The sequence below is a fragment of the Colletes gigas genome, unplaced genomic scaffold, assembly GCF_013123115.1.
Source record: "Colletes gigas isolate AHSC1104 unplaced genomic scaffold, ASM1312311v1 Colletes_gigas_Sc00007, whole genome shotgun sequence".
NCBI lineage: Eukaryota > Metazoa > Arthropoda > Insecta > Hymenoptera > Colletidae > Colletes > Colletes gigas.
This window is the reverse complement of record NW_025106636.1, coordinates 7,160,222-7,304,400: the sequence shown is the minus strand read 5'-3', so window position 1 is coordinate 7,304,400 and position 144,179 is coordinate 7,160,222. Positions and strand designations below refer to the sequence as shown.

The 144,179-nt window shown below is 44.2% G+C and overlaps 1 protein-coding gene across 1 annotated transcript; it reads right to left on the bottom strand.

Moving 5' to 3' along the window:
* Nucleotides 1–35,700: 35,700 nt before the first annotated feature.
* LOC122396083 lies at nt 35,701–99,039 on the bottom strand. The gene is made up of 4 exons (XM_043394204.1): nt 97,843–99,039; nt 39,849–40,112; nt 38,021–38,250; nt 35,701–37,536 (listed from the first exon to the last, which is right to left on the bottom strand). The coding sequence occupies exons 1-4, from the start codon at nt 98,024–98,026 to the stop codon at nt 37,195–37,197; spliced, it is 1,020 nt and encodes a 339-aa protein (XP_043250139.1). The 5' UTR covers nt 98,027–99,039; the 3' UTR covers nt 35,701–37,194.
* Nucleotides 99,040–144,179: the final 45,140 nt, after the last annotated feature.

Here is a 144,179-nt window from a genome sequence, read left to right as displayed (position 1 = left end):
TCCTTTTGTTCGTTTTGTGCTCGAGTTACAGAGAAGCAATATCGAATTTGTCACGGTAAAGAATAAAACTCGATCGTTCCAATTAAAAGTTTACCAATGTTACGGTAAAAATGATCGAGAGCAAATCATTTACCTTTCGACGAAATCCCCTGGGATGCATTCCGCCTTCTTGTCGATGGGATACAAAATAAATCATTCGATTGTAATTTGTACGCAAATTCCCGCGGGATACCGTTCTTGAATTAGATTCGCGCATCGTTCGATAGGCATCATCTAAATGCATTTGAAGCCGCGCCAGATTATATCGAGCCACGTAAATCTAGAATCGATAGTCGCGAATTAAAGAACGCAATCTGGAGCAGAGATGAAGATAAACGTGGGCCGAACCGATGAAGATTTAATCGAATACAAAAGCGAAACACTTCTACGTATCGCGTTACTTGTTTGCTCCGTGAAAAAATATATTGAAAATATTTTGTTGCAATAATAGCATCTTGGGGTTTGACGATTTGAGCGAATACGTAGAGAAAGCTGTTAATTCTGAGCCCTTATCTCTTGATGTAGCGTAGCCAGGGGGTGAATGAATATTCACAAGTAGAATAGAGTCAGTTCAACCGAAGGTGTAGCTTATTGAACCTACGCACTTCAAGAGCCTGTGGGGGCGAACAAAACTTGAGGTCCCTTGCGAGCGAGGGACTCGTCTTTGGGAAAGTTGGACAGAGAATAGACTCTATTCAGAAAGGAAGACCCAAGAGAAGACGTTCTTACAGTCGGATGCATTTGGAGTCAAGATGAGTCATTTGAGAGTATTTTTCATTCGTGATTTAAAAAATGGGAAGACTGATATTAAAACCCTTGGTGAGACTAAAGATTAAGAGACGGAAGAAGTACTTACTCGCAAGAGGAATATTTTAACGCGCTAAGAAAATACTTTCGGTACGACAGATCTTAAATTATTTGACATGTTACTATTGACCTCGGTTTTCCCTACACCTACTATTGGAGATTATACAGCAATTATTGAGACCGAATCGCTAAATGGTAAACTTCGTATCATCAGGAAAATAGCTGGCAAGTAATCGAAACAGATCCATCAACTCTCACCAGTTCGCATATTCATCGTGCCCCGGTCATTGTATCAGTGTGCCGTGGAAATGCGTGTACGTCGTTCGGCCAGCGTCGAATCTCAAAAATCGCGGCCGTCTATATCCGGAGTTCCATTATCAACTCGTCCCAACGCCCAACCCCAGTAGCCTCGATGACAGAGACGATTCTCGAAATAATGGATCACCGAGGATTCCCGCGTATCACGAGGAAAAGCGGTCCGGGGCGGTGCTCTTTCCGCTCCTGTTCCCGATCGAAAAGCGAACGGGTTACTTGGAAATTGATAGATCACCCGTTAGCGAGCGTATCCGTCGGCTGCAAATAGTCTAAGCGTCGTGTGGGGGAGGGAGGGGGGGGGAGCGTACTGGAATGGGGATTCTGGCAGAGGTAGGTAGGCGTTAGGCACGCAGAGGAAGAGGGTATAAGGTGGTTCCTTCAGCCAGGAAGAAGCGCAGTGGAGCGTGGACGCGATAAGGGCCATCCCCGGTCGTCCCCTTTCTGCACAGCCAGAGTGCAGCTCTGCAACCTTCGAGGGTCGGAGATTTCGGGGGCAGTCGGCGATCCTGGCTGCCCCGCGGAACGGTCTTCCACAATTTATTCCGATATTTAGGCCGAGGACCTCGGTGAACCAGTCCCCTGCGGGCGACGTCGGCCTCTCCACCAACTTCCCTCCTTTTCTACGTTTTCTCGCCGCCCTTCAGTCACCCTATTGGACTTTCAGCGACACGTTTATACCATTGCTTACCCCTTTCAGACCTCTCTCGACCGACCCGCCAGCCGGGCTAGCTCCGGAATCACTCGACGAACGTACACGGGAATAGGATCTCGCGATAAAACTCGCTCGTACCGATGGGGGACTGGGGAAGTTGTGCGGTGGCCACTGGCCGGATTTAAGTTCGCGTTGCCTCGGCGGGAAAGACTGTGGGAAAACCGCACCGGAACTGTATCGTTGGGAAGTTCGCGATAGGGGACGACGCTATCGATTAAAACTTGCCTTTGCGACGTCGGACTCCCCCAAAACTTCTTTCCAGGAATTTCCAATCTTTCGGGGGAACTCTTTAACTTTAAGTCACTGTGAACATTTTCTCTGTCTCGCGTCCTCGCTGTTGCGGGTTAAGCGCCTGGGGCAGTGTCTCTGGATGAGTCGAAATAACATAGTCATAGTCATTGCTTGGAATTATGGTTGGATTATTGGAGTATCAGTAATTGTGAGCTCTTCAGCACTTGATGTGGAGTGGCCAGGGCATGGGGGATACAGAGATGACTAGGCATGCTGATTGGCTATAGTATTGTCATTATTGGCCGAGTCGATCGTAACTACAATTCCATCGGGGTAGAATGAGATAGAATCATAGTAAAACAACGTAGTCATAAGCTCGGAATATTAACCATGCAGAATGTGGAGATCCTACTCCTATGTAGTGTGACTGCTGATAAGCTAAAAGTGTCAACAAGTCAACTCTGTATGCTTTCGAACTTTAGATCAGGTTTAATATACGGGGTATTCATTCGACCACCACACGCATGAAATTTCGGGGAAACATTTCGGGCTACACAGTATATTTTCGGTAAAGAACTTTTTCCTGCAACTAAAAACAATTTTTTTAGAATGATTTGAAATTTCTTAATTTAATATTTTAATAACTCGATCAAGAAATTGATATTCTTGATTTTCGTCTTATTTCGGCCTGTAGAATCCCCCATTAAAATTTTTCCTAGGGGTGCCCGAACACCCTGTGTGTAAGGGACATCCAGCAGTCGGTGCACGGAACCAAACAATGGAGCGTAAGTTGCGAAGAGATGCTCGTCCGGACAAACCCTGGGCGAAGCATCGTGCGCGAACTTCCGCGCGCTTGGACGCAGTTAATCTTGTAGTTTCTACCAATTTTTCTGCCGTCCAGGGGACCGTTTGGTCGAGCAAGCCCGTAAACCGAGTCGAGCGTTACTCATTTTCGTCTAATTTGCGAGCAGGACGTCGCGAGACTTCCTCGAACGCTGGCAACTCGCGTCCATCGTGCCCCGAAGTAAATTTTTGGCGGTTTTTTGTCAGATTCTTCGTGGGCCGCTGTGAAAGAGCAGTTCGACGAATGCATTCCGGTCGTTAACTCCGACCGAATCGGGAGTCTGTTACATTCTGTCCGCAGTTACGGGTAAACTTGAATGCGACGGTTCGGTTGGAACGAGGAGTCGCTTGGAACGGGCTCCGCTTTCAGTAGCAGAACTGACGTAATTTGTCCCCTACCAAGCACCGCGAAGCGCCTGAATCGTTTTATACGGTTTCTTAAAGGATTTGGCTCCCGCACCTACTAAACTTTTCGAACGCTATGGAGATGACACGTAGAAATGAAGTCGGCAGATTTGCCCTCTTAGAGAGCGAATTATTCGACCGAATTTTTCTATCTTATATAATTCTTGGGGGGATCGAACTTACGCCGGGATCGCAAAAAGCTCGAGGTCTTGTAATCCGGTCGAACGTTATCAAAGGAAAAATTTCTAAATTACAGTATTCGTAACGTTAAAACTAATCGTCGTTGCTCGTAATTCCGACTGCACCTATAACTACGTGGTTGTAATTCTCATGCAATTTGCTCGCAAATGATAGTCCATCTCCTTGAATCCAATTTAAAGCGAGATTGTGTTCCCTGTGTTTTGCTTCGTTGTTGTTCTCGTCTCGCTCCCTGTCTGTCATCGCCAACCGAGTTCTGTGTTATCCCCTAGGTCCCTGTGTCCTCCTGATTTGCGCACCCTCCATCCCTTACACCCGATTCCCTACTTATGCTACTTGTCAGTTCTCCCTTCTCCTGCTTTCTATGCAATTACCATAGTAATCAGCTTTGTTTTTAATCTAATTTCTAACTGCGATAATTCACGCGACAGATTAATCAATTACAATGGAAATTGGTCAAGCCCGATTCTGCGTAACTCATGGTATACTTAATACGTATCCCCTTTGATAGCCTGATTTCCCCGTTACAACGCCGCGTCGCGAGTTTTAGAAAAGCCGACAGCCGCGTAATTTCGTGCAGCCGCAAACGCTGGAGAATCATCTTAGTGTTATGGAGTGGGAGGATAGCGTGCAGCAGTAGGTGAGACTGCTTAATTAACATAGTATGAGCGCGGCTCCGGGCAACCGACGTCTGGAATACACGTGAGCAAATACAGGAATAGTCGGGGCGCTCCTCTAGTCTGCTAAAGCGTTTCGCGATATCCAGCCAAAACGCGACGACTTCGAGCGGTGCGTGACAATTACGCCCGTGAATCGATCCCTCTCCCCCGAGGTCGCCGCGAGGAAATTAATTTCGGAAAGTCGCTTATTTAAATTCAACGATGCTCTTTCAGGGCGCGGGGATCCGTTTAGTCACGCCCGATTTGTCGCTGGATCGCGATCCCCGTGCCAATTCCGCGTTCCGGGGTATCGAGATCCCCCGAGGCAACCGGAAATAACTATTGACCGCGCGAGCGATCTTAATACCGAAATTAGATCTCAATCGAGTGTGAAAAAAGGCCCTGGAGGGAAACCCTCGCCTCGACAGGGAAACTAGCATGGCTTAACGACTTTGCGGCAGGAATGGTAGAGAATCATGATCCTGCGTCTAAAGGCGCGTTTACATTAAACGAATGCAATGGGTCACCGTTGCTTCGTCTCTTGGGAACTCTGTTCTTTTGGATCGCCAGCACAATACAGAGCAGCCTTGATTGTAGTCGAGGAACTCCACACACACTATTTATTGTCACCTCTGCAAGTACTGCTTTACTTGCATTAATCTGCATCAGAGATGCGTCGAAATTACTTCATCACGGTTCGTGTTTCTTCAACTCGACACACTGTTGACACTGGTGGCAAGCAAGTGTGTAATTAGAAACCCATTTGAGCAGATCGCTCGAGTTTGACCAGTTTCGAGAACAAAGCCTCGTTCGAGCTTCTCCAAACGTAATCTGGCGGTCTCAATTCGATCGTAAGAAGAGAGACGCTGCTGTATCCGTTCGTTTTCGACTTATCTTGTCGAGGAATCAATATCACGGACTTATCATATGTCTAACTATTGTCGCTAGCAGATGTGCCTTTCGTCTCCAACTTCATTTGTTGGCTCTCCAATATTCAACACAACTGAGTTTCTCATATGTTTATCAATGTAATCAATCTAATCCGAGAGCACTCTATTTGCACAGTTTCACTACCTATTTGGTACCCGTTTGTTCTACTCCAACTTTGTTGCTGAACCAGCATCCCCGCCACTTGTCTAAAGTTGCGCACATATACACAGTCCAATACAACTCGCACGAGAAACCGATACACGACGCAAGAACGTATCGAAAAATTTAAGTCTCGCCTAACCGTTTGTTTGTCGAAGCATGATCAGGGACACGGGATTCCCCCATCGTTCGATAAATGTAAACGCGCCTTAATATCGAGGAATTGCCTTCGACGTTCAAAGAAGGATGGAACAAAGTCGAAAGGGACCCCGACACCCTCGGTTACTGGATGAAGGAGCCGGAAAAAGTCGTGACGGGGAATAGGTGGCTCGAGTGCCTACATGTGTACGTGTGCGCGCGCGAGAGAAAATCTCGGTTAAATGGCTGCGAGATTTCGTGGCCCGATATAAATAAATAAGTCTGCGATATCCCCTTTTTCCGCCCCTTTCTCGTGGCTGCATTCATATCCCCCGCCACTCAGACCGGGTCGGGGGGCGAGCGAGAAGCCAGGCTGGAAAAAAGATAGAGGGAAGAGGTTCGAAGCGGCGTCTCAAGCCAGCTGGAATCGAGTTTCCAGAACACCGACGGCCTCCTCCCCAATCCTCCCTTTCACTGCTCGTCACGAGTCGAGCAGCATCGCGCCACCGTGTTGCCTGGTACACTGCATTAACAACAATCAACCTTCCTCGAGTACAATGAGCCGACTTCCGTTCTTTCTCTTGCCGGTAATTAGAAAAAAAAAAGGAACCGTCCGGTACGGTTGCATCGAGCGCTGTCAGCCCTGAAGTTCAACCAGCTTCTAATGGCATTCGGGTTTAACAACGATTCCGAAGAAGAAAGCGGTTCCAGAACTGCTGACAGACTGTATATTACCGTCAGTAAGTTCTTATTCGCGAGTCTTCGACGAAGAATTTCTATTGTAAAATTGTCTACTTGCGTGTTAAATCTTCGACCGAATACTCGCGCATATGAAGAGAAAAGCGACGCTTAGTTTCTTGCGTACAAGTGAAATCGAAAAAGATCGGAGGGTAACACCCAAACGTTCTTCGCCGGTAGTAGACTGGCAAATACATGGGAAATAAAACACAACACTTTTCGCGTCGCGCATCTTGCACGTCTGACAAATTCCGTTCATATTTCAACGTTTCATCATTTTATTTCCAACGTGGTTGCCAACGTTACACAAAAGTTTAGCGATTCCCGACGGTATTCCCATCCGTCTTCCTCCGACTCGATTCTTACGCGCCCCCTCGGGATATATTTTATAATGAAATACATCGATTACTGTACCCTGTATAAAATTCCATCAAGCGAGTTTCACGCGATACGCGATTTAATGGATCGGCAAACTTCGCGTCTGATCTCGTAAGTTGCGAAAATTACGCCGATTGAATCGGATTGATATCGCGCCTCGAAATAGATTCTCGATGCCCCGCGCCGTACACAGAAATTGGATTAAGTAATATGACGTAAATGGCTAGTTTGTTTTCGATTGATAGCATCGCGCGCAATTCTGACCGTCCGATAATCTAATCGAACGTTCCTCGAAGTTGACAGAATTTAATCGAGTCAACGGATTAGTCAATACTTCAAACATCACTGAAACGTAATAATTAAATACAAACTGTTGCACAAAATAGTACGGTCTTGTTTAACCCCTTACCATACAATGACGAGTCTAACTCTTATGTATTAAAATCAAATCTATTTTTTTTCGTGGCCGTTCCTTCTTCGAACAAATATAAATAGTATAATAGTCAAGGGGTTGAATAAAACAAAGGTTTTGGATCATTGTTCGAGGTCTTTTTGCATCTGTTAGCTGTCCCAACTGCGTGACGCACCCTGTATAATGGATCGAGCGAAGTTTCTGGGTACTCGAGAAGTAGGAGAGGATCACGTGAATCTTTTGACATTTGGAACGCGCCGCGAATACGCGATCGAGTTAACAGACAGTCTCGGTGGGACGATTGCTGTGATTAGAGGAAGTTTCTCGTCGAATGGAGTAGACACCTCGAAGGTACGTCCGTCGAAGATGCGGAACGGGAAGGAAATTGATTAGGGTCGCATCACGCTTAAGCAAACGCGCTCGAGGCTCATTCTAGTAGTTGTGGTACCGGTGGTTATGGTGATGTTGGCGCAGGGGCACCAACAAATGCTATTCCGACGTGGTAGTAGCTTCACCGAGGTCAATTGCCAGCCCGACCCGTCCCGAGACGTTATGTTTGTCGAGGGTTAGGGCTGGCCGGCTGCAAAATCGAGGGTTATTCTTGGAAGTTTTGAACGTTTCGTTCAATCATCTGTGAAACTCACGACGAAGTTAGGTTCCTTGGATGAAGCGGTGCTTAGCTAACAGTTGGATTTGCTAAACAGAAATTAATTAGCTTGGACGAACCGATGTTTGGTTAACATCAGAATTCACTGGGAGGAAGTTAGATACCTCGGCTGAACTGGTACTCGACTATAATCAAAACTTACTAAGCGATGGTTAAACGAATCGATGGATGGGTTACGTTAGAATTCGCTGAGAGGAAAAATGATGGATTAATTAGTATCTAAAAGGAATTTAGCTGTTTGGGAATCGTCAGGAATTCAGTTGTAGTAGCGTTTTAATGTCTGTAAGTTCTATTAGCAGCGTCTTGGTTCAACGAAGACGTTTTAACCTCGTGAATGGGTAGAGTCGAAGAGACTCTTGGGGTTGCCGGGGAAAAAGAGAGGCGTGGCTACATATTTAATTAGCGGCGCTCAACGACGCTGACGAACCACGGCAGTTCCTCTGCTTCGTGTGTTTTTGTTGCCACGTCGGGGACAATGCTTCGAATTGGACGTTTTTCCGCGGTCCGGCTGTTTTTGCAGTAATTAAATGTTGCGAACAGGTTGTGGGTAAAAAAGTTCACGCGGCAGTTGGCCGTTGTTCGCGTGCCTTTAAAATTCGAGCAACTAATTATGTTAGATCGGGAATAATTACGTTTCCTGAATGGGAAAGATCTTGCAATTAGGGAGGGAGTTTAAATGGGTCGACAGCGGAGGAATGAATAATCGTGAAACTGTCCTTTGTCCCGGTAAAAGTATACTTCGCAGCACGCCGAGATAACGCGTTAATTGATGAAGCTTTTGAACGGCGGTATTGCCAGTGATTTGTATTATAGAATCAATTTCAGAACGAACAAGACGGGGAGGGCTATGATGGATTGTTTTACGACGTACGTTACCCGTTAAGGGGGGATTGTCACGGTGAAAGCACAAAGCGTTTTCTAAAGGACTCCGTAGGAACAAGGAAATGAAATGAAAGGCGGTGGTTCGACTTTAAGTACGTACTTTTAGAGAAAAGAGTAAGAGAATCCGGCGAAAGCGGACGAAATAAGGTACTTCGAGCTCGAAAACAGAGGCACCGGTGTTATTACAAGTAGATGAATAAAAAATAAGACACCCAGTCAAAATTGTTTTGCCAAGCAGCGGGAAAGGGAATGAATTAAATAGACCGTTCCCGTAAAATATTTCAACGCGTGCGGAGCAACCGGTTTCTCGGTGCTGCCGTATCTCGTAAATTGCACGTTATAGGAAGAAAAGGTTCTCGCACGCGAGCACAAAAAAGTCTTGGGAGATATTAAGTTGTCACGGTCCGAAAAAGATACGGAACAATACGCCTGGATTTTTACGGGGCCAACGAGAGGGACGGCTTCAAAAAAGATTTGACGAGTACGGAGGGGATTTCCTCGGAATAGCGCAATCAAACGCTCGCATACAAATCGAATTCCCCCGAAAATGCGACAAATAATCGCGGAAACGATGACCTTTTATCCGCAATTCCTGAGCACCGTAAAAATGTGCCATTTTTTTTTTTATCTTCATCGAATAATATTATGGGCATTCGTAAGAATAGTTTTTCGGCGAATAAATAATTGCTCGATAAATAGATGTCCACGCCAAAAGAAAGATGATTTCGTTTTTCCAGCAGCCCCTTTGAAAGAGTTCCCTATCGTAAAAAGTTCTCTTCGCAAGAAGTTTCTTCCTTCCCTCTTTCTGTGTTGCATGCGAGCACCGGAGAAAGTTACAATGATTCCGTGGATATGGAAAGTTTCTAGAGGAATATCCCAAGGTCCAATATCAAAAGAAAATTCCGGAAGATAAATCTACCGAACGTTTCGGCGCTTAACAACGTAATAACTTTTTTTTTTCGGAGATCCGCGGCAAATAAAGCATCGGGCGCGGTAAATATGAATATGTAATATAAACTTTGCAAGCCAAATAAAGGTACGTGAAAATTTGCGAGCTCCCTCGTACCATGAAATTCTCGATAATCGATGTATCGACAAATTCAATTAACCGTTCGCGTTCCACGAAGAATTCTAAATACTTCGTTATCGTCGTTAGAATTTCAATGGGACGTCCCTTGTTTTCCAACCCCCGACGCCCTTTTAGGGTTACGAAATTTAATTAAGTCTCACTCGTAACCTGATCTTAATGAGAACACGAATGCAATAGCTCTCAATTACATTCTAGATAAAACTGGCGAGCAACACTATTTTCGCGGGAATTTATTCCGGCAAACGACGGGGTTAAATTTTCGGAAAACGCGGATTTTCGATGCGCCCGTGCCCTCGAACAACTGCAGAAAGGGTAATCAGCGTCGCCGGTACGATATTTCACTTGGCGTGAAAATTTTCTACCTGCTCTCGCCATATAAATTATTGTTACCGCGCTGTTTACATGGTTAATTTTTCAACAGACCGATGCCCGCGTTGAAATTCATGCGAGCCCGCGTAGTTACCCGGTCGCGTTATAAATATTAAACGAGTACCGTCACCGCGGACACGACACGTCGACGCGTTAAACGGAAACAGCAAACGGAGTCAAGAAGCGTAAATCTTACAACTGTAAATCCACCAAAAAATTACGAAAGAATCTACGTCTTCGGTGGTTACGATTTATTACAACTGCGTAAAGACACCGTCTGAGATTGGATCTGGCTCTCGAAACCGGGGCAAACATTTGGTCTTGAAAGCGGGAACTACTGTTGTAGTGTAAGCAAATAAATCCTTTCATTGTGTCAACTCGAGACCGCCGACACAATGAAAAGACGGGTAGGGAAATTCAATCGCAGCTTATCTACCCTCGACGAGAGGCTTGCTTGCGTTTGTGTACATTGAAAACAAAATTGAGGGTAGTAGAAGTGACTGAGAAACAGTGATAATGCGTCAGATACAATTAATATAGTATAAGAGAATACCAATTTGTTGATCGAGGCTTCGTTAACAAGTTATTAACATTTAAAGTTCCGTCTGTAGAACTGCAATCTGCAAAGGTTGGTCCTAGTGGTTCTCACTCAGAAAACTGTAAGACTGTCGATACGTCAGTAAGCAGAGTTTCTCGTGCTGAATGAGAACCACTATTCCATACAGCTGCGTACGTGCACTTGTTGGTCCTAGTGGTTCCCATTCAGAAAACTGTAAGACTGTCGCTACGTCAGTAAGCAGAGTTTCTCATACCGAATGAGAACCACACAAATTGGTATTCTTGATTTTCGTCTTATTTTGGCCCCTAGAATCTCCCATTAAAATTTTCCCCAGGGATGGCCGAACACCGTGTATATTCGAGTGCCCCAGTATAAGAGCAACAAATCCGGACTCTTTGACGTCGCGAATTCCAGAAAATGTCCAGCACGAAAAATCTTACGAGCCGTCGTCCGGATTTCCCCGTTCGTAGAAAATTTTCCTGCGACTGTCGATTGTCCGTCCGAGTTTCGAATTTGCCCCGGGAAAAGAATTTCGCGCGGACTGGAGCCGCGAGCAAAAGTTCTCAAGTAATCGCGGCTATTACGGGGAGTGTAGTTTCAAAAGTTTCCCGGTAAATAACGAGCGGATTAGAATTACTGTTGGTAGGAAACAGTGAAAGCGCTCCGTACAGAATTCTGCGAAGTCCCTAACTTTGTCGACGAAAGCTTCCGTTTCGATATAACGCGAGAGGATTTTGTTAAATTAGAAATTGAACTGTACTCGTTTCTCATAGAGGGGCTAGATAATTTTCTTTATCGACCGTCTTTACCCTCGTACGTCTGTCGACCGCTGCACGTACACTGTTTCGAATAACGAGGGATCCTCCAAACTCAATTCTCGATACTGGCAATCACGCAATCCCGATCGTCCCGAGAATTTTCGCAACTTCCAGGGAATATTCTCCTAATTTCCGAAAATTACGCGGTCGAGATACGTGAGCCGTTCCCACGTAGGTGATTCGATACCTTATCGATGGGCCCTTCGAAAAGTGTTTCCCCGGCAAATAAAGGCGCCCGGTCTCGTTACTTCAGACATTCTTCGAGGAAAGGATAGCCAGAAGAGGTCATGGCCCATGGTCGTACGAAGTGAGACGTTTCATGAAACGCCCTAACCCTCGCATCGTATCTGTCTCGTCGACCGTGGAACGCCGGAGAAAAGGAGAAGCGAATGTATGAGGGCCCATGGATTCGCAGGATGGCCGAAAACGCCCAGCCAATAAGCTTACGCCCGCCTCCCCGTAAAACGTAATTTTATTCTTATTTTATCATTGTCTACGCTTTCCCTCGATTCGTTCTTACGCAGACGATATTTTCGACAATTTTAAGAGATCCACGGCTTTACCTTCGGCTACCGTTCCATAAAAAGGATTTTCGACGAAAAAACTGATTCTCCTCGTTCCTTTCGTTACCGGAACGCGGGATAGCGGGGGACAGATACGAATGACGTTCATCTGTTTGCATCGAGCTCGTTAATTCGAACGCGATTCTCTTCCCGGTTCGATACGAGGCACAATAATTCTGGCAATTTTTGGGGGATGAGATATATTGACTACACGTTAACGTATAGTAGTCATTTGTGTTCAACCATTTGTTCTTTGCGTTCTACATGCAGAGTGACCCATCAGGAACAGTACACCGTAATATTTTGACTATTTCGAATAATAACTGAAGGGGATATGACACTGTGTTTTTTTTTATTCAAAATCATTTAGTGTCTTCCTCGGTGGGAGAAAAAATTCTCTGCGGAGTCTCGTTTAAAGATAACTGGGGACGAGTTATGGTCATTAAACGAGGGATTACTGCAACGCGACGTTAAATTTTTCTTCCGATCGAAACGTGTAGCTCGCCGAGGGAGCCGTCGAAAAATGTCCTCGATTCCCATAGGGTATTGTACGCATTGTCGAAGATTGTCGGTCGGCAAGTTCATTTTCAGAGAATAACTTTTTACGAGCGATCTGATAAGTTTTCTTACTACGCGGATGGCCGCGGGAGAGATCCTGCGGACACGATAAGTTCTTACTGGCGACGCTCGATGAAAGCGACGGAGGACAGAGGTCGTCCTTTGTCATAAGGGTGAAATTTGACGTCGTCGTTGCCGTAGAGAGGGCAAAGACACCGTGCACCAAGCTTGGAAAAATCGTCGTTGAATTTTCATAAACATGGGGACACTTTCCGCAAGAAATTTTTCTTTATCATTCGTTAACTTCATTTTCTAAATAAAAGCAAACGAAGCAAAATATACATACAAGTAGTATATGAAACGAGAGTGAAGTAAAAATTTGAGAGCGTAACTTATAAATAACAGAATCTTTCGTCCAAAAATTGTCGCCATCTTTGCTGGCATTATATCAGTTAAAGTCAGAGTCCCGAGGAGTGTTACGAGTCGTTGATTCCGAGCAGCTTGGTGCCACGCCCACGGAAACAGTTCCTCGTCTAAATTCTGATCCCCTAACTATTCAAACGGTCGCGTGTCCGCTTATAAATTGAAATGAGACACCCTGTACCTCGGCGAAAGTAAGCCCAGTTGACTTCATTCCACTTAACGAAATCCCGTCTAACAATTTCGGAACAAAAACGTCGGCTGATCGCTTTTTTCCCTCCGAACGGCGTCGCCGTGGATTCAGTCGACGTATCTCGGGAATAATTCCAGGGGAATAATGGAGTGGACCCGTCCAAAAGTCCCATAAATTCCACTAAACGCGTTTCTACCTTGGTGCTAGCCTCGAGATGTTGCTGGTGTAGGTACCATAGGTTACAGCTGAATATACAGGGTGTTCATACGGTTATTAGCGTTTTTCTGGTAAATCTATAGAGAACAATTCTAAACAAAAAAATTTGTCTATTTTTTATAACCGCAAACTTTGTCTATATCGCATGGAAGAGTGCTATGACAAATTTGCAATATTTCTCATCGCTGTATTTACTATTGATTGCTATATCAAACCAAAGAACACACAAATATCATAGTGTCGTATAGTCCAGTGTATTAATAAATGCAAAATTTTTCTTTTGAAAATATTAAATTGCCCTGTTTCTGATGGAACACTCTGTACATTGTAAGGGTCATGGTTGTAGTTGTGCTGGCTTGGCATTGGTAATGGCGATAGTAATAGTGGTTGTATCCACAGAATTCTGTAGTGAGCGACGGAGTTAAACAGCCGGAGGCTACCAATCCCCTGGCTGCTAACTGCCTTCAACATAGAGGCCAACCGACGTAGCTCTTTTCGGTAGAACCATTCAAGGCTAATTCACTGTGCGTGTACACTAACCCAGGTTAATGATTTCGTCTATGTACTTGCTAATTGACTTGGATGTACTCGCCTATTGTAAGTCGATGGCGATCCTTTAATTTTACTGTGCCGCTAAGCGTTCGAATCTTCGAGCGTGCAAACGTGAGTGTTATTCGCTCGGTCGATCTCGATTTTCTGAAACCGAATTTAAACACGTCACAGAACGCAACCGATAGCTACCCATCTTTCTAAGAAGTGTCTTCAACCATTATGTATTATCATTGTTATTTGCTTAAAAGAAAACTGGTAGGAAGAAAAATGTTTCCCTCGGTATTTCTTATTAAAAACATCCATTAAAAAGTTTTCTGTCGTCAGCAGTAAAAACACAAAATGGAATAAACTGGAAAGTAAAATGCTTGAAAGTTTCTAACAGCTGAAGTTATTCTTATTCAGTATTCATCGCTTTTCATTCTGCCGTTATTAAAAGTAACGATAAATAGCAAATTTTATTAAGTTTCTCGCTCGAGACGAAACAGTAATACTTTTTCAAACCGTTCAGAACAAAAGAGACCCGATCCATTATAAAATTGTAGAAAATCCATGCGAGAACGTTAACGTTTTTTCGGTGCACAGAGTGCTTCTGTTATAATGCGATATGCAAATGGCGTCTAAAGAGCATGACGATCCAGTAAAAATGTCTACCGTGTCAAAAACGACCGAACTCTTCGATGAACCTGATACTTTAGTAAAAAAAAGTGTTTGCCTCCGCGACGGAGAACTTTCTAATTGACCCAATTCACGATCCCCGGTTCTAATTAATAAGAGGAAAAATTAATTACCGATAAATGGACTCTGGATACGTCGGGGAACACAGAGTTACGGGTTTTCATTATTTATTAGTTAGATTTAGCCGTACTCCCGACGGTGCATGAATGTATATGCATCCTCTACCGACATAGGAATTTCAGATCCGAGGAATATCTCGTTGAAAATAATTGGAGTAAATGCAAACATCTCGCGTCTTCAGTTTGATATACGGTGTTTGCATGGTACATGTGTCTACGCGTCCGTGTACGAGAATCGTGCGCGCACGACCGACTTCACATCCCTTTCTGCTGCCCAAATTGTTGATCCAACGTGGAAGTTCAACAGGGTCGCGGGTTGGAGGGTGGGTAAGGGTTAGAATCAGAAGCAGAGAACGAATGCACCGCGTGCCTCTCAAAACCGAAACACAAACGGCGATCATACGACTGTCGTGCGTTGTGTTCGAGTTACTTTGCATACTCAAGGTTCCTCGAAGGCCACGGTGCAATGTGTCATTTGGCGTGCCATAATATTTACCCATAATAACAGTTTGTGCATTATTAAGTCACGTAACATGTTTACTTACTCAAACTCGGAGCTTGGTTAACGAGGGTTAAATTATCCCTCGATTTATTGATTCGTCCTAATTTGAATCAAGCGTTATCCAGATTTTAAAATCTCCAAGGTACGATGAAGAAGAAAGGGATCGATTTTTCAGAAGTGGCAGAATAGAATAACCCCTGCAATCCGTTTCCCCGAGTATCTTCGTCCCAGGTCTAAACAAAGTCGACGTTTTCATGCGGCAACATTTCCCCCAGTCCCGCGGCCCGGCTCTAGCAATTTGTTGAATCGCGAGGGATCTGGCTCGAGTCTGTTGAAAACACGGTCTCACGATTCGCCGCGCCACGGATACAATATCCCCCGTTCCTTGGGCGTCGCGGGGGCTGAGGGTCGGATCTCGTGGAGGATGAAAAAAAAGACGACGTCGTAATACATCGCGGGCGCGCTGCTTCGTAAACAATCGAACTTTCCTCCAGACGTTAATTGCACGAAGCTCTGCGGAGGGGTCGAAAGTCTACGGGTAAGGGTCGCTTATTGCATTGCAAAACTAAAGAGGACGCGAAAAGGTGGAAGGGTTCAACGTCCGATGATCCTTTCGACTGACATTGGCTCCCTTTCTTCCCGGGGCGGCGCGAGAAGGACGAAAAGAAGTCGTCGAGAGCTCGAAGAAGACGAGCAGAAAAGAGAGAGGGTAAGGAGAGGCCAAGGGAGTCAACGGACAAGAGAATTTCGAGTCTGCAAGAGGGTTAGGGGCCAGATACGAGGGAGAGAGACGGTTGAAAACAATTAGCCTGGCATCCTATCTTACCTTGGCATGCATCAGGAGGCGCATCCGAGGGTAAGACGCCCTGGTGCTCTCGAGGTGGGAAAAGGAGACTGCTGGAGATGAACCTCCATGAATATATCGATATCCCATTAGAGGGGTTTCATCCCCTCCCAGACTTCCTCATCGCCCACCTCTGCTTCCTGCTAGACTGTTTAAAGAGTGGCTGGAAGCAAGCGCTGGGGACGGGTGGCAAGGGTTTCAAGGAAAGAGGAAGAGCCAAAGGGGTCGGTCCACAGGGTGGCTCTGATGGTTCCAGGTTATTCGAGCCATGATAGAGGCTTCCCAGAGTTCCGCAGTGCATCGACGGCATCGGAGGACTGATGGCCTCGACCTAATCCCGACATTAATGCCAAGGCAGGCAACCACTATCCATTTTGCACCTACGGACTACCACCCAGACCCTTCTCTATTTCGCTCCATCTTTCTCGCAGTCGCCTTCGCGTACCAGCCATTTTTTACCCAACCCCCCTAAACGAAACGCGTCCTCGACCGCATACGGCGAGCTAAATCAGCACATCCATTATACAGTGCAGTGATTCGTAACCCTTTCATTTCCATTCGTCATACGAGCGCGTATTTAGAATTTATTAAATCGATATCTCGACTGCCCGGACCAAATCCGCCGAATTCGAAATTCATCAGTTCTATTTATTCTTCCTGTAATTCTACTCGAGGCTATAAAGAGCGTTGATCCGCGGAACACGTGTATAAAGTTGCATGCTAATTGGTCAATCATCTCGTCACGTGTCACAGAAGCCATTTTCTAAAACATACTTCCGAGAAACACGCGTTTAAAGTTAATTCCAGACAATTTCCACCAGCATGCAGCTTACTCCAAACGTCTGTAATTTCGTTACGTTTTTCAGCACGCGTACTCGGGGCAGTGTCGGAACGAAGGAAGTCGAATGCAAACGTTGTAATAATTTTGTCTTCGTGAAATTTATCCTGAATGGAAAGGTGCGAATCTATTTGGGGCGGCTGCATCTGGTCGTTTCAAGGGAAGCATGTCGAGTGCCCTGTATTTCCGATCGCGCTCGACCGCTGCCAATGAAATATCCAACCGCGACGAGCTTTCGATTACCCTCTGGGCTTGGTTCCTCGGACCGTCCTTTGTTTCTCGTCCGGCGGCGACGCGAAACTTTTTTCATTTCAGCCTCGCCGCCGGACCACTTCATAACGTCTGCGAATGTCCATGCCCTCCGTCGACGACGGGGTATGTGTAGTTCGCGCGCTGAATCTCGAGTACGAATGTAAATCCCGAGTAGGAATAATTTTCATCCGGTAATTATTCGCGGCGATAGTCGACCGACGTGGTTTCTCGAACGAACGACTTCTCGGTGTATTAATCTCCTCGGGTCTGCTGTACATTTTAATGTACACGAACCGTGATATTATTTTGTTAAGGTTTAAAGAAAGGGAGGATCGTAAGACGCCCTTCTACCTCGAAAAACACTGATACGACGACCGATCGAGAAGTCAATTTTTATCGGTATTCTATCTGCAACAGTGTTCGCCAGTTTTCATTAAAACCCCTAACCCAATAACAACGTCGAATCAGTTCAAGTTCCGCAGTTTTGTGTATACAGTTTTTTCCAATTGCAGTTTCCATTCTCGCGTTACGTTCGCTTCATTGCCTAAAAAATAAATAACAAATTCGAAACTCGTTTAACGCAGCGCGGTAAATATTCCCTCTCTCGATAGCGGCCGCGTTTAAATCATTACAAAACGATATTCGTGCCCGTAGAATTTTCGCAAAACGAAGCGGGAGCCATGGGTAGAGGGTCTCGTTTTGGTAAAATTTCGACCAACAAGGAGGAATCCGTGGAATTTCGCGGATCTACCTGTATATACAGGTGTACGTGAGCAAGGGTCGAGGCTCTGCTCGGTATTCCTCGATAGTTCTACGCCCCCTACCACCCTATTACACGTGGCCAGCCGAGTAAAGAGGCTCACTTTATTTTTGACCACGTACCGAGATAGCTGGAATTTCATTTCTCGCCTCCCTCGGGGGATAGTTACGTTTAGATCAGGATATCAGTCCTTCTCCGCTACCCTAAGAAATATTACGCGAAACGATTCGTACCGTGCTGTCCTTTTCCTTTTATTACCATCGTCGTTTTTACAACTGGACACTGGGAGCGAGTTAGACGAATGGAAACGATGAATTTGCTTTTACTGCGACCGGCCACTTCCGTAGGTCTACCAGGAAATTTGATGTAAGAAGATTGGATTTCACGAAAATGAATACCCCCAGAGGACTGAAATGCCCTGCTTCTGTCCGAAGATTTCATCCTCTCGAGTTGTGTAAAGGGAGTGGTAAGGAAGAAGCATGATACTGTGTTGCATAAAGGGATATCGCGAACAAAATGGAAACGTAGTATATTTGCTGTTACTACAATTGGCCAGGAGACCAACGACGAAAGACTTAAAAAGATGGATTAAAATAAAAAAGAAGTATATCGAATTGTACACATATCGCATTGGAGGTGGATTAACCGAGACCTAATTCAGTTGTCAACATTGCGCAGTCCAGACACGTGTTTGTTCGCAAATTGGCTGGGCAGTTTATCTCCGTGTGCAATGTGATGAAGTTCCCAACTCGTTCGCGGGTGTACTTTATTCGTAAATCTCTGTGTAATATTCCTCGACCACCGAGGCTGTACGCGCGTAGTTTCCCTCGTCGAGCAGTTAAATCCTTTTCTGGAAATAAACATCGCGCTCGCTCGATTTTCAGGAGAAACATCGAAGCGAGACGCGTGCACACGTACGCGCGTACAGAGCCAAAGGGGCTACCAAAATTGGCCGAATTGCGGCAGTAGGGTCGTCTGGGACAAAGCATTAAGGCAGATCGTGGTCGAATCCTGGCGGAAGTACCACCTGCAGATGCAGATATCCCCCACGGAGGTCGACCACCGTCGACGAGAGTCTCGAACAGCGAGAACATTAATCGGTGGGCTAAGTATGAAAGTCAGCCGCCCGGTGTTTGACCAGAAGCGCCGGGAACGCTTTCCGTACCGATTTGATCGAAATTGCTTCCGTGGCACGTGCACGCGTATTGACCAGAACAACTTAATGGGTCGGACGCGTTTGAACAAGTAATCCTCCATAGTAACCGAGCACACTCGAAACTTTCGACAGAGTAAATAATACATTTTACACCGCGGTTCGATCCTGGAAAATATTCGAGATCAAGAAACGCGAAGCAACAGGCCAAAGTATACCGAAGAAGTTATCAGTTGTTTCCACTTTTAATTGTTATTAAAACAACGCGTTAACGTAGCGTTCTCGAGCAGACAAACTTCCTAAACAATCACTGCGTTTGTACGTTCGCGTAATAGCTTCTCGTTGCGGAGCATATCGATTGAATAATAATGATAGACTTTGTAACGAATTAACTATGTTGACGTACGTTTAAATTTGACGTTCAATGTTCCCTGCCCCCGGAAACTGGGCCAGCTGAAACGACGAAATAATGAAAATTCGTAGCATTGTTTCGCTATCACGTTAATAGAAAACGCGTCGCTATAAAGTACAATAAATACGTAAATTGCTGGGGGGGAGTATTATGCGCCCGTGTAATGCAGTTATAACGGAACGTAACGTCCCCGAAATGTTCTCGACAGAATTACGAGATAATTCCATGCATCACGGCCATCTGCGTGAATAAGAGTACCGATGTTCAGCCGCGATAACGTAGCTACAACTAAATTTATTCCCAGAAGCGACAACGTAGCGATAAAACATCACGATCGTTCGTGAGAACGATAAGAAACTTTAACCATCATTGCGCGCAACGTCTGTGGAATTATACCAAGTATAAAGAGATGATCTCTCTCGAAAAATCCCCGAATGGCTGGCGGTGTCAAAACTTGAACAAAAGTTACTCCAGCGCGCATAAGTTGTTAAAACAAAAATCTACGCAGTCTACGATAATACAGTTTGCACAATATAAATTGGCTGGTCAAGGTCACCGACTGAATTCCCCTACCACGTCATTTGTCTGCTCTCGTATCGTTTCTTTGCTCAATCAAGTTATGAAAAGTGTCGTTAAGCAACCTGTGGCGTCGCCTCCCATGCTCGCCACCAGAGGGGTCGCGCTCTCACAAGCGCTCGACCGACCCCTCAGTTGCTATATGTACATTCCTCGAACGACTTCCTAATATCCTAGTTGTCTAAGGCAGGGCCTGTTAGAAAGCCTTACTGATGAGTAACTCCTTTCCTTTTCTGTCTTACGATTCTCACGAGTTCCACACTGCAGCGACTCAGCGCCACAAACCAGTTGAGTTTGAAACGTTGAAATATATCTAGCATTGAAGGCAGTACACGCGTCGATCTAGAGTCGCGGTTCGAGGAAAATAAATTGGCCGTTCAAGGTCACCGAGGAAGTTTTCCCTCCGCGCCATTTGTCTGTCCCCCACCACACTCTGTCTCGCCTCGCCACGCCACCCAACAGGCGTAGAGCTATCTCGCCAGAAAGAGGGCAAACAATCACGGCGTGAAAGTAGAAGTCGTGTCTGGCATAATTCAGTGGGGTAAGAGTCCTTGAGCGGCCACTCAATTCCGTTCTGACTATAATACAAACCGCAGGCCGTTCGTAGACGTCGTTGGAGCTAGTCACTGTTTCAGATAGAAAAATTGAACGTCGAGAAGCATCCCCGGAGCTCGGGTCTTGTCCGAGTAATTAAGTTTCGATCGTTGCTTCGCGATCGCTTTGATGCAGTTCGATAGTAGCAAGTTTTCAATGCAATCTTCGAAGTTCTCCGATCGATGTTCGCCCCCGAACTCTTAAACTTCCATCGACGAGGAATCGATGCGCTCTAATTACCTGTATTTGTAACGTGCCTTTCTACGCAAACAATTCTATTCCAACTTGACTTTTACCCGCGTGGAGAAAAAAAAATCCGTCTTTTCGACACAAAAGAACGGTCGCGATCGATCCTCGTTGTACAACGCCCAACACCCCTCTTTGCCTGTCGAGAAATGAAACTGTAAAAGTGGTGCATTAATAATGGCCAATTATCGAACCCGTATAACTTCGTTCTACCCTTGGAAAATCGCGTAATACGTCTCTAGCGATATTAATCGAGCATTTCGTATCCGCGGGATCTTGATTATCTCGTGCACGATTTCCATACGTTTCACGTTTAGTATTACCTTCTAGCAATAAACATTCTTTCACTGTACCGCGCAGAAAAGTTAATCAGCTCTTTACCCTCGTTTCGACCCTCGCGCAGGGACTCCTTTGTTCGTACTTTTACGAGTCTTCCGGTTTGTTTATACGTTTAGTAGTTAACTGATGCTATAAAACTACATCTTCCGATTTAAAGCACGGCGGTCCTGTTTTGGCAATTTTAGCATCTACGTGGGAAGAGGAGGGCAACCCTCGTGGGTTGGAGAACATTTATAAGCGCGCGATAAGGGCGGTCAAGATTTGTTGCAAGACCTTTCTACGAGAAGGAGGGTACTCGAAATGAAAGACGGAACGTGTTTCTTAACCCCCCAAAAAAGACCACAGGTGGATGACGTTTAACACCTTGCCATACAATGACGGAATCTGACACGTCACAAGTTTCACAATTATGAGGCTACTTATTCGTCATCAAGTCTTATAAATTAAAATCAACACATTAAACCAAATTAAATAGTATACGTTTGAAAAAGTATGTCAAGGGGGTTAATTGGTGTTGATTCTACATAATAAATTTGTAAAGCAGGTCTAGTCAAACTATCCTTGAAGAATGTCCTGATACTCGAACACTGTAGTTGTTTCGACGCTAAATTTCTTCGTACAAGTGACTCGGGATCACTTGTACCATGTTCCGTTCTCATTAAGACGAATACCGAAATTTCTGTACAGCGTTTCGCTCTCGGACAATAGATAGAGGCACTTTGGTAAATGAAACTGCCGAAACTTGTCGATATTCCGTCGGCGTAGAGCGGACAACTCGATTACCGAACGTTATCCCGGTCGAAATAAAATTAACATAGCTGCCCGTTCGTGAATGCTGGTGACGTGTACGGTGTGTGTGCAACGAAAGATTTCCCCGATCTTATTTGTTCGTCGGTTCACGCGCTGTTGGACGTTATCGAACAATTTCGCAAAACGACGACGCTGACGGCCCGGGGACGTGATAAAACTCGTGCGCCGACAAACGAATCAAACGGAATTGCTACTTTAGCTGCAGTTACGCCGATCGCGATAGAAAACGAAGAGTTTTCTGCTGCGAGGCTTCGATATTGCTTTTATGTCGCAACCGTGTTTGAAGGTCAAACGCTCCTTTCAAACAACGAAACCATTCATTTGTTATTCTCGACTACGCGCGAACCATTTTTTTATCGCGAAAGAAACGACGTTGAGCACTTTAAAATCCAGTATACGCGATACGGTCTAACGGTAGACGAAATTTTCGACAGACAGTCGCAAGCAATATCCATGAACTTAATCCTTTAACGTCGATGGAAGACAATTCTAGCGTCTTGTTACCTCGCCCGCAATTGCAATTGACGTAACATAAATCCACTAGGACGCTTGTAATGGTTTCTTTTTTAACGTGTGAGAAATCCTCTTAGGACAACCCGGATTCCCCGAGGGTGGAAGGCGTCGAGGTAGTGCGGGACTCTTACCGATTAAAAACCATACGGTGACCTACCTCGAGCGCGCTGGGTGTACTCGGGGAATCCCAAAAACGCGACAGCAAGCGTTGTTTCTCTTTTTTGCCTATACAAGCATGTTAATCTACCCTCCGGTTGCTCCACGCCGAAATTAAATACTTGGCACGCGGGTACAGAAGTAGCAGACGATGAGAACGAATGGATTTGTTAAAAGATTTACCGATAAAGTTGGGTAAGCAAAGCGCGACTCGAGATCGGACGTCACAATCACGGCAAAAGTGCCTTTGTTCCTTCGTTCTGTTTACTTTTATCGTCTACTTTTCCGTAATGAACAGCATAGCTTCTAAGAGGCGTATTCTCTTGAAGCTTGGAAAGCGTGAGTAGTATAAAGCACACTTTCCAAGATAAGGTACCGTCAAGTAAATCCACCACTTCGACGGCTAGAGTAAATAGAACGGCTGATGGCTAGCGTATCGGGAGCAACCCGTGTCAGAAACGGATATGTGAAATCTGCGGGTCAGCAGGTGTGTTGGTGTGGGTCTCGCGTGTATGTGTCTAGGAGTCAATTTCCAAATACCAAAGGATTGGTCTCGTCTCCAGTCGATCCCTCTAACATTACTAAGAAATTGAACGTAAAATTGGCGGGAAAGCTAGACAGCGATGAAAAATAGCATCACTCTTTGTGTGTAGAGCAGACATCCTGTTGTTCCAAAAGTGTAACAATTTCTATGTTTGTAGATTTATAAAGGTCCCACGATAAATAGCATAGATAGAATATAAAATAATAATATTCTATGTTTGTCCTGTTACTCAACAACTCAGACAGGTCAGCGAATTTCGGATACTTCAGTTATTTATTGCATCAGAACAAGATTAAATTGTCCTATTACTTTCCCAATACGCTGCATCGCTGGACAGTCACCGGAAAATGGACGAGAAATAGTGAAGGAGATATCGGGTTACTAATTATCGCTATTAACACCCGTCGATTGGCATTCGATTCTGATAAATTAATATTGATGGTCGTAATGCGTTTGGAATTTCAGCTCGCGAAGGAAATTGGCCGCCATATCAGTGTCAATCATGCCATTAGACAGGACAGCGTTCTCGCGCCACTACAAACCGCGAACTAGTTCAACAGTGTGTAGAAACTTTAGCCGCACCTCTAATTTAATAATTACGCCCGGGCGCCGAACGAGCACCCCCTATTTTCAGAAGTAGAAAATAGGAAATAAGGGAATTATTATTTCATTCGCACCGGTTCTTGTCGCGGTTTATGATAATCGTTCCGTTGAAACGATTATCGCCACGGCTAATGTCCGTGTGCCGGTTTCGATTCGCGGGCACAGAAATTGTAAAACAGAAGCGACGAATATAAGAGTATATTTACGATCGTGAGCCCGCCGAACGATCCTTTTAACCGTTTTACACGCCTCCCCTGTAGCTAGCAACGATAGGAAGAAACGTCGTCGAGATAAATCGTCTCCAGGAAAAGAAAGTACCGTCGATTATCCTTTAACCGCGAGATTCCCGGAGGAAAGGTTCCAGAGGGCTCGTCACGTTTCCGCCCAATACTGATTCTAATCTCGGCAAACTCAATGAGCACGAGAGGTAGAAGCAGCAGGACCACGGCACGTGAACGGGACATTTCGATTGGTAGACCGAAATTGACTGGTTGAACGCATATCGGTGGCTCGTTTCGAGTTTCCATATAATGGACCCGTGTCTAGCGATGGGCGTTCGAATCCACGGAATTGGAAAATTCTCCAAACGTTCGATTTGCGATACAAGGCTCGGAGAGGTTTTTTTTTAAAATATTCAAGACGCTTTTGCATCGTCCAAAGCAACACGCATCGAAGATGAAGAGGGAATATTCTGGATTCTCACGACGATAGAGATCGAAGCGCTGGCTTCGAATAACGTTCGAAGAGATTCGAAAGTCGTGCGTTTCGTGGGGCTCGATGTTTCTCGAGCCCATCGCTACCCGCTGGATCCCCGATTGTCCGTGTTCGAACCTGGACTCTATACGCCGGCTGCGGACAATACAATCTCCTCGAACGTGAACGTGGAAGCGGGATACGCGGTTAAGTATATTACAGAAATTGCGCGAGATGACTGGTCCATTTGTAAATGAGATTGAAGCACGGGTTGCGAAAGTGGCTGGCCGCCGGAATCAGCGGCCGGAGACGAGAAACCCGAAAATAGGATGGTCGTGGCGTTTCAGCGCGGGATTCGACGAGGGAACACGCCGTAACGAAAGGGAACGGGAGGAGGATATGACGTAACGTGTAAAAATTGGATTTCAAGCTCGAGAATGGCTGGCTGCGCGTCGAGGAAAATGTTGTCGGCCCTCTCATCGGCAGTGATGAAGTGTGTATTAAGTCAGACCGGCTCGTCTCTCGTGGTAAGCACCGGCTGTGGAACTCCTTGAAAGTTTCGAATTCTACCTGCGTGTCCGTTCTCCTTCCCGCCTAGGCGATATTGCGTATTACGGTAGCATTACTTGGAAAATATTCATTAGCGGGGAACCTTTCAAAAGGGCTTACTATCAAGTACCCGCGGTTCGCGTAACTGCGATACTTGCAAACTTATTAAATCATTGCACTCGTCGAACTCCGCGGAGCGTTGATGTTCCTAGCTTCCTATCAATCTAACGCTTTATTACGTCGATTAATCGTAAATACCCCTTGCGCGTGAGGATCGAATTTCGAATTAATTGAACAAATAAAACATTCTTACACTTTTCTTTGTACCTTCGCGAGAGTGGTATCGGTAGATCGACGGGGCTTTCTCGTTTGAAACGAGCCCAAACACGACGTAGTTTGAAACAGTAAGAAAAAGAGTAGTTTGTGACACTATTTATGGGCACAGAAGTGCTCTCGAGCGGCCAAAACATTTGGCGTGAACTCGATGCCACTCGCCAGTGGAGGGGAACGACCTTGATCAGCCAAAGTATTTGGCGTAGACGTTCACTAATTATCGCCGGAGAAGCGACACCGAGCGATCAATATATTTGACGCAAACCTGGTATCGCTCAGCATTGGAGCAGCGATCCTGACAGGCCGTATTATTGGACACATGCTTTACGCCCGGCGTACTGTATAAATTCTGGAATTCGGGTCATTTTAAAGTCAGTTCAGACGCACGCTATACAGCGAAATTCATTACACGTCCGGCAGAAGGTATCCGGCGCTGCGGTGAATGAAAAACGGCGTGCCGTTGAAATTTTTAATTAACGCAAAATAAATAAACGTCGTTAGCCGGACTTCTGGTATGCGGTTCGTTCCATCCTAAATAGCTGCGGGACGTGTTACGGTAGAAAAGACCTGCCAGATGTTTACAGTCCCACGAACGGGACGTTTGTTCGCGTTTCGCAATATTCTAGTTTTCTTTTTACCTTTTTTTTTTTTCGCGTAATTCGCGTACAATGACGAACCGATAGCGGGCGAACAGGTACTTTTGAAAGCTCCGTTGATTGCCATTGATGAACGGGTAATTTGAATGCTATTCATTGTGATATAATACGTTATCGTCGTGATCGATGTTAAATCCCACAACGAGCGGGACTGCGAGTCCGTAAAATTTTGCATTTCAATCTATTCTATACCTTTGGTATCAATTCTGTAAAGCATCGGGGCAATATATTTGACATGCTCGTTGACGGAGAACATGCAAATAAAAGCAAGTCTGCATAAATACCACATGAGATGAAATGTAACAGGGAACCATATAAAGAGACGAGAAATGTTGTTAAATACAGAATTAATGACGATTACATAACGAAATAATATTAATACCTTTCGATGTGTGATTTAACTAATTTGAAATTAACGAGCACACAGTGCTTTTTGTCGACGAGGTACATCATTATTTCTGCTGAAAAGTTTCGCTGGTCCGATATCGAGTAACCCAAATCCATTATACTTACGCGAAACGTTGCTTCTTTGTATTTGCAACGCGCATTAGTTGCGTTAACAAATTCATTACAAATAATACGTCTTTCGAGACTGATGGCTCTCGCGATTTTCGTCATTTACAGGCTGTCTAAAAACAATCCCAGATTTCGTGCTCGCGTAAAGTTTGACAAAACGTGTGCGAAATTAACGGATAATTGGAAATTTGTGGATGTTCTACTCGATGCAAGAAAACACCATTAAACATTCAGCGGTGTGGTTTGCAGAGAAAAATGGTCGCAGTGTGTAAGCTGGGCTCGTTTATTCATGGGTTTATCTACAATTTAAAACGCGGGGTAGTTGTAAATAGCGTTATCTTTGCTATTCCTTCCATCACGATCCGCTATCAATCAGCGCGCAGAGGAGCGAGAAGTCCGGTGTATCGGGGCTTTGTTGGAAGTAATTTGTAGCAAGCAAAATCTCCACCGGCGGGCGAGGAGATCGATGATAACGTAACGGTAAGCTTGGCACGAACAACACGTGCCGGGCCATTTCTCTTTTTTCACAGGGGGGGCTTTATGAAATTTGTATATCCCACGTAAGAAAGTGCCCGGCGTTGTAAGCTGCCCCGTAAAAACGAACTGCTCGTCCGGATATTAAAATAGAGAGCCCCGCGAATCGTGCCCGAACCGCGCGACTCGGTTTATGAAATTTTAATGCCCCGCGACCGCCAAAAATCTCGCGAAAAGATTCCGCTTGGATTACGGGAAACAATACCATTCGACTTGTTTTCTCCTCAGGATTCGCCGTCGAGCTCGTTCTACCATTTTTATTTCCGCCCCCCGGGGGATACGCTCACCCCTGAGAATTACGTGACTGTAGTTATGACAGATGATTATGAGGGGGAATTCTTGCCGCGTGCGTCGAATGAGTTTCGTTCTTCGACTTTCGCCGCGAAACAATATCTTCGTTGCAACATTGACTGCAGCTTGGACTAAATCAAGTACCCGTTGAAGGACACATCCTCCATTGTCAAAGCACGCCACGAAGAATAGACTCTTGTAGCTTCCCCCCACTCCGACGAAGTGGTGATACGGTGGGGATAATGGAACAGCCAATATTCTTTGTTCGGACCTTGCAGAGGCTAGGAACGGAGTCTGCAGTAATATTACAGTAAACACGACTATCATTCGTGAAAGAACGTACTTTATAACGTTAAAGTAGAAACGTACACGCGAGTATAACTCACGGTGGTACGTACTCCATGATGTTAAAGTATAATGTGCCCGGTTCTCGCTGTTTTTTCCCTGTTGAGATTTCATTATTAAGTTAATACGAGCCGAGTTGCCTCGGAGTAGAATTACAAGTGGTGCAGAAGGGTTAATATTTCACCAGATAAAAGTCTCCCCCGATGATTCGACTCACGTACAGGGGAACGTTATATTGCGAAAGACGCCATAAGGGGAAGTCGGAAGAATTAAGATCAGAACTGTCAAGAAAGTTGGACGTCTTTTTTTTCTTTTTTTTTTCTTCTCCCCTCACCTTTCAAACCCTTTTCACAAAATGCCGATCCATTCGCTCATCTTTCCGCTCTGAAAATTACTTGGTATCTCTTGCCAGTACATCCACGTTTAATCCGTTCAGAAACTTCTTTTCTCCTAACTCGGTTTTATTCTCGTTAAATTCAGTGGCATATCCGGCCATTATACATTTGCACAGTCTTCGCCCGGGAAATATATTCATCTGTCCGTGATTTCAATTAAAAACTATCCGAGTTACTTCGTTAATGCATATTATCGTGAATGACGCGTTTGAATTTATGGCTACAGCGTACATCGGTGCGTTTCCGCGATGCACGCCGGGCATTTATAAATAAATACTTGATGAGGGTACGCGTTAAAACCCCAGGATGTAGTGGACCTTGGTAATGAACGGGACAGGGCGTAATAGTCCCTCCAATATTTAAAAAGGCAATTAGAATATTATGAGAGTGATTATATACAGTCGTTTAATTACTACCCATTTCCTGGCCATCCTTATTGTCTCGTTGCATATAACGATTCTTTAATCGTCGGTTATTACGTTCCTGGCTGGCTATGGAGCGTGGGTTAGGCTCTGTTCGCTCGATATCTAACGCAAATATAAATTTAATTGTTACGAGGTTTCAGGGATTTAGTTTAAAAAATATCGAGATAAACGTATGGAGTGAAAGATTAATGAATACTTCCGCAAATAATGATGAAATCGATAAATACGCGTATATATGAAATAATGAGAAGCCAAAATGGAATACATAATAAATGACGGGGTTCGTATTAAATATGGATTTTCATTAAACAAATGCGAATTCGTTATTGAGTGCATTAGCGTCATTAAATTACATGTTGATTTGATGTATGATTAATACCTAGGATACGTCTTTTCCCTCGTTCACGTTGATAATTCCGGGGAAAATAAAGCACTGCCGGTGCGCTGTTGCGGAGCCTCGAGCAAATTTACTCGTTTAGAGGAGAATCGGTCTTATCTGCGATTAAATGCAGACGACGCCCGATACAAGATCGTAATTACTCTCGATTTATGTGGAGGACGCGCCCGTAAGATTACGGCGTAAATCGAACCGCAGTAAAAAGTAATTTAATCCGGACGAAGCATGCCTTGCGTCGTACGCGAAATTGGTATCCGTCGCTACCACGCCTGCAATTATTCCTTCGTTATATTGTCAAATTTCGAGCCACGCGTACACGCAATTAATTATCTGACCCTGAAATGCACACTGTACGATTCAGTTTAGAGGATTTCTAGTTTTATGCCTCATACAGCAGTGCCCACTTATAAGAACTCGTTTGTGCCCCGGATTCAAGACCAGAGATCGTATCTCCGTTAGTTTATATCCATTCAATAAGAGTAGCCCATGAACAGAGGTATTCGAAATCCAACATTGTAAATTCCATTTTTTCGAAGAAAATCCTGTATTCCATAATCCGGGATTAAATTAAAATAGATTCTTTGCTGGAAATGTTACCTCTCTACTTTTCTATTTCGTACATCTTTCGAGCTACTTGGTCCTGGTTCCTCTCCGCTCGGAATATTTTCAATGTTTCGTTTGCTCCTGCGCTCCCGTCGCGATTTTTCCACGCAACGTGATAAATTACTCGTCGGCCGCGTTATCTTCCACTTATTTAGTTTAGCCCAAAGCAGCGTATACTCAAGTTAATGGGAATCAAGGTGTCGCCGTTATCTTGCACGCTTCCATTCAACCTCCGAGATGTTCCCCACCTGTATTACACAAAGTCTTTTATGCAATTCCGCGGGAAGAAGCCCGGAGCAAATAAATCAAGCGGCCCTCAGGGTAAAACGTTTCCGTCGGAAGTTAAAATTAGTCGTCAGGCAAATTGCGCCGTTCTCGAAAAGTAATTATATTCGCCCAACCCCGCTTCGAACGGGTTTCCTGTCGTTTACGTTACACCTTTGTGGCCCAACGTGACACATAATCTGATGTATTCCGTCGCAGAACACCTTGAATCCCGAAGCGAGGAACGTCCCGCGATGCTATTAACGAGTTTTGCTAGTCTTCAGAAATAAATCGCGAAGCAAAGACATTTTTAGCATCGAAAGGAGCAAGAGCAAATACCTATATTAAGATTATATACTAATAATAGGACTACGAAGTATGGCACTTCTAGAAATGTACGTCGGTAGTGAAGCCAAAATAAAATGGCCGCTTAAGGTTATTCTTCACTTTGAATCACGACAGATCTACTCTCACGTTGTGGGAGATAAGAGCGAGAAGAGGCTTTATATTTGACGTAGACTTACGTCGTCTGCACGTACAAAAGTGCCCCTGAGCAGCCAAAACATTTGGCGCAGACTAGAGTTGGCCATAAAGGGGGAAGTGACCCTAAGCAGTCAAAACATTTGGCGCAGATTCGAGTTGGCTACAAAGGGGGAAGTGTCCCTAAGCAGTCAAAACATTTGGCGTAGAGTGGAGTTAGCCACAAAGGGAGAAGCAACCCTGAGCAGCCAAAACATTTGGCGTAGACTGGAGTTAGCCACAAAGGGGGAAGCAACCCTGAGCAGCCAAAACATTTGGCGCAGACTCTAGTTGACCATACACGGGGAAGTGACCCTAAGCAGCCAAAACATTTGGCGTATACTCGAATTGGCCACAAAGGGGGAAGTAACCCTGAGCAGCCAAAACATTTGGCCTACACTTTAATCCCACTTCTGTTCAGTACGTTCTACAACTCCGATCGCTGTCGAGTAGTACAAATCATCCATAGTACTAAAAGTTTAATATCCGAATACAATTTAAAGAGACCGTCCGATTTATAAACTCATTTCGCATCGTCGCCATCTTGAAAAATAGTTTTAAAATATTCTGTTTCCGTGAGATTTCGAATTAAGTGGAGTCTGCCGGCGGACCATAATCTTTCAAGCCTGCTTTCATCTTAAAAAGGGGTTTTCCCCGTTCGCGGAGTTTAATGCCGAAAGTTTCAGTTGAAATTTTACATTCGCGTCACATTCCGCTCGAGAGACGCGACCATTGCGTCGGCTGCGAGCGTTCTATCCGCGGTGAACGTCGTGTTCGCGGAAAATTACGAGCGGAAGGTAAATATAAGCGGGGGGCGGGCGTTAATTCCAAACGATTGCGCCTTGTGTTTCGTGACCGACGGAAATCTGATTTCGCTCGATTTTCAAGTAAGTGCGTATTACGTGTGCATCATGCACGGTCGCGTTGCTCGCTCGACCCTGTATGAAGTCTTCTTTCTTTTCTGCCACGGTACAAAAGAGCCTCTCGATGCGCTTGTCCGAGGATGAACCTGGAAAATTACGCTAGGTTAAATCAATGCTCTGCTCCGGTAATTGTCCGTTCGTTCGCTACTTCCGGGAACACGTAATACCTCCTCAGTTTTTAAACAGATACTTCTGCGATGCCTCGCTATCCTGTTTCAACGCGAAAATCGATTTTGATTAACGCGAAATGCACCTGAAAATCACCAGATATTAGGAAGCTAATACACAAGCAAGCTATAGATAATTTTAATTAATATACCACGATGCACAGATTGCCTCTCGCGAGACACGTTAATTATTTTCTATGCAGTTTCGTCTATTTTGCGTTATTAACGTCTGGTGTTGGAGCATTAAGCTTGAACGAAACGGATGGACGGAAATAGAGAAAAAATAGTTCACGTCAGTAAGAGGAAACGACGAGATTTTCTTTTTTCCTCTGGTCAAACAAGTAATCGTTTGCATTCTGCGGCTTTATATACGTTTTTGCTCGTCCCGTTTCTAATCTGTTCGGGCCTGGAATTTATTTCCCGAGGATTTATACGTTTCCGACTAAGTAAACTCATTTGCATTTCAAATATCACCTTTGATTTTTCTCCTCCGACTCCAAGTGACCTTTTTTTCTCTGTTCCCTTTTTTTAATAAATTTATCGGCGAGAGGTCACGTGCGCCTAGCTACGTTTCCTTTTCACCTACTCGCCTTGATTCGACCGAAGCAGTCTGTGTGACACTTAGCATTACAATCCGCCGGCTGAAATCAGCGTAATACAAGAAAAACGAAGGGGAATCTCGTCGGATAACACGAAAAAACGATTAAAACTCTGTCTCGCATCGAAACAAATTTCTTTATCGTCGCTAGAGTATAAACGAAGTTCTTCGTTACGGACAAATTTTCTTCGAACTTTTTATCCATTTTAAGTGAATATTCATTTAATCCAGAATCCGTTTAATAAGTTGGATCTTTATATTCCGACTAAAGAAAGTTTCTGCCACTAAATTGGTTCCATCCTTCACGAATGTTTTCGGAAAGATACCATTGGCCGTCGCGAAAGTGGAAAATTAAAATAATTCCAAGGCAAACTTCCTAGTTTTACACGGAACAAAATTTATTACAGGGAGTTCGTTTTCCTGATATTTCTCACTCCCGGAGTTTCCCCAAGTGTGATTCGGAGTCGATGATAACCGGGGTCCTTGCTATTCGACAAAAACTTTTCGATCCAGGAACAGGATAACGAAGGGGACGCTATATTCGCCCTGGCATTTATTAATTTTTCGCCTTGCAATAATATTAATTCTTGTGTCTCTTTAACAATATCAATGGATTACCAAGGAGCTGTGCACACATTTCGATAAACCCAAAGTAAAAGCAACGGTATGCTTTCGCAAAACCGTGAATAATCACAGTAATTAAATACATCGAAAGTGTGTCAACGACCGAGTTGGCGTTAGAATGAAGTGTTCTTGCATCGTTGGTTACCGAGTATCCATCCCAACTGCGGAGTAGCGTATATCAACTACCCTTTTGCAGCAGTTGATCCGCGGTATCAGCGAGATATATACGATACGCCAACACAGGGAGGGGTGGGGAGGAACTGTAAAAGTTCGAGGGAATATTCGTTCGTCAGGAAAATGTTTGATTAAATGGTAGGAGGGGGTGCATTACCCTGCCATTAAAGTTTCCCCTTATTCCCGGAAGAGGCTGCAGAACGCCACTTGGCGTATCGTAACAAGAGAAAACGCGTAGCACTTCCCTTGGTAGGCGGTTAATGCACTCAGACGACGAGTAGCGTAACATCGACATGTCGGCGGGGACTTGGGTTCTATCGATTTCGTATCAGTTTCTGGTATCCCGTCGTAAGGGAACGCGCACGTACGCGCCACAAAAACACGTTTCACATCCACGGAACAAGCGCAAACAGCCCCCCCTCTCCGTTGTACCGACGGAAACGGACTCACACGTGCTCGCACAATCGGCACGGAAACGCGAGCGCACTTACAAACGAGCGACCGGGCACACGGGCACACACGGTTCAACACACGCGTTGTCCCGCGGCGTGGAATACCTGCACGGGCTTCTGTACGCGCGTAACGACGATAAAACAATGCCCGGGATAATAGGAGGGTTACCTTTGCCTCCGAGCGTCTTAAAGCCACCGTGCCACCCCTGCGTCGCGCTGTCTCTAAATCTGCGTTCATCTCGTTTTTCTATAGCCACTGTTCGCCCGGAGAATGGATATGGGTCATTCCACGTGAAATGAGCGAATTCATTGAACTCATCGACGTCTGAATGCTGCAGAAAAGCCGATTGCTGAAGCGCATTCGAACGCAGCCCTCGCGTCCGCCCCCCCCCCTCCCCCTTCGTGCGTTATATTTCCTGCACCTTGTTACCGGCGAGTATTCAAGAATCTTTTTTTTTCTGCTATTCAACATTTGTGACCAACCGCTTCGAGGAGCAAAATCACCGTTGCAAATTGCGCCCGGAGTTTTTAATTCCGTGCACCGACGACATCGAGGAACCCCGCCATTTTAAAGTGGCGCAGTTCCCTATCGGGTCGTTGTTAATTATTATTTATTTTCTGCTCGCATTGTGCGCGATCTGTTTTAATCGTCGGCGAGGGTGCAATTCAAGAAATTGCCGCGCACGAGACTCCCGGAACGTCCACCGCGAAGTAGGGAATCTGAAAAGAATCAGTGATACGGGCGAAAAAGAGAGGAAGAGAACAAGAACATATTTAAAAACCTGTTGGATATGCGTGCACTTAACTAATTGGAAGCCTCCGGGAGTTGTGCGCGCGGCCATGCGGCTGCGGTGTAGACAATCCCTCTAATAGAATTAATTTTAGAAGGTACTTGTCATCGTCTAATACGATGCTACGCTTCGAAATTCGTTATATTAAGTGCATTGTTCCAAAAGGAATTAAGAGACTTTCTTGATAAAAGAAGAAAAGCTTTGCTATTGAAAACAACGAGCAAACAGGTGCTAAAAATTTTCCCTGTTCAGTTGTGCTCCCACCATTTGACTCTAACAGCGCTCAGTGTTATTTGTCACTTCTCATAAGGAGACCTCAATGTGCAACTGTGCAAAGTGATAGTGTTCTCAGAAAAGTGATTACGCCACTGAAGGTCGACATTTGACTCTAACGATGCTCAAATGTTAAGTGTTATTTGTCACTTTTCATAAAGCGACCTCTATATGTAACTCTGCATAGTAACAGTGTACAGTAACAGTGTTCTCGAAAAAGTGCTATCCCAGTTCTCGTTGATTACGCCAATGGAGGTCGACACTGGGAATTAATTTTATCGAACGATGAGGCGAGGATGATATATTTTCTGGGTACGCTACGCAAAAGAATGTAGGTTGGGAAGGCTAATAGGAAGGCAAGAATTTCGTGGGTAGGCGGGGGTTGGCGGAGGATCGTTTCTCATTAACAGGTTTCCCGTGGTACCGCGGCGAGTCGAGATCGGGGATCGACTCCGCCCGAAACCGACGAAAAATGTCATTATCGAGGTCGGTGTCTCGTGAAACGGATTCGAATCGGCGCCTCGTTACATCTTCTCCGGGACGGACACTCGACCCCGTTTGAAAGGATCTCGAGGGCGTCCTTTCAGACCAGCGATCCTTAATTAATCTGGAAATCGAATCGGGAAGGAAGAAGAGCCGAGTTTCCGCCGATAGGTCGAAACGAATTCGCTCACGGGGTTCGGAGGCGGCTTATACCAGCCTCCGTTTCCTCGAAAATACTTCCAGTCGGGATTTAGACTTCCCGCTTTACTGTTCACCTTCAGCTAAAATCGCTTTCGTTTCGCCTTGTCTAATCGCTTTCTCGTTTGCCTCGGGGCCACCGAAAGCCAGCGCGAGTTTCCTTCGGTACGGAGTGTACAAGGATGTCTCGGGCAATTAGGATGGTTCTTGTCTCGTCGAAGATAAAACCAAACGGCGGAAGAAAGAAGTCCCGAACAGTGCCGCGACAGTGATTTTCCTCGAGGATCCTCTCTGGAGATCTTTCGATCAATTTGATTTGATTTTGTCCGATTTATTTGTGGGGGGGGGGGGGTGAAATCCCCAGTATCCACCCATTTACGATGTTTAATCGTCGCGTTCAACGAATTTAAATTCCGTCGAGTTGTTTCTAGTTATGCCTCGAAAATCGATACTCCGCAAAACCAATTGGCGAAGTATTGGAAAAACCGCGAATTATCGAGTTCTATGGAAATGATTTTATAGAGGAGCTTTCACTTTGATCGATAAAATTGGTCGGCTGGTCTCGCGACCAAAGTGCAATCGTGGTTGGTTCTATCAATTGTTAAATTGCTAATAGTCCTGGTACTAATTAAGGGCTAAGGAATATCTTACCTGTGTTGAAAGATTTGGGAACGATATAACTACGAGAAATAATCACGAAGTATGCCTCATATTCCTCTTTATTGTTTGAAACGTATCGTAACGATCAGATATGGATCATGTAAAATTACAGTAAAACGTAAATACGACGAATTTATCGTGTATACATATATGTGTATTTATATATATTTATATAAATTCTTGTACGCCACCAAAAAAGATTGCCGAGAGAAAAATACAATCATTTTAACGCCATAAATGTGAATCAATGATTCTGTGCTTCTCGTCTTGACTCAGATTTATGTTCCTTGTTTCAATCGGGTCTCTTCGCTCGGTGCGTTCTTGTGAACACGTGTACTGCACGAAGCTACAAAGATTTGCCCCCGCGTGATGTTCAAGATTCGAAAGAAATTGCAATGTCCTTAAACGATACCAATCGTTTGATAGAAATCTGTCTTCCTTTTATAACAAGATTATTACTCTTTTATCCGAACTACACGAAATCTTGACCAATAATAAAATACCATTTTCCAAAAAGTCTGACCATCGAATCCGTGGATTTCATCCAGAGGCAATCTGTCCAGCTTCCCAGTATACTCGTAAAACGTCGACCACAAACGGTCGTGATCGTGATTTCCTCCGTTCCAACGATTCCTCTGTACTTTCACCGTGTTTGTCGTTTCCCCTTAATTACACGCGACAGTTCGTAAATCTAATTCACAATCATACACTATTTACAACACGCCATATCTCGAGCGGCTCGCTTCAATTAAATTATATTGCTATAGTGTTTGTTCTTTGTTCTCTCGATGACGCTCGCGCGCGGTGTGATATCTTTGGTGTGGTGTTCGTGTCTATTTGTGTTTGTTCTGTTTGTGTATGTGTGTTTGTATATGTACGCAAACATTAATCCCCTCGAAATCCTCGCGCAATCGATGCCCCTCTCTACGGGCGCTAAATACTTTGAAGAACGACCCACGGGTTGCGCAAGCACTTTGAAATAAAAATTCGACACACAAACGGTGGCAGCGTGGATTCGCGGCGACTGCGACGGGCAAAATTCTTATACGGATAAAAAGTTCAAACAACGAATAAAAAGATAAATGCCTGTTTATTCGTTATTGGTCGAATAGAAAGTAGAGTAAACGTTACAAATGAAATTTTGCCCGTCTCTGGGCGGCGAAAGCCAGACAAACTAGTCAAAATTTAACAATTTTGCAACGCCTGGGTCGTTAATTGTCGCTGGAACGATCGCTAAGTGTGCCAGAACCGATTTTAATGAAACTCTGCAGGCTCGTAGACCAATCGAAAATAAGATATTTTTTGACGCGTTAAGATGAAGTTGGATAGAAGGTGGCGAAGAAGTAGTGTAGCTCGTTTTAGCTCTGGCCTACGAAAACAATACGTAATCTTCATCTTGGCTGATCCACGATCCTGCAAAGTTTCATAGTCCATAAAAATCGGCGACGAACATTTCGCGGTTCGTTTCTTGCAAGGAGCAAGGATTCCTCGGGCAAACAATCACAATGGAATGAGTTTAATCGGCAATCGAAAGTATTCGGCGATTAAACATGCAGAAGTTCTAAATTGCCGCGGTACACCGACCGAACGATCGGAAGTATGCAGCAAACGGTGGTTGAAAACAGGGGAATGTTGAAGCTGGAACCGGATCTGGGTGGTTCCTGTGCGAGTCGCTGATTGCTGGCAGCCAGGGTCGCGGTTTCTGTCGTCTCCAACGCTCTGCTACCCTTGATTCCCGGCAACGTAGACTGACAGGTCAGACTTAAAGTGCCTCCGGGGAAATGGTTTCGTTCCAAGCGCAACGACAGGCTGAGACGGCAGGATGACACGATGCTGTCTTCCGCGAACCCATCGGCTGGTACATCTTTGGTTAACGCTGTATTCACCTATCGATTCATAGATACAAATGATGAAGAAGAACGCTATTAACAGACTCGTATCTTCAACCGACGAATATCGATATCGACAGCAAGGACTCGAATACAATGTCCATGTGAGAACACTTCCATAACGAACGGACTAAATGACAAACAGTTTACATTTACGTGATGAGAACTGGGAATACGGGTCTTCGACCAGAGTGTATCGGATTTGATAACAGTAGCTCTGCACCGACCATGTTGCAACAATAGCACTTCCCACAAATCTCTACGTTTGTCGCGTGCTAATACAAGATCTGTTCAAAGCCATCAAATTAACAAGCTTGATATCTCAGACACGTGAATCTCGCCCAGTTAGGTGCATAGCTCAACTGGATGGTTTCCTATCTGACTAAGCAACAGCTAATCTGATCTCATCCTTGTGCCTCGAGTCTGTGGGTCGTCTTATTAAACTCGTTGAGCTATATTGTCTGAGAGATTCTCTGCTTACCTCTTTCCCGTTAAGGATGAAAGTAAGGATTGCTGCGGGATAGCTGGGCGCCGAGGTGCACTCCGCGTGAAGGATCTCGCCGGCCTCGTAAGATGGTCGAAGCCCTTGGAGACTGGGTTGTTCGTTCGGCAGTATGGCGACGCTCATGTTCGCTGCTTCGTAGCTTGTCAGGAAGCTCGGCGCCTCCGAGGACACCTCGCAGCCGTACGATCCCACGAGGTTCACCTTACCTGTCGCAGCCACCACACGTAATATCTTTCTACATTTTGACGTGTCCGCCCAACTGTCCGCCGCGATTGATATTTAAAGTAGCGCGGCGAACTCGCTGGGGCCATAGAAGGGGTGGAGGGGAGGAGGGGGCGTGATAAATTTGATCAGGAACTTGCGAGTAACGACAGCGTCGCGTCGTATACCTCTCGCTCGCGCAGACAGAGAGGTCTCTACGAGGCAGCTAAGTGATGGATGACCGGGGAATTGGGAAGTTTTTCGAAGATTTTTTAATGGGTCATCAGCGTAATGGAATTGGATAAACTGGGTCGTAGGTAACGGCCAAGTTTCGAGGGCATTTTTGAATTTCAAATTTCCCCCGTCATCCGCGGGAGTTGGGTAGAGAGACAATGCATCCGTTGAAAATTATTTGCTTGATTAACGATTCCGCAGCGATGTTGAGTGGAAAGTTAAATAGTAAAGTTCGTGACTAATTGCCATGAATATTCTCCAATTTCTTTTCCGTGGACGATACGATACCTAATTCCATTGACGCAACGTAAGCAGCGAGTTCCTTACGTTTCTTTTCCACGACCCTTTGCTCTCGAGACCGTTGTTCCGTTAACAGCGACGAGAGTTTGAGGGGAAAGAATAAGGGGCCACACTTGCTTCTGGAAACTTATCGCGAAGCTACTTGTTCGACCGTAATGAATTAATGAACTTGCGAGAACTACTTTGAGCTCAGCCTCGAAGGGAGCACGAATGCAATTGGAACGCTCTGCCTCGCAGATTAGAAACCTAACGTCGGGGCGGGCGCGCTGGAAGAAAAAATACACCCTTGGCGCGGCGAAAAATGGGCACGAGCGAAAACTTGATAGTGGCGAGTCCTCGTTTGCGACGCGAAAAGTTCATTCGTTATTTAAGCACAATTTAGCAAGTCCATTAACTTTTATGACCGGCCGGCTAGGGCTTTTAACTGCGGAATAATAATGTCGATTTCAATTTAAAAGGGGGCTACGTTTGCGTTCCTCGTTAACTTTTCCTCCTTAGCATTGCTTGTCTTGATAAATAGGAACAGAACGTTGGAAGGACTATAGCGAGATCGTATGAACCATAAGGAGCGATAGTGCACTTGAACGTTGAGAGTCGAGACGCCAAGATCGAAATACTGTATAATGTTTGGACACGAGCACATTAAAGACCCGGATAGAAGGCTTTGTACGGCCCTCTGTGGCGAAAAAATACATTTGACGACTTGTACCCTCAGGGGTATCGCTTTCCATACCACTTATGTCCGCTTCGAGTACCCCGCTATATTCCTTTCAACCGGTATACGGTATCAAACGTTGGATGGGGCTACCAAAAGGGTTACGCAAGAAACCACTATTTAAATTTACCACAATTTCTTAATCGCGCAATGCATACAGGATTATTTGAAATTCCAAAACGGATCATCCAACCCTTCAAAACGGGACATCGATAACTGGACGCGTACCCTTCGAATTCGATCAAACTCGAGCACTCGTACGTACCCTGTTAACAGTCACTCGAATCGAACGCTTGTCATCCATACTGATAGTAATCGCGGTCGTTAAGTCGAGCTAATTGAACGCATACCAACCTCTTCGATTACTCGCCTGTCCCAGTAGCGTCACTTGTTTGCTGTCGCTCTTATTTACATCGACGTATACGCCCTCCACGGGAAAGTCCCTGCCCGCTGGCATCGAGCCGGGCATGAATCTGAAGAACTCTGCCCCGTCCTTGTACCACTTCACCGAGTACAAATCCTTCCCGTCCAGGTCGTACTCGCACCTCAGAGTCACTTTGTCCAGCCTCGGATCCGCTATACTCGGTACGTCGAGCCTCATGATTCTAATGGCCGCTCCTAAAAAAGCAAACGATTAAACCTTGCCATCGCCTACAACGAAACAGCTATAAAAGTAGTATACAAGAAGTAAGAACCACCAACGCCAACAGCTTTCGAGAACAGAATCAGTAGAATAGCCCTCTGGTGCCAGACGTAGGAACTATTACGATAAGCTCCACAGTTTCCCAATTATAGATCGTTTCTACCTTGTTATATCGTTTTATAAAAGGATATATATTTTTTCACACGGATTAGCCTCGCGTTAAATACAACTCGTTTACATGGTATGCGTTAATTAAGGGTAAAATGGCGGCAACAAGTCACAACAAGCGCAGAGGTTTCGACGTTTGCGCTCTAGATATTCCTTCGTCAATTAACAAACGTCGTTTCGCAATTATCGGCGCGTTGACAAAGCGGCGCGCGACATAATTCGTGCACGTGAACAGCAGCGTAAACAAACTGCGAAAAAAACGTATACATCGAGGGCGGCGCGCCGCGAACCGGCCGAACGAACTTTATTTGCCGCGAGTGGAAAAAAATAGTAATTATCGAGAAAAAAAGAGCTCGACTCCGCGGCGAATTCCCGCGGAGCGCCTCTCCAATCGAGTATTTAACCAGGTCGCACTAATTTATTTATCGCCGATCCGCCGAACAGTCGTCGCAAATACCGAGGTAATTAAAAATATCCGATCAACCAGACGCTCGTGTAATTATCGCCAGGGAAAAAGCAGTCGAACGTTTCAACGGCACTGGCGAATGAAAATGCCTGTGCGAAATTTCCACGCGGTGTGCGGGTCGTTTTTTTCCCTCCCCCATCTTTGTTAACCTTTCGTCGGCCATTCGACACGCTTGCGTCAATATTCCCGGAACGAGAAATTCTAGAAAAATTCACTGTTATTTCTGACGATAATTGTACTTATACACGCCGTTCCAGCTTATATCAATCCTCTTGTCTTTTAAAAATAACATGATACAATGGCGACGTATAAGTAATACAAACACCTCGTCCTAATATAAAGAAGAAAGTTCAAAATAAATGGACCACGAGCGAACCACTCGGCTCGAGGCGTTTCTAAGGGAACAAAAGTCAGAGCTGACGATTTACTTGAAAGCGGGCTGATAGCGACTTTTATCTTGAATCGAGGGTTAGCTTTACATCGTGTAAATATTGTTCGAATCGATGCTGACCAGATCACGACGAAAGTTACGGACTCGCGGCTACAAGGTTTCATTAAAATTGATTTATGAAGCTTCATACTATTTTTTGGTGCGAGAGGGGGCGAAGGGAATTTTGGCAATACGATCCAAGAACGCCCGATCGCGCGGACGAGGTTCGTATTCCCGAAATTGTTCCGTGACGTCGCGTGCCAAAGCGCGAGCCAGCTACGTGCTCTTTGAAACAATAACTGGAGCCACGGATTGTGCTCGAAAAACCGTGGAGCGGCAAAGGACCAGCCACTCTGTATTCCATCGGCGAAGCGTGCGGTCGTAAACGATTTCCAGATCGCGCGAATTTGTCATACACTTGGCACGCAAACGAACGTTATCGCGGGGAGCCGTTCACTAACCGAAGCGCGGAACACGCGAATGGTAGCGATAAAACCGCGTCACCGGCGACCGAAACAAGTGCAGTTACCCTTGTCGCGGGGGTTGACGAGGAGGGGCGGAAGTTATCGCGACGAGACGGCCGCGTGAAAGGCGTCGAATGTCGACGCGCAGGCATTAAACGACCGCGAGCCTAACCGAATGGGTGGGCGCTGTCCCAACTGCAAGGGGAGTCCACGGGTTTGGTATTTAAATTGCAACGCACCGACCCTTCTATCTAAATACTTTCATTCCGAGTCAACCCTCTATTGCGAAGGCCGAATTCTGCGTCGCGCGAATCCCGCCACGTCGAATCCTGATTTGAATAGCGAATCGACCGTGCAACCTCTGTTGTTAATTTTGTTGCAGTAGTTTTAAAAATAAAAACAGAACGAGTTGGATTGTTTTCCCCCGAAATTACAACGATCAAAGGCACAACTTATTGATGCGTTCCACTTACCGTGACAGCTTTGTCTGACGTTAATCCACGAAGCACCTGAACGTCCTTTTCTCGACGTAAAATCGTAAACCAGAATCGATTTCTTGTCAAGAAAGTCTAGCCAGACTTCCGACTAAAGTATTTTGATCTACTTCCCGATTTGACACTGAAGGGTTTAAATTACATATAAAAAATTCATATTTCAAGAAACTACGAGATTTCAAGTTCCTTCCTCCAAGAATCTCAATAATTAAATTTAGAATACTATTATTATCACAGCAAGAGTTTAAGAATCGTTGCAGTTATATTATCTTTTAAGAGAGCAGTTGAGTTATGACCCATAGTTTCTTTAATATTTTCCAACCCCGTGGGAAATGGGACACGAGCAATGGAAAAAGAAACTTTGACCTTGATTTTTTAGGTCAAGGTCAATTTTGTGTCTACTTGTAACAGATGTCCACCCGGTCCAAAGGCGTAGAATCTTGCTCTAATGGTCGACACATACTTCTCTTACAGTTTGTACAAAAAGAGGACCACTCTGTAAATAATTCTTGTTTTTGCGCGTGTCTACATGTTTCCATTCAGTAATGTTTACCTAAACGAAAAAGACACGAAGCTTGTGAAGAGTCTGGACGGTACCCAAGGATACCGACACCGACCAAACATTCCCACCCATGCTTTTCACGTGGGAGAAATCTTTGTCATGTTGATGGCTGCGGGCGGTTTCATAGCGGTTTGACTGGCAGCTTCGGGGAACGGTAACGAGACATTATAAATAATTCGTTGTCATTTCAGTTTTTTACGCTGGTATAAGCACCAATTAACTGTAGCGGGCGAGATCCCTTTGGTTACCCCGTTCACCGTGGCGAATCGCATGGATGGCTCTGTTTAGGGCCGAGTTTCGAGTGTCGTTCCTCTTGGTCACCCCCCACCGCCCTTTCTCTACCCTTGCACGAACAAAGAAAGAAATACTGGCTGCCGATTCCTTTGTTTTCGTTTCGTTCGTGCGCTCGCCGCGAATGGACCCTGACGAGACGTTATTGCATTGTGCAAGGTGGATCGCGAATTCGAAACGACGCGACGGAACGCAACGTTTCGAGGCGCGCAGAATTTAGGGCGTTGCTGAAATTTTCATATGCGTCTCGGTTTTTGCTGGAGCAGAAACCGTAGATACGCTTTGTTCGATGAAATAATTAGTATACACTCGCAAAGAATAGAAAACATTATTTTAAATTGAGTGGACTTACGAATATCGGTAAGACAATTTATCTAGTCTTTGCTATTGCGAAGACTGGAAGGTGCAAAGGCTGAAGTGAATTTTGATACGCGTCTCGGTTTTTGCTGGAGCAGAAACCGTAGATACGCTTTGTTCAATGGAGTAATTAGTATACACTCGCAAAGAATAGAAACCATTATTTTAAATTGAGTGGACTCACGAATATCGGTAAGACAATTTATCTAGTCTTTGCTATTGTGAAGACTGGAAGGTGCAAAGGCTGAAGTGAATTTTGATACGCGTCTCGGTTTTTGCTGGAGCAGAAACCGTAGATACGCTTTGTTCGATGTAATAATTAGTATACACTCGCAAAGAATAAAAAACATTATTATAAATTGAGTGGACTCACGAATATCTGTAAGACAATTTATCTAGTCTTTGCTATTGCGAAGACTGGAAGGTGCAAAGGCTGAAGTGAATTTTGATACGCGTCTCGGTTTTTGCTGGAGCAGAAACCGTAGATACGCTTCGTTCGATGGAATAGATAAATGTCTCATTGAGATTATAAAAAACAATGGGAAATAAAGTGGTAAATTTTGTTTTGGAACTGTTGGCGGGCTCGTCAATAACACTTATTAAATGAACAATATTTCAACAGCGGCAATTTGTCTCCTCGTTTAACGAACGAGCCTCGTAAATTTTATCGAACACAAATGTCAACTACCTGCGCAGTGGCAATATTGCGTCGATGTGAATTGCAACATAAATAAGTCGTTTGCACGTTCGAGAAGGCAAAATGAATCTTAAATGGAACAGCTGTTGGTCGCGGCGTAGAGCAAATCGACGAGTGGAACGCAAACGTGTAAAATAAACGGGCAGCCGACCAGTGGCAGCCGTTTCCAATAAAGCCTACTACCTTCCTGTCAAATTTATTGCATGCTTAATTAGCGGGCAAATAACACGATTAACGAGGACCACTAGGTACGCGATAGTTTGTAGCGTCAGCCGCTGCCGACTGAAAAAGCTTCGACTCGTTACACGCACCGGGGAACTGTTGCATGCGACAGGAAAAACTGCCGCATTCGCTGTGTAAAAAAAAAAAAAAAACGAAAAAAAAAACAGCTAATTGGAGTGCAGATTTCCATCAGAAAACCTAACCGCTTTACGATGAATTCTTTTAATCTCCGATTATTGGAAACTGCTACCGTTTTTTTAACGACCGATAGGATGGGGGAACAACGATGTTTCCGTTTCGAATTTACAAATTGGTCTCAGCGCGGTGTAATCGTCGACTCGGTGAACAAATTTTGACGATTCTTTGCGTAAAATGCAACAATTATACGTATTGCCGGCAGCGTTAAATGTATTTTATTTCGAATATCGAGTAAAACGTAACGGTGTATTGGTAAATATTGAAACAAATTTATTTGGGGCAATGTTAACGTGCTAAATTTCAAATAAATCACCGTATCTTTGATAGAAGCATCGACTTGATTTGTGGTAGTTACCCATTTGAACGTTCCGAATGTCTAGACACGCATGAGAACGTCTTAAAATGAGAGAACGAGCAGGCAGTCATTCGCAGACGTGCCCAACCCAAAGCAAACGTGGCCGTCGCTTTCAGAGCCTCGCCATTGTCCCCCTAGCCGTTGTGACTCGTCGCGTGGCATATTAATTAATCCGCTAATTATTAAACTAATTGCCGGGCTTAATTGGCTCGTGAGAAGCCCGGGCCCTTTCACCGCGACGAAGGGACGAAAGAACGTGCTGGAGGGGGTAAGACAAAGAGAGAAACTGAATGGCAAAGTACCGGTCGCTCGATTGTGTCCGACGCACCGCCGCGGAAATGCATAAAAGACCCGTCAAGAATACTATGTAGATTCTTGTGTTTCGCTATAATGCACCCAGGGAACGCGAAGGAATCGGATACACGGCGCGTCGGGGCTGAATGCTGTTGCCGATCTTTCGTTCGTTTCGATTCTCCGCTCGGCTACCTGCCTGTTCTTTGATCGGACGTTAAGGGCCTGTCCCGTTGTTCGCGACTCTACGCGCCGCCATTGTGCCTAGCACAAAACGGAATCGGAACCGATTGTGCGATAAGTTTACTTTAGCTGCGCTTTAGAACGATCCATGGCCTTCATTTTTGATCTACACTCTACTCCATCTTACGAAGTAAATATTACGGCCCCGAAGATCCGTACCTCGATCAATTACTTCTTATCGCGAAGGGTAATAAAGCCCTTTTGTGCCACTGTGGTGTAATATGACTTCCACTTCCAACTTTTTGGACAACAATCAAACCAATGTTGTGCTCGTATGATTCAACGCGTCTTTATTCCCCTCGCTTCCAACGGCTCATTCGGCGCACCATCAATTATGTCGTTAACGCGACAATACGGGAACCGTGTCCGCAAGACACGAGAAGATTAGTAGGAATTGTTGGAAATTTCTTGACCGTTTGTGGGAAGGCCTGTATAAAGCGGTTTACGAGATGTGGGCGGGTCGGGATGTCAAGTGGCTGGCCGCCGTAAAGTTCCCCGTCGCCGGCGCGAAGACGGCGTTTCATCAACTCGTATTTAAACAGGGCACACACGCGCTCGCTCTTAACGATGCTCTCGCATTCCATTTCCGAGCATCCAGCAACGACTGTGTGTCGTTCTATGCGAACGCGGTTTAAATCGCGCCTAACGAGCTCGCGGCCGTTTCTTAGGACGACTCGACCACCCCCTCCTCATTTATGACGTCGTCTAATTGAACGTGAACGTGGCATTCAGAGTTTCTCGTCAAGAGGTTGTTAACACCGTGCGAGCAGTTTCTGGCGAAACTTGTCCTCAACGAGGTGACTTTAGAAAACGAAACGCGATACAGCTCTTTTCTGAAATCTAGTCAAACCGATGCACGCGACGAGCAACATTTTGTCGCGGGTCCGTATCTCTTGAAGGAGCTGCAGTTTGTTGTCGAGCGTTGCACCGAGTTTTGCAGCTTGTTGCATGCTTTCATTCGGAGCGGTAAACGTCAAAGAAAAATGGACAACGTGTAGCAATGGAAACAAATGTTCCTCCAGTGTTGACGTTTGGTCATCAAATTCATATTCGCGTCGTCGACGTTGACGTCAGCGTCGGAATAGCGAGACAGAATAAGTGACTTCATCGTTAAGTCGATGGAAGAATACCGAAGATTTGAATGCTCGTGGACAAGAGTTATGAATGCAGAAATTCCTTCAGCGAAGATAAAGCTTTAGCGAGCGTATACAACGTGCGGTAGAGGAGAACGTTGTAAGTTTCAACGGGATTCTAGACTTCGACAAAGTTCGCGAAATTTAAAAATGGACGATAACCAAGTTCCGAAGGTCTGGATTCAGTTTCAAATTCCTCGAGTGCAAAGTAAGAAGCATCGAATAGTTGGGTGCATGGTTCGAAGTCCAGTTTCGAACTTCGGGAGTACAAGAGATCGGTAGTTCTTTGGTTCATAGTTCGCTCGGTTCTGCTCCTCAGAACTCGCCTAATGTTAAATGAAGCTCGAATTCCCTTCTCCAGAATCCCCGAAGGACCATGGGATAGAGTTGGGATATGGGAACAATGCAGGCATGAATGGTGCGTCTACCAAGCATTAGGACTGACTTTTTTCCAAGATTATACTATGGACTAGGTGTGCAATTGACGTGTTAACGGCGTATGGAGAGTCAAAAAGTCCGCCCCTTTGGGTTCATGGCGGAAAAAGATAGTTGGAGGCACAGGATAGTCAATATGGCGGAGACAGTCGTGCAGAGATATTATTCAGTCAACTGATTTCCGATTCTCGATAATGGCGAGGAAGTAATCTTCGCAGAGACCCAATATCAAAGGGCACAGGGTTGAATCGTTTAAGTGTGGAACAAACATAATACATAATAGCGATTGCATAAGCGCACCCCAAATTGCTAGCTAATGTCCGTAAACGCTTGTAACTGTGTACAGAATGATAAGTGGGATCCACTCGCTGATGCATTATATTTGCAAGGTTGCACAGCCTGGGAATAGGATGAGCAGGCCTGAATTTACTTCCGAGTTTGAATGCAGCAAAGCTTCTAATCTTCTCGACAGAAGCATTCGGACGAAGTGATACAGTTACGAAGCGTACCGAGCTCGTCGGTGCGTGAAACGGGATAAGTTATTTTAATGTTTATACCAAGAAAAACGATGGTAAAATAGATTTGAATGGGAAGAAGGAAGAGCAAACTGGAGGCAAGGAAAATATTCTTTGTCGTCGAAGTGCTTGCATCCACAACCACACACTTCCGTTCGAACTTTAGATCTTGTTACGCGGCTGCTCGGACAAGTAGAGTCGACCAATGCACGGTCACATATGTATGCGGCCGCAATTGGTTAGAATTAATGCCGACGTTAGTAGTTTATCCTCCGTCTACGACTGATATTTCACTCTTGCTGGCGGTCGTTTAAGGCGATGCATGAAAACTAATCGTTTCTAATCGGTATTAATCAACGGGGACCGTTGCCTACGAATAAAGAGCTATTAAGAAACAATTATTTGTCCAGTCGTTCAAAGGGTATTACCCTTTGGTACACAATATATGGAAGATAGCGTTGAAAAAATGGGCCTTAAAATTATTAAAGGATCGGATTGTTTCGCGAGTGCACGCATAAGGAGAAACAACGTATTTTAGAGATACGATACCTCGAGTGTCGGATTAGCTACCTTTTCCAGTGAAAGTTACAATTAAAATCATAGTGGAATGTACCGTGGGTTGATGAACTTTTTGGCAGCTTGCCTGCGCGGAGAGTCGAAAGCGCGACGGATAGACCAGCGGACGAAATGAAATTCCAACAATCGCGTGAGAATATTCTCGGTTTGAAGCTTTCCGAGCAAGAATCCTTCATTTCGCCACTAAGTCATCTAATGAAGAACAGAGGGATTCCTCGGCCGGAAGGTGTTCTGATTGTATTCGAAACTAGTTCTAACCGGCAAAGAACCGACGGCCGCGAGTTCAAAGGGAAAATTGCGCCTTCGTCGGGCATGCACAAGTGGAAAATCCAGGACGTCGTAATACGTATCGCGCCTTTAAAACTCAACTCCCATAGATTCCGCACGGAAGACACGCTCCGCGAGGATATCGCATCGGAGAAGAATGCCACAACGACCGGGTATAAAGTGAATATTTCCCTTCCGTAAGTCGTAAACCAAAAAATAACAAAAGCTGCCGAGCCACACGGAGCTTTATAGAGAAGCAGGAACGTCGTAAAGTGATTATTAGACAGAGAGGATTTTGTATGCATGGACTGAGGACGACCATCTTTGCAAGACTCCTGGGCTTCTGCGAATAAAGATCAAACGACGCAACCGTTTATTACACCGCAAAAATGCCCGTAAAGATTGAGAAACTTTTGATCGAAGAATTTAACAATTTATTTTTCAGACATTGAACTGTTATAATCGCGGATGATAAACATTACGCGTGCACGGTTATCTGAAGGTACCACTGTCGCAGAATCAATTATAAAACGTCAGTCTGACATGGTATGGCAAGACGATTTCGATAACGAGACATGCAGCCCGAGAGCTTGAAATCTCTCGAGGATTCAGGAACGTTTCAGAACAGTACTAAGGAATTGCTTTCCTGAATGATCTCAAAGTAGCTTTTAAATTTTATTCCACTCGCCTTCGATGTTATTTTTCAATAACTCTCTTTCAATCCTACATTTCGTAATGGTTTCCGCTACTTCTGTAAAATGTTCTCAAATATGTTTCGTCTCTAACGGTACTCGGCGTACATGGATCGAATCGATCGAACAGACGAATCTTTCCTATTTCTCAACAATTTCTGTTGTTCATCTGAGCAGTACCAAATAATTCTACAAATTTAGTGCCCAGCGACGAACAAACCTTACGCACAAGAGTCGCTCGATAAGTAAAGACACAAACAACTATTGTTTTAACACTTTGGCGGTCGCTATCATCGTCTATTCAGCTCATTATGTTTGCTTAGGTTCATGTTGTATCTCGTATGCTCATTATGGTATCGCTGCAGTTACAAATTCAGGTTTGTCTCAGCCGATGCTCGCACGGGTATGTTTGTCGGGTAAATGGGCAGTCTTTTGGAGTGCATCAAGCCACACCTTTCCCGCAAGTGTCCCTGAATATCATTAGTTCCGTTTTATAAAGTAGCTAGTGGCCGTAGAATGACCGTAGAGCGCTCTTGCCCGCCACGTATCGAGTCGAACAGATCCAGATCGAATCAATCGATAATACTTCCGATGCACATAATGAAATTTGCCAAGGATAACGGAGAAGTATATTTATAAAGCATTTAATTCGAAAATATCGGGTCGAAAAACAGTTAGGGAGCTTTCATAGGATTGAAACTCGCAAATATCGTCGATGGCAAACAACGATCTTCGCGTGAAATGCGCTGCCATTAAAGTGTTAATATTATTTAATCCACGAAATTCACAAATTTATGCATCGTTTGACATAATACCGCGCTTAAATTAATCCCTTATCGCTTTGTCTCTTAATCGATGTCAAAAAATTCTTTGTCTGCGAAGCTTTGACGTCACGCGATGATTCCCCGAAAGAACGATACGATTTCTAACGGAGATTCAAAATTCAATTCGAAACAATCATTTATTCGACCGACGTTACGTTTTAAAGTTAAACGAACGATTAAAATGTACGGAGGATATTTTCGTCGGCTCTTTCGTCGGCTCTGTTGGTCGGAATAAAGCGGTTAATTACAGGTGCGAATGTCGTCCGACGAATTGAAATTCCTCCTTTGGAAACGAGTACGGTAATTTGAGTTCCGAACGAAATTTGCACCGAATAATTTGAAGAACGTAGAACCGGCGAGCAAAATGCCCCGGTAACGCCTAGTCCGTTGCACCCGCGCGACATATAGCCCGATGTCTAATTTATCCGCGCGAACTCGCCCGGAATAATGCAACGTGATATGAATATTCGATAGATATCAGCATGTGTTATCGATGTCCCAATGTACTACTTTACGTCGCGCTTATACCACGTTCCTGTTAATATACTTTGAACATTATATTGCGCTCCCCGGGGAGGCATGACTGTGTCACTATAAATGATAATGGGACCGCCGCAGCGGAGTAATAGTACGTACCCTTAACGTAAGTTAATACATATTACATACATAGTACGTTATGTATACGACGTTATAACGGGCAGCAAACCGTGATGTATGAAAATAATGCTCGATACGAGAGCTGGCGCGTTTGAATTTCATAAGTTTCGAGCCCGTGGGTGAGGATGAAGTGCTTGGACCGGGACGGCGGGGATTACCAGATTTCGGAATTGCACATGCTCGAACGATTTAATTGCTTGCTGGATTTATTAATCCTTCCGCGGCAACAAACTTCGCGTGTATACCATTTTACCATTTACATCGAACTTTTCACCTACATTTACATTTCCACCTAATCTGTACGCCCGCCGTGTCACTCAGCTTCTGTTTGTTCTCTCGTTTCTATATTATTTTGCAAACAGCAAGTAACAATTCAACGGTTCGATCAAATGAACAATATTAATAAATTATCGTAAGTTGGTTTAGTGCCTATCACTGCACTAAACGCGAGCTATTGCCGCCGTGTCGTGATTTACAGGCAAGAATAAATTCGTAGCCAGCAAAATTGGTCGCTTTCTGGAAGTGCATTTCCGTAAAGAAAATCCCTCGAACCAGGGATAAGAAACGCGATACTTTTTGCGAAAATTCACCGCCTGTCTTGTTCCCTCGATGCATCGCTGATCGTTATATCGTAAATATATTTCAACGTATTATCGATCGTACGCGAAGGTCCACGGAAGCGAGCACGGAATAGAAGCGAGATACGAGAACGATCCCAACGTATATTCCGGCCTTCTATCACCGTGATGGAGTGAATTTACTTTTTATCGTCGATGGAAACTATACCGTAAACATAAAAAAAACGGGGCTATATTCCGCGACGATCGAGAATGGCAATCGAAATTTTCAATCGTTCGAACTGTGTAACGGTGTTTCAGAACGCGGGAATTTTTATTCTCTTCCGCCGACGATAGAATTTTAGGGTTCCAGTAAACTCCCTAGCAAATCTGCCCATAATACGCAGCTAACCCGTAACCCGTGCACGCTGCAATCCTGCCTTTCATATTGCAATAAAATTGGGACCTCGAACTTCCATGAGTGGAGGTTTGGGCGAGACTTTCAGAACTGAACCAACTCGGTTAAATCCGCTCAAACGAGTTTTTAATTGCCCTTGGGTTGGGTAAATTATGCAAAAGTATATTTTTAAACGTGAAATGATGCTTGCACCCTTAAAAATGTCACCCTGTATACGGGTCGAATCACTTAACTTATTCAAGACAGCAAGACAATTTTCTGTCGATATTTTAAGGTTCACTAAAGCAACCCTTCTTTTTTATCGAAACGGCGCGACACGTCCACTTATTAATTTTAAATAGTACCTTGAAGAGCAAATAAATTTTTTTATCGTTCCACATTTTTACGGGCTAGCACTCAGGCTAGTATGTATTTCGCCATCCTGTAAAAATACTAAAAAAGAAAAATGGTGGCGAATATACCAGGAGAAACTTCGCGCGATAATTTCCACTGCTGTAAATTGCCACCAGGAAAGTGCAAGCGCGCGGCTTTCAGCGTGTAAAGTACTCTATTCTAAAAAATTAAACGCGGAACGTTCTCCTCCACGATATTAACAGAAATTTAAACAAATTCACGCCACGATAACGTATAATCGGTCTTTGAACGTTCCTCTGCCTCCTGTAATTCCCTGTAACGTTCAATTCATCCAAGCGAAAGAGCTCGCCCTGTTGCACATAAACTCGTTCACTTGACCAACTCGCGAAATAATTCAATCGCGTGCAAGCTTATCCTTCCCTCTTGTGTAGCCTTTGTCGATCAAAGATACTTGCACTTTACATCGAACATATACAGCCTGTGTTCAACAAAAATCGTGCAACGCAAATGAACATATTGTTTAATTCATCGATAGTTTTCCACATAAACAATCGTCATCCACGTTTTCCAAATCAGATAACGCTGTTGCACAGCGTGACAGGTGACAAAACTATTTCCGAACAAGTGTATCCTGGGCTCTCGTAGTCGCAGAATCGTTAAAAAAGACAATGGTTACCGCGCCGCTCTGTATAGACAATGAACCGCCCGTGCCACGGCTCGTAGATTGCCTTTTTAAGTCCAGCATCCAGCAGTTTTAGCTCATTGACCTCCGACAACAATGTCGCGCGTCAGGAAGCTTGCCGAGCAATTTGTTTCTGGGGAAAAGAAATCGAGAGGGAACATGGGGGCTCAGGAAGGAAAAAGCTGTGGAATGAAATCGCAGAACTGGATCTTAATTCGAATTTAATGAAAGGGGACGGCGAGGAGAAAGCAAGATAGCGTGGCGGCGGAACAGCTTCGATAATTGGTTCTCAAATATCAAGCGTCTTCGCCCCGCCTACCGTCCCCCTCTTCCCCCCACTCCCGCCACTACTAGTAATTCATCCCATTGCTGACCCGCTGGACTGGACCCTAGTATTCCAGCCACGGGCTATGCATTAATTCGGAAACGATCTCGCAGGGAGGAATAAGGAATGCCATCCGTGCTATCTCTCGCACTGCACCCACACCCTATCGCATTAGCCACGCTCAGATAATTGCTTACGAGTTCCCGTCGCCATCGAGCAGCCCTTTACGCCAATGTTGGTGACAGTACGCGGTCGGCCAACCTGTCTCACAGACGCTGGCTGCGGTGTTGCACAGTGCAGATGCACCTGCGTGTCTCCTAAGGCGATCAAACCGTCCTACAGACGCATGCCACGCTGTCGCTATCTGATCACAATAATCCTTTATGCGCGTAACGATCGTGGATCCGGAACGACGTTCCAAATCAAACGCCTGAAACTGACTCGCAAGATGATTCTAATTGATCCTCGAAATTTTACGAAAACTCTAAACAAAGTCCGTTGAAATCCCGCCCCGTCTCGAGAATATTTACACTCGAAGTAGTCGAGAGTTCGGTTGAAGAGATCGAGGTTTCAATGCCTACAATGCTCGGTTTCAAATTCAGAAGTGCTCCGAAAGCTCAAAGTTCCAATTGTTCAAAAGTTTCAGCGGAACAGTCGCTGTCGCTAGGTGTTGGTGTATATGGCACAACAAGTTTAAAAAGATCCGCGATGGAGTAGCTTGAGATGAGATGTTTCAAATAAGTAAGATTTTGGTAGATAACAAACACCCAATATTGCGGGCGTGGCAGCCAGTACATTGGACGTGACAAAAAGACATGGTGGGCGTGGCAGATCGGTAATGTGGGCGTGTAAAATCGGTATAGTGGGCGTGGTGTACCGGTAATATGGGCGTGGCATGTCATCACTGGGATAGTAATCACCGTAAGTGGTTTTAAACAACCAGATGATTTTGATCCAACTGTAGCACAAGGTACAAATAAGAAACAGAAAAATAGTTGGGGCGATGAGGCGAACTTAACCCAAATTGAAGATCTCGAAATTGTTGTCGCAGAGATGGTACTTTAATACGCTTTATCTTTAATTATTATTCCAATCTTCGAACCGTAAACGGACGCTGCTTAGTACTACGCAAATATTTAGACTTCACTTTACGTTTGAAGTCCCCTGCAGCGAACTTAATCTCGAAGCTCCACTGTTTCATTCAAATAAGGTTAGGCTACCCGTTTCGGTGCAAGTGAATTTCTCTCCGATGGCAAAAGGGTTAGTGGTTGCGCGCAATGCATGTTCACAGAATGCACACGCTGGCATTTCTAGAACACTCGACACCGGGAATTCGATTTCTATTGAATTATGCTAATAAACGGGCAGAAAGGAAGGAATTCCCATTGAGCTCGGCTCGTTGGAAGGCGTCGGGAAGAACGAAGCGCAGACTCGATAAATAAAACTTATTTATCAAGAGCGGGACCACAAAACACGTGGCTCTTAAAAAGGAGATACAGTACTGTGCACTTAATCGAGAAACGGAGGAAAGTTGGAAAATTGCGCGAAGCCATTCGGACCGTTGCAAATCTTCGTTCAAGGATAATTGATTTTACAGCTATTTTTAATGGAATTTACATGGAGGCGTAAGGAGGATATTGATTCGGATGGTTTTTATTTCGTTTAATAATCTCCCCTTTAAATCGATCCCGTCGGGAGTTTGCACTCGCGACAACTTGTTCGTCCGTAAACACGGGAAGTTGACGGATCGAATTAACAACTATCGCGATAATGGATACTAGCAAACCCCCAATACCAAACAGATCAATTGCGTTTTCGCGGTTTACGAAAACGCAGATTGCGTAATTTCCCGTCACGAAATCTGCCGATTCGACGGAAAACGGATTAATTACGTCGGGACTTTGATATGGTCAAAGCGACTGCGTCGATTAACTAATTCTACAACGGCAGTAATTAACTGCACGGAGTATTAGCGTTTTGGTGAAAACAACCGGCGTGCCAATTAAAATTACGCAATGCGAATTAATTACATTACAGGATGCGCAATAAAGTGAAATTAATTACCTTTTACCGGGCGAGATGGGGTTCGATCGAAAATCACACATCGTATAATAAACAGTGATTACGAAACACGGGCAGGCCACTTGCAATTACCAGTTCGTTATATGCGAAACAACGACGGAATCACAGCGGTTGGGGGGGTGAAAAAAAAAAAATGAGAAAGAGACTCGCGGAGATAATTCCGCGACCACGAACGCAAGGAACGCAGTTTTACGCACGAACAATGGCCCACGTTCATTTTTTACGTAATTGTACCTTCCCCCGTGCCACTACGTCCATGGTTTTAATAATTTCGTACCTGACCTCGATGTAGTCCCGCAACAAACAATAGGGAGAATCTATTATACCGGGCGGGTGACGAGGACACGGTTGCCGCAAAATAACGACAACTGCCCGATACGATTATAACGTAATTACTCGCGGTGCGGCCGGGCCGCTTTTCACCGCGTGTCCCATTACGCTTTCGCGTTACAGTCAACTGTCTCCGGTGTAGTACGATTATTTACCCTTTCCAATTTGTTGCGCCTGACGCTTCTTCCCCCTCATTAACCCGCGCCATCGATGCTTCAACCGTGAGGGAATGAAAGTCAGAGGATTGTTCGACGAATGAAAACAGGATTGCACCGATCACACGGAACATAAAGTTCTCATCAAGAGACCGTTGCGCGGTTCGTACCGGTTGGCCTTGAAAAATTAAAGCAATTAGAGCAGATTCCATCCCCGGACCGATGCTTCGGACAGCAACACGCCGCTGAAACGTACTCCAAAACGGTGAATCAATATGACCTGGTTGTTTCGCTTAATTTTCTCGAAAATGTACCCGATAATTTACAGATTTTTACTCGAGGAAAATTAAGCAATTTAATAATAATTTAAATAATTGTGGCGGCCAAGGCACCACATACGCCTTAGCCGTTCGAAGCCGCTACAATGTATGGTTGCACACGAGACGATGGTTGCACACGAGACGATGGTTGCACACGAGACGACCAGAGCCGCGTGAGCCGAAAAGCCGTTGTCGTCGTCTCTGACCGTCTTTTGTTTTTGAAGGCCTCTTGGTACGGTGGCGATGATCGTACCAGAGAGTCGAGCGTAACCCGCACCACGAGTCACGTCGTTGTACGACAGCAACAATACAATTGTGCGGAACGGAACAGAGCGGAGTCATTATCTTCCCGATCCCACATTGGTGACCCCGACGTGATCTCGCCGCGCAAGTAAAGTTTTTTTTAAGAAAATTTGGACATTTTTTGTATACGGACAATATTAGTTAGTGTAGAGAAATAAGTGTATAGTGTTAAGGACATAAGAAAAGGACACGGTCTGACAAATAGTAAGCGCGGTGTGTGTGTGCGGTGAAACTATTTTTTTTTTGTGACTAAGACTGGTAAAATGACTGACCCTAACGTTAACGCAGGGACATCCGCGGGTGTGCCGTTGGCAGTTGATCGCGTCGCTGTACGGATACCCGAGTTTTGTCCGGGAGACCCGGAGATGTGGTTTTCGATGGTAGAGAGAAGTTTTGAGGTATCCAATGTAACGTCGGAGACCACGAAATTCGGGTACATTCTCGGCGCGTTAAGTGCGCGACACGCCGCGGAAGTAAGAGACATTATCATGAATCCCCCGGCCACGGATCCGTACACGACGCTAAAAAATGAGTTCATTCGCCGGCTTAGTGCGTCGCAGGAACAGAAAACGCGGCGGTTATTGGAACACGAGGAAATCGGGGACAGAAAACCGTCCCAATTTCTTCGTCACCTGCGCGGATTGGCCGGTACGGCTTTTTCGGACGGTGTATTGCGGACGCTTTGGATGGGCCGACTACCTGCTAATATGCAGGTGATTTTATCCACGCAGCGGGACACCCCGCTGGATAAGGTAGCAGAGTTGGCAGACGCTGTCGCGGATACGATGACACCGCGGGTACACGTCACGGAGGCCGCGACTACGGGCGTATCTGCATCCTGCCAAATACCCCCGCCGGGCCCGAGCATCGAGGCCATGTTAAACATTAAGATGTCGCAATTGGCTCTTTCCTTGAGGCAGGAAATTTCTGCCATCCGTGAATCCTTGGTGGACCAGGGACAATCTTCCCGTCGCAGGTGGACCCACCGAAATCATCCAAACTCGCGCTACCGCAGACGATCTCTATCGCGATCGCGAGAGCGGCCCGCGGGAGGACAAATGGGCCATCAAGGGAAATGCTGGTACCATTGGCGGTTCGGTCCGGCCGCGCAGAGATGCGTTGCACCGTGCAATTGGAACGCCACGGATCAGGGAAACGACCTGGGGAGTCGTTGATGGCGGCCAGCGACACAAATCCAGCATCACGCCGCCTCTTCATCTTAGACAACAGCTCGAAGACGGAATTTTTAGTGGATACCGGGGCCGATTTGTGCGTTTTTCCGCGCCGCCTGCTAGGCGGATTGCGAGAAAGATCGGAGTACCAGCTGGCGGCGGCGAATGGGAGTGTAATTAACACCTACGGGACAGTGTCGTTAAACCTGCACCTCGGCCTACGACGGGATTTCGTGTGGCGATTCGTGGTTGCGGATGTTACAAAACCCATAATCGGGGTAGACTTTCTCGATCACTTCGATCTTATGGTGGACATCCGCAATCGTCGCCTCGTCGATCGGACAACGTCGTTAACGGTCCGCGGAACACGAGCCGAGGATGAGACGCCGTCGGTGAAGACAGTAGCAGGGACTACCGTTTACCACCAGCTCCTGATGCAGATGCCGGAACTTACACGGCCTAGCGGCACCCCGATGAGGACTACGCACCAAACGGTGCATTACATCGAGACAACCCCTGGACCACCCGTTTCCAGCAAGCCGCGGCGGCTTGCACCGGACCGGCTCAGGGCTGCCCAGAAGGAGTTCGACGCGATGGTGAAGATGGGCATCGCTTGTCCTTCGAAGAGCGCGTGGTCAGCACCCCTTCATATGGTTCCGAAGAAGGGCGAAGAAGCTTGGAGGCCTTGCGGTGACTATAGAGCGTTAAACGCACGGACAATTCCCGACCGATACCCCGTGCGTCACATTGAGGATTTTGCGCAACAACTGAGTGGCAAAAAGGTATTTTCCACAATAGATCTCGTCCGAGCTTATAATCAGATTCCGGTTGCGTCGGAAGACGTCGGAAAAACGGCCATTACAACGCCGTTCGGGCTTTTTGAATTCCCGTACATGTCGTTCGGGTTACGAAATGCCGCGCAAACATTTCAGCGCTTTATCGACGAAATTTTACGCGGTTTCGATTTTTGTTACGCGTATATAGACGACATTTTGGTCGCCTCAGAATCCCAAGCCGATCACCTGCGCCATTTAGAATTATTATTTAAACGATTAAAAGATTATGGCATTGTTGTTAATCCGAATAAATGCACGTTCGGACAGGAAGAAGTTAAATTTCTAGGCTATCGGGTAAATGAAAGCGGCACTCAACCTTTGCCCGGCAAGGTACAAGCCATAAAGTCATTTCCCCTTCCGAAAAACGCGAAGGATTTGAGGCAGTACTTGGGAATGCTTAATTTTTACCGCCGTTTTATCCCAGATGCCGCTCGCTTTCAAGCACCCTTGAACGACCTTCTAGCCGGCAATTTAAAGGGCAAGACCTCGATAGCCTGGACTTCGGAAGCGCGTCAGGCTTTCGAAAATACCAAAAATAGTTTAGCAAACGCAACCCTGCTTTCTCATCCTGTGGTCAACGCTCCATTGTCGGTTACCTGCGATGCTTCTGATTACACCGTAGGAGCTGTTTTACATCAGTGCGTCGGCAACGAACGACAACCATTAGCATTCTTTTCTAAGAAATTAGGATCTGCCGAAAAGAAGTATTCAGCTTACGACCGGGAACTACTTTCTATCTATTTAGCAATAAAACATTTCAAACATATGCTCGAAGGCAGACATTTCACGATTTTTACAGACCATAAACCCATAACTTTCGCTTTCAAACAGAAATTAGATAAATGCTCTCCTCGACAATTCCGATACCTAGATTACATTGCGCAATTCTCTACAGATATTCAACATATTTCCGGTAAAGACAACGTCGTTGCCGATGCACTGTCCAGAGTGGAAACGGTTAACCACTCGATTAATTTCGAAGAATTGGCAAAATCGCAAGCCCAGGATGAGGAGTTGCAGCGGTTGTTGAATAGCGAATCTAGCCTGCAATTACGCAAAGTCTTGTTGCCTGGCACGTGTTCCGAAATTTTTTGCGATATTTCGATTAAGAATGTAAGACCTTATGTCACCCCTCCTTTCCGACGTGCAGTTTTTAATATGTTACATGTATTATCACATCCAGGTATTAACGCGACGATCAAGCTCATAACGCAACGTTATGTTTGGCCGTCGATTAAAAGAGATGTTCGCACGTGGACACGTTGCTGTATACCGTGCCAAAGATCAAAAATTTCCCGTCATGTGACTGCACCATTGGCTACATTTGTTAAACCTTCTGCGCGATTCGAACACATTCACTTAGACATAGTAATTTTACCGGTGTCCGAAGGTTTCAGGTATTGTCTGACCTGTGTAGACAGATATACGCGGTGGCCGGAAGCCTTCCCCATGGTCGATCAGGAGGCCCAAACCGTAGCTCGAACCTTTTATGACGGTTGGGTAGCGCGGTTTGGTGCTCCCGTACGGATTACCACCGATCAGGGTAGGCAGTTCGAATCCAAATTATTTTTTGCGCTGAACAATTTAATTGGATCCACACGCCTTCGCACAACGGCGTATCACCCAGCGGCCAATGGGATGGTAGAGCGTTTTCACCGACAGCTCAAGTCGGCTATAAGGTGCCACGGATCCGACAGGTGGACAGAAATACTTCCGACGGTTCTACTCGGTATTCGTTCCGCCTGGAAAGAAGACCTCGGCGCTACCTCAGCGGAATTAGTTTATGGCGAGCCATTAAGATTACCGGGAGAGTTCTTGTCTTCGCATTCAGCGGAAGGCACAGAAAATGCTTCCGATTTTACTAATAGACTACGCAACCATTTTTCTAAATTGAGTCCCTCTAATGCATCACGCCATTCCGTTAATCGTACATTCGTTTTCAAAGATCTTAGCAGTTCAACACATGTTTTCATCCGAACAGATTCAGCCAAAACTATTTTACAACCCGCTTATGAAGGTCCATACGCCGTAGTGCGCCGAGGCGAAAAAACATTTACAATAAACATTAGAGGTAAGGAAATAAATATATCAATTGAAAGGCTAAAGCCTGCTTATATGCTAGCAGAAAACAGACCGGATCCCGTGAGCATAGAAAATCAGCCGGTCACACAAACAAACGTACCTGACAATGCGCCGGTTATACAGCAACGTGTCACGCGTTCAGGTAGACGCGTACGTTTTCCCGAGCGATTTCAAATTACGCGGTAGTACTTAAGGCTTGCGCATTATTATAATAAGTATCATATACCATTTATTTTTTTCCATCACTTTTATGTACTTTCATGTATTTTTAGGTATTACGTATTATATATTAAACTCCATGTAAATTCCTTTTTTTTTCAACTCTGTTCAAATACTGTAATGTAAATCTTAGTTAGGATAACGTATTTTATATAATAGAGTAAATGGTAGTGGTAATGTAGTCGGTCAATTTTTCGTAATTGTGCCAATTACTGGCAGGGGGGTAGTGTGGCGGCCAAGGCACCACATACGCCTTAGCCGTTCGAAGCCGCTACAATGTATGGTTGCACACGAGACGATGGTTGCACACGAGACGATGGTTGCACACGAGACGACCAGAGCCGCGTGAGCCGAAAAGCCGTTGTCGTCGTCTCTGACCGTCTTTTGTTTTTGAAGGCCTCTTGGTACGGTGGCGATGATCGTACCAGAGAGTCGAGCGTAACCCGCACCACGAGTCACGTCGTTGTACGACAGCAACAATACAATTGTGCGGAACGGAACAGAGCGGAGTCATTATCTTCCCGATCCCACATAATAATGTAACTGCGAACGTTTATACGAGGGATTACAGGTATCAAAATAATGTTGCAAAATTTATTTTTTTATAAAGGGATATATTATGTGGTATAAATATTTTCTTGTATCACGAGCTACACGTTGTTATTTAGGTAGGCGTGTAGCCTATTCCGTGACGAATTTATTGATCCAGTACTCGGAGACCTTAAATATCTCCCTCGCTTTTGATGATACGAAATGTCAGAGGAGGAGAATGTTCGGTTCGAAGGGACACGTGTTACGATAGGCGAAAAAAATTTTGCTGGCCTTTAAACAATCTTGTGCACGATGATACAAAGAATCTAACCTTGACCATTTAAAATAGTTAACACACGCGCAGTGTATGTGTCCCTTTGGTCGCATACGAAGTCACAGTCGCACTGATAGGTTCGAATAGCAATCTCATAACTCATTTCTGCTGTTGTTTAGTCTTCCAAACTTTGTATTGTATCTTCATATCTGTTCAGCAACTCTTATATGTCTCTTAGAACTCTGAGAGTGGTCCTAGCGAACGAAAAGGACGACATGCCACATTGATCGTTACCGTGGTTGCTAGACCCGAGGACTCGTATGAATGTTAACTGCAAAAATTCCGCAAGTATTGCCCCATCCACGGATATTGTATCTTATCGTAAATTCCAAACTAGAAGCCAGTGTTGTTCCGTCTTTCAGCAACTGTAACAAAGAGTTCTCGAGAGCAGACGATATTCTTCAGAGTTTCTATGGCAGTAACAATAAGGATAGTTCACGGGACATCGTATTTCCAGTTTGAATATGGTCTTCTGTTATTTTCATATTGAAAAATTGTTTTGATGTAACGCGTATTAGCTACTCCGAAATTCAGTAGTAGTATTCGATATTGAAACGCCCGTTTCTAGCACCATCAATATTTTGGAGATATTATTTCGCAATTTTGCAAGTTACAAGTAATAAATATTATCGTATTACGCGAAGCTAGATTTAAGAGTCGCTTTAAGACGACCAAGGGACTATACATATTATATCGCATTGATTGGACGGCCTTAATGTCCGATATGCACATTAACTAAATGGGACATTAGTGTAATCCTTATGGCGCCATAAATGCGATGGAAAATACCCAGTAACTGCATCGAATCCTCCAATGGCGGCTGAATAAATAAAATTTTCGATGTAAAAAAATTAAAAACTGTCAATAAACGCCGGAGGATTAAATCAGAATTCGGAATAAAAATTTGCCGATTCTGTTGATATTTTAATTGCAAAAGTACACGGCGTTGAACAAATTTTTTTCATTCGCGGAAAAGAAATCCTGAAATATTCGGAGAAGGTTGCATACAGCAGGGCGCACATTTTGTCAGAAGAGTATTTGAATTTGCTAATTCATAGTGTCGCGTATCACGTACGTCCATGGCAGGTTCGTTGTTTCACGGTGCCTTGGCCACATGAATTTTAATTATTAGAATTTTTATACGTAGCATTATTATATTTCGCGTTGGAAATTCATAACGCGGAACGTAAACTGCAAAACCGCGGAAAAACTTTCGAAATTCCCATGAATAATCCCGGTTGGCTTGGGGATCGAGCAAACTTGAACGTCATGTGTCGTCGTGGCTGGTGTCGCCCAACGCGAAGGAGGGATAATCATATTCTGTACGAACGAAGAAATTACGATGATTATATACCAAGGGTATTTACCCACAGGTGGGCAATTTTTTCAGGGGGATTCTGTGTCGAAGTAAGATAAAACTCACGAATGGCGAAATTGCATTCAAGGTTTTATGCCCAAGTTTACTCATTACATTTTTATCTTTGTCGGAGAAAGGAAAATTTCGTTGAAATTCATTAAATCGTGCTACTAGGAATGTGCATAGATGCACGGTGCATCACCAGTGTAGATGTAATAGTTGCATTTCATAATAACAGTAATAGCAGTACGTCCTTATAGTACGCGGGTACATTGGGCCTCTACTACTAGCGCCAACAATGGCGCAACGATGAGGCACAACTGTTATGCGCGCGCAGGAGCTGGTAGGGGATTCACAGTGCCTCAGACGAGTCGTATACCTCGTCCGTGATAGTACCAACTCCTGAGCCGGCATAGCAGTTGCGTTCCATCGTCTCTCCACTGGCGGCGCTAGAGGTGAGGAACTCATAGTATCTGTATCTAATAAAGACATATTGTTCTTATTATTAGTACCAAGTAATAAGACCTGGATCGTCACCATTATGTACACGTGAGAAGAATATATATTGTTATTTTTATATCTGTCAAAATATGTACAGTAGCTCTAGAGACACCGAGCAATGTAATTGCGTTGCTAAATCGCTCAAAGGAGGTTGGTCTGGGGGTGAAAGAAAAGCGGAGACGCTTCTGAAAGGATATCCATTATATCCGTCTGTTTGAAATTATTGGCTGCGTTCCGCTGCATTCTGCTCTGATAGACACGAGGGGAGTGCATGATTGTAACGCCGCGGCCCAGTAGAATGACAATGTGGGAGGACAGTAATCACGACAATGAAGGAATAACTGCGCTCGCTGGTCTCGCCCAGGCTCGTATAACGAGGTTGCTGATCACGGTGATCGCGACAGGCGGGTTCGAGGTCCGTACACGCTATTAATTAACATCGAAGAAAATGCTTGACAATCGAGTGTGGTTGAACGAGCTGCAACTTCGTGTCTCCAATTTCAACGAAATTGTCAAAACATAGCGCGTTGCTTTTCTTTAAATATTGTTCGGTTCCGTTTAGAAAAGTAATTTTTGCAAAAAGTACGCGTTTCACATTTTGGCCACGTTGCTGGACGACTGCGCAAATTCGTTCGAAACAGGTTACACCGAATTTCGTTTACTTAAAACCGTGGTTCATTATGAGAACTTATGAACTTCGCGACCAGCTAGTGGAAAGATAAGATATTTGGGGCTGGCTTGGAAACTGGGAAGCGGTTGAAACTAAAAGTGATTCCCTGGAAGAAGTTTGCTTCTCAGGATCCTAACAACTTCCTTGCGCGCAGTTTAGGCTTGTTTAAAAAAGGACGTACTTAATGTTGCTTTCCTTGAATCCGTGGTGTAGTTAATGATGGCGTATTTTAAACCACGAAGGAATGAAATTATAAAATATAAACCACAATGTGAAATGGAACATTCAATCTATCGTATATAAATTTTTAGGATGGCTGTTATTTAGAGGCCCTGGTTAATAGCTTTCATCGAATCCTTGTTCATCGACCACGAATCATTCGCTGAAACTTAATCACCTTTAAACGATGTATAAACCGATTTAGGGCCGTTGTTTGAAACGCATCGGCTTAAACCGTAACGCGTTTCCACGCATCTCTTCGTAAGACTAACCACGAATCAATATCGAGCCTGGCCAATGTAATTTCGATGGTTTTGTTAAACGGAAAATCTACAGAGCGAAACAGATGAATCGAAGTCAGCTCGCGGAAAGATTCAATATACGGCTCACGGATTTTTAACAAACTGGCGCTACGCTGTTTACACGCGTCCCAAGTAAACAGTGTATTTTTAAAAAATTGCATTCAATGTATTCACCTGTACGAACGAACCGTATCCCGTGAAACTGATGCATAGCGTTTGTGTATCTATCTTACCTATAGCGTATTTTCATTCTGGATAAATAACAAAGCTGATGCGATCGATATATACCGACATTAATAGTTTTATTTGTTTTGTATTTAAAATTGTGATAATAGAAAACATTCGAAGCAACGTGTAGTGGAGACACAAGTAAATAAAGTGGAATTTTCCATGAAAAAAATACCGCCACGCTGCCGACCGTGTGTAAACACTCCGACTAGATATTGAACAATACGAGTACACTAACGTAATTACTTACATTTTTCATAACGAACAAAAAAAAGTTCACGTATACGAAGTCACATGTTATTACGGTATTACTATTACGGTCGAAAGTAACTTTCTGTGTTCTGTTTTTTCAACACATCGGAGAAAATCTCATTAGCTTTTGTCGGTACTAACAATAATATTTTTACACGAGAAAAACCCATGTGCAGCATTGCAAAGGGCGTATAATTCTGTATCTTTTCCATACAGAATTTAAGCACACTGTGCCAACGAGTTACGATAAAAACATTTAACGATATTAGAAATGGTAATTCTCTTTTTAATTTCAACGCGCTACGCAGGAAATAAAATACACAGTTCCTCTTGAAAATTCCACTTCTGCTATACGCGATTTTGCGTTTATGCTCGAGTCATTGTCTTGAAGTGTTCCTCGATTAAGGCGTCCATTCTGTGGCAAATGGTAATAACGTTAATTAGATAATTAAAGCGCGGGCGTCGAGCGTTCAATTGATTCTTCATTACCCCATAAAGGGACTCGGCTCGGCGTTCTTTTTCACAATAAAAGAACCCCCCATTTCACGCTCAAACAATTTACAAGCGGCCCTCGACCGACTTGTTTTTCTCCCGTTGCGAAGGAGCTCTTTTCAGTTACTCTCTGCGAAAGAGATACCCGGAAACGTTCGAATTCGACGCTTCCGTTTCGCTAGCTCCGCTGCGCCAACGTCACCGGAAGCTATCGGATATTCGTGAATTTGTGATCTATGCGTTCGTACGTTACCGCATCCATTCACTGGTCCGTAACTCACAAAGGATCCCGATGGCTAGTGCGCCGCTCGACAATATCGACGATTGATTAATTTTGCCTCATTAGGCATCGGATAAATTTCGGGTGTTCGAGTTTCCGAGCAACAGGGACAGCCTCGCGAGTCGCGCGCGAACATATCGGTTAACACCAGTGCCTTAGCGCGAAAATTACATTCGATCGTCAACGACGAGGAATTCTACGGTTGGTACGCCGCTCGAAAGAAATTATGCAAAATATTATCGCTCGAAAATAGCCCATGCGTTGAAGTTGTACAGTAAAGTCTCTCTATATGCAAAAGATTCGGGGTTCGACCGTATAGAGAAGAGAAGAAAAGGACAGCGCGTGGAAAGAAAGAGAAAGAAGACGAGCGTCCGAACTGCGGATCAGATTACGCTACACGGATTACACCGGCGACCGAACTTCAGGGGGAGTCCCCCTACTAGCAGACACACGAATGTTGCTCGAAGAGCTGGACCGTTCGCATATAGAGAAACCTCCACCGTGTATGAAGTTCAATTTGTTTTCGGGGGCATTTTCACGATGCCTCCTGCAACAGTTTAGCGTCTCCCAGAAATCAGCGGCGTCGTTTGCGGGTGGGCAAAGGTAGCCTTTATCTCGCGACGTTGCTACGGCTTTGTGCACCCACGGATTACCGGTTACAATCATCCCTCCTTATCTTTCTTTAATTTCGGCCCCGAGAGAGTGGCGTCGGCATTCAGCGGATCGGGGGGACGATTTTCGCGTGGCCCGTAATTTTTAATTATGTTTTCTTTCGCGGCCTTTTGTTCCACTTACCCCTCTCCGGCATCGGTAAGATAATGAAGTCCCATTGGCGCGGGCCGAATACGCAATTAAAGCTCGCAAACGTTACTTCTGAAAGCACCAGTCGACGGAGGATGTTGCTCCCTCTCAAATTGAACGCGAAAGAGCGAGAGAGAGGGGGAGACGAGCAGATAGCGAGGCAGAGAGAACCAAAACCCCGTCGCGATTGTCTGTCCGCGACCCCCCGTGCTGCATTCACTCCCGCAGCTTACACCCTTGTCAGAATTTCCTCTCGTTTGTTCGCCGTTTTTGTCCCCCGTTTTTTCGCCGGTTGTCGTTTCTCCTTTATCCGGTTCGCGGAATTATCCCGTGATCCACGAAGCGATGTTGTTTCGGCGAACGTAAAAAAAAAAAAAATAAAAAACAGTTGGCAACGACGGAGGATCTCCTCGCGTAGCTGGACCGTTTCGTGTTGCGTTGCTCCGCGTGACGCGTCTTGTTAGAATGCGGAAACTAGCGTGCTCCAGTAATTATGAGCGATTGTAAGTGCGCATCGTTCGGGGAACAGACACAATGCGACTCTGTGTCTTTTTTTTTGGTACCGAGTTTCGAGCATCGGTTGCGCATATGTTGTTTGTTGGGTCGCATTGAAACGAGTTTTCGCGAGATCGGTGGCTTCTGTTCACTTTGTTTTCTTTGCCCGGCGGTGCATTCGTATCGCAACGGGAATTTTTGCGTGCAGAGTCGGCGCGTATTTAGCGTTCTTTCTTGCTGGATACGTGGCCCTTAGAACGCAGGGCTGAGCGCTCGATACAGGTCACTGGGAATAACTCGTTTACTCCAGGGCGTGGATGAAAATGCTTTGGGCGAGGCTTAAGTTGCTTTTCAACGTGGCGTAATGCGATGGAAAGTTACAAAGGAGATTGGGAGGGCTAATTTTTCTCGATAACGTCCTCCAGAAAGCGACAGTTTGTTCTACAAAATTAGGTCACTCGTTTCTCCAAACAAACGATATTTTGCTATGGTATTTCCACCCCACCATCAAAAGCAATGTAGATATTTGGTAGGTACTCGAATATTGGATTTTCTGTAGGTTCGGCTCGGAGTGGTTAATTGTACTAATATTAATTATTCATTTTGTGTAAGTGCATGCATTTTGGTTGCATTTAGCCATACTCGCGCGTATGCCATAATTACGTAGAATCGGTGCGTTCCCTATTTAAATTTTATTCTGTAATTGTTTAAAACATTAATGTTACCGTCGCACTAGTTCTCTTGTATCAATGCCAGCTAGAATGTCTGTGAAGTCGCTCGATTCGACAAAGAAAAAATATATAAAGCGAGTAAAACCGAGCCGCTACTTTGCCAGAAAAGTGGTCGCGATTTCGTTCGATTATGGGGGCGATTAAAGGTACATCCTTTTCCAGTAGGTTCGATACAGAGTAGACTTTTAAAACCACTTAAATCCGGCGGTATTCAGCGAAACGAAGAATAATCGTTCGCGGCGTGAACTGGTATGCGCAAAATGGCCGTATAAATGAGTCCCTCGATTCTGCGGCCGCTCCAATCCTAATCGAGCGTATTCATCGATCACTGAGATATGGCAGACATCGATTTCGCCAAGGAGCGCCCGCCGTTCGTGGAACGGGATCTGCGCGTTTGTTCACGAATAATTGGGAGGTATGAAACGGACTGAAACGACCGCAGATCTCATAAACTAACGAACTGGGACCAATAATGACCATGTTTACAATGATAATGTGGATTCCTCACACTCCTCAAAACATGGGCAGAGATTATTCCCAGCCTCCCCGAACAGCTTGTAATTGATAAGCAGTTGAAACACCAGATAACGCATCATAGAGCATTGTGTTATTTCATAGCGACTCGAAATATCAGATGGTTTGAACGAAAGATGTATCGTGGGTCGCTGGTGATTAATAAATAATACTTGGAGCCTTGGATTCACAACATATTGCAATTTTAAGTATTCCACAAGTATTGCCAGGCCAAATCAGTCGTGTCTAGGTGTTAGGTCTTGGTGCCTCTGCGCACCCGAGTCGCGCAGTAGCGAACGGGGAGCCATCTAGCGTATCAGTCAAACGCGTTCAAAGACAAAGAAGGTCCTTGCAATAATAGAAATTAATACCCGTCGGTGGATCTTTGCTATTCAACTTGAAACATCAGCGTCATCTTGCTAATACATTTTCCGTTTGATTTTGCAACAAAACAGCAACAAAGGCGCGAAGCTGTTAAACATTCATCAACCCCATTCCATTTGTAATTCTAAGTCCAGTTAGTTATTCATCAGCCGGGGATGAAAGTCTTCTTTTAATCCCTGCAGCTAATTAGCGAAATACAAAATTTCCGTCTCTGACGGATTCAAAGGAACACGGCAATTTCCGAGAAATTATTTCGACACGGAACTACGATCCCGAAGTATACCTCTTGAAAATTCTCTGAAAGACCCGTGTGTCAACTTTCTTTCGAGAATCCATTCTGGAAAAACACGGTCGAGCAGCGACGGGGACGGACACGTTCAAAGTTTTCAGATGTAAAACCGGGCGATTCCGGTCAGAGAGCCCCGTTGCCGTAACGTCGGGAACGTATTTAAGGCGATACTTCTCAGTCCGAAGGGGAATGAAAATAGTTTGCCGACTACGGTTGTTCAGTTAGTCTTTGCGAGGAATGGTCACGAACTCGACGACAAGTCAGCCGGGCGAAAAGTTTCTCGCGGACCCGTCGCAGACCGATAAGAATAATACAGATTTTCAGCTACGAATTACGCGGCCCGCAAGAGATAACTGGGAACAATTATTTGGATATCTCGTTCAAGTTTTGCCAGGCACTTGTACGTCGAACATTTAAGCCGCTCTCTCGCCTAGAAGACACGAAGAAAGAAATTGTCAGATAATAGTCGCTTTCACGATGAATCTTAATCCACAGACGAGATGTACGAGTAGACCTCACACCTTTTTGGAGTTTCATGGCCATAGAATGAAAAACAAATTTTTAAGAAAAATCGACGAGGGGGGTAGGTGGTCAAATTTTTCAGCGAAATTAAAAAATTTCAAACCGTTCTAAAAAAATTATTGTCGGTTTCGGGGGTCAGTTACAATCATTTTTGGTGAATAGACACGCACCCGAAATCCTACACACTTTCGAGAAAAAAATTCTTTGCCGTTAAGGTCTGCTCGCATACCTCATGTGTGCTTAATCCATCCAACTATATAACTATTAAGCCGTTTTCCCACCTAAATGATCTGAGTGAAATTATTGATCGCTTATAGGTTGAATCTTTGAACAGGCCCTGGTACGTCGAATATAAAAATGCATCGTTTCATCTAAACAATTCGGTCGAAAACATTAACTTTCCTATCTGAACAATGCAAATGATGTTCCGCCGGGCGGAAAATTTTTTACAGAACTAATCAGTGTCATACAACGTTAGTATGGATTTTCGTCTGAATCCAGAGTCTGCAGGAGACAAGGAAAATAAATTATTCGAATATTGCGTGGCCTTTATCGATCCCAGGGTCGTCAGATTGTTCGTCGGGCTCATCCTCCGTCAACTTTTCCCCGGAGGAGTTGGCGAACTCGACCGTGGGTACACGCGTTATGAGACTTTTCGCCCGGTGGATGCATCGTGCACGCTGCTAATTAACGGCGCTGCAAAGAATCTCATCGAAATAGTCCCCAGAGGGAGCACGCTGTGTAACGAATCGCTTGATTGCTGTTTGCCTTACGTGTCTCCTTGTTCTTTCTCTTGAGCGAAACGTATGTTTGTTCGGGGGCCCTTTCGGTATGATCGATCTGACGACGTGCCCCTCCAAGTCGGTGACTATAACTTTGCGACAACCTGAGGGACAACGGTCAAAGAGACGGTATTGTGCGATCCCCCAGAAATATTCAGAAAAATTCCCCTTTTCAGTGCGAATGATGAAAACGCATCAACGCGGTCACTTCGTCCATATTGGTGTAAACGTGTTACGTATGCTCTTTTAGCCAGACGCGAGGTGTCCTTTCTGTGCTTATGTTGTCCCGTAGCGTACGTCCCATCCGATCATATGTAATTACACTGCACGAGTGCAGCAAAGGATGCTTGCAATTAGCGCTACTTGGAGCATAAACCGCGTGTATGAGTACAGTGATTTATTTACCGTTCTTAATTTACATTTGCGACTGTCCTCCGCTTCAAATTCACGACAGGTACAAAAAAAAAAAAAAAAGAGAACACGCCCCACGTTATCCTGGTAATGTAAAACGCGTTCATGCTTTACCTAGAGTGAAAAGTGTCGATGTACACGTATAAATTGGACGCTACGTTTGCAATACTATCATATTTGCATCAGATTTTATATTACTGTGTCATACTGTATGGTATCATGTCGTACTAAAACTAACCGTAGCACGCTGTTTGATGTTGTATGCTATAATTGGGTACACCGTGGCTCGCTCGAAAATTGTTAAATCACACTACAGCAAACAAATGCTCGACAAAAAGCATTGTCCTGCGCTTTTCGCGAATTCGCGTAACGCACTGCGCCTCGCTGCGAGCACGGTGTCGCTTAATCGATCCATTTCGAGTGGAAAAAAACCGGAAAATAAGACGAAACAAACTCTACGGCCGGGTCTCGACGCGAGAAATTTCGCGAAACTTTCGCACCGTCCATCGGTGCGAAACGCGGGCGCACGAAGCTGTGCACGACGCATTGCGCGAAATAACAGCAAGCGAAATACAATCCCCGTTGTGCCTATAGATCGTACGGATCTCTCGCGTAGCATACGTAAAATGCGTCGTTCGTTATTGCGGCCACGTACAACGTCATACGTACGCCGTGTAATATACACACACGGCCGTTTCGGCTGGCCGATTTAATCGTTAATTTACCAACGAAACGCGACGTGGATCGCGTTAGCGGCGTCGGGGTACTATCGGTTAGCCCTGGAACGGAGGTAAAAGTACACGGCCGCTAAGTAAATATCATACACAATTCGGGTACCGGCGAACACCACGTCCAGAGCTTTGATTTAATAAGCCCTCTCCTCCCCCCGCGCCTCAACATTTTTGTCCAGAAAAAATATGGACTGTAGCCACTCGGTGCACATACGAATCCCCCTTCCTTTCATTCGGGTTTTCTATTTCGCAAAATGGACTGGCGGAAACAACTACCGCCCCGCGAACTTTGGTCGCGCGAAATTTCTACTCGACAGTCGAACGGGGAAATACAGCGTCCAATATTTCACGGAGCCTTAAATGTTATGGCATGGTTTTTACCTTCGCAGAAGCTTCAAACTTGCTCCCCGGCACGGGTAATAACGTTTTATGGTGTTCGAAGCGAGCTATGTTTTATGACTGTGCGACTCGGTGACTTTGGGATTTAATTTTTCACCCCCTTAAGATTACTTTACGACGTGGCTTTAGACTTTATATGACTTTCGATCTATAAAAAAAAGAGCTGAAAAATTTCAGGATTCAACGGTGGGTGGTTTATTAGAAACGTGGCACGTAAATATCTTTGCTATTTTTAGTTTAATAGAGTCGTGTCAATTCCTCGAGTAATCGATTGCATGAGTTATTGGAAGAAGTTCCGCTAGGTGCTCTGTGTATTATGTAGTTCGTGCGTAGCGGTGCGCGGAACATTTCGGCCGAGTAGTCGGACAGTTCCCGAACAAATGATTTTCTAATAGATGGATCGGTCCTGCAGGACCTATTGCCTAACCCCTGCGCTATCTATAGATATAAATTCACTGTATTTGAGTTTCTGGGGCCACTTAACATTTGTTTGCTGTACTGCCGTTGGCAGTATTTCCGGGGATCTATACGAGGAAATTGCTAACAAATCTCGCGAAACACTTTAAACGATTCACTGTTACACGGAAAGAAGATCGAAAAGAGTGTGAGATGCCTACAGCAGGTCATTGTGATACAATAATGACATTTGTCCCCCAAGACCAGGTAAAACTGGTTCAATTTCGTTTCTTTTTATCATCAAAAGTAGACAACTTGTTTAGGTGGTCTCAGCCTCTACAAGAACCTCTTTCATTGCCTTTGTTTTCGGTTCGTCGTCGTTGTTGGTTCCACACGTTATGATACACCGGGTGTAGTCTACTATGCAGCCTTTCCCGCAAGCTGTGGTCTCGCAGCTAAGTTGCAAATTGAAATCTATCCTTTCACGGGACTATATACTGTCGCAGAAGTTTCGTGTTATGTCTGTCCACTCCACGCGTAGCATCCGTTTTCATCCAACGGTGGGGTACCGATAATCCAGGTCGAACGAACTGAAACTTCGAATCACCCTCGCTCCCTAGCGTGTACACCGACGGTACGCGATGGTGTGGACGATACGCGGTTACCCACCCTTAAACGGGCATTGATATTAATTTATTTTCATAGCCTTTCGGAGCGGAGAATGGCGCGGCGCGTCTGCAAACACGCGTAATGAATGGAGGCGAGTGTACGTAGCATCGTTGTAGCCATTACGCGCCCAACGTGACGTAACATCGAATTACTTTCATACCGTTCGCCCAGAGTCCGCGGTTCGCGCTTGTATTCCCGATACAAAAGCACCGGCTGCTCGCGATAGCGCCCCCCACGTTGGAAAGTTGAACGGCCCGCGATGGCTCCGACGCACGACTTTCGTAACCAGTTTCACGTCGGACTTTCGCATTAAAGTTCGTATCGTGTAACTGGCGCCGGGGAAAATTATTATACGTCGACCTTCTGATTTCCAAGCATTTTACGATATTAAAATTTCTCTGGTCACGGAACATTACTTCTCGTATCGTGTTCGTTAAAACGCGCATCGAATGTACCACTGGGCGTATTCGGAACACTGTGCAACAGATTAAAAGCTTTCTATCGCGCGATATCAAGTGTATGCCTCTTCCTAGTGTATCCCTCGGTTTATGGCTCGAAATAGCATTGCTGAAAGAATGGGGCTACCATCCTCAGAATCTAACCGCGAAGTGGAAAAAGCAGGGATGCCTTTTGATGGCGCAAAACTGTGAGAAACCGCAGGGTACTTACCCCAAAGGCCATCGAATAACGAAGCACGTTCTTTCAAAGAATACAATTTGTAACACGCCCCCCAAAAAAAGGAAACCCTATACTTTGTATGGGAAACTATAAAAAGAATTATATATCGACCGTCGCCGGCGAGTCGATCGACGTCTATTTACAACGGAAGCTGCGGCAAAGTCGGTTGGTAAAATAAAGAAAGAAAAAAAAATGCCATCGTGCCCGGCAAAGACTTCCAACTTCAATTACGGGGCCGAAGGCAACGCGTCACCTGAGCCTCATCAATCTCATTACTCCCGTCCGGTCGATCATCGCGCCTTCGCGAAAGAAAAACGAACAGAAAAATCCGTGAAAGAAACAGAGGCGTGAAAATTCCTGCTATCCGTCGTTTCCCCGATCGCGGACTACCATGCGTCGCACGATCTCAAAGGCCATCGAGGCTGACAGGCTGCATCGCCAAACGATCACGTGCGCCCTCGTGCATGCAGAATGCACACGCTCTCGTACCCACACGATGGTGACGATATTCCAGATTCATACTGTGCTATGCGCGTCGATCGATTGTCTACCGTAAAACGCGTTCTACACTAATGATTCTTAAGATGAACACCGAGGTTTGCACATCCATCTTTCGTACAGCGATATCGTTGATTTTTTATGAATCACGTCTGGGGTTCGTTTTAAGAATCATCGTTGTATTCGCTTCCAAGGCTTTGCCCGGACATGTGTATTTTGACGAGCTAAATATAGTAGGCTTTGACACGTTGAGAGAGGTGTGCAGCTCGAAATGCATTGTCTAAAGCACGGATAAACAACTGAGCCAACAGCGGACTGTTCAGGGGTCATCATTCCCTTTCAGTTGTGACTGGGTTGGAGACTGAATAATACTGTAACATAAAACGTGCACTCTCATGGGTGGTCGCCTGACGCCGGCTATTAATTCAAAGTCGTGCGGTTAAAACGTATTGTAGCAATCGAGAATTCGAACCCTCGATTTTCTAGTTGCTAATCAGCCGTCCTATTAACGCCACCTTCGTTACCTCTGCTATTTCGATGTTAATGATTCCATTACTTCTGTGGATTCGGGGATCTCCGATTTCACGGTATCATAATACAGAATAGGTTGTTTAGAGCAGGTTTTGGTGCGTTAAGGGTGGCAGACAGCTCGATGTTGCATTGCTTAGAACAGAAATGGACAACTGAACCAACAGCGGCGCGATACAGGGGCTGTCATTCATTCTCAGTGTGATGTTAATTGGTTCGATGCTTTGTTCCGCGAGCGAAATTGGGCGCTACCGTCTGATTTGATCCCCGTTGTTCATTCCTGGCTTAAAAAATAAAGATAATTTTCAAATTCACCTAGCCACGAAATGTTTTGTAAGTGACAATATGGGGGCACGAGGCTAGACTGGGACTTTCTGGCTTCAGTCAGATCGAAAACTCCGATAGAGCTGATGTTCTCATATACCTGGGCTGCTACCTTGGTAGCAGTCTAGTGCGGAGAATTTTGGCGAAGTTGGCGGGCCCATTCTGGTCAAATCCACTCACCTCACCTCCACGTGGGGCCCCTGGGACTCTGTACAGCAAGGGACAGAGTGCGAAAGAGTGAGTGGTAGATGTCTGGTCGAACATCAGTTTCGACCAGAGAATATCTTTTCAGGTACAGTGTGCTTATAGTGGTAGCTGAGGAAGGAGTAACTCAACAACAGTTATCAAGAAAATTAGACACCAATAGAAGGAAACCAAAGTGATTGCAATAGAGAGTCAATGAAGTGACATTTACTGTTTAGAGTGTGAGGAGATGGTTTGTGTTTCGTGCTGAATATATTTGTGAACGTGACAGTGTTTAGTGCAATTAGTGAATAGCATGCCCAGAAGATGTCAGGACAAAATGCAGGTAGGCAATTTTGTTTGTTTCTCGCGCTTGTTGCGAAGCATAACGCATTAAGTTGTCTACTCGTTTTCAACTTCGCGTCTATGGATATTTATGATCGAGAAATTACCCCACGCAGGGCTTAAGCGTTTGGAGTGGCTTGGTTCGTGCGCGTCTGGAGCGGCCTAATAGTAAGTTCCACAGGGCGGACGGGGACTCACGAGATCGACAGGCGAAAGTGGTCCTCGAACGCGCACGGACACCGGTATGCTTCTCTCGTTTTCCCATTGTTTCTGCGTCCGACATGAAGCACGCGATCGAATAATAAATTCGAGCCCCCTCTCAACCGGCTCTCGCGAGTCCAGTACAGATCCGGGGGACAATGATCGAGCGAGGATCCGACCGACGACTACACGGGACGCCATTACCTTTTCAATTGTCAATTACTCCGTGGCCCGCGAGAGGCATTGTTGCGTGCTATCGTCGATGGATCATTCCTTTTGCTGTATATATATATTGTTTTAAAAAAGGTCCAGGACTTGCAGGATAGATAGTACTTGCCAAATGGAAGTAAAAGGTCCTATCAAGAAATTGTAACCTCGAATATCTCAAAAACCGTAAGCCATCTGCCCCCAAAACAGAGTGTCATTATCTTCAGTACCCCAACACTGAGACCCCTCCTTGTTAGTAATTAGTTTTGTCACATGTTCTTGACAAAGGATTTAAAAAAGTTAATATATAAGAGTAGTCCGTTATTAATTGCGACGGAAGAGAAAGCTAACGAGACAAAACACAGGAAATGACGAAATGGAAGATATCCGTAGTGTCTGGCTTTGTCAATATTGAGATCTACGGTTCGCATAGCTGGGTTCACGCGAATGATAATCGGATCTCCCGTTTTCCTGTCCCATGGCCGCCATTGTTTCGTTCTCGTCGTGTCTCCGCAGGCAGAAAAGCGCGACAAGAGTAAGCGATCCGTGGTGTATCGTGTTTGAATATTGTTTCCATTTTTTTTTTATTTTTTAATAAAAAACGTTGATTCTGTGTCAACGAAATACACTGCGTTCACACCACGGAAGAATACCTTCGTGTTGTTCGTCGTAGTAATTCTACGGTGGAACTTTCGTATTATACGCTGCACACGAATCGAGCTAATGACACGAACGTTTACGAGTGAAATCGCGAAGCGCCCGACCCTGTTAAATTATAAATTAGAAGCGGCAATCGACGATAATCGGACCGTACGGGTTCAACACGATCACGTCCGCGCCGAAATTCTAGGTGGAGCGATTATTCAACAATCGCTGGGCATTTCAAGCCGATTGGCGAACACAACAAGCTCGATGAATTGGCGTCGGGCGAATCGAAGATCCGCGACGAGGGTTTAATCGAAATTAGAGGAACGACCTCGTGGAGCGTGGCTTCGAGGGTGTTCTCCCGTATAACGTATAAAAAAAATCAATTCTGTTTCATTTGTTCACGCTTTTAAAATCTTTAGTCACGAGTTATCAGTTAAGCGGGTAGTCAAGTTCTGCTTGACCAATCGGCATCAGATTTTGGAGGGAATCTTCAGTACGTGTATTTTCATTCTCCGTATAAAAATATTCGAACTCCGATGTTTTTTTTATTTATTCTTGTTTTGTTTACCCACAAAAAATGAAAGGCAAAAATCAATAAACCAGCTTTACAATGCTGACAAATTTCTGTTTTTCAATGTTTCTGTGTATCTTTGGTGCCGGCAATAGCTACATTCATGCCGAAAAAAATGGTTTTTGGTTCGTTCAGTTTAGATAAGCAAAACGGTCGAAATCGTGGCAATCGCGACGCCACGTTCAACAAAAGAGGTTCCATCGAAGCAACTGAATTTTTCACAATTTCAAATATTTTTACACGAAAACGATTGCGTGTATTTTTTAAATATTTACCAAAACTATGCGGCGAAATTCGTTGCAAAAGTATTAGTTTTTAAAATTCATATAATGCGTTTTTAAATATATTATTAAGCGCAAAAAGTTTTAAGTTGATTCGTTTCGTACTTTTCTTAAGAAAAATCCTGAATATTGTCTGTTTTTCTATCCGCTACACGATGGAATCTTCTTAAAGTTAAATAGATTACGGAGGACTAAAAGCCAAATTCCTCTGAAATGAAGCTTTCTCTGCGAATTACTTCCGAGAAAATGAAGACTTTTCCTTTTACAGGATGGTTATTTTTTATCTCAGGAAACGAGACAATTCTTTTAAATTATGTAATTAAAATTCCGTGTCACGGTTTACTAATGATCAAAGATGGTAGCTTTATTCAGAGGTGCATGAGTACAGTTTTATTTTGTGCAAACCTTGCACACGTATGTACGTGTGCATGCTTCGAGTATTCGTACGAACGATTTCAAGCGTTAATGATTGTTCGTTGCACCCTTAATTATAGTTCTCTGTGCGTCCGACGCAATTGATGAAAATGTTTCTGTTAACAACGGCGCCTAAAATCTCGTCACAGAGATACGGGGGAATTTATTGTCCCAGCGCCTCCCAGCTGCACGTCAGAGTCAAATAGAAATTTTTACGTGACTGCCAGTTAATCGAGACACGATTGGAATTTTTGCAATTATTTTCCGGAGTCGGGCAGAATGCAATTCCAAACTTTCTAGTCCACGGTTTGATAACTTACATCAGAGCCCCGGACAACGCGGTTTCGCGTCGATTCGCGAAGGACGATGAACCGGTTGACTTCTATTTTGCATTCTACTCCACCCCTCCCCTCAGCGCGTCGATTGCCCACGGTGATTTTGATGAATCGATGGCAGCTTCCGTTATAAACTTCTTCGCGCCTCGTGTGATGCATCAGCACGTGCTACTGTCGCGTCGCGTGACAGATCGCAAATTATTTTTGCGATGCCCCATGAAGCATCGTTGGCTCCGGTGCAATTTCTCTCGCGACGAAATGTCCGAGAACCTTTAGAATAATTGATGGGAGTACGAAATGATATTTCTATTTATCGCGAGCAATTTTATTCTATCATTCCCCTCTGTTACACAGGATGGGTTCTGACGGATGGAATCCACTTTAAACGCGGAGGCCGCGTCGCGAAAGAATGAAGCGCGAGACAGTGCACCGAAATATGCAAGGGGTTGATAGCAAAACTGGAAAATACAACCCGTTCGGGCGGGATTAAATATTCTAGCAATTTCGAGACCAAATGGGCTCGCGAACACCCTGAATTACCGGCATCGAAATTTTGCCTTGCAGGAATTATGAATAAATTCGAAGATTCATTCCCCGACCGTATCCCCGCGAAATTAATTTCACGCAGAGTCGAGGGGGGGCTTCTTCGGTAATTCTTGGCGAAGAAGGATCGCCCAGGCTGTAATTAGGCCGGAAACGGAGGCGTATTCGCGACCGGAGGCCTCGTATTTGCGTTCGTTCTTGCTTCTTTAATTATGGACTCGAACGGCCGGCGTTCGGTGCTCGCCCATAGGCGAATCCCCCCAGGGCTAAGATAGCGAATACCTGGCGAAACGATGAACGTTCTTCCGCGTCGCAAACCGAAACTCTCGCCCACTCCGCCGGTCGGATTAAATTTAAAGTTGCAAATGTTTATCCGGATTAAGGGCGAGTTGAATAGCGGCGCGCGAACTAATCCCTCAAACAGAAAACTAGTGTCTTGCTTGAATATACGGGCAAAGTTGACCAGGCAACTTCATTATCTGTTTAGAAAGTACGTTTATTTTTGGTAAATAAGCGGTGTTTCACGCCCTATCTCGTCGTTAGCGCCGTAAAACCGGCAGTGAAAACTCGCCGGGGCTTGTAATTTATTCGCTTTTACGTCCGAACATGCTTCCGTTACTCAGCACGATACACTGCAATCACGATACCCGGAAAATTTTTTAACACATTGCTTAGGCGCGCCAACAGGTACGAATTTCTGTTCTTGTAATCTTTTGTTTCGATACATTACGCTGACGTGTACAAATTTGCATGTTTTGCATTCTGCTTTCACGAGAGCAGTATGGGCAATTTGGTGAGGTTTGCCCGATAAAAATGAGCCCAAACACGACCCTAATCAGTCAAAATCTCTCATGAAAAATTAGGTTCGTGACCCTCTAGCGGACTCTCCGTTCAATCGAAGCCCTCTAGCAAACTTAAGTGGAAACGCAACTTCTTCGCGCCACTGCTAGAGGGCAGTTGTTCGGAATAGCCGTATTTGCTCGATACAAGCGTACAAAGTGTAGAGTACTCTTTGCAATATGCATTTGTTGATTGTACTTACCTGTGAGATAATTTTTTAACGAACAAATTGTTCTGATACTTTCTGTCGCCAATAGTGGTTTGAAGAACACTGGTAGAAATATACTCGAAACTGGTTAACCAACTTTTACCACCAACCTGCTTTTTCCTCAAACAAAAAGTTACGAGGATGACTACATAACTGTTTATTTAATCTAAAAAGCAACAGAACTTACTCGAAAATTACTGTATTTCTAACGAGCAGAAGTTGTGGAATATTCACTGTGAGAGCATAAACCAGGAAATGTTTTCGCAATTGGAACAGATTAACGGCAAATGTAATCCCCTTGGAATCGAATGAGACTCAATTTTTTAAAAATTATGTCGATCAGAGCTGAAAGCTGTTAAAGGTCACAGGCAAGTTAAAGCACTTTCGGGAACGAAAATCGACGATATTAATTAGCAGTTTTATCGCAGCCGCCACGGTCTCGGGAAGAAATTTAAAAGTTACGAGGGGAACTTTCCACATTATTTCACTTCAAAGGCGGTTAATTCTTTTTTTTCCCCTCGCTTCCCTCCCCTCCACCCTTTCTGCTCAATTTTCACAAGCCCGAGGTCGCGCAATCTATTTGAAATTAATGAAGCGACGTGAAAGATTTAAAGTATTAGCGCGCGAATTTTGCTTCGCTTTATGTCGACACAATATGTGCGAGCTAATGCAATTTATTACGAACAATTTATTACCGCAGAGTCGGTGTTCGCGCGATAGAACCTGAAAATTAGTTCTTTTTTCTGAGGTGAGACTCTATTTGGAATAGTAATAATAATTATTTCAGGACAATTTTTTACAAAAATTCTACCTGAACAGATAAACGATATATTCATAAATAGAAATCCTTTTTAAAATTTTAATTCGAATACCACATCGAGTAAGGCTGCTATTTTTAACAAAATAAATCCACAGCTCTACTGTGCAGAGAACGGTGTATTCATTTTTTAGAAGCAAACATTTTTCAAGTACATAGTTCCCCCGTAACAAATGCTTAAAGTATCGTGAGTATTTAATTTCCGTTGCTTCAGTCTCCCGACTGTACAATTACTATTCTTCCATTAATTTGTCAGCTGCAACCGGGACTTCTCTTTAAAACCACACGCGATTCATTGTCAGGAAGCTTGGGCTCGCTTATGACGAGCGGGATCGGACTATTGGAAAAGAGATAAATACGAACGCCTCATCGTGCGAAGCCCGTGCTTAACCGATCATTAATCATTGTCTCGAATTTCTCTCGCGAGTGACTTTGCTCGCAATTTTGGATTTCAACGAACGTGAATTTAATCTCGAAATTGGAAAAAAAAACGCGAAACAGACGACGGTGTAAAAATCACATGCTGCGATAAGCCATTAGATTTGCTGCGGGTTGATCCAACTTTGACGGTAAATCACTCGAAATGAAAAGAAAAAAAAAGACCCCATGCGTGACAGGAAATAGTCATAAATCTCGTTTTCGACCGCAGCGCCACGGTTCAAGGTATTACCTTGGCAAACAGTGTGGCCAATGTAAACAGTCATTTGGAATCGTCACGACCGACGGAAAACGGTTCAACCGGGTCGCCAGAAAGCAACCTTTCGACCCTTCTGGCAATTACAAATGCACGCAAGCAGTGGAACTTGTAATTACGTGTATCCTCGATGCATCCTCTTCCAGACCTCTTGCAAGAAATTGGAAAGCTTGCAACAAATACCAGAATGTATACTAGCAACATCGAGGACATTGAGAAGCAAAGCCTCAGATGTGATCCTGATCGATTTTAATTAAATTTGGCAGGACGACAGATTCCCATCCACGATAAGCGTAACCATAATTACAGCTGTAGATGATGGACCAATTAGGAGAAAAATATGCATATAAGTGGCGTGGCGCTACCTGTAGTCCCGGATGCAAGTAACTGAAAAGGAAGTGGTTAATTAAGTTCATACATTTATAACATACGTGCATAGTTCATTTTCTTCACCGTGTTCCTTACACTCGGTCCACTTATTATTTATTCACGCTCGTCTTGTTCTCGTTGCAGCAGAATTAGATTTGATTCTGGCAGCATCTGTAGAGCACCTAAATCTTACTTCAATGGGTTTAAGACGCTCTGAGGAACACAAAGTGGAGCGCGTTCGAAACACTTAACGATCAGAGACTAGTTAGAGCTAGCAATGGGTATGTGGCTCGTTTCGTCTCGCGAGTTTTTGAACAACTTAAAGGTTCGAATTCCTGTATCACTTAGATTTGAACGAACATCGATTCTCCGCGCAAAAATGAGTCGAAAAGGTGTGAACTAATTTTTCATACGATGCTTCGTTTTCGAGGGAATTGATCTTTATTAAATCTTTTTATTAAAACTTTAGAATATAAAATCTTTTGTATTTTGTTCCGTAGTATCGACGTTTTCAGTTTATAAGAATTTATGGCTTTGATGTATCGTCGGCTGTAATTACAGTCATCTTCGACCTATTTCTAGGTACGGCTGCATCGAGCAATTCACGAGTCGACATCGGTACGCAATTAGATGTTCGTACCGGGAGCCATACACGTGCGTGCACTAACGCGACAGTAATTTCGGTATCGGTTTATGCGCCGGTATTATGCGAGTCTCGTTGATAATTGTCGAGGGGTCAGGTACTCCGGTGTCGGGTGTAGTTAATGCCCTATATTTTCAGCTCGTTACACACGGTTGAAAGAGAGCGAACAGGGGAACCACATTGTGCGTGTGAACTGAATCAAATCGAGTGTCGTGGTGCACGGTGAACCGAAACTATAACTACGAGTCCTTTCAGCCATTTCGAAAAATGTCATCCATTAGACAGTGTTAACGTATAAAAGGAGACAGCAAGAAGACGTTTGTAAATATGTTGCTTTGAAGAGCACCGAATCAACGTTCCATCAGGATTGGATAAAAATGGCGGTGGTTACAGGGGAAGTACAATCACACAGTTAGACGATATTATCTATTATTAGAGAATAATTTTCCTCGTCTCTGGCGGATGGGTTATTATCGAGATTGGATACAATCACCTTATAGGAAGTGGACTCTTTTGAAGAGAAATCAGATGACGAGGGTTCGACGAGACAAAGCTCAGTCGTCACTGGATACTCTAACAATGGGTAATCCGCTAATTAATTTTGCCATTATGAGTGATAAAGTTGGTGATAATGGATAATCGACTTACTAATGGAGAACGAGGTAGGTCCTGCCGACAGAATGGAATAGGGAATTGGATAAAGTCACTGTGTCTGAGAGGACTTCTGAGCTGTTAAATTAAGGAGAGGATTGTGATATAATTTGTTCAGCCCTTAGTGTCTGCAGCCACTCAACAACGACCTCTACCGCTCAGTAAAATATAACATGGAGGTTGCCCTCTTTTTTAATACGAAGCGAGCTCTCTAGAAAGTTTATAAGAATCTGGATTTCATGAAATACCTCCGTCGTCTTTTCTTCCATGGTCATATAGTTTGCCAATCGCAAACTTATCGTGAACTGCGCTCAGTAATGTGAATTAAATTAAACTTCTATAACCGCTACAATAGAGGGAACCATTCGAGGAAGTTTCATGAAATTTCACGTTATAATTAGCTCCCGATCGTTATAAAAATGTATATTCGGTAATATTCTGTCGATCATGGTTGTACGAAAACGTCGAGGAGTATAAATATTACTAACAATACGGCCAATCGATAGATGTTCTGTGCAATGTTTCTCGATAAGGGATGCTGGCCCACCGAAAATAATTATCATAAAAGTTCCATCAATCCCTCTCCTCTTTCTCTCGTCGAGCGAGATACATGCCTTTGATCTTCGAACGTTTTGCAAAGACATTCAAGGAGGGAAAGAAATAACATTTCGAGATTACTGCCAAATGAAATTGCTAGACCGTTTGCGTCCGGGTGCATCTTAATCGCGCAGCTTTCGACGAACTTCCAACGACTTGTCGTCACAATGGCGCTGCGACGCGACACTTAAAAGCGCACGGAGATTATTTGTGATGCAGATAGCACTCCATTTCGATTACTAGGATTAGAGAACCCGTCGACCTTGATCTATCGACAGCTCGGCAGAGCTGCGTCGGATCGGAACAACAGCTGAGGAAACGAGAGGTTTCGGTTTAAATCCTGGTACTAATTCGAACCTCCTACACGTATGCAACACACAGTACCCACGAGGTGCGAGTCCAACCGTGCTGCATCTTTGTGGCGCATCTCGGATAAGGCTAATGCCGGTGGCATGAATCGCACCTCATACCAAAAGAGCTGAAATGCAGGGTCCTCTTTAAATCACGATAACGCCGCGCGCTGTATTCGCAGTCTAATTAAAAGCGGACGTAGCTATGGGCGAGACTCGAAAGTTTGACGCACGGTTGATAAAAGTTTGGGGAATAAGTTTAGATCGAAACAATTCCATAGGTAATTTCAGAATTATTTAAGTACCGAAGTTGGATGGTTTGTCCTCTGCGAAACTCCCGGGGAAGGACCAACGACGGATCGCGGCCGTTAAAACTAAACGAACCGTCCCTCGAAACCCCAGCAGTCGTCGAGCAAGCAAAAGACAAAGCACACGAGAATCATGATAATCCGTCGAGAACGCGGACCACAGGCGCGTTTTGGTCACCAAGAATCAACCAAATCCAGCACCTCGACTCTTTCGAATTAATAGCCCGCGCGAAATTGAATTTTCCACCGGCGCGGGATTATCCTTGGAGCAATCCAAACAGTCAACGAGTTCCAGAAGGCTGGTAAAACCGCCCCGGGGTACGCGAGTAGCAACTATCCGTCTTATTGCCTCGGCCCCGCCCCCGTCCCTCTTTATTCCTACATGTTTACGTATGAAAATGATGCGCCCCGGTTAGACTCTGTCTCTTTCCGAGTGGCTGCGGAGCCTGGCTGGCTCGAGGTTCTATGTACCTCTGGATTACTCGCGTTTCCTCAGTTTCCCTCCGTCTGGCGCGCGCTGGTATTCCATGCGCGCATACGTTCGTTACCGCGGTATTATTACGTCTGGCAATCATTCGGACTCGCGCGGCCCTTTGCGAAGTAACCGGCAGAGCAAATTGCTTCTCGCTAATCAGATTTAAACGGGACTCCCGTAATTAAGGCGGTTTCTCTGTCCACAGTGGCGGTGCAAACGTATCGAAGATGCACTACCGGTCGTAAGTACACTCGTTGATAGATACATAGCTATAGCATACGATTTTTGGTCGCATACCAAGCTTCAGCAACCACGGGGTGTTAGTAAGCAAACGGGTCTCGCATATTTTGTAAGTCTGAATAAATGTTTACCGCGCCGAAGATCCCCTAACGTTCCTTCGTATCATCAAAATCAACGGAGGTACTGAAATTGTCCAATGGAATAACCTGGATTTTGTATACTCAAGATCATTTGAAGGTTACATTGTTATAGTTGTGACGACATAACTCTGTGACCGACCATCGAGTTATCTTAACAGACGCCATGATGCAACAGCTCAGTGTTAAGATTTAATCGAAATTTTTCTCACTTCAATGTGTTGACCTCGGTTATGACACCACGATGATGCAAGTATGTGGTTCTGTTTGTTTAGCCACATAGATCGTTTAAAAAGACTCGGGCTAAGACAATAGACAGAATTTCCTGAGATAGCTTCAGATCGAGAGAATTCATCTTCGAAGTTTTGTTAGGTACACCGGACTCGGGCCAAACACCAATATCCTAGCCCCTAACTGTTAACACGGAAGCGTATCGAAACCCTTCGCTCCGGCACGTCTCGTTCACGGAAACGTCCGTGAAGCCCACGGATTATTTGGAAAAAGTTCTTTGGCCAGATTAGAGTTTGACGACGCAAAGATTACCCAGACGGGTACGTGCGCCCTTTTTGATTGGTTTCGATGCTTCGTCTCTTTCTTCGTGGTCAACTTGCCAGGAGAGATTTATCAGAGAGTGGGATTATTACCGTGTAGTAAGTAATGCATTTGATTACTTACTACCATGGGAACACCACTTTGTTGACCACAAAGTTTGCTTTATTAAAAGAAGAAAGTTTTGAATGCATTGTAACCTAACATTTTGGTGTTTCTTGTAACGATAGAGGGGCGAATGATCTTCTGCGCATCTACCTTGCGCACGTGCAGCGCTAGTGTCGCGTTACCATGGGTAACCACTTGTTTGAGACGTGTGATTATTTCTGAGCTTTTCATCAGTCTAAACACAATTTTATAAAAACCAAAAATAGTAGTAGATTTAAAAATTGAGACGAAGTTTTTTAGAAGTATTTTTTTGCCTAGATTCTTCTTTTAGGGCCGTTGGGAAATATTTTTTTCACGTCCCTTGCACCAAAATTAACTAAGGGTATGAATGTAAGCGTCTATTTCAAAACGACCTCGGAAGTAATCTATCTTTTGATACGGTTCTTTTAAGTTCATGTATCATTAACGCGCTAAAGAAAGCTACGAACATTGTGGAGGATTTCCTTGGTTTTTCACCGCGTTCCGTGTAATTAACGGCTGGTCCGGCGAACACGTGTCCGTTAGCTTGGCCACGCAACGAACAATCAAATTAGAATTGCAATTTTTTAGCGCGCATAAAGCGTAATGCTTTCGCAGCTGCGGCATTCGTTTTGTAGTTTCGCGTCAGCTTCTGAAGTTAATCCATTACCTAGCTCCTTTCTGTAGTTCGCGACAAAAGTATTCCCTTTATTGACGAACAAGATGCAAAATTATTCGGAAATAGTAACAAACGAGAAAAACAAAAATATTCCATTTTGTCCAACGTTCTCACTTTGAGTTCCAGTACTTATGATAAATTTGTTAAAGTATAAAAGAGTTTTCGCTAATTTTTATAGTCGATTACACAATGTGCGGAAACTTTAAACGTGGCTGAAGTCTCCCAAGGAAACTAGCGAAGACAGAAGAGAAACTTTCGAGATTATCGTACGTGGAAGATATATTAGGCGATACCGGTGTTCCTAACTGATTTATAAAGCTCGTTATCAGTGGCATAGTACATTAACACGGTGTCTGCCTTGTCGATACAATTCGTGGCTTAAAATTACTGCGCAACGTACTCGACAACCACCGCGAAACCTTTGGCTTCTAATCTCGCTCTAGACTCGAGTGTTAAATTAGGAAATTGACAAAGTAAAATTATTCCCGGCGTTAATTAACAAATATTCGCGAAGAAAACGAACGGAGCAACGATAGATGTCTGTAGGCGCCGGCGGGGAATATTTTAATTTCATAATATCCTACGAAAATGAAATACGAACGTTTCAGAGCTTTTCTTTCCATACGTATAATACTGTTCCGGGGGCAAATTTTTACCACTCTTTTTTTGGAGTGTATAATTTACGGAGGATCCGTCTCTTTTGCCCGCATTTTCCCGGAAGTGCGGAGTTTATTTTTATTTCTGGAAGCAGAGCCGCGAGCGTTTATTTCATCTATTTTCACGGGTATTCTGAAGAAAGTACAAATAGGAAGACGAGCAAGAGCATCGTTTACCTTAAAATTTCCTCGTGTCGTGGGCGCAAAACACTCGCCTCTGTTCATAAAAACGCGACTGGGTGTTTTGGCCGCAAACGTCTCTTCTCCCGTCACTCTTTCGTTAAAGGTTTTTCATTCGTCGTAAATCATTCTGTACGCGAAGGCAAACGCGCAACCGTCGTCCCCTTTGTTTCTTAAAACGGGGAAAGCTTGGTGCATTCGAAGCCGCGCGAAGAATTTCATCAGAATTTTTCTTTCAAACACGCCCCCCATTCATTCCACTGCCGTAATGTCGAATCAATTATATTTATTTTCGCGCCGAGCTATTCTGCGTATAACATTAACGCGTTTTTTGGCGAAATCCAATTCCAACCACGCTGGAAAATTATTAAAAAGCACCGCGCGAGAAACGAGTTTCTTTTATGGATGTTCAAATTTTTTTAACACTCGGGAGAATTTTACTCCAATTCTATAGGTCACAGTATTTTACAAAGTGGGACGTGCCCTCCTTTCCAAGCTCAAATAAAGTTTGCGACATCTATATGTGCTCAAATATCTTTTGATATCTCTTTCTGTGCTCAAGTATCTTTTTGAGGCAACCCTCCATACTCGAATACCTTTCGAGATCCTTCATTTACAAATATCATTCGACCGTCCCTCTAGTGAATTGTCTCGTGGATTATAAATTGATGACATCAGTGGACGATTATAATTTTTATATATGCAATCTATCGAATGGCGTGCTCAAACCATGTTAAAACGTACCATTTACATGCACAAATCTCCTCAGTGACGTGCCTAATAAGTCGGTCGAGTGGCGTTCGAGTATGGAAAATGCGTTTCCCGCTCGCCAGAGTCGGTTCGATTGTAATCCAGATGCAGGGGATTCGGGATTCGCCCCGTTAATGGCCGAGTCGAGTCGTCTTTATCAAAAATCCCCTCATTACGCTTGCGACCGAAACGGTTCGGGGCGTATTCGGTAAAGGTCGTCGATATCAGGTTCGAATTAATGCCCTCCACGTAATCCAACGCCGAAATTTTTTCCACAGCCGGTAGATAACTTCCAATGTGACTGGTTTTTGTCGAAGCGATTAATATGCACGCGCGGCGCTCGACGCCCTGAAAGGTCGCGAATTCGAACGTCGAAACGGTCCTGAAACTCGAGGAACAACAGTTCATCCTCCATGGATTTGGGGCAGTTTTTTAAATCCCGGAACGTAAGCTTCGTACAATGTCCTCTTTTAGAACGAATTTTTGTTTTTTCCGACACTGGTCGCTCGATTTTTCTCTTTTACAAAAACGGGGGTAGAAAATTTCACCTACCTGCTTCTCGGGTTGTCGTTAGACCCTGGACCGATAATTTAAGATGAAACACGATGAATATTTCCAAGCTGAAAGATCGGTAACTCAATTTATGGGACACCTTCCTGTCCTTCAAGGATTTCCTGAGAGAAATTTCGAAAGTACCGATTCAAATTAAAAGGTTCAGGACGAATTTGGAACGCTTGGAATTTTGTTTCCCTAAAACTCGTCTAGTATTCTAAATTCTATTTATGTTCGCGTTTTTCCAAAGAAACGTACGTGAATGGGAAAAATGAAAGCCAATGTTGCCCCATTTTCAGCTGGGAAACCTTAAAGCACGGTATTTAATAAGGAGCAGAAACATCGGTTCGGCTTTTCAAATTTTTCAACTTACCGCATCATATTAGAAACTGGGTCGAGCCACGAACATTTTCTAAACGAGGGTAAAGAAAATTGGCGAAGGAAAAGCATTGAATGGCGGAACGAACATTTTCTATAATACGACCCTTTTTTTTTAGTAAACGCAACGATGCAGGTGCATTGTGCAGTCGCGTTTCCCTCGCTAAATGAAACTATGCGTAAGAAAGTTTCTACCATCCGAGTTTCCAGAACCATCCTTGTACGTCTGTATTAGTGTTCTTTCGTGCGTTCGACGTCTTACAAATCGTTGATCGCTCAGACAGCGAAAGTTCGACGCGATCTCTCGAGCAACGACGAACTATTTCGACAAGGCGTGGCAGAATGTCAGCCCGAAGGGAAGGACGTAATCTCTCGTCGAAAGTAATTAGACTGAAAAGTGCCGAACGAGAACCAGTCGGAAAGAGAATTATGATCGGATCTCAAACAATTTAAAAAAAAAATCGTCGAAGTGCATTTGTAAATTCAACTGACGGGGTAACGACATGTTTCCATCAGTGTGATTTGTAGACGAACGTTGGGCGATGTTTGACTAAACATTTTAAGAATATTCCGAACAGAAACCTTCTATCCTTTCATCCAAATCAGCTCGTGAAGTTTCGTCGTTCCTTTACATTTCTTTCAAAGCCTGCGCGGATAAACAGAAAGCAAAGAGTACGTCTCGTTGACGTAAGAGGCATTTCAAGAACTGAGAAGACACAAAGGAACATGTTTGATGCGAGCTACAAACCGAAATTTAGTTCAAACGTATTTTGAATAGCAGAAAAAGTGGTTCGAGTAAATTTTATTCAGTTTGAGATGACACGCCTACACAACAAAAACAAATAACACCACATTTACAGCCATACGATATTCGAAACATTGTCTAGTTTATCGGACGATGGAATATTGATCTGTGTTTTGTTATTTGCACAACGCTTCCCTTGATCTATGCTCCCATGGCGCATCGAGTACTACGAAGAGAGTCTTTCAAGGGATTGAAAGGCGACGTGTAACTTCGCGAAACTGAAACCCGAATCGTCGATTTGCCTACGGCGAGCCTTGGCTTAATGATTAATTTCACGAAAGGTCCGTTACTCGGGCCTTTGCTTCAATGATTCCAGCCATTCGTGCTTTTAATCCCACGCTTTCTTGCTTTATCATCCAGCGAACGAAAGAGCCGGTCCATTTACCGCGCAGACTGCGAATCGCTCGAAAGTGATTGATCGCATCCTGTCGCTAAATCTGTAGGTCAGCATCCACTGATCAACCCCTTCGCTGAAGATCTTTGGGAATTTTTTCGTACCCTTCTCAAAGCAACGGAGCTCAGAATGCTGCAACGAACTGAAAAGATTGCTTCTGAGTGGCGTTCACGATGCAAGAGGGATCCATCTTCTCGCAAAATACGTCTTCATGATAAATAATTTCGTGGCGCTGTCTAACGTTAACAGAACTCTGACTGCAGCCTATACTTTTCGCCGGAGCATAAAAGACAACTGAATAAAGTCTCATCCGATTTGACCGAAAAGAGTGGGAGTTACAGGGGGATCACAAACACACGGACCGAGTTTTATTTTAATAATTCACGAAGCTATGATTGAACACTGCATCATGCAACACAGAATAATCTTGATTAACAGTGAAATAGTAACTTATTTCAAAAATTCTGATCACTAAATCTGAATTCCATACTGTGGCAAGCTCTTCCCCTTCCCAGAATACGTCACGAGAATCGTGAAAAATTGTCTGCCAGGCGTTACCATCGAAATCTACGTCTGCTCGAGAGGAGACATTAGCGAACGCGAGTTGTTCGGATCCGTTGGTTCGCGAGATTGAGTTTTGGAAAACATCTTCCGTTTCCATCAGAACACTCTTGAACTCATCGAAGCTGAGTTCGCAAAATAATCAGTCGGTTAAGGAATGGAATTGTACGTAAGACTGTTTGAGATTCAACATCGACTTCGATCTTTAAAGAGTTTCTCGCAAGCATAGCATGTTAAGGGCACTCTGCTTAACTTTAGTAACTTAAATGTCACTGTTACTTTTAATGATATCAAGAAACGTCTGTGAGAAGAGTTTCGACGGAGAAAATCCGATGATGGGATTGACAGTTTCCTCGAGCTTGTTCCCCGAAGCAAGTTAGTTTATTCGTCCTGTTAGTGATAGATTTAGACACCTAATCCAGATTTCCAAGTATCTGAACGATAAGAGGATAAGTGAATAGCGAAGAAAGCTATTGAAAATAAAAGTGTAACTGTAATTCAATGTGTGACTACACCCAGACTAGAGGTTCGTTATTAAAGGATCTAGTACGGTGGGCGGAGTGCAGAGACAAGAATTATAGTAATGGGGATAACCAAATGGTACGATGGGGGGCTCTTAAGCGACCTTGAGCGGCCAATTAATTCGCCTCTGCACACCTCCTCGCAATTTAATCAAGTTTCAAAGTTTCTTTGAATGCTTTTCCAACGTGGTAACAGGGGCTCGTCGATAAAGAAACTAGATGGCGGGCGAGTAAAGCGAAGAGATAAAGAAAATAGCGATGGAGGGACAATTCTCCAGTGTCCTTGAGTGGCCAATTGATTTCGCATCGAACACAACTATCGTACCCTCGCCCCGTCTTTTAATCGTGTTTATATCTGTAAAGTTTTATTAATACGTCAACGAACAACGCCAAGAACTCCCCCCAAATCGATCGAAGACCGCTATAGAACCTCGTGGGACCATTCCTTGGATGCATTCGTCGTTGAAGCGAACCGAAATCCCCTCCCCCACCAATGCAAAATCAACGAGAGCTGATCGGTCGAAGAGTGTCCGCGTCCCCGTGTATTTTGACGCGGCGGTGTTCGCGCGTTGGATATTCTAATGGGCGGCGGTGGTGGCGGGTCACGGGCGCATTTAGTCGAATGGGTTAAAACTGCGGTTATTTGCGGTGCACTTCAATCGAATTGGCCGCCGTTTGCATAATCTCCGCCCGCCTTCGCGTGCACGCCAAGCGTTCGGTCGGCATCCGCGCAGATTCTTCCGCATTTCTCGGCGAACTTTTTCCCTCGTCACCCTATTTTCTCTCTCGATCCGTCTGCCCTCCCTGCCCCCCACCCGATGAAAACGTTCCACGGTTTCCCTCCTTTTCCCTTTGCCAGAACTGTTTACGAGCAGATGCGCCCAGATTTATTCCAGCCGCTCGCCCGAGGAGCCATCGATTCCTCGATCGTTTCCGCACGCCATATATCCCGGATGCCAGGTACGTTCCCGAAGTAAGAAGTTCTTTGCCGTGGCCCTGTACGGTAGTTAATCGCCCGAAGGCGCTACGTATTCTCCGATTATTGCGACCAGGGGACTGGAACTGCTTGGCTGTGTGATATATTAGGGCATTGTCGTGCAGATCGCCAACCAAATTACTAGCGGCGTACAGTGGCGAACTAAACACGATACCCTTGGATGGAATTCCGCTTTAGGGATTAGAGTGTTCTGGTCGACGTGTTTTACACGGATTAGTGACTTTACTACGGAAAGAACGTCTGGTCTTAGGCCTGCTTAAGTGGACTCATCAGTGTGCCCTGCCTTAGACGTCATTTGATGGTTGGTCGAGGAACAGGTATTGCTTCCCGCGTTGACTCTTTTATACCTATATCACCATGATTCGATGATCACAAGTATTTCATCCACCCACCAACCGCTACGCAATAAGGAGTAAAGACCCATCATCGAAGAAGGGCACTTGAACGACCCCAATATTGCATGTAAGGATGCTTTCTTGTGGGTCTATTCTATTCGATTTAAGTCTATAACACTCTAACAACAACTAGGGGCTAGAAAAGTGTATGTATTGGAGATGGGTCGAGTACTTGTGAGGGAGATAAAGGTTGGGTGTCCCTCTAGTGGCGAATGCAGGAAGTGCCGCCCACGGTATCACGAAAGAAGCATTGCCAATATCGCCTAGCAAGCATTCTAGCCTCTCGTAACAACTGAAAAGAATATTAATAAAATATTCAACATTAAGTTTTAAGAAGATTAATGTCTGACGGTATTATTACCAAGAAAAAAGGACGTACTTTTGTTACATCGTTGACATCGCTCAGGGGCATCGTAGTTCCTTATAGTATCAGCAGTATCTGAGAAGAATGTCTCTGACAGAATATCGTATCATATGAACTAATGACTAATAGCATTACTATCAGGAAAACGTAATTTATGGATGAAAGGACAGATTTCTCTCAGGCATACTTTATAGCTCTCTGCAGTATCGCTGCTCTTAGGGCAAATTAATGTCGTCGGAGCTAGCCAGAGATAGAAGGCATGAATCGTAATGAAGAAACGTAAGTCTGAACACCTGATCTTTATGACAAATAGCGCGAGTACGTATGGAATATAAAATCACAAGATAATTCTCACGACACCGACATCGGAGTTGGGGTTATAGCCGACATTTGGCGAAGTGGAATGGTTTCAAAGCTATCGATAACCACAATTTGTATACTCGTACACCCCAGAGGGAGTATCGCGAAGGTTCTAATTAAGAGATAGTGGCAACACATGTGAGGGGAAAGGTTGGATAGTGTGACTTTACGGGTTCACCGCTACTTGGAGATAGTTTGGCACTTCAGATTCTGTAACTACAACTACTTTAAGCCCTGTGGGAGTTTTGCCACAGACCAATAAATCAATCGACCTACCGGTTGAATGGCAATTGGGAATGGATAATGGATCAGCAGCGTACAAGAACACGTACAGAGCGGGACAATTAATTGTCTAAACTTCGACGAATCTGGGAATCTCAGTAATCCGGGGGGTCTCTCTTGAAAGCTAGAACAATGGGTTATCGGAAAAGATCAAGCTGTCTGAATCTTTACGGTGCGGATCTTGCAACGTTCAGCTTCTCTTGCGGAAGCTAAAACGCCAGCTAAGGGATTCACCCTTCACTAACAAGATTTCGGGGTGGTCATGACTTTTCGCCAATTGCAAAGCTGCACATTTTGGGGTGGGACGATGTAGAGCAAGGTATACCAAACATGGACGACGGTCCGTTGGATATTCCTCTTAACCTTTTTATCGCGTCGTCTTTTCCAAACCTCAACGACGATTGAAATCGCTGAAAATTGGTTTTCGATATATTTTTGTTGCAAAATAATTATACACCCGTGACCCTCGATGTACGAGTGAAGTTCAAATGTGCCCCTAGGTTTGAGTTGCCCTGTACGAACGAACGGGTGCGAGTTTTGAGGCGATGAGACGTAGCTTTGCTCGGCGCCATTGTAATTATTGCTGCAGCATCTACAAATGGCGAATCGAATCTGCGTTTGTGTGCGCCTGAAACGTCGTGGTACTTTCAAAGCCCGATTTTCTTTTGTAATTAATCCAGTAATGAGTTCAATAATGGGTTTTGAAATTTCCTCAACTGCAACGGTCTCCTGCTCACTCTCAACCGCCCTCCGAGTGAGGTATTAAATTCTCTTCTGTAAATTGATTTCGTTCGTCCATTCGAATACAATTTTATGCGCCTCCGGGCGCTTTATCCTAACTGGTTTTGTAAATTTTATACTGAATGCTTTGTTTCTCGCTCGACGTCATAACTCACTTGTGTTGGATCGTCTTTATCGAACGTTTATTTTTAATTTACTGTCGTTAACTGTACCGTACTGGAAACAGTCTCGTAGAAGGAGTTCTACGATTCGTTTGACGTCGATTTTGACGAATATTCGTGCAAATGTTTGTTGATTTAACCTAAAAATGTGCTATGGATCGATGTTGCTCCATTTTGGCTTTACAACCGCCTCTAATGTCGGACCCATTTTATTGTTGGCTGGCGTAATTCTTGAAATAAAAGAAATCCTTTAGATAAAAATTAAAAGTCTGAAAAATAGAGGGGGGGGGGAGATAAAGTAGGAAATATCGTCTAACGTATAGTCTGCTTCTACGCGGAAGCACAACGATACGATTATCTGGAAAAATCGATTACCCGAACATCCTGTCTCTCGACTAGTTCGTATAACCGAGGTTCTACTGTACCTAATTGGTTCTCCCTCGGGTCAGATTCCCTCGGTTGCAGCGAGGGTTAGTTGCAGAAACTGACGAGGAACGCTCACGAAGTGTCCGACGTAAATTTTGACAGAACTTTGCAGATTTGTAGACCGAGCGAAACCAAACGAGTCAAAATTCTTTTAAGCTGCAGACCCTCAAGTTTAAGGAATGAATTTATAATATAAAGGGGGTTTCCACATAACCGCGATTACGATTTTTTCAGTCACTACGAGAAAACTCGATCGAACACGTGCAACAAAGTGTTCTAAACATTTGGAATTTCCAAATTGTTTGAAACACTTTGGAACACGTGTGCTGGCGAATTTCCATGATTGGAAATTTGTTCTTTCTCAGCAAGGGGATAGTTTCTTTTTTCAGTTACGTCTGCGTATCGGAAATTCAGGTAAAATTTTCAAATTTAATTCCCGACAAATTGTTCCATAAATTTTGCTGGTCCCCGACTTGTTTTTCACAAAATGACCCCCAACCCCTCTGTCTTGAAAATCGTTACGAAAATTAGGAAGTTCCGTTGAAACTTTATTTACAATTTTTAACAGAATATAAGGAAATGCGTAGAAATAACGTGCCGATGGTTAGTAATTTTTTTTTTATAACAAAAGTTTGCACAGTTTCGAACTCGAGAATAGCCATCGGGGGGGTAGCTCGGTTCGTTTCGAACAATTTGCACACTTTCTCAGTCCCTTTACCGCGCAACTTCACGGCCCGCCTTCGAGGCAACAATTTCGAAGCCCTCTGTCTCTTGGGCTTATTTTTTCGCTCGTGAAATAAACATTGTCCGGTCGGAAGTTTAAATTGGTTTATTCGGTGTCGATCCAGACCACGTTTCGCCGCGCGGAGAATAAATCAGCTCGGTCGGGGAAATCGGGTAGAATTTTATTAAAAATTTGCCTCGCTGAAATATTCATTACATGCAATTTCGATTACCCTACGACTACCCCGCCCGCGAGAACAACGCGTTTCGGTTGTATTTGCATTCATATTCATCGACCGACGAGAATGAGAATCGCGGTACGTAATTCACGTGCCGCGTCATTAAATCGTTAAAAACGTCGATTACTCCACTTGTTTCGGTCGCTAAAGAATGCTTCTAAACTAAAATCGTTCGAACTATCGAAATTTTTTTAAAAAATAATCAAATTTGAAACGGTTGATTATTTCGAGAAACCGTTTTGAAAAGGAAATTCTATATAAGTGACAATTGCAATTGTAATTGAAAAGTTTGCCTGTATGGTGAGACGAAGTCTTGATAGAAGAGAAGAGCATTTGTAAATGTGAATTTGAGAATTCATGCGACTCGAGTGGCAATCATAGGATCAGGTTACAGAACAGAATACGATGGAATCCGCCGTTTCATCTTGTCTTCCCTACTTTTACATATCGTGTTCAATTTACTAATATTTGAGACTCCACTTGACTGCTGCTCCTCGATTTTAATGAAAAAATCACCGCTAATAAAAACAAACGTTGTTTCTCGTAATATTTTTGCGATCTTCCCTCGACAGCGATTAAACATCGATACAATCCTCTCTGGTCGGTTCACTGTACGTTTATACAAAGTTCCGTCAAAATCTGTGTATGACAGTTCTCGATACCCTCGTCAGTTTTGTAAGGTATCGAGGTATTGCGCATTCTGAGAACTGGGATTATAAATCATATTTCAAACGATATCGTACGTTACAGTAAGATATTAATTTATATACGTGTAACAGTAAAGTAGAAGGTCCGTGTTTTGGTAATAATATCCTTCGAATAATTAATTATTTATTTATTCAAGAATTCCAGTTAGCAATTTGTCATTCCAGTTATATTGAACATAAATTATAACATACTCGCTGAGGAGAAACCGAGTTATGCCGACTGTACTCATTTGTCACTGCGTGCACAGACGGAATTCCTGATTAGAATCTCCCCTCCACACCCCGATTAATAGGCTTAGGATAAGAAAATTGGAGAACCTGGCATTTTCATTGCTCTTAATACTCTTTGATGTCGGTTGGATCGAACATTTAGGAGTGCTCAAGCTCTATCATTCGTAAGAACCGTATACGCCTCGTTGCGCGGAAATTTGCAACCAAATTGTTCAGAAACACCGTGTACATCAACGAGGGTTGAAATGGAAAAACCGTGTCCCCAAGGCCGCTCCGCTTCAATGACCTTTCACCCTCCAGCGTGTTTGCTAATGACTTTTGCTGGACGCCCGGCATCCCCGAGGCGGTGCTTTTGAAAAGGGCATCTTCGCGCGAGTACCGTGTCAAATCTCGAGAAACTGACGCGGAAAATTCCGTCAGCGATGGGACTGAAACCCTTCGAAACCCACGCCCGTCTGACATGCCAATTAGCCCTCTCTATTAGACATCCATAACCTAGACGTACTTCACTTATTCGGGGGGATACTACTACTTGTTGCCTGCAGATACAAAAAATTTTCCAAGATGTCCAGAACCTGGATGATCTGTTGCTTTGTTGTACCCCCCTTTTATTTCACTTCCTGCCCCTTCAAACATATAATATATCAGCCTTCGAGTAAGATCCTAATAACTCGTGTCAGAGAAGTTCTCAGAGATCTGTGAAACCTTGCCTTTGATTGAAGCCAAAGGCCCTAGAGGAATGATTGGCTACTTGACACCTTGGACACAGGAACAGAAGCCATTGACGCTGAAGAAGTACAGACACTTATGTGCAATAACAGTTTGTTCAGCGATATCCTCCTTAAGTTTAAAACATCAAGTGTGTATCACACTGAATAAGATGGCAGTGTCGATGTGTTCTCTAAACACTCGTCACTGTTGTACCCTAACGAAGAAGTAGAGACGCATAGAATTGCAGATGACAAAGTTGCAAATCGATTCAAGAACCCCTAATCACCTAGGTTAATACTGGCCAGCCGGAAGTCTCGATTCTGTAGCATGCGAGTGACGCCCATTTTTTATTATGAGGTCAGGAAACGCACGAGGCGTTCGGAGAGCGAAGATTGAAAATGCTCAATTCAATTTCCCCGCGACCCTTAACGGATACGTAAATAGACAAAGTGCCGTTGAAAAAATTCCAATTATCCCGACTGTTCTCAGCAGACAGGGAGAGAGAAATAGAGCAAAGATTAAATCCCCCGGGAGTGCCGCGAAATTAGAGATTAAAGCGTTAACGAATCCCGGCAGTTTGAGGATAGTTTGCGTGTGTGCCGTGGCCAGGCGATGAACTGGTCCCCCCTGTTTAATTTGTCACGAACGAAAAACAACGAGTAGCCTCTCACCTGTCCTCAGCAGGGTGCCAAGCAGCAATATCGCGAGCCACATTTTGTTCAAGCACCTTCCACACCTGGAGCACGATTCACCGATCGAAGTGGAACGGCTCCTCGCCTGTGGCATCGAGTGTCTCATCGTTTGCTCCATATCTGAGAACGGGACCACCTCTTCGCGCGAACCGATCCACCCCATACAAACACCACGCTATCACTTCGCGCACCAGAATTTATAATAGAATCCGCGGGACACAGTGAACGTTGTTCCAAGCTCAGATCGAACTACTCTTTCGTCGAGAATGGCCTGACGGAGGTCTGCGTCTCATTTCTCCGGGTGTACCAAGGTTCTCCTTTCAACCCTTTGAAGCGGGGCGATTGGACGGTGCGTTCCTACGGTGCCCGTGTTCTTGCGAGAAACTTTCGAGGTACGCTCGCCTCATTAGCCCGCCCTTTCAGCGGGATCCACCCGGGGTCATCCGGCGTCGTGTTTAATCAGCAAATCCGCCGATCAAACCGCCGACCCTTCGCGCGCATTCGTCCGCCTCTTCGACGACTAATTAGCACGGAAATTAATTATCCCCTCCGCGGGGAGGGGACCGTGTCTTTCGATCCCCCGACTGTCCCCGGGATCCTCCTTCAGCGTCGTCCAATAATTCCGACGTTGATTTGCCGCGTTTCCGAGTCTCCACTTCTTTCCTTTCCTTAATTATCGAACCTCGAGTGTTGGTTTCCTCCGGCGGAGGGGGATCTTCCACGAACCGACGAAACGTATTCGCGACACAGCCACGTGCCGCTTTACCCCCTCACGGCACGTGACGCTATACCCGCGATTCTCAGTCGTCGATCGGGACACACCACTCGCCCCGAACGCGCGGTTAGGTGTCCAAGGGATCGCGCTTCCTCACCGTCGAACTCACTCCGCCGCATCCGGTCGTGTTCGATCCACCGATCCACGGCGTTTCGCGGCACTATATATCACCCCCTCGAGGGAATCCCAACTATCGATGATCCGATACGGTGCACCCACTTGTCACTGGAAGGATCACGGTATCGGGGAAGCACCGAGGCATCCGGAGATTATTCCACGTTTAAACGTCCACGTGTCACTTTCACAGACTCGTAGTCCTGGACCGAGCGCGGGGCCGTTCGAAAGTTTACACGCGACGATTCTACGCGACAGCGTCGTTGACAGCCGCCGGGAACCTTTTCCATCGAGAGTTCGTAGTTGACAGAAAGCCTTGGCGGGAGCTGCACGACGAATAAGGTGCCACTCCCACCCGCGCATGCTCCTCCACTCTGGATCGTCGTGCCCTCTCTGTCGCGGGCGCCCTCCGTCTCCGTTCCCCATTAACGTCCGCTCGCTCTCGGCGTTATTTCTCTCCTTACCTCGCCCTTCGCGCCGCCAGCCCGCTCCCCCACCCCCCTTGGTCTCGTGCGTGTGTTCCTTCGTACGAACGCGCTTTTCTCTCGTACCGAACGAAAACGCTCCACCGCCCGACCGGGGGCACGTGCTCCGCCGCCTGGCCGATCCGCGAACTAATTAACGTGGGGAATATCAGTCCGGGGATCGGGCATGTTTTGCGGAATGCGAGTCACCCTTTGAAACGCTCAGTCCTCGAACTGTCCTAAAGAGAATCGCCAATCGCGATGGCGTCTGACATTTGCCCAACGAACCTAGAAAAAAACATAACCTTCGCTTAGGATATTACAACCCCTTTAAGTCGGGAATTGTCTTCCCAATTACTTCAGCTTCAGGGTGTATTGTGGGGAGGTGGACGTAGGATCTTAAAAATTAATAAGTAGTATTGTATGGTTTTGATCAGCCATCAAAACTCAGCGGTGTTTAACGGTTTCCTTTATTCGTTATAATACTGTTCCTTAACGCCAGGAATCATATTGCTGGCTCCCAGCTATACAGAGAGCTTGAAGGATCTGTACTGGATGGTATTGCGACTCGTACAGAGTCGGACGTTTTAGTCGGCTTTCAAAGGCCGGCGACTGAACAAATATTATTCTACACGGTCCACATTCCTCTCGAACATGATACTTCAGCTTGTGACCGAATATAAATTACTCAACACGGTCCACGTTCTTACTAAATTCGTATTGTTACGGAAATCACACTCATCCAGTTGGACACTATAGCGATGAGAATTTTACATGTCAGTCTTGAAAGCATTTGTTATATTTGTGTTGGTACTTCATCCACTTTTAAGGCCTTGAACAGAGCAAAAATTACGTGAAATCCATATACCTCTCGGAATACTATATTCCCTTTAACCTCGGTATCACCTTTCCAGTTCCCACATATATCGATTGATGTGTGGAAGGATTGCGGGGGATTTAGGAGTAGTGTTGGATCAGGCGTGTCCTACACTAATGAGGACTAGAAAAATCAATCCTGCAAAGAACCATGACTGATCCTAGTTATACCAATGAGAGCTGGAAAAATTAATCCTCAAAGGAATTATGAGTCCTGTTGGATCAAACGTTCTAGTCAATTGTCATAAAAACATTAGTCCAGTTCTCTGACGATCAGGACTTAAAAGATCAGTTTTGGGAGGAGTTGCGCCAGTAATTTCAGTCAGCCATCGTAAGACATGCTCTAAGATACAGAAATTACTCGAACGCTACACTAACTCATGCTCCCAGTCGTACAGATGTTTAAGTAATAATAGTATCGACTTTATTGCACTATGCACGATGACGAATAGGCGTTGCATTAGTTACTGTTACAGAACCTGACCCTAATACAAATGAATGCTAAGCTTAAAGCTGACAGGGAAAGATTTCGAACTCCGAAACTCGTAAACTTATGAAACTTTAGGAATATACGGTATGTCGTGGGATCTTCCGGCGGAAACTACGTCGGTACATACTATTAGTACAAATAAGAAGGGGATGATTTATGAACGTAAGCTCGTAAATGCATTTATTAGAAAGTTATAACAAACATATGACATTCTGTTTGATGGTGGTCCTGTAACGACAGGAACAGCCGACATCCTGAAATGGTGGATTTAGAGGAAGTTATTCCGACATTCAGGTTAGGTGGAAAATTAGCCTGAGGTTGTTCTTGCTGTTACGTAATTAAACAATCACTCTACCGTGACGTGTACACTTCACTCTAATGTTCATAATAATAAGTAATAAACCGAACGATAGTAGTAAGCAATAAAACTTTAAATCTAGTAGCAAAGATTCCATAAATACATTTTTGTATTTTAATTCAGTAATAATATTAATTAGAAGACTATCTTTCACGATCTGATGTACAGTAGTGCTCGGTTCTAAAAAGGTTTTCATGTATCGAGGTACTATTGTAAGGGGATCAGATTGTATTCACTATCATACGAGTGTCATTCAATTATTGTTACAATATTTGGTAACAATCTAGCTGATGCGTTAGTTCTTAAGAAATTACTTTTGTTATTAAGATCTTGACAACAATGGTATTTAAATGCAACCATTGTACAATTTCAGAATTGTTTAAGGTCTCGGTTACTATAAGATTCTTGCCACGTGCTCTGGAGTATTATTTCATAGATACTTGTTCCAGTGTCACGGATACAAATTACTATCGATTGCGCCATGGAATTAAACATACAGCCCGGACGATTAATCAAGTCACGTAGGAACACGAAGTCGATAATCTGTAATAGAACGTGTAACAGATACTGGCATGGTCTAACCTGACCTAGCCAGTCGTTGATTATTCATGGGAATCGGTAAAGCTACCACTGTACACGGTGAATTTTTAACAATGGTCCATTATTTGTTTAACGACAATAGTTTTCATTCATTTATCGCCACGCTTTTGCAGTGTTTTCAACGAAAGCCAGCGCTGTTAATTCCATTAACACAATGGGACGCTTCTTTATTGGGACTTCCGTTATCCAAATGCTTTACTATCGAAATACAGTACTAATCGAACGACTTATTATTAGAACATGGCGTGCGTTTATTTTCTATCGGAATATAAATAATTCTCGTTACAATTTACCTTGAGACTGACAGTATATCCATTTATTTATAGACAAAATACACCGAAATATAAACGCAACTAGAAACAAAATAACGATTAAAGATACAAAAATTATTTATTTCTGATACGAGGGAAACCTAATTACGGATAATTGAAGCGTACGTGTCTTTCCGTGAAAGTGACGCAAGTATCATTACAACGAAAACGGAGTTCCACAAAGCAGGTTTTCCCGTCGACCGACCGCATAATAAACGCGCGGTCCGGTATAATAACATAACGGGCGACGGAAGGCGATTAAAATGAAATATACACATCGGGACGTTCGGCTTTTTAATATGTTTATTTCCGCGTACAGCGATGAAAAGTTTAAACAAAGACTCGATGATACGCCGATTTTAATTACTCGGTACGAAACGCCGCTGATATTATACGTGCCATCGGTGGACGCCACTTTGTCATTCAGTTATCCACGGCCACTGAACGGTGTAGTCTTTTGAAGGGAAACGACATTAGCCGTCTTCCCCTCGGAGTGGAAATTCTGAAAAGAAAAACTCCCGGTGAACTTCCACGGTTTGGACGACCAGGTAACGGGGTTAACTCCGAGGGATGCGTCGTCGTTTGCTGGTCGAACCTGTTAATGCATCCAAAGGTGGGGTCAGCCCTCCCATTCCGTTGCAAATTAAGCACTTCTAAAGGAACTTATTCGAAACGTAAATTGCGTCGAAGACAGTTGAGACAATAATGCAATCTGAGAGAATTATGGTTCCTGAAGCATTCCGTTTGTGTTTCCACCTGGATCCCAGACTAATCAGTAAGCTTGATCCTGCATCAGACGCAATTAGTCTAAGGTGGTCACGAAATCGATTCAAAGCCCCAAATATGGCAGTATAATTCCCTTAACTTAAGTTTTGCAACGTTCAAACGGTGCCCAAAGTGATCGCGAACAAAGAGGATCGTCGACGCAAGGATTAATAAACACGATTGTTAAGTGCTAAACGCGAGTGTTGCGGTGAATAGTGTTCCACTTAGGACCGACGATAACAAGTGGCCATTATTAATCGGAAAACGTGACGCTAATGACGCGATGAATAACGTTGATCGAACTCCGTGTCTGTCTATCGGAAAGGGGACATTTTTACGACAGGACAGAAGCTATTACCGATTACCCGAAAGAGGATTATTCCCCGGCTATCCATCTCCTTTCGGCTTGTTTTTATTCCGCGCGCTATTTGCAGGACAACGCGCGTACGTTCTCTGTTTTCCGCGGGAACGGCACGACACGCTGGGGAAAAGAGAGGAACGCGACAACGTGAGAGGAGGATAGGAAGGAAAAGAGTAGAAGTGTCGCGGTCTGTCTCCGGTTGATGCAGCCCGCGCATTCAAGGCGGCGAATAAAATAAGCCCCGTTCTCAGAATACGTGGCCGCGCACTTGAATATCGATTAAACGTCGATTAATATTCATCGCCGGAGCGAATTGTTCGCGCGGTGCGTCGGCACCGCGTTGAATTTAAAATCAACGATCATAAATTAAGTCGTACGACTAGAGGAGAACTCGTGTTCCCGGAATCGATTTAAACGAGACCGTACCGATAGAACCCCAAACGTTTTGCTTTGTTTGCGAAACTCCCTACTAAAGTATAATGCCGCTTCGTTTTCCGCATCAGTTTGCATTTGGGATACAGCGAATCGTTTATAAGTGACCCCGGTGTCTGTTCGATAACTGGTCGCGTGGGCAACTACTTGCTCCAACGAGCTCTCGGGTCCCCTCTACTATAAGTGTCCATAAGTGTACAACGTGCATCATCTCACACCCTTGGTTCCAATCACCGTCCAAGCGCAAAAGATAAAGCTGGTCTAACGAGACCCAGAATCGATGGAATCACAAAACCCACCCAGTGTTCGACTCTGTTTAAGATTCGACCAAAACAATACGACTGTCCGGCTATTCCAGGACCAGTATCACTACAGTATTATAACGTTACTCCAAGCACGAAACAAGAAAGCATGTTACTATCGCGATTACCATCATCATCGATGCCCATTAATTAATTAGTAATTTCACGGGGTATTGCTCTTCCGAAAGAGCGACAATTACTTTCCAGCTCGCGTTAGCATACGATATTACGAGAACAATTCATTAACCATCGTTTCATGCGGGCCAACAATGACCTCGAGATAATTCAGATAATAATATGATAATAATGGAGAATATATCACGCCGAGCGTTATAAGCACGAAACCGTGAAGCATTCCCGTTATTAACATTTGCTCCGCATATTCTGTCCCCATTGTTTTGCCCTTTGCGATCCGTGGCTCAAAGATGCACTTTGCATGCCCGTTTTGACTCTGTACATGGTACGACAGAAGAATCAACTCAGAAAATACTCTGTCGCGTTGATTCAGGTTCTCTCCAACTGTTTCAAACAGGGTCAAACTGGTTCAGACGGAATCAAATTCTCGCCAAACTGATTTAAATACTAGTTCAAACTAGTTCAAACCCGTTCAAACGGAGCAATTATTACGTCTAGAAAAGATCAGTTTAGCTCAGTTTTTTAAATTCCCCTACACAGACATCGTTGTTCAAAGAATTTCTTCTCCCACTTAAATCTGCTTCGTTCCTCAAGTCCCGACAATAGCCTCACGGTCAGAAATAAACTCCTGAATTATTTCGACGCGTGGAACTTACAACGAAACTGTCCCGAAAAGAGAACTATTCATACTAAAGTGGCCTACATTTGTTTCCTGCCAGGGATGCTCGCCGCAGTCGCTTACCAAACGAGAATTTTTTACTCCCCGGCGAAAAAAGACGCCTTCGCAGAACCATCCGGACGGGTTCGAGCAGTCGTTTTCCTGACCACTGTCGGCGGGATAGTTATCACGCCACGACCACACAAAAGTGTCACGGTGTCGAGGAGGTTTTAAGGTTCCGCGAGTGATCCAACCCAACCCCAACGACGTTTCCCCGGCTCGTTTATTCGGATCGACTCTGTCCACCGAGTTGACCCGATTGGGATCACCATAGAATTCCAGCTTTCGATCTGCTTTCCGTCCGTTCGCCGTTGGGGATGATCCTGACGACGCCGCGGAGCCTGTTTCCGGACGGACGGGCGCCCTTGTCTGCTCTAAGACGCTCTATGTTCCTAATGGACCACCAGGAAGGAAACAATCTGTGTTAAAATTATTCTTGCTCGTCGAACGGCTTCTTCCCCCGGCTCTTTATTCCCTCCCGGTGGCGAGAAGAGAGCGAAAAGGGGACGATGATAAATTCGCAGTAAACGGGACTCTGCCTCGATGGTCCAAGCAATATTAGCAAAAGCACTATTCATTTCTGAGCAGCCTGGAGTTAATTATCCATCGCATTAAAGTGGATATCTGAAACAGGGTTCAACGCACTAAACCCAGACGACCCCTATATCGAAGTAGAGGGTGATGTGGCATCTATAATGTCGCCAGTTACTGTTTAATGACCACCATCGTGCTGTTTGTCGACACTCTCGCGCGTCAATTTTGATAATCGAACGTTGTTCCCGCGTTGTAAAAATTTTTGGAAAAGCGAAAAGTGCCTTAGAACTGTTGAGTAAATCCCTTCGCGTCACTTTGGCGCAAATTGTTATTTACCGAACGGTACAGTTTGGCTCGTGCTTGCACCGCACTCGCCAGGGTCGATGGATCTTTAAACGCGTATCCCTTTTCCTCGTTTATCGAAATATCCGGCTGCAAACTGACGTACAATTCCGCTAAGTCACGGATCCTGACTCTTTCAGGACGTGGTGTACACGATATATCGTAAATCGCGCTGCAACCGACAGGGATTGGTGCATTTTTCAAAAATAAGTGGAATTTGTAGAAAGAACTTTTTACGCGCGACGCTTCCTTTTCGAGAAAATTGACTCTGAAGTTGCTTTGGGGGTGCCAGCGTGCGACGGTGGCGCCCCAGTGGTTCTCATTCCCCATCGCTATTACGTTGCACCATGATGCAAACGAACATCGTGTTCCTCGAAGCAACGCAGTGCGATTTCCTTCGTCCACCGATCGATTTTCCAATAGTCTTGCGGTTGCATAACAATGGAGATGAGAACCACTGAGGAGCGCACGCAAACACCACGAACTTTCGTCGTCGTTTTTCTCGAAAACGGGAACCCAGACGAAGAAATTCCATTGTACACTTCCGTTGTATTTTGATGCGGAGGGTCACCTCCTGGTTTCACACTTCGCGTCATACCTATTTTTCCATCGCTGTTCAAACACCATGTTCGGTTTGTTGACTTTACTTATCGAATTCTACGGAAAAAGAAAAGAACGGAAAATTTCTCGAAATAAATGGTGGATTTCGAATAGTACAAAAAAATCAAAATTTATTCGAACAATGTCCAACTTTGGTTGCATATGGAGATACAAGTACTCGCGTGTAATCTCTAACAAAAGTAAACATTTGGTACGAGCTAATGCTGTTAGTTATTAACCAAGTGAATGGGAATGTCACAGTCTCCGAAAAGGCTTGTTTAGAAAAAAAAGATTCGGCGCGCCTCTTCCTCACTGGCAAACCGCACTTCGTTGCTCGCTAGCCGCCGTAAAAAGCTTTCCGTTTGTCACAGAAACAACGGGCAGGCATCGTTTCGAGGGATTTCGAAAGTTTTCAGCATTTTTTCCCCCCTCTCGCTTGTTCGCTCAGACCCAACGTCCAGTTTAATGTCGAGTTTTCCCATTTGGAAGTTTTCGTGGGCGGTGGAACTGGCATCGGAGTTGGCTCGATTTTTATTACCCGTAGTTTGTCGGTAATGACCGCACGCATGGATTTTCGCTGAGGAATTGGTGAATAATCTCTTCCGATTTACCGTTCTTCGTGCCGCGTCGCGATCAGCCAAACCCGGAAGAAATACGTCCCGACGACTGATCGATAAAGCTTTTGTCGAACTTTCATTAAAATGCAACAGCAGAGATAATCGCATTGCTTGCTGCTGCGGCGAGCAGACTTTTATGAGAATTAGTGGGGACGAACGGAAACGCGATCATTGGCAGAGGCAATATTTATTAAGACGAGTCACGAGGAAAGTTGATTCTGAGAAAAGTTCGAATTATTTCATTATAATTATCTTGTCGTTTCGTTAAAAATGGAGTAAACCGCTCGTCGGGGCATTGCAAAGGGCGTGACTTGTAATACGAATCCCCAAAGCTTGCTGAGAACATATAGGTCAAGGGATTAATACACTAAAAATTACTTAAAAGTTACGAATTTTCTGTGACACTTGAACTATTACTATCGACGAGAACAAAGGATGCGCCAAACCGATCTTCAAGAAGAGTGTGGATAAGTGTTAAATAAGTGTGTAATATTAAATTGTGTAAAAGAAGAAATTCGACTAGGAGCAATCGACAGTAACGTGATATGGATCATAATTGTTGAATCAGGATTGCGTTGTAGGTCCGAAAGTCCATTAACATAAATCATAACCTGTGAACGACGGAAGCTACAATCGCGTCCTGTTTTCTAATTACGAAAACATATCTGGTCATTGCGGCAGCGTGGATCATAACGAATCTTACGGGCCCGAAACACGAATAATAAGTGCCGGTACACGATAGCGCGGTATTAATTTACGAGCTGGTCGCAATCGACAAACAGCCTGGAAGCTACAGGAACAAGCAGATGCCGACTATTGTTCCAACGGCGTCGGATTATTTTTCGAAATCTCGCCATGAGCTCGTTTGTGCAATCCGACGAATTGCGAAACATTCGAACGAAAATGTTATTTGAACGACCAGGCGGTTTGGCTGCACTGCCCTGTGGCCTGTTATATTATACACGTTTATACGTTTATGCGTGACCTCCACTCTTGTGGTCGGTTTACACCAGCCACGTGTCACAGCACCCTTTGGAACATCGGTGTTGTGAGCGTTCCAGTTTGTACGTCAATGTCAACCACACACGCTCTCGCGCCTTTCGATCCCCTGTCACTAAATCCGAGGAGACACAGTTTGGAGATTATGATGCTTGTTACCCATATCCTGTTAAAAGTCTGTTTCTTTTTTAAAAGGAACGTAATTTGTGTCGGATATAAATGGATGGAGACTAGAAAGAGTCTTCGATAAGCAAACGCAACGCGTAACCCAGTAAAACACAGAGCAGCATAGGTTAGCGCCAAATGTTTTGGCCACTTAAGGCCAGTGACAGGTGACCCCCACTACATCGTCTTTGGAATTTTTGGAGAGATCAATACATTATGTATCTGAGTTTGCCATGGATCGTTCTGAGAGTAAAACCCATCGTACATTGAACCACTATACCATCTAGCTACTTTACCACTATATTTCTTCCACTTTAATCAATCTTATAACTTTGACAATATGCGAATGAAGAAACCCAAACATGTTTCATTGGCATCACGTGCTTATAAATAAGTGAAGAAGCATGTGGCGCCACCTATAGAAGTAAGAGGTGACCTTGAGCGACCAAAACATTCGACCCGAACCTTAGTAAAACTCAGCCCGGTCAATCCACGGTAAGTATGCTCTACGGGAATGTTGGACGAGTCCTTATTAGAGGATACTGGCACGTAAATCCTGTGTGAATTCGATCCATATCTAGCTCTCACAGGAATTGACGATGCCCGAATTGCCATCGAGAGTAGTATTGTACGCAGCGCGGTTGGCTCGCAGAGTTGATGTAGAATTAGACTCGCGGAGTTCGTGAGCAGCTAAAGGATTAGATTTTACCGGGTGATTTCCAATAATCCTCCGTTTAGCGTCAAAGTTGAACTTAAACTAAGGACAACAAATCTTCCGAGATAACTCCTGTTTGCCGGCTGGTCGAATTTTAGGGAGCACAGTGGTGATCACGCTTACCCCATGTTTGGCTAGCTTGGCAACAGCGTCCTTGTTAGCCACGCGACCTAGACAAGCTCGTGGTAGAAACGCCTAACTCGGTCATGTACTTTGGGTGAAGATGGAAGTGTAAAGCTAGATATTCTTGGAAGGGCAGAGCACACAAAGCTTGTTGCTTCGATGGTCTCTTCAATGGCCGACGATAGAATGAAAAACTGACTTTTTTATTTACTAATTTTTATTCGTTACTCGAGAATTGCGAATATACTTTTAATTAAGATGGGGTAGTTCGAATGTCGACTTCGAGTGTTCCAGCATATTCAGTCTGTTCGTCTGATCTTCGATATTACCTACATACCGTCTCGAACACGTATATCCGATACACAGTTCCACAGACATAGACTCGTAAGTAGATATTGGTTCTCCAAGCAATTGGATGATTTTCTAACACCGGTTGAAAGCACCGATGAAAATTATCGTTACTAATTGTGGAGCAGCTTAAGCAGCAGCGAATATTTGTTGCTGATTACTATTCCCGGCCAAACGCGGACATGGATCCTCCTTCGAGAGAGATCGTATTCCACAAATGTATTAAACAAAGACACTTTGGATAATAAGAGTCTCATCAACGTATTTCGTAAACCAAGTGCCGTGACATTAGTTCCGATAAATGGAGTTCCACTGTGCTCCATTTTGAAACGAGTGGAACGATCGCAAAGGGCAAAGTATTCCAGCTACGTTCGTGCTTTACATTGGCCCATAAAACCGGGCGCGCCTTAATAACGAAAGAGTTCAAGAATTAAAAGAAGAAAAGTGTTCCGGTTCTTCCCATTCCAGAAGATATACCGTGTCAATTAAAACGATGCAGTGATCATAAAATGCAAACGGTGTCGCTGCGCCCACACCTTCGATCGCCAACAATAGGCATAGCGCTCCGGGGCTAGGGTTATCCGACGGATTTCGGGGAAGCTTTGCCAGGTCTGGTTTATGCGTTGTTCGTATATATCCCCGCTGGAGGGTGGTGGAAGACAACCACGGAGGGGTGTGCCCGGAAAGTGGGATGGCGGTGGCGGTTATTGAATTATTAATTAAGTCGGTTAATTAATAAACGATAGGCCACAGGCCCCGGCAGTCAGCCAACCCTCCCGGCATATCGGGCTTCCACCTACTCGTTTTACGTGGCGCGCGATCCCGTTGCAGTCATCGTCACAGCCGGCACGTTTCCAGCCTTTGTGCCGAGCCTGACTTCATATATCTTCAATATTAGACAGCAGCCAAACCTGACTTTCTCTCCCATCGCACCCTTTCTTTCCACCCGGCCCTTTCTATCTCCTTTGTTATTTATTTTATTGTATTTTTTTCCTCTACTTCTCTGGTACCTTCACTCTGCACCTGTATATATTTTCATTCGCGCCGGGAGAATTAATGTTCCCCGGTACACGGGATTCTTTTCCTTCCACGGGCGTCTTCACGAGGAAATATTAAGCGTCGTTACATCACGAGCGCCCGTCCCTCGTTTTGATTTGTTCCCCACTTTTTCCTCATCCGGGGCTCCCATTTGCGCGGCAGCTAATGAAACGGCCCCATTAACGCTAATAATTAATAACGATAAGGTACGTTGCGTCTTTTGAAACAAACATTTAAGAGAAATTTTGAGGGGGAAACCATAAACGGCCCGTACGATGTACAAAGGGTCCGCAACTTACAGAAATTCTCTCCGCGTTACGGGTATTTCCCTGCGAAGTAATATTAGCCCCTGTCATATCAAACGTCTGACAAGTTGTGTGCACGAATATTTACAGAGCCAAAATCAACATCAAAAACATTTGAATCGATCATCGTGTCCAATTTATTTGCCAATGCTGTTGCAACTGCGGATACATACATGTCATTGCTGTTATTGCGTTCTACGAGTCGTCGAATCTCGTTCATCGGCTACTCAAAATCGTTTCATTTCATCGTATAAAACGAAAACACGTCTATAAACATTACTCGTACACTGCAGAAGTCAGAAATCTGCATTTTCTTTCAAAGGAGGATATAACTTTGTATCGTTTGGAGTGCGTACTGTAAGCCTCGCTTGTTGCAATTAAATCGGGTCCGCCAGATTACATATAGAGAGGTATTGCACGTGATTCCATTCACTCTAGTCAATCTTAAGAGGAGACAGTACCATTTTTTGAGAATTTATTAAAATTTATACATACCTGCTGCACATTTTACAAGTCTCAGTGCACATTTTGATATTCCAATTTGACCACTTTTGTTTCGTATGATTCCTCTCGTTGCTCGTGCACCATAATTCCAACTTATAAACGATTTATATATTTGGAAAGTTGCAGTGTGTCCGTCGTCATCTACATTTTCCAACTGACATCCCATTATACGTTAACCTAATTTCCACGGACAAGTTGACCCGCAATCGTATTCGAACAAAGTTTGCGAACCGTGTTTCATCAGCTCGCTGAAACGCCCCTGGAAATCTTTATGGTCCCCGCGAACTTTTTCGCAAGAACGTTCCTGAACTTCGTAGCGCAGCTTTATCGGGATGGCTTTTAATCATCGCGCGGCGTTCCTTCCGGACACCCATTAGATAAAACGTAGATCTGCGACAAACTCGTGTGAGCAACGGAAAACGGCAGAAAATATCGCGTGGCGCGATAAGCTGGAAGCACCCGTACGTTCAAAAAAAAAAGAAATACCTAAACTATACGTCACGCCAGAATATACTATACCGAGTGGCCTCGATTTCGGCCACAAAACTACTTTTGAACTTAACCCATGGAGATATGTTTCTTACTATTATTATACACCGCGTATCTTGCCTGGAAATATTGAAAACATTTCATCGTTGTATTACATGTATAGTTCGACTATTAAGAAAGTAACCCCTGAGGGCGTGGTCGGATCGTGGCGGGGATAACGCGTATAGAATCAGGTCAAAACCTTTTTAATTGTTTCTGGCGATCCCGATTTGATTGAGACTTTAACACTTAACTTCTTCCATTGAAATTAAGCTTTACCACCGTTGCATTTTCCCTTGCGAGTTGCAAAGCTATCTGTCAAAAAGTCAACTTTGAAGAACGAGCAAATTCGAAGCTCCGGGTTGTATTCTTTTTCCATGGCGTTACCGGCATCAGAAAATCTCGACCTGATCCATCAGTTGCGCACGTGCATCTGCACGCTATTATTTTATATTGAAACTGAAATATATAACATTCGTTCCGGGCATTGAACTCCAATACAAAGGGGTTTTATACAAATAAATTGATGTTTCGTGGAGGTTTTGTTTGCGAACTCGCCATTAAAGCCGACACGGTAAATATCACCTTAGCCTTAATAATCCATTTTTCAATTTTGTATTTATACGTTAAAAGTGCTATGACCCACCGATGTTAGGTTATTTTTACTGATCATCGGATTAGTCTAACTTTTTTTTTTTATGATAAAACGCTTCTCCGATATGTTCGTCTGCGATGAACAACTGAGCGAAAAATCGAAAGGGGCAACGAAAAATACCAAAGCAAATATTGTCGACGCATCGACGGTGGCTGAAAGAAATACAGAACCGCGTGGGACACGGTCGCGCGATGGGTGGGAACAGGATAGATAAAAAAAAGTTTCAGCCCAGAGGAACGAAGCTCGCGGGATCGAGAGAATCGAATTACACGATATGGACCATAAAATAAATAAACGAATATTCATTCCACCTCTGCGATCTTCCTCCTTCTCCTCCCCTTATATTTCTTGTCTCTTTTCCCCGTCCTCCTTTCTGCGCTCCACGTTGTCGTGCACGGTCCGATCGTAACTCGCGTTAATTGGCCCCGCGAATTAATGGACTCGTTGATCTTCGTTGGCTGGAACAATGCGTTTCAAGCGTTTCTCGCAGAGACAAGAGCGTGGGAGTGTGTGCACTCTCGATGCTGTGTGTTCTTTTAATTGTTAGGATAGTTCGACTTTATTGAACAATTAAAATCAACTTGTAAAAATAAACGACGGTAATAAAAAGTTTATTCGAAGTCCGATACAACAAGATTTCTTCTTACTCGGCATTTAAAGTCTTGGTAGATCGAGTTCCTAACGCGTGGTGTACTCTGCGCACCTACCTTGCGCACGTACAACGCCTGACAGTTCTTCCTTCCTCCGCTGGTGGCGCTAGTGCCCCATAACCTCGCGATTTTTACACTCGAGACACTTCCAAACATTAACAAACGCATAAAATAGGGGGAGATTGAGTATTCACGAACAGCGCATTCAATAATAGCAGGAAAAGTTTCGAATTTGTACAACTTCTGTTATTAAATAGCCCATGTCTCGTGTTACGCATCGCGAAACATAATCTTCAAAGTTTCCACGCAGGTATACGAGATACCAGCCATGTGCAATTTATAATCAGAACCGAAATTGAACGCTGCTTCAGCGTACCCACGATGCATCGATGCAAGGTTATTGCTTTTCGCCAAAGTCCTTCGAATTTTTCACGTTTCGCGATATCTTCGTTTTTCTTCCTTTTCTCCTGTATCCACGCGACGAGTTATTCAAAAGCCGGATACGTTCGAAAGCGCGCGAGATTTTCCGCGATATCTCAATCTCTTCCGCTTCTTACAGCCTCCTTTCCGCTTCGAACCGGATAACTCGAAGCTAGTCAACATCGGAATTGAACGTTCGAGCAATGTTTCCTGTTGCAGCGAACGCCGCGATGGGTTGGCATAATGATTTTCTCGCGATTTAACGCTGCTTTTGCGCTGCATTGTTCTTCAAAAGCTGGTTGAGAGAAGTGAACTGGAACAATTTTTCTCGAATGACGTTACGAAGTACAGTAAGCTTTTGATTCTATTTATATCGGTCGCTGGATTTACGAAAAATATGATCGAGAAAATACTTTGCCAGCGTTAATCGCGCTCGAAACTTAGCGTTCCGGTCGTCCCCTTTCATGATTGTGCACGTGAACTTTGTTAATTCGATCGGAACTAGGCCAGGCCGCGTTTTCGGAAACAAGATTTACCCTAACTGTCGCAACCGGGGAAAAAATTCGTCGAATCGTGCGCCTGGAAAAGAGAGTCGGAGAACTAGACAGCAGATTCGATTACAGTTTTTGTGCTCGCGTCCATTACGATCTCCTCTACGTTTTAGTTTCGCTTTCCTTCCCTAGAGCAGGGGTTGCTTCCCATGAATTTCAAACATAGAAAAAGGACCGGGGAAGAAACAGGTTAAATTGAACACGTGGCGGCAAGATATTCGCCGAAAATGGTTCAAATTATACCGTTTTGTCGGTCTAACAAAAAATCGTCTGTTAGTCCTATCTTAAACACGTTCGTCGGTTAAAATTCAATAGCTATCCTCGGCATACACAGATTACATTATTATTATAATGCAAATAACTCGAAAACTCGGATCTGCTATAGCGCGATTCTCTGGAAAATGGACTTGAAAGAAATGCAGTCGCCTAAACGTTGAACCAATACTACGTTTGTGCATAATCTCTGCCTCATCGCTGTTACATCATCGACTTCCAAGAAAGTTTCACATCGATTTATCCGAGTCTAGTTTCAAGCGAATCGCGCTATACAATTGTGTTCTTCGAACGTCCGGCTAGCAAACAAATCGATAGGATCTTCGAAGAGCAAATAAACCGAACATCACTCTTGAAATTTATTGATTCGACGGGGGGAGGGGGGGGAGTGATCTAATTCAGAAATCCAACCACGGACGGTAATATAAAGTTCCCATGAATGCCTACGTAATTGTTTCACCTGAAGAGCTCACGGTGCCGCTGAGAATTGGCCGCGTTCGAGAATCGCGCACGTATCGCGGGTTTCCTCGTTTTTCATCGTTCCTCTGTTCCCGTGGCTCTGACCCGACCCCACCCTCCCATCATCGGTCCATCCTGTATCCCCCGGGAAATTTTAAACTCACTCGCTTCCACCTGGGGGCCGGAAGAAGCACGACGCTCCAGCGGAAGAAAGAGAGACAGAGCCAGGCTACATTTTCCGTTTCACCTTCCGCATACTGATCAGCCGACGATACGGAGAGCCTCGTCCTCGAGGAACTATGATACTGCCGGGCCAGAAGTAACGACTCTGTTTTCCACAAAGGATGCGCTGGACCGAGTACAACCACGGCTTCTTGGTGCGCCAGCTTACCCCCGGTGCTGTTATTCCGCCCGGCGTTAAGGGTAATATCCTGCCGGACGAATCTCGGAACGTCACCCCCGGAGCATTTTAATGGCCCCATTGGGCGACCTTCGAGACACAACCCTGGGATCTAAAAGAATCCCTCGGCGATGCCACCTGGGACATTTTGATGTTGTTAAGTCCGTGGTGTATAATTTTATCGGGTCGTTTTTCGGGACACTCGAGTGGGAACATTCCCGCCCAAATTTTATGAAACCTCGCTGGCTCGAAAAGTGACCGAAGATAGGAGATACGGTCATGATTCGTAAAATGAACATGTTCATCATTCGTACAGAGGCAAAATTCAACAGACATTTATACACAGCCTCGTAATGGACGCTCCATTTGGGAGGGATAGAAACGATCAATTTACGAATCACGTCTGTTCATTTTAAGAATCATTGCTGTACTTAATTATCATCCGAGGACTGACCCCTTTCGAAGACCTTTTTGCAGTCTATCGACAATCATAAACTATTGCAAATAAGTGGGGAATTACATAGCAGTGTACCAGAAATATTCCCGAGTGAGAAACCTGAAGAATCGATGGTTGTCGCCCGGAGCCATACCGTCTTGAAAATTTTAAGAATTCGCGGTGCCGTTATTCCGAAAATTTCCGAGCGAATCTTTGGAACGTCGACTCCGATCGGTGCCAGTAGGGAACCAAGACGTAATTTCCGTGCTTTGTTCGCGTTCCGGACGCTCGATATCGAACTCCTCCAGCGTGATCACGAACAATTGCGGCAGCTTAAAGCAAACGCCTTTTGTCTCGCCGAGGAAGGGACGAAAATGGAGGCCGCAAATTAATGGGCGCACGAGTGGAGTCTTCTGTAGTTCTTTCGGCGTCTTCCGCGGAGTTGCCAGGAAGCCTGCAAAAAGCGGAAAAAGTGTTAAGCGCGTGGAAGTAGCTATAGCTAATGGAAGTAATGGTCCTTGGAAAAAGAGGAAAAGGGACTGAGGATCCTCCAGCATCCAGCGGTCTATACGTTACCATATTTCTAGAACGGTAACACGGCTCTCTGCTAATCTATTATGCACCGCGACGTCGCTGTATTTTTACACGCATTTAACACTAGTACATTCCACGTGAAAAATTACTAAGATTTGCCAGAAAGATCTTGTACTATTTATTTATAGAATCTCCTTGTAACTCTGGCAAGAAATTCCATTGTCTTTTGAAAGGTTTCCTCGCTGGCTTCCTTGAGCAACAGAGACCCTAGTATTGCTTCCTTGAACGAGATAAGGCAACACACGAGCCTATACTTCTTGTCGAAACATAAGGAGCAGCTGAACAAAGTTTCATCCGATTCGAGTAAAGATTGTAGGAGTTATAGGGAACTCACAAACTCACAGACTCTAAGCGTTACATCGATAATAGCAGGCTCAGACGCTCGAATGGCCCTTTTTACACTTCTCAAACAAAAGTTTTTAACTTTGGTAAATATTATCGTCACAAAATTGCTAATTTTATTTATTTATTTTTTAAATTACGCTACCAGGACCCTTTTCATCCTTCGAAAACACGAATTCTCTTTCAAAATTGATCAAGTGCTTCGCAAACTAGCGCGCGGAGAGCCAAGGCACTCAGGTTAGCCCCAAAAACTTGATCCAGCCAACCTATTTAGACACTTACAACTTTTTTAATACTCGAAGGGAGATACTAAAGATCGTTACCATCGTCGTTTACGTTCAACCGATGTTACGACCGCATTCAGTGGCGTTCATAATAGTTCAATGAGGGAAATAGTTTGTGCCGGAGTTATGTGTTCAAGACTCGATCCGGACGCGAAGAGCTTGCTCTTAAGAGGGTGGTTTTACGAGAATTTTTAGTATGCGATTCGACAGGTCAGGATGATGCTACGCAGCATCTTATAGCGAAGATAAATAAGAGAGCACTCACGTTGACGTCTCGTAAAATGTTTATATTTAGATTAAGCTGGCGCAATTCTTTTTTAGATGCAACTTGCGCAGATATTATCGCGCGTATTCCTTCTCGAATAAAAACAGCGCGTGTTTCGAGGTTCAGCATCTCGTCGTAACACAAATTGCAAATTTTTCTCGACTCAATTAAACAATTTGTTACGCTTGACATTTAGGTATCGTTTAACAACGCAATTCGACCCCATAAACGAGCGAAAAACCGACCGATTTTACGGTCACTTTTTACTACCGTGAAGTCCTTAAAAGACTCAGAAGGGTCGTTCACGTCAGGGCCGAGATTCCTCGCCCTTGAATCTGCATCACTTCAATGACCCTTGTCACACTAAAATCTTTTAGGGTCTTCCTGTGGTTCCACAACTTCATTCCCTTGGTTCTAGAGTACACGTGACTTCTGCCTATTCCCAAAGATCGAAACCCATCTAAAAAATTGTTATTTTGAGTCACGAAGCTGATGATTTCAAATTTCATATAGGCTCGTAGCTTACCTTATTGCTAATATTTCCACATTCTAAACAAACTTTCTTCCGATTTGACCAAAAATAGGATTTATAAGGAAATCACAAACACACAGACAAATGGAAGTATTTCTAGTCGATGTCTGTCAACGCATCTCTGCTAAAAAATATTATTAAAGAACCAGTCTCGTTATTTTAGAACGATTTTGAAAATGAAGAGGGACGATACACTCCGCGATGTCCGTGGCGAAAATAAGGTCGACGAATTGCAAGTTTGGTCAGCGGCTACAAGCCAAAATATCGCGCCACGTGTTACCCTGAAAAATTAATCGTTCCAGGACTCTCTGGGGAGACGGCGGTAGACCCCATCGCCTCCCATCCTCCCGCCGGAGGACGAGTTACCCCGTAAATTCTAGCAAACGCGACGCATCGTCCGCCCGGCATGAAAATTAATGACAGGGGCGTGACAGGAGGTGGTACCTCCGGCCCGTAACCCGCCAAGACTAACCGTGGGGTGGCGATGGTGGTGCAGCAATAATGCAAACAGACACGCGATAATCCGCGAGACCTCGTTAGCGCCGACGAGAAGCACGTAAGTCATACGTGTGTTCCTGCCAGTCGACCCTTGACAAGGGTTGCTTACGTGTTTCCAAATCCGGACGCAACTCTAAGGGGCTCGTCTGCCCCAGAACTTGGGGGAAAAAACAATTTTTTCGCAATTTTCTTTGCATTCTAAGTCCTTGATAAACACAGGCCACTGAAATTTTAACGCCATTTGAAAATCTGTATTTTTACTCGACAGAAATTATTGTTAACTCTACCTGAGAGGGGTCAAAACATTAAATTACATTTTGCTGAAATGCATATTGGACGATCGATAACCAGGAACGAAGAAAAAAGGCCACGCCATAGTGTTCTAACCGCACGGTTATTACGATGCCGAACGCACAAAATGGACGAATCACGTGCGAGCAGAAAAGCTCGGTGAAATTTTTGCCAGACGGTTCTCCTATTAATCGTCTCGATTCAGTCAGTTTAATCCTCTTACAGGATTGAATCGCGCTTAGAAAACGACAAGTTGTCGACGAATAAATATTACTCGTTCTCCGCGACCGACAGGGGTAAAGCGATGAAAAATCTAAATGAAACGAAGAGAGAGAGAAGGTACGCGAGAGCAACGAGCAACGTTGTAGCTAGAGCTGCGATTAGGAATGCCGTCGGTAGCTACTGCCAATCACCCGGAAGTCACCATCCGCATAGCAATTTCCTGCGGGTCCTGCGAGGCCATACTCGATCCCTGGGTGTATCCTTCGGCCACCTCATCCCTCCACGATAATCAATCCCCGGCACTCGAGACGCTTCATCCCCTTCTCGACTCGCCTCTCGGCTCCTTTGCAGATTGCACTTCGCTCGGAAACAATCGCAACCGAGCCGCCTAATTGCGTGCCAGGGAATTTCCGTACGATCGTTTTTCCCCCCTTCCCTCTTTTCATGCTGCCACTCGAACGCTTGGAATCCGTTTTAATTTCTACGAAACCACTTTTCCATTCGCTTACCTATTTTACTTGGTAAAATGTACCAAAGAAACTAGATTCCCTTGATTTTCATATATTACAATCATCTGTAAGTGTCGCGTAGTCTTATGGCGTCACTTCCCGTACTCGCCACCAGAGGGACCGCTCCCTCGCAAGCGCTCGACTGACCCTTTCGTTTCCATACATACGCACAGTCGCGTATTGTCTATTTCGTTCCAATATTTAAACAAATATTTAATCAAGTGTATTTCCAATTGTTAAAATTGTTAGAATCGTCCGTGAGTGTCGTCTCCATCAACTGTTGGAACTGTTGGCCCGGAACGTTATCTCCGACACGCGACAGAAAATCAGGTTACTAATGAGTTACCAAAGTTGAGAAGTCGAAGTTTCACGTCTCAGAATTTTCCACTCGCCCTGATTGTTTCTTAGTTGCCCTCGCTGTTTCGTACACCCTTCGGTAATATAAACACGATTCCAGCAAGCCTCGCTTCGGGGTAGATCAGAGCGATCGAATTTCAATACCCCTCGACCCTAACAAAGAAAGGTTAAGATGTGACCCTCGCCGATTTTAATGAAATTTGGCAGGGTAATAGATCTGTGTCTACAATAAATGTAACCGTAAATGGTCAGTCAATTTTGAGAAAAATGCATGTCAAATTTTGTGATTTTATAAGTAACATTTCTAATTTAAATCGAACGAAATGCCTGATTTCTCTTTCCAAAATGGCTGTATCGTGCCTGGTCCATTTCAAAATTAAATCAATGTGTTTTTCCTCGGAGTAGTCCTAACTTATTTGAGACTAATAGGTGAAAACTGATCTTAATTCGCGTTTTTAAATATAAATCAGCACGGCTAGAAGTTTAAGAGCAACTAGAGCCGTAAAACTCGCCTACAGCCACCTCGGGGATCCCTTACGTCGCCTCGCTCGTCGCTTTCACCCTCTTTCTTCGCGACGGTGCGCGACCCCGCGGAGACTCGTTCAATCATTCATAAAATACGCGTTTTAGAGAGACCTTTCCTTCCCGGTTTAAATATTCAACGGTCCCCGTTCCCATACCTTGGACTTGCCCAACCTCCCCTCCCACGCTACCTCACTCCAATCAACCCTGTCGTCACCCTGACAGCGACTATCAACGTCGCTTTTACGCCCGCATCCAGGCCCTTTTCACAAAGCTTTCGAACCTCGTCTCGAATGATACGCCAGCGAATTCTTCGGATCTTGCTCCCCCCTCGCCATGTTTACGATCCTGCCGCTGTTCTATCGACAGAAGAAACGAATTTCCGGGACCCGGGCACGAAGTTGCACCCACGGTTCGTTTGTACAATCCACGCCCCCGGTCTTTCGAACCCCTACGCCAAAGGGCGACCTTACCTTAAAAATATGCACGACCCAAAATTGTCCAAAATGGCCCACGGTGACCAAACATAACACCGGATTTACGATAGGGGCGAATTTTGCTTGCGGACCGACGTGTCTGGGTGTCGTCCGTTTGTCTTCTTGGGAATTTACTTTATTAAAGTGTCCCTCGAATTTGTCGCGCTTGTATGTAGGCTGGGGAAGGCCTCAGGTAACCGAATATAATATTGGATTCACGTTTCCAGTAAATTTTGTCTGCGGACCGATGCGACTGGAAAGCAATACCCCTCTGGGACTGCAAACTTTCGACTCTGAGCGCGCCGACCGATGTGACCCAAGCGATCGCGCTTAATTTTCGAGAAAACTTGCTCGACGATACAGTCTCCTACTGTAGAGAATGTATTTACCTACAAAAACATATTAAACAACGTTTCCATAAAGCGTCGAACAAATTTATTAAAAATCAAAGACGAATTTTTAAGAAAAATCGACAGGGGTTAGGTGTCGAAAAAAAAAATTTCAAATAGTCCTAGAAAAATTATTTTCGGTTATGGGAGTCGAATACAATCATTTTTGGTGAATACACGTACCCTGAAATCCTACCCACTTCCGAGAAAAAAATTCCTTACCAAAAATATAATGTGTGACCAGACTTCATTCTGCCCTTACGAACCTCTTAAGCTACCGCTCTTCATACAAAACGTACATTTTTGTATAATCCAGCTACGTAACTCGCATTTCAACAGGAGCCAAGACCCCACCCATATCGATGCAAATTTCTTGTATCTCGTGTGCCCGACTAGTCTTGGTCGCTCGGAACGTCCCGGCCGTCGACACATTTCGTAAAGAAAACGTTCCTCGAAGGGAAATTAATAATACGTCTCGCGGCTCGCGGGGAATCGCATCGTCGCAACGACGTGGAAATGTATTACCGAGGCGTAAATGTCATCGCGGAATATTCGAGTCTCAGCGGAATTTCGGGTCCTCGGGTCGAATCCGCGGCACAATTTCGATGCAAATTCTCGCCGTTTCACGAGCCGCCCGAGGTTCAATCCGGTCCCCCAAGTGCCCTGAAAAAAAAAGACACGCCGCGGAGAATCCTCCGCGAGCCCTTTGTTTACGCTGCAGGGGGCAGAAAAAAAAGTAAAATTTTTGCTCGATCGACGTAATTTATCGTCGCGTAGGGTTGTTCGCGCCCGATACAAACGCCCTCCCGTTTCCAGGAGGAATCCTTTGTTCGCGTACGCGCCGCGTCGATTCTAAGTCGTGAAGAATCGCTGCGATGAGAACTGCAAATTCCGGTCATGTTCTCAACCTGTCGAGATGTAAGCTTTTGTAGTGCCTCGCTATATGCGTCAATCTGCGTTACGGATACATGCAAAGGTATCATCTCCATCACTGTTTACTTTTCTTCGAGTGGCCAGCACGTATGAAAATATAAATTTATTCTAGTTCGATCGATTATGAGAAAGGTTCGAACTTCTCTATATGACATCTGGCATATCCGATTTAATTGCAAAAAGCGAGGCAATATCGTACAGGTTTCAATCCTCAAAAAGGTTGGCTCCAACTTTTTTAGTTGCTCTGTATAGGATTCGCGAATTTGTACGCCAATGGTTTCGTACACTACTCAAAGTAATTGGGAAACTCGCGAACGATTCTTGGTTATATATGTGTGTACTTAACGGAGTGACAAGACAAGCGATAACAATTATACGATTCGCACGACTGTGTAACTTGGACCAATTACTTGCTAACTGATTGAGGTGCTTCACTGTTTCAGATATTCATTCAGCGACCGAAGACTAAATGCTGGAAGTCTGCTGTGTCCTGACCAAGTTACAAGATACCAGATCACCACAAGCGAGAAGGATTCGTCAAATTTTATCATGTAAATCAAACGAGGAACGTAACAAAGAAGTTTTTAAACGTGTTTTCCTTATCCCTATCCTTCGAGTGGGCTTGAAATAACAGAAGTTCTATTCGAAAGACGAGATCAAATATCTGTACCTATCCACTATAAGTGTCGCTTCTGTAGGGAGTACTCGACACTTACAGACGATTCACTGTATTTGCCTCCCCAAGAACAAAGTCTGGCCCAAACTGCACATAAAATCTGGCGATCCTGATTTGATTGCAAGAAGGGAGTACTTGTTCCTTGCGAAGACTTGAACCGAAGAGACATCGTTGGACCTCACTGAGCATGACAGGTGCAAAGCGAAATCCACGATTCACCGTTCAATCATCCCCCTTATTCTAACCGTGGATGAGAGAGGAGATTAGAAGGTTCGTCGGAGACGTCATTTACTTTAATTATGCAAAGGAGACTTATTTGCGGAACGTGGGAGGGGCGTTTCGCACGCGGAATCAGAGCCGGTGCATTCTTTCTCGTGTTCCATTTACCGTATTTTGCGCGCGAGTCCTCCTTGGAAACCCTTCGCTCTCCGTATAAAGTGGCGGAGCGCAGTAAATGCTTATGACCCCGAGGTAAACTCTCGCAGCGAAGGGTTAAATAGCGGAAAGGGGGTGGCCGAGGAGGAGCTGCGCCCGGTGACTTTATTCTGCTCTCCGTGCAAACCGGCTACTCCTCGGTAAATTCTGCAGATACACGGAGGCTGGATGCCAGACGAGGCCGGCGAAGAAGCCAAACAGCGTAATGCATCCAAAGAGGCAAAAAGAGAGGCCGAATTAGAACGCGGAAGAGTTGCTTGCAACTGGGGAACGAACAAGCTGGCTGGTTGACCATCGCCACGGTGAAGTGTCGGCTGTTTTCCGAAACGGTTCATTAGAGGCGATTCCCGCCAAAAAATTATCCGTTCCGTCTCCGATCCTAATTCAGTTTAACACTGGAGCCAGACTGCCTTCCCCGGGGCTACGATTAAGCCATAAACGCGGCCAACTGGAACCCACTAACTGCCCAACCAGTGCTTTTGCCTGTTCTGGAATTGGGATTATGGATTGTCAAAGGAAACTTTTTCAGGCCTTGTAGAGTGGAAGATGATTGTTATGTGCAAGGATGAACATCTCCATCTCATACACCACTCTTCCTAGCTGAAGAATCACCTTTTCAGCTACCAGCTACGTAGTTAAGATCACAGAAGACTAGCTCTCGAAGGAATCATTACCCATAGTGGTAACCCATACTGCAATCCCAATTTACCACTAAGCCATAATCGAGTTGAATAAAAATAATAGGGTTCTCGGGGAAACCACCCTTCATGTATTAATAATAACCCGTTGGTGTCGATCCAAAGCCCGATGACTTCGAATCTTCAACTACTCCTCCGGGGTCCCTATTCACTGAATCATTGATGGCAATGTAGGTCATCTGCATTACGTCATAGTTTCAAGCAAAATATCCGATAACCTGGAAAATTTGAACGCACCGAGTTAAAGAGAATCATTCGTTGTAGAAAGAGCGTACAGAACCATACATTCGGCGAATCGCGAGTATATCGCAAACGCCACAAGCCATTGCAAATGTTTGAACCTGATTTTGATCAATTCCTCCCTAGCGAGAGCATCGATACTTTGAACGGGAGTAGAAACTCTTGGGTCGCGTGCTTCAATCACTTAGAACGCTCCTCTGCGGGTTGAGAGTAAATTGTGCTCAGAGAGCGGCGTCGATGATAATTTATGAAACGCATTTAATACCTCGCGAAGCACCAGAAGACGAATAGCGCCGAGTGAAATGTTCTCGAAACGTCCGCGTGAAATAACTCGCTTCTTTCCTGTAAGCGATATTTTGGTGATTACAAGCTCCATGAATAAATAACTCTGTGGGTGCGACGACAAAGTTTGGAGAGGAGAAACTAAGAACCTGTAATTAATAGAACAATACTTTGGAGAGAAAGAAACAAGAATTTAAGAGTGACAAGAAGTGGTGACGGTGGAGAGGATCGTTTGGAACTGATTTGGGTCAACAGGTTGTTAAAAATTAATTAGAAAAATCATTATCTACCATTACACTCAGCTTCGTAGCATCGCTAAGTGTAAATTTCATCATCAATATTGGATAATCGAGTTACTTAGTTTCTGCAGGAAGTCTGCAAAGCTTCGTTCAAAATGTAATATTAGGAAAACAAACCAGACTTGCGTAGCTTTGCTGCTAAATATTTCAACGTTACAACGGAGATGAAACGCGGTGCTATTTCGTGAAAGACAAAACGATCTGGGGTTCGATTGAAATATTCAGGTGTCCCAAGCATCCAGGACGCGTATTTTAATCGGGGCTGGCATTTTTCACCGTGTCGGGGTAACCTTGCCCTATAATCCACCGACTGGATGGTCGTACTTTAAGTTCAGTGTTTTCCAAGATCTACCGAAAGCCAGCGGGAAAAAGAAGAATCCGCCAACGTAAGACAACAAAGCAACGAAGAAGTAGAATTGTTTAGCAAGGTCCAACTACCTGGGGCTACATGTTTCATATTGTAACTGAAACTGTGCAGCTACCTCTTTAACCTCAAACGTTTCTGCAACAGTCGACCAACCACCCTTATTTCTATACTCTGCCTGCCAGCAGGATCTTAAACTGCAAGAGTAATTCCTTTTGAATCCGTTGGTAGCATTGGTGTCTATCTACGTTACATTGCCCAATTTAAGTAACCTAACCTTTTGATGAACTGATGGTACCCTGAAACCCACTTATTGGAAAAAGGAGTTATTTTACTCTTCAGTGGTTCTTGGACTATTTCTTCAGACAGAAGCAAAGTATTAAAGTATCAGACTTCTCGAATCTTTTAAACAAAATTTTCTACGAGCGAATCGACGAAGCCGGAACAAGTTTTGAAATTCCTATTCTGGGAGTATTCCCTGGAAGACAATGGAAGGCATGCAAAGCCAAACGCATCTTGGAAGCAACGACTCCCCGACCCCGAGGATCTTGGTCTCGGAAAGCTGATTGAGTTTCCGCAACGAACAGAGATATTTCCGCGAAAAAACTTGTCAAACAAGGCATTGTTAAAATAGTCGAACAACACATTCATTTACCCCGTGGCCCACCGGGCGTTGCCTTTGTACCACAAAAACTTCTGTGAATAGTTAACAATCGAGTAAAAAATTCAATACCTTTTCCATCGATGCTCACGGCGTTCCACAGCGAATTTACAACTACGGTCGAGCCGGGGCTCCGTTGCTTCCGAAAAATTGGAAAATCGACGTCGAAGGTGGACAATGACTATAACGGAGCTTTGTGATGTTTTATGGGAAGGAAAAAAGTATGAGGCACGGGAATGGAAAGCTTTCAAAGTTGCACTGCTAGAAAAATAGAAACTTCTGCGGACCTTTTCGCCCTGGAAAGAAGAGACCCACGCATTGGACGCAAGAAAATGTACACAGTCTGTTACTCTGTACAGTAGTACCTCGATTATTGCAAAAAGTGAATTCCTGCGTTAATCGAGGTACTACTGTACGACGAAGCTACGCACGAAGAGATTAAAGACAAAGCAAGTCCTTTAAAAGAGGGTAGATGGTGGGAGATCGCAACAGGACCAGAAGAGAAAGCAAAGAAAAATGAAGAAAATTGTTTGGAGAAAAATGGAACGGCAATTTCATGGAAGGGATGAACGTTGATCGAATGCTCTTTTGCGATCATGACTCGTTGACTTCTGAAAGCGATGGGGTGAGTAGATTCCCCGAGCCGATTCACGGCAAATTAAGTACGGCACATAGAAGGGTGGGCAGAAATTAATCCCTAGGCGGTGAAGATCGGGCGAGTCGATATGGTTTTCACGGGTCAGATCCTTGAAAAGGGGAGAACGCGAGAAACGTGGCTGAGAGGGCGAGGCCGCTTAGGGTGGGGCACATCTGGGACCAAGATAGGCGGCATTAAATATAAACAGCAAAAGAATGGCGGAACGAACCCTCCCCCCCACCTCGTTCGAGACAGTCTCGTGACATCTACGGTGGAATTTCTTGCCGGGCAAGTTTTCTGTTCGCGCGCAGGAGACAAATTTCTCCCTTCCGTGTTCCATCTTCTTTAACTCTGCTGGAATTGGCCTCTTTTAAGGCGAAGTCGGATAAAAACTTTCCCCTTATTGTAACGCACGCTCCGATCTGTTAAGTCTCGATGTCTTTGGGCGTCGTGTGCCCTGATATACGAAACGATGATTAGGGGAAACCGGAAGTAAGACAGTATCGACCCTAGAAGTTACAGAGTTAGCTGCTGAGGTTCAATGAACGTCTGTTCACTAGTATTAAAATTGTTAGCGAACAGTGACGCTTCAGTTTCTATTTCCACCTGAAAGTATTAAAATAGAGAGTTTCTAATAAAATCTACCGGGGGGTCTATTGGATCATCGTCTGATATTCTTGGATGAAAATCTAAGTGTGGTACACTGAGGTTCGATAACCATGATATTTTGGTCATCGAAGATATTGTGACAATTGAAACGATTTAGTGTGGAGTCAACAATTAAGGAAGAGAAATTAACGCTTTGGCGAAGAATTTCATCCGAGAAATTAAAAATCACATTAGTGCGTTCTCGTATCTAAGTAGAGAAAGATTAAAAATTCCGAGCGTCCGTGTCGTCACTGGTTTATCGAGATCGGCTAAATAGCCATGCCATTTGCGCAACGGCGAGCCAAAAGTGCAAATAAAACGTCCGAATATTGCGAAAAACTCCCCAGATTTATTCGCAAGAGCCATAAAGAACGACGAATGTTTGTGTGTGCTTCGTGCAAACACCACGAGTAATAAGATTATGTTATTATGAAACCCACGAAGAATAAATATTTCGCAAAATAAAATGTAAAACATGCTGCTATTTACGCTTTGTCTCCTTTTTGTGTTGGTTTTCTCTGCCACGTACAACGGTAGGGGTCAATCGAATCTAAATTTACCTTGAGATAGTGGCTTCGCGAATTTCGCAGGGAACAGACACTCTTTTCTTTATTAAAAATGTCATCAAAAAAGGCTATCAAGTACAGAAAACCACGCTACGTATTGTTATCGGTTCCTTGAATAGAAAAGAATTGGTTTCACGCATAAAAAAAAAATAGGGGACCTGTTTTTTCGTCATACACATATAACGCGAGAATGAGTTTTTTTTTTAAATTGTTTTTCATATCTCTGATGTCAAAGGGTATATTATTTACATTAACTCTTTATATTACATCCCTAAAAATATCGATGAATTACTGATATTGTTCGTATTCGATTCTAAATGGAGATTGAAACAGAATTTATTGCAAAGCTCAGCTTTATCGAAGCCGAGCGATTGAACGCTCCCCAATCCTTGAAAATTTTCGAAAAAAGCGTTTCCAACGGGATTCGTTCGCCGGAAAGGGAAATACCTTTCTATTCTCCACTTCGTTTTCTGGTGTATTTTCTTCTCAACAGTGGAAGGAAAGAACGATGTCAATATTGAGCCACCATTTGATTGATTGCCACAGCTGCAGGCTCGATTAAAGCGGATCCGGAAATATTTCAACAGCTGGATAATCTGATCAACCGAACACGACGTGTTCTTCATAACGCGGTGTTCAGATTAGACTTTCCGATTATCCTGTTCACTGAATCATTCTACTATATATATAGATGGAATTGAAGGAACTTGAGTTTTCACCAACGCGATAAAAATATATTCAAAATCGTCGAATAAGTTTGTTTAAAACCCAAATTCGCTTTAAAAATATTCAACGTTTCGTTTCCCAAATGATGGTTCTTTTCTTCCGAATAAAGACTCATTAGCGAAGTCATTTTGTATTAATAACAAATAAATTATTACAGATATGATCATAATCCCACCGCCCTGGGTGGCTAGATACGTTCTGCAGACGTTATTAAAATTTCGAATCGGTAGCTTCGTTAGTTTTGGAGATACAACTTCCGTCTGACCAAGCGTCGATATTTCTACTTGCATCAGTATCCACAGACTTATCTGTCTCTCGTCTATACTATCTTCTATTATATTTACACTCAGCTAATACCGTTAATCCCACATCACTGCCAATATCATCAAATACTAATACAAGTAGAAATATCGACCAATGGTCAGACACGTCAGGCCACTGCCCCGAACAAATTTCAGAATCGATTTTCTCGATAACGAAGCCTCGTAGGGAAAAACTTTGTTCCACGTCTCCGGCTCATTTTTATGCGAAAAATCAGCCCCGAATTCTGCCTCAGTATAGATCTACCAGCCAATTAATTTTTCTAATCGAAAAATTCAGTCCCGATCTGTGAATTCTCACCTTCGGAATGTATTTTTCTTACCGCGTCTGGTTCGTTTCCGTCTTCTCCAGTTTTTCGATTTCGCTGGCTTTGCTCGTTTCCGGCGCGACTTTACTTTTTTGGTGGGGTAGGGAAACTGCTTTAACCGCGGGCACGATTCGACTCGCGTCGCGAAAATTTCGCGAGTCACTCGCCCTGTATACGCAAACGCGCGCGTTCACGTTGCCGGAATTTTCAAGCCCCGGCTTATTTAAGCACGCCGCCAAGCACAGCTTTCGCGCGTCCCTTGTTTGCCGAGTTCACGGTTGAACGTTCGCGGTTATTTTGCGCCAAGCGGGCCGAAAATTTCCCGCGTTTCCGCAGCCGCGTCGCAACGGGCACACGTACTGGTAATAATTTGCAGCGATTGCGCGGAAACAAGAAACGGAACGAGGACCACTTCGCGCCGTTCCTTTGACCGCTTCTATATTAACGTAAAAACGTTGGGATCCGTACGGGGGGATTTAATTACTGTTAACTGGAACGAGACTCGACGCGAATTTTATTTCCAACCGGGGAATAAAATTCACGGGTTTATTCGCTCGCGACAAAATGAAGTTTCTTAATTTTTAGTAATCGTTGCTTCTACTTTTTGAACGTTAAATGATCGCATCGCGGGCATAGCGCGGAAATTTAACTGGAAATCCTTTAAATTTATTTACTTGCGATTTCGTACAATAACTTGACAATAATTGTAGAAAGTCAGAATGTGCAAAGTCCGAACGAATCGGAATTCCTGAAATGGAAAATTCAAATAGTAGAAGTTAGCAGTACGAGTAACGCGCAATGTAGTTCTATTAGTTTTGTCCAAATGTTCATTGGGTTCACGGTTACACAGACCCGTGAGTTTCGTCCCCCAAAAACTGCTGTATAGCCGGGTGGAAAGTCCTAATCCTGCCTCGAAGAGGTTCTTAGAAGACCACGACCGCGAGTAAATGCATAAAGATAAGTTTAAAGTGGATACGATAACAAGGGTGGGGACACCGAAACACAGAGCTACAGAAACGGTTCGTTAGGTTCTGAATTTTTTAAGCAAACTGAAACCATTTTCGACGGATAGAAGTTTCCAGCCATTTTCGAAAAAATTATAACCTTAAAAGAATCTTTTTTGCATGACGTAATATTTTTCAGAAAGATATTTAACACTTTGTGTAAGAAAAAATATAAAAAAATTATCCTTTAGGATAGATCGTATACGCTGGTGTCGATCGAAGAATGGTGTCACTCGGATCGCAAATCAAATAATTATACAATGATTAGTCGTTCGTTCGATAGGCTAAGAGAATTGTCGATACGTGTCGCTACATTATTGATCTTCTAATTGCGTCAATTTAGCAGTCACCCGTTAAAACTGGCGCATTAACGTCGTTGTAATTCAATTAATTAACTGCACCTATTGCCACATGTCAAACGCTTGCGAGACGCGAAACGTTCCTGTGCGAACGATCGCTTCCAGCGTCACTCCGGACTCGTGGCGGATAAATAAATGAAACTTCACAAAAAGGAAGAAAAAAAATAAGAAATTGTAGAACTACAAGATAAGAAAGTTAACGATAAACACGAGAAAAATGAGAAAATGTAATAATATTTGCAAGGAACTATGATTAAGTTCCCAATAAAAATATTTAAGTAGAAATATCAAGGAATGGTCAGACAACTAGTATTGAATACCGCAAACACGACAAGTTTCAAAATAAATTTTTGTTTTTTAGGAACCAAAGCCTAATATAACAAAATAGCGTTCCATATTTTCGATTTATTTTTGCACAAAGAATCTGTAATCCTGATAGACTTTTAACATATTCTGTTACACGCGTATCACGCGTAGCTTCGAAATCGATTTTTTCGAAAACGAAGTCCGGAATATAAAAGACAAAATTTGTTCAATATTGTCAATTTATTTCCCCCACGATCCCTCTTACCATGTAGGAGCACTTGTCAATCTATTTTTATCGTTAAAATTTTTAAACTTATAGAAGAGATTTGGTAGAATTTCACTTTCCTTGGATGATTTTCTTAATTCCAGCGATTCGCTGTTTCCATTTCTCTTTTCACTTCGTCCTTATTCATTTTTGAAGACAACTTGGCTAATAGGTCTGACCATAATTCATTATCTCCGCTAGCATCGATTGCAATCGCTGACAGTGGTTAGGTACTATCATATTTTGCACCTGCACTGTAATACTATCTTCAAACTGGTTAGAACTACCTCAAACGGATAACGCCAAGCCAGTATCAATATTGGCGAACACCAATACAAGTAGAAACAGCGAATAATAGTCAGACGCGTTAGCCAAAGTCTTAATAATACTCGCGCTCTATTGAGTTTCGAAATCAAATTTCTCGAAAACGGAGAACCTCGTATAAAAAAATGTTTTTTCATATTTTCGCTTCATTTTTACAGGAAGAATCCCCAATTCTAATTTACTTTTAGCGTGCTGTGTCATACGCGTACCCTACGTATTTTCGAACTCGATTTTCCCAAAAGCGAACCTTGCACGAGAAAACTTGGTTTCATATTTTCGATTTATTTTTACACGAACATTCGCCCCCCTTTCACTGTCATATATTGCGTTACGAAATTATGTTTGTGGACAATACATATGATTTCATAGTATTGCAATATTTTTCGGGTAAAATCATTCACCTGTGTACGGTAAAATTTTTTTTTTCACAGTTCGCCGCAGGTAAAAATCAATAGTAAGATCTGATGGTCGCGTGTGCCAAAAGACTAGTCCTCCACGGCCAGTTCGTGTTTCGGCATAATTTATAGCATCGTACAAATACACATATAAGATAAAAACGATTGACCTTCCGTATCCTGTAGCGGACAATCCGATGTTACCAATTTTATGGGGCGTTCACCATTTTCTATAGAGTCGAACGGCAGAAAAATACCGATAGAAATAATAAAAAATAGAGACAGGTACAAATCAAACGGGAGCAGTGTTAAGATTCGATTAAAACTATCAACGTAAGTAGAAATATCGAGCAATGGTCAGACGCGTCAGCCAAGTCTACCGAATTACTTCGATGCCCCAAGAGATTTAAAAATCGATTTTCTCGAAAACGAAGCCTCGTACGAAAAAATGGTATTCCACATTTTTTATTTATTTTTATGTAAAGAATCTCTCGAGATAATTTACTTTAGCAAATTAACAAATTTGAAATTTAACAAATTTCATTAATGGAATTAACGATCGCTTGCATTTGATTTTTACTCTGGATCGCCCTGTAGAGTTAAAAGGCGGGAAAAATACTGATGGAAATAATACAGAAATGAAACAAGGTAGAAATCAAACGGAACTAGGGTTAAGTTTCGTCTGAAAGTAGAGGGTGACGGCGGTCGGCCGCCGCGGGGGGAAATAGGGCGAATGGAGAAAGTATTTAGGAAATATAGAGGTGAAATATTTCGAAGTAATTGGCGAAGTAATTACCGGTGCCGTTTTTGTCGGTACGGAAAGCACTAACGAGAAAACGTTAACGCGGCCCGCTAAGTGCCGTGGCTGGAACTGCACAGCCGCCCCAATATTCCCTTCCTCGGCACTTTTTCCTTACTGCCGCCATAAGTGATCTTACCCTGTACAGTCCCCTTCATAACTAGAGACGAAATCGACTTTGTTTCGAGTGGGTTTTAACTTGACTGGGTGGCTCGGTATCTCAGAAACCATCAAGTCCGGAGAAAATATTCAAATTGCAAATTAAAAAACTATTAACTTGAAAGACCTTCATCCACTGACAATGTTGACTTGTTCTACAGTTGTACCAAACAATAGTACTGTCCCCAGCAATAATACCTAATTGTAGGTTAGATTATGCACCCAATAATAGAGTCCAATTGTAGGCTGGATTAACATAGTAATGGTCACTGGATCTACGGTGGTGCCACCTGTGAAATACTGTTACGTAACGGTTTAATTTGAAACTTTCTCACGTCTACAAAGTTTTTAATCATTTTGAGACGCTATGTTTTGCTTCTTTGCGTTTAAACTATTATTCCGACAAGTCCTGTATGATTATTTATTGTCTCTTTATTTCAATTTTAAACGATCAATATTGCGAGGCATCCTGGGATAGACATCGAACATGTTAGGTTAGGTTTCAGTCGTACATACGATTACTATTCTTCTTCGAGCCATTCAAATAGGATTCGAACGCTCCCCCATCATATACCGATTATATTCATCCCAGCTTTCTTCAACGGTACATATTTCACGAGACATTCTAAATTTCTTAGTAAAGTGTACATTTTATTCAGAGAGACGTTTAAAAGATCCGTCCCCTCAAATTTTTCATATAAAATATTTCGTGTAGTAGTATTTTTACACGTGAAGTAATGAAAAAAACTTACGACCTTAAAGTTCTGGTAAAAATTAACCTAGAAATCTGTTTCTCTATTACGGTATAAGAAGAGCGTGAAATTTATTAATTCACTGTAAGTGACGATGTAGATCAGGCTTAAATGAATTAACACTGTAATGGCCGCTGATTCCGCAGTGGCTCCATCTATCAAACTCTGTTACCCAGCAATATGTTCCTAATTTTACCGTTACTTTCCTGTCACTTTCACGAAGATAGCAACGACTGAGTTAGTACTATAAGCTCCGCTATATTATAGCTAAGTGTTAATAAACAGGTAAGCCTGATACTGGCTGGGTTCACGATCGATTCGATCGTTCGATCGAACAGCCGTTCATCCGCATACTTACGAAATCCCCTCAAGAGAGAAAAGTAGCCTTCCTGAGGGTAGGTTGGTACATACCCTAGGGTCACATGTGCAAGGCACAGCCTCGCGCAGGTATTCTTACGTGTCTACGTATTTTATGTCCTTAAAAGCAGCCTCTTATCCTGCCTCCTTTACGCAAGGGACAGTGAGACGCTAAGAGCAACGAAACTTATCCGGGACAGAAATATTATTTATACCTTTTGCTCTAATGGCTCATACTGCCTTTTCTTCGCGATGTTTCATCTTTCATTCTGAATGCTTATCCTCGCTTAACTATTTATGAATAAATAAATGGTTGGCCATAACCGATCTTAGTGAAATTTGGCAGTGTAAATAATAGTAATAACAGCTCAAAGAAACTTGAACAGTGGTCAGGACGATTCCGTTGCATGTATCCGTAACGCAGATTGGTGCATACAACGAGGTGGTACTCTAACTCCCAACAGATCGTGATCTCGTTTTCAAATAATGTGCGTTTTAGTATTGTTTATTATTGTTTTAAATCTGTAAGAAAAATAAAGTTGTGACGTCAATGAAGTCGAGTGCCTCGAGTGTTTCTGTTGAAAGATCGACGACGGTGAAAGTTTTCGAAAAAGTGCCGGGGAGAATTTCCTTAATAAACATGAAACTTTTAATTGCAAATGTCTCGTCAAGACCGTGCCGTCGAAGCGAAATTCGAGAATTCGTTTTTCCTGGCTGAGAGGGGAAACGGGGCCATCCAAAGGCACCGAAGATGCAACGACATTTAAATATCGCCGGGGCTCGCGTCTTACGGCGCCTCTTACCGTTCGCATGATTTTTTCAACGGCACTCCCGTACGCCCGTAACGGTCCTTTAAAAAACGGCAAATCGTTTCTCCTGCAATTCCGCAAAGAGCACAATGCAGTCCTTAAAAGCAGGCACATCAGAAATTCTTCAGAGCCATTTTTCGAGATACCCAATAATATTTCAGTAAACGTCGACGTGCATTGGGTCTATCTCTGAGCTGAAAGCAGTCTCTTACTTGGCGACCTATTTATGAACGAGTCAAGTTTAACCAATTGAACCTAGCTTTAGCATCCATAATTTAAACAGGTTATCTTAATTTATTGACGTTCACACGGCGTAGAAAATTCATTCATATAACGAAGAACTTAATTCCTACATTTAAACGTAAACCATTGATTTAAAATTCACCGTCTGTTTGTTTGTGATTCCCCTATAACTCGTATTGTTCCTGTCCTATCCAAATGAAATTTTGCTCGGTTGCTCTTCAACGTCTGTCGATGGATCCCCCGTGTTTGAATTCCACTATCATTGTTTGAACCCCGTGAATTGGAATTGGAGAATGTTTAAGACCAAAATTATTCGATTTAGGATCTCTCGAAGATGACCAATCAATTTTCACAAAATGTCCCCGCCACTGGACGAATATTTCAGTAAACGGTCGCATACGTTGGCTCTATCTCTCCTCTAAATGGAGTCTCTTATCTGGCGACCTCCTTTAAGTCGACCCACGAACTTCATGACTCCTAGCAGTTTCTGAAGCCGCGAATAATGAAGGGTAACGATGTATGTAAGGAATACCACCTCCCCCCTCCCGCTCATAAGTCAGAGATATTAGTTTTATGTTTTACAAGGAACTATACTTCCCGCCTCGTGATCAAATTACGTACCAACACAGACGTCAGCTTCTTCATTAAAAGTCTGTTACGCGACATGTTCCCTGGCTCGTTGTGTCCCGATTTCGTCATAGAATTACGACAGTCACGCGTGACCCAAACCTCGAACAGTTGTTGGGATAAAATCGGGAGACCGTTTAAAAATTTTTGATTCAAATATGCCACTGTCCGTCAGGTTGTCAAAATGTTTCTCCGTCAAAAAGATAACGTGTTTAGGTTCGATCCGGTGACAACTCGAGAGGGTAAACAGGTGAATCAAAAAACCGTATCTATCTCTTTGAATACAGGGAATATTTATCGACTTGTTTTCCCAATGAGGCGGAGCATCGAACGTGAAATGTCCGCGGAAGAAGTCGCAACGTCGCTGTCATGCGATCGCCATTTTTCAAATTTACTTCGAATGGATTTTATACAGGTGCCGTGAGAGATGGGAACGTTTTCAGTCGACGGCGGCCCGATAACGCTCAAGTTGGCTGTTTCGCAAAAAATCGGACGAACTCTTTATATCGAAGACACGTTTCCCGCGAAATCAAGGCCGATTTAATAGAGCGTAACAAATTGTCCTGGTAACTTTATCGAGCTATCGTACCGCCGAAAGCTCCGTGGAAATACATGTTCACGAGCTTGTATATTAATCTCGGGACTGTCACGCCACGGATATCGATCTCCTGTATCGTTTCATTCGACGCGACTCTTTCCACCCGCAGCTGTTATCAGTACCATCGAGCATCGCGTTTCCTAAATCGATGAACTTACACTACCGGCCAAAAGTTTCGTACCGGCTGATCCCAGCCAAAAACAAACGTCGTAAATTTTTTACAGACCTATCGTTAACGTACCATACACCGACGAGAGTATATTTCATGAGGAACTTAAAGTTTCTAGCTTGGTTCGCAGAGGCAAATATTATTTTGATAACTATTACTTGATACTGCACAATTATCGTCCATGGAACTGAAAATAAAGAAGACCGAGTATCAATGAACGGAGGATCCGATGGTCAGTCTAGTTCGACCAGCGACGAGACAATAATTCATACACCAGTAGCGTTGGCAAACGGACATTTTGCGTGCCGCAACACCATACCGTGCTAATGGTTGTGGCTATAACTTTCCTCCATTTTGATTAGTGAACTTCCTACGGCCGTTATCTATCGCTTCCGTCCATTGGCTGTTGGCCTTTTCACGGACACTTCGTTTCGACGGTGAATAAAGTAAACTTCGAACAATGATAACGCCCCGAACAGCGTCTGGAAAGCCGAGGAGATAGCGCGGCGAACGAGCCGCCAGAAATTATGGTTTTTCGTAAAACTCCGGCGAGATTGCCCCCGAAGGAAGCACTTAACGATATTTTATGTGTTCTTCGCGATTTACTTAGGGACTTGGGCGCGGAACGGCTCTCGTACACGCGCGGTACCCTCCACTGCAGATATACAGTCTCGCTACAATACTCCCTCGCTCATTGCAATCGAATTGGGGCTGTCACGTGCTGTGGAAAAAGAGAATTTGTTCTTAAAACTCATTTGCATAGCTACAAACTACTCCAGTTGACGAACTCTCCATTGTATGTACCTAAATTGAACTAAATCATCCTCAGAAATTGACAGCAGTGATTTCGTTGCGAGTATCCCTAACACAGATTTATATAAGAGTCAATACTACATTACATCTTTCATAAATGTTACGTTAATACACCGAGAATAATTGAGGTGGTCACGGGACCCCAGCGCCATGTTGAATAGACGTCTGCGCACACACCTTGCGCACGTGGCGGCGCTAGACTTCAACGATCGTCCATCGCATCTAATATCTACTTTTATAGATGAGGCCAAGTAGATGCAGTTTCATTCTCTTTTATAGTTTTGCGTTTAATTACTTTTTTACATTCACGTTCACGTGGCCGTAACCGGGGAGTTCGATCGATCCCGTAATATACGCCGAAGGAACTGCAATTACGAAACGTCCAATTTTCTCGTGGCCGAAAACAAACAGATCCACTCAAGGAACGTTTATAACCAGCCTCTTATTCCCCCTGTTCGTGGCCATGCATCACAGTTAACACACGATATCGCCGAGAATGGTTTCCAATCAATTTATCGATCGATTTAAAGCTGTTCTCTAATTCAGCCCACGCTGTTTCTCTCCTCATCATTTCCACGTCTACGATCCACGGGGCCTGGGGAAAGCAGACGTAAGTAATCGCGGTTCAATCGGTGGTTCGACCAAATGGCCGCATACTGTGATCGCAAATGTTGCGAAAGAACGACAGGATGAGTCGAGGGACGGATTAGAAGTAAGGGTGGTCTATCACGCTACTGTCTTCCTTCCCGAACCGCCTCTGAGGGCACTGACCATGCGAGACGGAGACTCGAAGGTGAATTACGTTGGGTCGTCTTACGGTCTTTCAATCACCTAAATGCAGCTGCTCCGTTTATCTACAGAATCTCTGTATAAGGTTAAATCGATTTAAAAACAAATTTCCTTAGAAAGAATCGACAATTAAAAAATATAAAAGACGTAAAGAATTTTGATTTTCGATATAGGTATGCCTTCGAATAAGTATTTCAAATTCGATAATGATAATGGCGTAGATCATGCATTACGATGCACCCTTTATATTTCACTAATAAGCTGATATTCGTTGAATGCGGAATCGTTGGTCGTATTTCATCGTGTAATTATTAAAGTCCATTGAAATTAAGCGCTGGTTTTCCACGGTGAAAATTAATGGAAGTTTAAATTTTCACGGGAAATGTTTCGAATTTTGAGGCGAAATACGGTTGTCGGAACGAGTGGCGTTCTGTAACGAGTGCTTGTCCGCGAAACGAATAATTTCTATGCGATACGCGAGCCCGGATCCCTTCGACTCGGTATAACAATTTCCCCGCCACAAAAAATACGACTCTGACGCGCGAATATTAATTTCGATTCCCAATACTACCGCGATACCCACGATTCTTTTTGTTTTAAAAAAACATCAGAGTCTTTTAAGTTATGCATTTCTATATTACATTTTTATATTACTCGCGCGGAACCTCGTGTTCTAAAACTTTACACAACGCTCCCGTCCCCTGATGTCTTTCTTTCTTCCGGTTAACCGTCACGCCTCTCGTGTTACCGACAGATTTTCAAGCCCGCTGAATTATTTCTTTTGTGAAAATCCGCGGGTGCAATTTCCTACGCAGATTAAAGTGTCAACCGAATCGTTGAAGCAAGAAACCCATCATTGTATCGCGTGTATGGCTCGATAACTGAGAAAAGAGCCCCGAGGGCGTGGCCTGAGCACGGTGGGCCGAGAGGTGGGGATGAGACATCGCGATGAGTCACAGAGTAGCGTAGCCATTGGGTGTAAATAATAGGCACTTCGATAATTTTTAATATTCGATATTTTTCACAATTTATTTTCAAAAACGTTGTTCGCAAATGGAATCCTTTCAAACTTAAAGAATAGGTAACTCTATGTAGGACAGCACGAACTATTAAAAAAATATAATGGATTTTATAAATCAACGCTCGCGCGAATGAAGCCGCTGGCGAAAGCTGTTATTTGATGCATGATTGAAAACAGAGTTTCGATAGATTCAGCTGCAAGTACATTCCGATGCGAACCTAACCCATTTCATAACCCCAACTTAATCAAACCCAGACCTAATGTGGTTCTGTAAGAGAAACTCGGGTTATTTCGTACTTGAATGGAGGTGGTCGATGCGATGGTTGAACAGGTATGGTAAACGACACGAGTGCAGTGAAATAAGAGGATTATTAGTAGCGTGGCGTTTAACATCGGTCTAATATGTTTTGCAGCCTGTTATTCGGGGCTCGAGCAGTCTGTGTCTGCTATGTAGATTGGTAAATTCGAGGGCGCGCGGAAAGGAAATTGGACGAGAGCCTTTCAATGCGACCCGTTGACGAATGTGTGCCGGCGACCCGTTCCCGATATTTTCCAGCATATTTATGATCGCGCGGGAACAAAAGCCGTTACAAGTTACGGGTTACAGCCACCGGGGAAGTAGCGCGTTTTCTGGTTGGTTCCGTCCCCGGTATCGAACATTTAAACTCTGGTTTTAACAATCGTCGCGCGTGCAATTGTTACGCTGCCCCTCCAACGATTATTTTCATTTAAAAATATCGCGAGGAATCCAGACACTCATAAAGGATTTGAACGTATCCGCGTATCGATTCTTCAAAGTGCATACTTCAGGGGATATTGTAAATTTCTTAGCAGAGCGTGCGTGCTTTGTTCGAGGAGATTCTCGATCGTACTTAGCGTTTAAAGTAATAAATTCTCCCTTTACTGACGTCGTGGATAATTTTTAAACAGTCCCGAACGTTAAAAATAAATTACCGTCCCAACAGAAATAATACCCACGATATGGTTGATCCTCCCGTTGCTCATAAGTTCGTTCTTACTGGCCCGGGCCTCGACGAGTCCAAGAGCGTTCCCTTGTAATCACATCCGAGTGTTTCCAAGCCAGACGGTTTGCTTTCCTCGGCATTCCCGTCCCGACGAAGGCATCGTTCATCCCCCCACTAGCACCGTGAGGGGAGTTTACGTATGCCGGACGTAGTTCCGCGCCGATTCATCAAACGGTCCTCTTCCTTATCGCTCCGCGCCATTTAAGAAAAGAGCTCCATAACCCCAGCGCGGAAGAAAGCAATGGTATGGTATCGCGCGGTAGTTGGGGGAGGATTGGTGACGTCACCCTCACCCAGAGAGGTGTCTCCGTGGGAGTAGCCCCGGAGATTGGAGTCTGTCACTAAGCCAACTATCGGCTCGCCTCTCACGTGTTTCGCCCTCGATGCTACCCCACCCACCGCTATTCTCCTTTTTTCTTTCGACTACACAGAAAATTGCCGAGGGACACCCTGAAACCCACCTCGACAAACCGAGAAGAGGCCTTGTTGCCAGACACCACCGTTCCTTTGCATTGGATTCGATCCACGGAAAGTTATAGTGCCTCGCTTCTTGCAATTAAATCGGTCCCGTCAGTTGTCATGTAGAGAGTTTCGAAAAGATTTCGTTTACCAGAAATAGTATACTAGGTCGATGACTTCGTATAGACGTCTGCTACCGCGCAGTATAATACTTCTCACGCAGACGTTTGATCTACCTTTCCTAATTATCCTAGGAGGATTCCGTTGCACGTATCCGTAACGCAAAGCGATGCAATAAGCGAGACAATACTGTCGTAAGGACGCTGGCCCTGAGATTCCTGGAAGTCAGCCTCTAAAACAATGGACGAACGGTCTATTGTGCCAAACGCACGCTGCGTGCAGCCGTCTAAGAATGCCAGTACAACCAAAGGTAAACCTCGCGGGTGTTAGGGTTTTTCGAGACCCCCGGCTCGTAATTTGTGCCGTAACAATGAGTTAATTGTGTCTGCGACGTTGCACGCGTACAGTCACGTTAGAATTTAATTATCCATTCGTCCCAACTTCATGAGATTAACGTCGTGTTTACACGTTGGCTTAGGACTGCAACTGCAACCCAAGATCTAAACTTGGCAAGCAGGCTCGCGTTGTTGTTGCCATGTCAAACGTCAGGATTAGTTACTGGAGTAGCAAAATAGGGATAATTGAGGAACCTTGAAACTCGTATTTCGTTTAATTTCAACGGTACCGAAACAGAGAACTCCCAGTCAAACGTAATCCTCTTTTGAGGAACACTACTGTCTCATTTTCCCGTTTAATCCGACTCCCTCCCCCGATAATTAGAGCCAGCCAGTTCCTGTTTTCGTTCACTCTGATAATTTCAAAGCACCCAGGCTTCATCGACGATCTCCACCCCATATTTCCTGATAGTTAATACCTAAACCCTTGGCCGGGATACGTTTATGCTTCCCTTCGTCGTCTTGCCTGGCGCAGGTTCTCGACGAGCAATCTTCCCTCCGTTGGAGCAAAAATTGCTGCTGGGCACGGATTCGCGGACAGAATGGTCCGTTCGGACCACCGGATACTCTCATGATGAAGCACTATCGTGAAAGTGATCGAGGATGATGTTGTACAAGCGATGGCTGTGCTGAACACTCGATAACAACTACTGTGTATCTCTAGATATCTATTAGATGTTTCTGCTGGCTCCACTAGGTATTACTAAAACGACGTTTTAATCCAAACGTCTTGAACAACTCTAACCATTTATTCTACAACTGCAACCCAGGTGTCAACAAAGGATAATCTCTAATTTGGAGCTAGGTTCACGAAGAGGGAATTGAAAATATTTTAATGAATAGTCCTGATGTAATAGACGCGGAGAATCCAACCTCTATTTCCATTTTGTTTCTGAGAACCGTGGAGGGTGTCAGAGTCGCAATTCTTTCGGGGCAAAGAGGGCCAAGGGGGTAATTATCTGTTTCTCGACTCCATTACACCTGAAGGACGAGTGAGGACTGGCGAGAAAAGCGGCGGCTGGCGAACGTGACGGGAAATAAGAACAGGTCGAGTGGCAGCCGGAAATTACAGAGTCTACAAGTAGCGAGCACTGACACTGGAACTGACAATATGTACCCTGGGGGCCGTGTAGCCTCCGAAAGCGAACGCTGTCCTGACGACTCCCCAGCCACAGAATTCCTGTGGCAATCGTTGCGTGAATCGAGAATGGGAGCTGTTTGGTTGAATGTACGACACGTGGAAATTCACTTTTCGTGTCCCCCCGCCTGATAGGTTCTGTATTCCAGGAAACTGAAAGGATCAGTCCTGGGTTAATGGGAATGCAGACAGTGTCGAGTAATGGTTGCCTAGCCGCAGATCTGATGAAAGCTGACTGAAATGTTTAACCTAATATGACTGGCAATTCCTTCCAGGACTCATTTCTCAGGCTACCATCGCTATAGCTGGGTCCTGGGAAGATCATTCCGGGGCTAAGGGGATCTAACCCAATCCTAACCCAGATTTTACGTAGATTAACCGAAACGTCTGACGTAGTACTGTACTCAATTTCCATTGAGACTTATCCTTCAAGATTCCAGTACTATATAATTAATTTACGGTACAGAATATTAGTCGGCACGTGGTAAATACTTGTCTAGGAAACACTAGTGAAGAATATGCTCGCATAAAACAGCATACTTGTATAAACTGAGACGTTGGTAGACCACTTGCGAGAATCGACAAGCGATCGTAGCCCCCTGGCGGTGGAGTTTCGACCGCCAGGTGATGCCATGTTCTCGCAAGTCGAAAACGATCTTAATGTAGAACGTATAAAAAGATATATCCAGCGATTCTCGATGCATATTTCGTTAAACAATTTCATCATTTATGTAAAACAAATAAGAAAGAATATACATGTAGAAGCGGTAGAGTGTATTAGACACAGACATGCCGCGTAATAAAATCTTTAATAATTAATTCCACGGTTTTCGTCTTTATCCGAGGAAAGCAATTTAATGGGCCCTTTGGATATCGTATCTACGCTGGCGTCTCTTATTGGCCCACGGACGATAATAAAACACCGACGAGAGATTAATTAATCGCGATTTTTATTACGTTTTATGGTAATTCTGTTCCCTGCAAAATAACGAGGAACGTTGTAATTTGACGAGATGCATTTTCGCGTAGATCAAGATTTCAGACTGTGTTGGAACATTATTAAATGCAACAACAATACCTCCTTTCAGGGGTGTAAAAAATATTCAAAATCTTCTGGGCTATAAACAGGCTGCGCTTCTGATTTCATTAACGCGTCAGCCATTTCATCGTGCATGCAAAAATAAAAACCGTGGAATGAAATAAAATTAAAATCAGTTGTATAGTTTATGAAGAATATCGGTATTTTATCAGGATTTCTAGAAATTAAAATTTAAACGTCATTCGCATGCGTGTAGCGTGGCTCCTCGTGTAAATTAGAATGTAGACGTCATTCAGAAATGAATGACATGGCGGTCGGTGTTCTAAAGAGAACTTTGAAATACGATCGCAGACTAAAACAATACCAGCTGCGTTAACATTCCAACAAAACATATCGACGGCTCTCAAGCTCCCGACGAATGAATGGGATCTGTTATTGAAATATAAATATTTTATCGTCCCACTGACGGCAACGCTCGCGTTTACTTCAAAACTTGGAAGGAGGGTTGTTGAATTTTTAAAATAATTCCACGCCACCTTAAACGAATGTAGCCGCGGCGAGCGTAAGACATTTACGGCGCTTCCATTTGAAATTATTGATGAACGTGTCGACAAGCTTTTGTTAATATATCGATATATACGTAATAGCCATCGAGTATTCATTATATTTCTTACAAACTGTTTGGAAAGTTTCTATAATATAAAGTAGCTCATTCTCTGAGTTGATAAAACGTCTATGAACGTACAAAAGTTTCTTGCTTAAATCGTCCAAAAAGTTTACAATTTTATTTAAGTAAAAATCAATAGTTTTGTCTCGAAGTGAGTGTCGAACGCTTCGAACCGCTCCGTTCGGCGGTCAGCGACACAATGACACTGCGTACCTCCGTCGCGCATCCACGCGTGCCAACTACACGCCTCAGTTGCGTGAGAAATGGACGCGTGCCGCGTAGCCACTTGCACTAGTCGTGATTCATGAATGGCACGATATTTATAGATTTCTTAACTTTAAATTTAAATTTGTACTATTTGCGGTCCGCGCCAGACGTATGAAAGTCCTTACAAATTTTTCTCTACAAAAAGACGCTAGAAACGATGAACTATTTAAACAAACATTCACCATCGCTTACGAAGCGCATTCAACGCCGTCGGAATTTCAATTTGCGCCAGCCACGAGGCGCCTCGCTTCAAAAGAACGCGTTCGTGTACGGCTGCTGTATGCCCACAAAATTTTCTAAAATATTGCGGCAATTAGGGCGTGCCCGATGGTAGTTTACCGCCGGCAAAAACGCAAAGATGAACCGTACGCTTTCCACGTGGCTTCTTCGTCATTCTTTTTTTGCACCTCGTGCTCGATAAGAGCGAGTCTCTACGATTCCGCGAAATTCACCGTGAACACTTCACTCTCCTCCGACACCCACAACACACCTGCACACACACACACCCCATCGAACTGACTCAGCACGACTCCGGAAGAATCGACAAATCGCACACGCGTCTTCGGTTTCCACGAATACAGCGATCTTGATAAATCGCCCCAACTCTAATCGACATCCTTGGCCCCCGCGTTAATTACGAAGTTGCAATTAACTTGACCTCCCCTCCTTAGACAATTTTTTTATCGTGTTTCTGGTAAATTTCTTCGGTGAGAATTTACAGGCTACAGCGTCGATTTGTGGAGGAGAGTTTCTGATTACTTTCCTGCGCTGTCTACTTGGTTCTCGAAATTTTTAAATCATTTTCCTGATATCGGGGGGAGGGGGCAGTAATAAGTGGCTTGCTTGATTTTAACTGTTTTTTTTACGAGTTTAAATGAATAAAAACAAACGTTCAGGCAAATAAATGGAATAACAAACGGATAAACGAAGCATCGGAAAATACATGTTTCGATTTCCATGTCAATAAATAATCCCAAAAA

Coding starts and splice junctions, on each gene's coding strand:
- LOC122396083 (XM_043394204.1), bottom strand. CDS start 98,026: ATGGGGTGGATCGGTTCGCGCGAAGAGGTGGTCCCGTTCTCAGATATG. Junction 38,251..39,848: donor ACAGGCGAGTAATCGAAGAG/GTTGGTATGCGT, acceptor TGGCTGCGACAG/GTAAGGTGAACCTCGTGGGA. Junction 37,537..38,020: donor TCATCCTTAACGGGAAAGAG/GTAAGCAGAGAA, acceptor ATGAATCGATAG/GTGAATACAGCGTTAACCAA.